General features: G+C 39.6%; 2 protein-coding genes and 2 long non-coding RNA genes across 8 annotated transcripts; 3 read left to right on the top strand and 1 right to left on the bottom strand.

Annotated features, from left to right (window-relative positions):
- The first annotated feature begins 11308 nt into the window (after positions 1–11308).
- Positions 11309–31289, top strand: UBE2N (ubiquitin conjugating enzyme E2 N). The gene is made up of 4 exons (XM_026123187.2): positions 11309–11460; positions 26391–26637; positions 26829–26969; positions 27576–31289. The coding sequence occupies exons 1-4, from the start codon at positions 11431–11433 to the stop codon at positions 27614–27616; spliced, it is 459 nt and encodes a 152-aa protein (XP_025978972.1). The 5' UTR covers positions 11309–11430; the 3' UTR covers positions 27617–31289.
- Positions 31290–34145: 2856 nt separating this feature from the next.
- On the bottom strand, positions 34146–64766 carry NUDT4 (nudix hydrolase 4). Of its 2 annotated transcripts, none has more exons than XM_026123176.2 (5): positions 64313–64766; positions 50706–50816; positions 42365–42409; positions 39614–39701; positions 34146–37682 (listed from the first exon to the last, which is right to left on the bottom strand). In XM_026123176.2, the coding sequence occupies exons 1-5, from the start codon at positions 64409–64411 to the stop codon at positions 37480–37482; spliced, it is 546 nt and encodes a 181-aa protein (XP_025978961.1). In that variant the 5' UTR covers positions 64412–64766; the 3' UTR covers positions 34146–37479. The 2 variants fall into 2 exon arrangements, with proteins under 2 accessions (XP_025978961.1, XP_025978962.1); XM_026123177.2 differs by having other exon boundaries at positions 39614–39698.
- Positions 64767–64804: 38 nt separating this feature from the next.
- LOC112997221 (uncharacterized) lies at positions 64805–78132 on the top strand. 4 transcript variants are annotated; one of them, XR_010388781.1, is made up of 5 exons: positions 64805–65199; positions 67413–67474; positions 69604–69646; positions 76970–77112; positions 78099–78132. It is a non-coding gene; the product is annotated as an uncharacterized LOC112997221 (long non-coding RNA). The 4 variants fall into 4 exon arrangements; XR_010388780.1 differs by lacking the exon at positions 78099–78132 and having other exon boundaries at positions 76970–77680; XR_010388783.1 differs by lacking the exon at positions 78099–78132 and having other exon boundaries at positions 64805–65249; positions 76970–77680.
- Positions 78133–79264: 1132 nt separating this feature from the next.
- LOC135328501 (uncharacterized) lies at positions 79265–116303 on the top strand. The gene is made up of 3 exons (XR_010389439.1): positions 79265–79408; positions 82301–82355; positions 115161–116303. It is a non-coding gene; the product is annotated as an uncharacterized LOC135328501 (long non-coding RNA).
- Positions 116304–134423: the final 18120 nt, after the last annotated feature.

Here is a 134423-nt window from a genome sequence, read left to right as displayed (position 1 = left end):
CTGACCCAGCTGGGGCAGTGTTAATTGACCAGGACCTTGAGGAGCAGGGGCGGGATCCAGGGAAAGAAGAAATCATTAACCAATCAGTGTAAAAGGGAAAGTCGTAAATCTGGCAATTTATGTGTATAAATGCTACTTGAAAAGTTGGGGGTGTGTGTGCTTGATTTGTGGGAAACCACCGAGCACCCAGGCTTGCGCAACTCTGAAATAAATAAACAAATGTCTCTCCTGAGTGTGTAATTATTGGCTTATTGCACACCGGGCAACGAATCCGCTTTTCGGACAACAGTACCAGCCGCCGGGGTGCTTCAGCACGCGGAGCCGCGGCGGCCCCGACGTGCGCAGGAGGCGGCCGCTGATGGCGCCGGGGCCTCCCGCCAGCTGGGCCCGACCGCCGCCTGGCGACCCGGGCTTGTCCTTGGCGCCTCCTGGCGCCGCCGGCTGTTTGCCCGGGCGCGGGGGGTTTCGGCAGGCCGGAGGCCCTGCAGCATTACCTGGTGCCCCACGTCGTTCGGCATTTTCTCACCAGCAGCTGTTAGACCCAGAGGCCTCAGAGAAGGCGTAAAATCCCCTGAACAGGCAACTGCACGCTTTCGTGTTCAAGGGAAAAGTTTCTTCCGGAAGGTACCATCATGTGTGCATGTTAGCTAGAAAATAACCCCCTTTAATCCTATAATTTGAAGGGATGTTTCTAATACGCAGTTACTGGTTGTTCATAAGCCGGTGAGTATAGCCTGCTTGTTTTCCGAGTTAAATTACACAGTGGTTACAGCAATTCCAGCTGTCAAGCTGCCAAACCTTTGGAGTATCTGTAACACCTTCTCGTGTCGAAGGCCTGGTTTTTACGTAACTGAAACAGCTCTGAAACAACCGGCAACTGCAGAGGAGAGGAAGGAATGCTGATGGTCCTTTTTCTCTGGAACTAGTTGCACGTTTCGGGTATTTGAGGCATGCAGACAATTCACCTGAATGCCCCTACGCACCCTGCTACTCCGAGGCTACTTGCGGGGCCTCATGTAGAGACCAAGTCACAAAGCATTTCAAAGGCAGCCTTAGATTTACAAAACAGTGATAAAAGACAAGAAGTAGAGGCAAAAATCAATTACCTGATGTGCTGCTCTAGTACCTGAAATGGCTCCAAAACTGTACGTTTTCACGTGCCTGTGAAGCATCTCTATGTTTGTAAGTCACATCAGCCAACGGTGCCTCAATTCTGATAGCAGAATTGCTCGTTTGGAGACTCGTATAGATAATCCCTTCTGAGAAGGCTGCAACCTCTTCTAGACATCTTGAAGCCATTGCATCTTTTCTGGTCTTTGGCCATGGTATAGCAGTTTCATGCAGTCGTTGATGGAAGCCTCACAATTTCAGCAGTGTCTAAATTTGTTCAGTTGCAGAATAAGTAGTTATACTGCTAAATTACAGAAGTCCAGCAGAATTGTAGCTAGAAATCATCAGGCAAGAGCTGATTGTTCCCAGCAGCAGTGGCAAAGATTTCTTTTTGGATATTTTACCTGACAGTGGAAGATGGAAGATGTCCATTTTGGGTCTTAGAATATTAGATTCAGTAGGTCATAAGACAGGTGGCAGAGATGTGCAAAATGTTTTAGGTACTACGGGGAGAGATACAACCAAGATGGGAAACTGCATATCCACTACAAGATTTCCACATTTGTGGAAATCAGTTCTCTCCATCAAGTTTCTGAGGGCAGCTGCAGAGTCACCTGATGTGGGCTCAAGCACCAAATAGGAGCAACACTGCTCTATACATCTTTTTCTGCGTACCAGCTCATTATTCCCACAAGAAAATCATTGTATTAGGATGAGGTCAGCTCTTGGATGAAGAACAGCCTTTTGAAGCTGAATGCAAGCAAGATAGTGGTTATACTGATTAACAAAGAAAGCATGTTGAGGATTTTAAGCTCAAGCACAGCGTTGACAAAAATAAATGATTATAAACTGTTTGAAATAAAAGTAGCCTGGAAATTAAAAGAAAGGAGTGAAACCGCATTTAAGGAGTGAAGTTCTGGAATACCTTTTCCATGGGGATAGGGGAGATATACTAGTTTAAACTGGATCTCATCAAGTTTATGAACAAGAGAAGATTGTGACAACGGGGGGAACTACTTGTCAGGATTCTCTCTGCATTTGCGCTGCAGCCTGCATGGTATGCAACCACAGTTGGCTAACTCCACCTATAATTTAGGAACACTCCACCACACTTTACTGATGCTAAACTGCCACATGCAACAAAATTGTAACTTTCTGCCACCTTCAGTTGACTAGCAGACTGCCTCATGTTAGTAAACATCAATCTAGCTTTAGCTAAGAAGTCATTTTTGCCTTTCTTCTGGACTGCGATGATGTGATACAGCTGTATGTGAATGGACCTTAGGAAGGTCCATTTACCCTTAGCACAGAATGCTGTAACATGTCTTCTTGGTGTGTGAAGTTTTGAAACCAGTACATCAGGCAAAAATCCTTTTGGGACCAATTGGAGACCTTGAAGTTAACTCCCTTCTCAGCTGCAGATCACTGCAAATCTCACCAACTTCTCTTTCCAGTGTAAGACATGCTTTGACTTATCTTCTCTATACGGAGCAGCACTTACTTAAAAAAATGCCTTTTTAAAACTGTCTCATTAATTCCGTAGAAAATTCCTCCCTCCATGAAAAATACTAGGCCTTAATATACTTAGGTATTTTAATAATCATTGCAATATAAACCTTATATAGTGCTCCTATGTTACTGTTTCCTACATCAATTTATTTGCTTTTACCAAGATAATTTTTACCCTTTCATGCTATATGTATTTTCTGAGGACTGCATACACACACACACTGACACATATGTGCTCTCTTTCTTCAGAGGCAAGTTTGAAAAAGCACAGTTTCTAGGCATGAATGTAACTGATGAGTGCAATCAACAAGTCTTCTGACAGTGGGATTTTGGAGCCTGGTGGTATTCAGCTGTTAACAGCTAAGAAGCTGATTCATCAACAAGATTGTAAAGAACAGCTAAAGATCCTCATTTGGAGTTTCATGGGTTTTGGTACGTATTACACCACATGCCAGTCTGTACTGTTTGTTTTCAGTCATTGTATTTTTGCCATATAACAAATGCTACATGGTTGTCTGGAGGAAATGTCTGATTCCACAAGGGAGGGAAGCAAAAAGGAGGATTGTTCCTATCTGTTACGTGGAGCTATCACATCTGTAGTCCTGTCTTTCACATTACTACAGTGGACTATCACTTAAAAGGTTTGCTTGCAGGTTTTTTTTTTTTTTTTTTAACTAAACCACATTCCCTGATAAGTTTCCAGACTATTTATAGATCATTTCTATAAAAAGATTTTTTGAGAGACAGTATATGAGATCTACCCTTCCTTGACACACACTGTTCTGAGAGTCTATTATTAGAAGCATGTTCTGACAGATTACAACTTTCTGGTGGGGAGACAGGAATTGCTTACGGACACTCAGAAGCATGACTACACACTTCTCAAGTATGTCTGGAGATGAGGTTATTAATAACTGCCAACTGCCTTGCTTGCTTCAGCATATTGTGGACAGCACAGAGTGAAGTTGCTGGCTTTGTACTGGCTAAATAGAAAGCAGATTGTTCTCCCCATTAAACATGGGGACGCTGTGAAGGCACTAATGGTGACTGTGTGAGTCCTAAACTGCTGAGACTTCACATCTTTGAAAACCTAGAGGGTTTTATTTCTGGATTGCTCTCTTGCTAAGGGGAAAACATCACCTTTTCTTCTCCAAACACGCAGATATGAACATCTCCAGGAAATATTCTAACTGGTATAACAGTTGATCTAGAGTTAAGCAACAAACACTATGTAGTAATGAGGGCAGGGCCATGTTGGACGTCTGTTTTAGAAAAACTGATTTTTAAATCAGAGCTGGCATCTGGATTGTACTGTTTTTTGTTTTAGCAGTGCCCCCTCTTGTGGGAAACAAAATCAGGACTTGGTTGTTCTAGCTCTTTTGCTGCAATAGCATGTTTAGGACATTTAGGACATGGGAAATTCAGGCTGTTCTTTAGCAAAATTAGTATATTAAGTATTTATTTTTTCATAGAAACCAATGTTTCAAAATTGTCCATGAGATAAGCATTTGGCTTCCTTGGTTTCTACAAAATCTGGAGTGGAAAAGTTACGGGTTTGTTTTTTGCAAAGATGGTTTCTTAACAGTGGAGATGGACAAGCCTTTACTCCTGAAATAAGATATCTGACTCTCTGCAAAGTTCTTCTGTGAATTTAGACTCCAAATTTCTAATGAGACATTGCAATTTATTTAGGGCATTAATTCTCAGATTTTCTCAAGTGACACTACAGCCAGACAGATTTCTATATTTTAAGTCAATATGTAAACACCTGGAATAAAATCCAGCACTTATGTCAATGGGTCATCTTCATTCTTTAGTGGATCTCATGCATATTGTAACCTCTTTGTCAGGTTACCATTATTAAGGATTCAAGCTTCAACTGTAAAAACAGATGACAAAAGTAAAATGCCTGTAATGTCATATGCAGCCTGAAGAGTTTGTTTTCCTGATGATTACTGTAGTCCAAGTAAGCAATATCGTGCTGGTATTCAAGCAGCCACTTAATGAAAAAGGAAAACACACAAAGCCCAAAGATTTTCCAGTTTCCTACAGGTAAGGCTTCAACTCGCAGCATCCCATTCTTATGTCCTAAGCAGGTTAAACTCACGCAACTGTTTCCCCCCTGCCGCAGTACAGTCTCAGCCAGTACTGCCAGCTAAGATCATTCAGAAGTTGTTGAGTGACTGTTCTGATTAAAGGGCAGACCACTGTACTGCTGTGCCTCAGTTTTGCTATATGTATATGGGGATAGTACTTGTTTTAAAATACTCTGGGATCTACTGATAAAGATTTTTAATGTAAAATCTAGGTGTTGCTGTGAGAATTCATTTTGTACTTATACATACATATATCTGTTTTTTGCTGATCTTCTTGCTGAAGAGTCCTTATATGGTATTAGATAAAAAATATCAAAATACTTTTAAGTAAATTACAGAATCTAGGGTTCAAAATAGCAAAGTCTTACTGCAATTAAAAATCTAAGATTGCGAAGGGGATAGGAGGAGGAGGAAGTAAGATTAGTCAGCCACAGGCTCAGCTGGTCTGGATCCACCCACTCAGATGAGTGACTCGATGACAGTAGAGGCTGTCATAGGAAGGTGGTCAGCAGCTGTGTTGGATTGTCCTGGGAATATTAATTACATAACTGCAATTATTTGTTTATATTTTCTTCCTACAATGACATTACAGAACACCCTGTTGGTTAAAGGGTGGCTCAGTTTTGTTCTCAGAACTACCATTATCCCAGTGGTGGTGTGATGTAGCTGTTACAGATTTGTGCAAGGAGGATCCTGCTCTTCATCCTGGCCTTCACATAAATACAGTGGGACCAGATAGACTGAGCCAACTGAATGGGTCACAGCTTCTTATTCCATTTCATGCTGCTTCTCTTGTGCCAGCTCTGACCCCTCAGTGAGCAGGGCAGAAAGCTAATCCAGCCAGGAAAAAAGGAAATATTTAGATAAGCACCAATGCGAGGAAGTGGTCAGGAATACATGGCCAAGAGCAGGGAAAGCAAGTAGGAGCTCAGTGGTGCCTGCAACTTCTCAAGAGTGAAAGAGGCATCCAAAGTTGATCTAATAACTCATGGCACTAGGTTGGGGAAATCTCGCTCCTGCTCCCACTTCTGTTATTTACCTTATGTTGTCCCTGGTGCTTGCTGGACCCCACTGTAAGCCAGGTTAGTTCACCGTTCCAGCAGAAGACTGCACTAGATGGTTTTCTTCTGCCAAATTAGTGAGCTGAATCAGCGCAGCAGAATCTAACAAGTACCAGGACTGAACTGCAGATGGAATGCTATGGATGAGGAAGGAGGGTAGAAGGCGTGAGACAGGAAAGGGAAATAAGACCTCCTCCTAATCCAATGAATTAGGTGCCTTCCCCCTTTCTTGGGCCAGATCTAAACAAACAGCTGCGTGACTGCTGGTGGTTCGCATCAGCTCACTGATCATGCAGGATCTGTTCCTCCTCTTCATCAATTAGTTTACTGTGAGATCAGTGGGCTGCAGTGTGTGGCAGAGGGCAGGATCCCTCTTTCAGCAGGGATGCAAATTTAAGGTGGTGTAAGCCTGACGTGAAACTACACCCTACCAGTGTTTAGGCAAGCCTTGGTGGAGGTGTGCTGTAGGAGTGAACACTGATTTAAGTAGGGCATGCAGATGCCAGCAACTTTAATAAACATTATACTGAAATTTGCCCTGAAATTTAGCTCTGAGTGCATGTGTAACCCTTTATAAAAGCCAACCAGCAGCAACTGTAGCTAGGAAAGGTAGCTTTTTCTGAAATGAACCTGCATTTTCAGGCCATCTGAATTCAGCAGCAAGGAGCAAGAAGCAGCAGGGCGCAGCAAGAGCAGTGCTGCTCCCTGAAGGAGGGAGACCTGGCGGCTGACAGTGGCCACAAGGCAAGCCCAGCAGCAATCTCACCGACCCGGCACAGTCCCACAGTGCCAGGGGCAGATGAGCAGAGCAGTTATGGCAACAGGTCTGATAGTCCAGGGATCATCTGGCAGGACAAGGTAACACGCCAGGCCCAAGATCCATTCAGCAAATCAAAACAACAACTCAGGAACAGGGCTGGACATTGGCACGCCTAAGCCATAGCTCAGGCAGGGGCTGAAGGCCCAAATCTGAGTTTAAATAGAGCTCCTGGGCATGGGGTGTGGGTGCAGCCCCCAGGGGAGGCCTTGTTCATTGGTTCAAGATAAAGTTTCCTTCCATTCCTTCACCTAGAAAGACATGGGGATGCTGATATACGGGCATAAAATATTCTCTAATGTCCTTACCTTCTGCCTGAGCTGCAGGGTTTATATCAAGGATATTAGGGAAGCAAAGGGTTGGCAACTGCCAGTGCTAAGAGACCATCAGACAGAACTCCAGGCAATGATTCTAATGAAAAAAATTCAGTTTAATTTAAACAAAAATATCAATCTAAATGACTACCAAACAAATAGCACCTTTACCTTTCAACCTAGCAAAAGAAAAATGCCAGGTTGAGTCAGGGAAGGCAGCTGTCTAAATGAGGATGCATGACTTCATTAATTATAAAAATACAGATGAAAGCGGAACTTTTTTTTTTACATCAAACATTTATTTTACCAAAAAAGGATGACTGAAATGCTTTGCAAGTTTTGACAAACTACACATACATGTATAACACTGTGGAAATCTAGTTTTTCAGATCTGTGTTTTCTTCCCTCCTTTTTTTCCTTTCTGGTTCCATGACCACCAAGAAACTTTTAAATTTCTTTAGGTAGTTTTAATGGTACTGCTATATGTGGCTTTGCAAAATCTTTCTTGAAGAAAGAAGAGATAAGAAATCCCTGTGCCATACTGCTCAAAATACATGATCTGGCAAGGAAGAATAAACGCATTTTAGTAATAATCTTGAACTCTATAGTGGGACTGTTGGAGTATTATTCTACCAATGGAAGTGGAGAGCAGAGCCATTCTGCACTGGGTCACCAGGGGCGCTTCTCCAAGGAAGCCTTCCAAGAGACATGCAAAGGGCAGGATCAGCAGACCAGAGCTGTGAAGGCTGCAGCCAAGATACAAATCTCAGTGGAGTGTGGCTAGCCGAAGAGACAAAGCTCCCTGGGCACTTACATGTCTTGTTCCAGCTCTGATTTAGAGGCTTAGATTGGGATTCCTTTGGGAATTTTAGAAGGCTATAAAAGAAGGACATTTTTTACTGTATCCCCTCACCGAAGATATCACTTGGTACAGGAGCAGTGCAAGGAGCCAAAGTCTAAAGCCAGGATTCTGGAGTAGCCAGTTTAGCTGGCTTTTCTGGCACCCGTATGGATACTCGGGGATCTCTGCAACAGCCCTTCTAGGGAGCTAGAATGACTTAAATCTTTGTAGATAGGACAGTAGAAAACAAATGTTTTTGTTCATTGCCATCTCTGAGCAAGTGGACTACAAAAACCTCTTCCTAAAAGGAGGCAGAAAGACAGGCGTCATAAAAACTGCAACTTTCCCAGCATGTGGCAGGCCACTTATTGAGCATTGAAAACTATTAAAACACAATAGCTTGCCAGACACACTTGCTGCAGCCCCAGACTGAAGTTAGATTCTTGGTCTACAACCCTTGGATGGGAACACTGAAGACAATGTTCCTCAGCATTTGTTTGGGCCAGCTACGCTCCACTCCCTTGCTGCATCCAGCAGATGAAGAGCAAGCTTAACAGAGCAGAAGTTCCAGCACTTTCAAGGAAGTGGGTGGTATTTTATTCACACACTAAGCCTGAATTCAGCTTTTGGCCCGTGTTTTTCCTCCACTAATGCCAGTCCTTTAACGGTCAGTATTCCAGGAGAAGGATAAAAGAAAAAAAATGATGAATAGGAGAAGGTAGAAGAAGGTAGAAACAAAGAAAAAGAAGTAATTCTGCAAGCAGTGTAACAAAAGAGCTTGTTTTTTTAATGCCTTTGGTCTTGAAGCTATGGGCCTGTGAAGAATCTCTCATGTGTAATAAGTGTTGGTGTCATGGAGTCTTTCCCCCTGTGGGACTACCAACTTTTCTTTCCTTTGTCTGCCTATTTTCATAAAATTCACAAGGAAACAGTATCTTTAGCCTCTCCAGCTGTATTTTCAAATTTGATTGAAGCTGGCAAGTCCGTACAAGGGTTACTAGGGTAGGGCAGAAGGTGAAGTCTTTCTGGTTTTGGTTCCTAAACTGCCTACAGTATTATGTGAAGCTCCGACAATGTGGAGAGAACATTATAAATAACCTACACAGACATGTTCCTCCTGCATATGTCAGCATACCTGCTAAATCAGAATTAAGACTCCTAGTTATTACTGGGTGTCATAGCAACATGATTACAAATATTTTCAATTATTCATGAAGCCTCAAGATTATGTGAACGTTAATTCCATCTTTTTATCTCTGCCCTCAGCTTTCTCTCCTGACTCCCTAAGCAAAGTTTGCTGTAATCCCATTCCTCAAAAGTAATTAGAGTCTTTAACCCATCCTGATGCTTCACAGTGGTAAGCACTTATTCATATGCTGATCAACACTACATCGTACTTGTCACTACATTTTGTTAATTCATTTACACTGCCACTGCTCTCCCAAGTGGCAGACATTTTGAGAAGGCATTACTGTGTTTAGGCCTTTAAAAATTTACTGCAAAGTAAACCTTCATCTGTGAAGATCTGCATACTAGAAATGGGTACTAAATATAGCCTCAAAAATCTTTCAATGAAAGGATTGCTGGATAGCAGTTTTAGTATCACATGGGTTCTAAACCTGTCACAGGAGCCCAGGCTGGAAATTTCAAGTTTAAAACGCCTGAGGTTCATATTTGCCCACACCAAGAACATTCTGCGTAGCATAAATTTCTTTTAGACTATTTGTCCCTGTCACATTTCAGAGAGGTGGGAAGCTGCAGTACAGTCACTTGGAAGAGATTTCACATGTGTGTGTGTGATTTCTCCTATTTGAAAAAAACCCCCAGCAATCAACCAGTAAATCACCAATACCGCTACCATCAGAGTCAAACAGTAAGACACTGCATCATCGGAAGGAGAACTCATGCAGCCTAGATTATAATTGTTTATTATAAAGCACCAAACATGCTATAGATACTTAAATATCTGTGAAGCTGGGGAAAAACTGGGTTAATATCCAGTCAATAAAATGGAAGGGTTTTCCTCTGCCTTACAAGTTTTTTCTCTAGAGATCAATGTTTCACCTTTTTAGGTTAGATGATAAGTCCTGTAAAGGGGGTGATTATATAAAAATATCTATGCAATCCAGTTTAGTCATAGTTATGTAATAGCAACAAGTTGTAATAAGTAAAAAGAAAAATCCACACTTAAGAAAGAGTTCAATGTTTAATCAGCAAGGTGAGGATTTGCTAGACCACCACATTTAAACATAGCCAATTTCCCAATAACGCATGCAAATGAACTCACCCTTCTCCACTACAGAATGAGGGTGTGCTACTGATCAATTCTTTTAGCCCCAATCCTGCAGACATTTTCATGCACTTGTGTTGCACGTCACCTCAATGTTGATTTTCTTGACTTCTGAGAAAGTTACATCCATAAAGTTAGGAAAGCAATCAAGTGTTTAAGGGGCTAAGGATGTATACACAAGTTTACAGAGGTAGAGGTCTTTCATGAATTTGTGTGAAATTTGACATTACTGGTTACTGACGTTACAAGTTGCGCACACCGAATAGTGAAGAACTCTGCACTTGTTAGTTGGCTTAGTGAGAAGGACAAAGAAGTAAAACTAGGTCTGTTGTTGGGAAATACTGGGGGGAGGGTGAAGGAGGAAGACACACCACTCTTCTGACACATGCTTCATGTTATCATAACCACCATGTAATATAACTGCAAAAAAAAAAAAAAAAAAAAAAAAAAAAGGATATGAAGTGCCTGTAGCCATACAGACTGTGATAAATCTGTCAGCAATTACACACTCCAGATTTCCCAGCCTCAGAGCACTTTCCATTCTACTGGAGTGTACAGAAATGGTCTCAATCATCTAGAAGTCCTATTTAGAAACCTGGAGAAAACAATCCACAGGGAATCACACATCCAGGTCCTGTTCCTGCCTGTGCTGCTAGCCTGCCTGGTAACCTAAGGCAAACGGCCTTACCGCTATTTCCCATCGGTACAGCAGCAACAGTGACCTGAAGTACTACATGCTACTGTGGCCGTACGGCTCTAGCAGCGCGTCATGGGATGCTTGTGTGATACCTACACTTAGCTAAACGACCTCTAACTTCGACAACGAATCTTTCTCTTTCTGCCAAAGAGAAGGAAAATCGCTTATGAGGCGTTATTAACACAAAGTTGTGATGTTTTAGATGTCTTTGTAACCGTAGAGCTTAGGGATGCTCTTAGCACCTCGACGCTGTAAGCGGCGCACGCTGTTGCACGACGACGCACAGCACAAAACAACACAACGCGGCCCGGCTCGGCGGCCCGGTCCGGCGGCCGCCCCCCGCCTCGGCCGTTAGGCCCGCGCGCCCTCGCCATTTTACACCTGCCTCGCGCGGCCCGTTGCTAAGGGGCGCCCGGCAGCAGCGGCAGCGCCTCCGCTGATGGCTCCTGCGCCGGGCGAGCCGCGGGCACGGCGCGCCGAGGCCGGGCCCTCCCCTGGCGGCAGCCGCGGGCGACGGCAGCGGGGAGCAACTCCCGCCCCGGCGGCGGGCAGGGCCCGGCCTACATTACCCAGCATGCCGCGGGCGACGGCGGTGGAGGGCGGCGCCACCGGAAGCGCGGCGCGGGCTACTTCCGGCTGCGCGTGAGCCCCGAGCGGAGGCGAGACCGACGGAGCCTGCACCGCGACGCGACAAGATGGCCGGGCTGCCCCGCAGGATCATCAAGGTGCCGCTGCCTGCCGCTGCTCCGCGGGGTGGAAGAAGGGAGGGGGGGAAAGGGGCCGAGCGGGCGGGCCGGCCGGGGCCCGCACCGCGGCAGGGCAGGGCGCGCCGCTTCCGGTGACCGGGAGCGGGGCCGCGCGGGGGGAGGGGCGGGGGCGCCGCCGGCCGGGCCGGGCCTCGTCTCGTCTTTCGGCTCCCCCCTCGCCGCGGCGCCGCGGCGCCCCAGCGGCCGCCGGGCCCGGGCGCGGCCTGGGCGCCGCGGCGGGAATGAATGAGAGCGGCCGCTGGCGGCAGTGCGGCCGCGCCGCCCGCGGGCAGGGCCGCGCCGGTCCCGGGACCCGGCTGCCGCCACCGCGCTCAACGCGCGGGGCCTCCCCCCGGCTCCCCGCCGGGCCCCTTGGTGCCGCTGCCGCGGCGAGACAGAGCCCGGCGGCTGCGCCTGGCGGCCGGTGCGGGCCCGCCGCAGGGCTGCGGCTGCCTGGGCAGCAGCGGCGGCGCCGCCGGGTTTCGCCGGGCCGGGGCCCGCGGGGGGTCAGATCGCCTGAGTTGGGTGAGGGGAGGTATTGCTAGCGTGAGCTGTGCCAGCCTGGGGGCTAGTTAAAAACCGGTAACTCTGACGGCATCATAATATCTGTGTGTTAGTGTTAGGGGTTCACTGTGTTCCTTTGACTTATTTTCCAAACTTTGTGAGAGCTGTCAACTTTGGGGTGCTTCTAGCTGCCCCCGTGAGTGCTACAGTGCCTTAAGGCTTGAATGACTTGGATTGGAGACGCTCAAGGCAAGTGCTGCTAGTTGCACTGCAGTGCTAGTGTGAGTCTTTCTCATGGCTTGGTCCCGTAGCTAGTGAGGATATCTGCGCTGGGCTGATAACTCCACCTCTGTTTGCAGTAATGTGAATTGAAACTCTCAAATTGGTGATCAGTACTTTTGTAAAGTTATTAAGTTATCCCAGTAAGATTCATTAGTCTTCACTGGAAATAATAACACCATTGTTTCTTGTTCAAGTGAATGAATGTCACAAAATTATAACTCTGTGAAGCTCCTCTTGGTTGAGCATACTGAAAGTTGGCAACCATTGTAAAACACTAGAACACAATATGCGAAACAGTCAAAGCAAATATAGCACTGTATTGTCTTTAAAACATAAAGCTATATAATAAGTGAATAGAGGAGGTAAGGGAAAAATAAGGTGGGAGAAGCATTTGTCCTCTGAAAAAGACTAAATTATGGTTACTGCTCAGAAAGGTAAGCAGTAGAAATAATGAAGACAAATCTTATAGAATGCATTAACTTGCTCATCCAGCTGCTATCATGCACAGCATACAGTGGTGAATGTATTTCAGGTGTGAGAGAGAGAGAGCACTGTTTCATAATATGGTGGAACTGGTATTCCACATGGAGGTGTGCTAAGAGCATGGTCATAAAGCTGATATCCATGTTAATTTTTTTCATAGTTTTGATGATTCTCCTGAACACAACCGAGAAATGCACCCACTTGTAAGCTGGCACATAAGTTCCTTGGCACTTCTATTTCTTCAGCCTCTTTTGAAAAAACCTGGAGCAATACACACAACTCATTTCCAAGATGCGTGATGGCATGGGGATGCTTTCCGTTGCCCTGGGGAAAGAGGGGGAGGGCAATAGAAAAGAGACCTAGAAACTACAGTTTTCATGGGAGTCTAAGGGTTATTTTCTATGATAAGGGTGATGTGAATTGTTTATTTCTGTATATGTGTTATATATTGTCCGCAGGCAGTCCAGAGCTTTTGAATCCTGGATTAGTTGTGTTATGAGGACTGATTCTGTAACTCCTGCACTGTGTCTGCCCTGGGTTGCTAGATGCACATACAGTCTAGGATCTGAATGACTGTATTACAGTCTCAAAAATGCGCAGAGTACTGTTTTGAAATACCACAGCTGCAGAGGTGCAGACTTAAAAATCTGTCTGCCTCAGTCTTTAGGAGCCTTGAATGAGAATTGTTTTGACCTTTGCTATCCTGCTAACTTTAATGTTAGAGTTAAATATTCTGTTGCTGTTTGCCCTAGGTGGAAGGGAATGAGTGAACTTCAGTGCTGGTGGGAATTCAAAAGATCAGGGAAGGAAATAGAAGAGAGAAAGATAGGTCAGAGGAAAGGGAAGAGCCATAGAAGGCTGAAATAACTGTAGAATCAGAAGATTCCATTCTCTTTATGCACAGTAACAAATGTGATTATACACAAGTAAATGGCTTTAGGAAAAGACCTTTTCCCTTTGATCTGTGTGCAGGCTTTGTATCGTCATCTGAGACGGACAAGCTACGGCTTATTGGGAATAGGGAATCATGTGTGTATATTCGGACCATAATGAAATGCAGGATCTAGCCGACTGCTTGAAAGGAGGCTGGCATTCCTCTTGACCGCCTGCTGGCAGATGGCCTGGCTCTCAGGTTGACTAGCAGCCCTGTGCTCTTCAGCCTGTATCTTAGTTTTGTGCAAACTGTGGTCTAGCCCGGTAGGAGAGCAGTAGCTTTCCCTGTCTTGGCAGAGAGCTCTGTATTTTCAGTACTTCCCCAAATTCAATTAAAAAGGTGACAGCATAGGTGCTGCAAAGCATTTGGAACAGAGGATACAGAGTTACGCCTGGTTTTCTGTCCTCAGATTACTTACTTGGGAACATAGGATTTAAGCAACTGGAGTGAATGATCTGTAAGCTTGAGATGACTGACTTTAGAGATATGACTTAATGGTGTTAGAATGTTATTTTCTACCCACCATTTGTGACAATCTAGTTTTGAATCTTTAATCAAGGGTGTAGTCTGAACTGTAGAAATCTCTACTTTATGAATAGAGAAGAAATGCATATTTACATATGTATCTTTTTTTTTCCTTGAATAATCCAAAAACAAGGGTGCTCAGAGAATCAGTCCAATACATCTGTAAATGTAAGAGAAAAATAAAAATGCAGTATGGTACATAGATGAGCCTTTTGATGAGCCGTTGATTTTTTTCTAACTGTGCAATAGTGAAAAGTAAACCTTTGCAATATATACAATAAATCTAGAAATTCATAGTTTCAAGCGTTTATTTATCGCACTGATTCTTTTCTGTGTTGCAAAGTCACGCAGCTCCAGTAGAGTAAGGAGTTGAATTGCATCTGTTTTTTTTATTTTTTTTTTTTTGGGGGCTGACTTACAAGCCACTTCATTGCTATGTCAAGTGCAGTCAGTGTATCTGAATGGGATGGATAATGCTGCCTTGTGTCATCTTTTGAAATGTTTTTCTTCTGCTGTTTTCATTGCTGCAGTGATCTCATTCATGATTTGATATCCAGGTCTATGTGTTAAGTTTGTAGCCAGTTAATAGCACTTTTGTTAGTCATTGCCCTTGCTCGTATGATGAAGCAAACCATATGAATCAATATCTGAGGCTTCTTCAGGCTTTTTTTAAATTAAAGGATTTCTCAACGTTAACCTGTTGAGGCTTTGATTTCCTCCCCTGCATGGTAGTGTTTTGTTGTCTGAGAGATTCCTTTCTTGCTCTGTGTTCACTGTCAGAAGCCATTTCCTTGTTGTTGCCAGTGAGCTCCTTCTTGTGGTGTCTGTTGAGGATCTTCCTAAGGTTTGGACTGCGGAGTTAAAAATGTTACACTTTGAGGCAACATTTTATGGGAGGTTTTATGGAGCTTCTCATAGCTTATGTGGTGATTGGCTTGTATAAAATTCTATTTTGGAGGCCAGCTGCATCAGCTTTATGTGAAGTTTTTTCTATATCAGTCAGGTATTTAGTCTGCAATTTCTGAAACTTTCTGAAAGTTCTTAAACCTATTGGCAGCAAACTAGCTGCCTAGGAGTTTCTGTCTTCACCTTGGAAGCTAATGGCAGCTCTGGCATGAACATCTGTCTTCACGTTAAAATTTAGGTTACCATTACTTTTTGCTTGCTCTGCCATTTCTGGGCATTTCTTTGTTTCCTGGATAAACCCTTTAAATTTACTTCCAGTCTTTTTTGTTTAATACCTTTTCATGTCTATACAATTTGTTTGAATGGCAGTTAGGCATAGAAAACAGATCACTTTTGGTCAGTGCAGTTCCTTAGCATTTATCAGAGAAGCTGCATACTTGGTCTTTGTAATGCCTTTTTGCCCCTTGTGTACTGTTTCAGTCTTGTGGATGACTTAAATTTGACATAAGGATGAAAGTTCCACAGACTTTTTTTCTCCCCCAAAATAGTATGAAGATAATATACTCTCTATTTTGTGACCCACCCCCTGCCCTTAGAGCCTTCTTACTGGGCTTCTGATGTAGCATAGAGTGGTTGTGATAGCATGAAGGGTGTGTAGGGACTAGAAGCCTAGGGTTTTGACAGGACAGATGACTTTTGTGGAGATATGGGAGGGAGACTGAGAAGGAGACTCAGGCCCAGAGAATAAGGAAATCTTAGCCAATGTGCTAGTTTTAAAAGGAAAATGTGGAGCCTTAATACAAGGTCTTAAAGAGGACACACTAACTTTCCACAGTCTTTCGCTCAAAGAAGTTTTTATTGGTCTCTGGGGATTAAAAACAGGGAAGAACAGCAAATAATCCAGCTAGAGGCAGAAGGTTTGTGTGGAGCACCTTCTCTCGTAATACCTGGGCAACTTTGGGATACAGATCTATAGTAAACTAAATTTTCTTAGTAGTGATGATAACGGCTTTTTATCACTTTGTACACTGTTTTTATCCTGTACTTGTCTGTTTCCACTGGCTATTTATGTATCAGCAATATTTTTGTCCAATAGCACAAAACAAAAATTGCTGATACATAAATGTATTCAGAGTTACATGTGAATGATAGGTGAATAATAGTATAGGGTGAGGGAGAGAGCGAGCAAGTGGCAAATTGTGCTTTAGATAAAATAATTCATACAGAGCTTTTGTCCAAATGCTTTGCTTTAATTACACTTGGATAGTTTACTCTGCACTGTATTTTAATGCAAGGCCCTAATGCAAACATGCTCTATCTAATGCAAACATGGTCCATCAGAGAAACTGCAGGAATGGTGTATATACTATTAGCCTACTGAATTTAGTTAGGTCTCACTTTACTATAGATGGAGATGCACTGTAAAAAAGCTTGATCTGTGTTAGTACATAGATAATCCTCTAGGAATTTGCATAGGATCTCAGCTTCATGGTTCCTAAAATCCTATAATCTGCTGTGGAAAATTCCAGAATGTAGTTGTTTTTCAGGGAAGAGTGATATTGACTGTAGAAAAACCCCTTTCATGTTACTGTTGTTTGGCAACAAGGTCCTCCTCTACGAGTGACTAGATTCTGGATCCTTTTCTAGGAAGGTGCTGCTACCTGGAGTACACTCATCTTCCTCTCGCTGTACGTGACTTTGAGATTGATTCTCACCATGACACCAGCAATTTTAGCAGAAAACCAGAAGCGTGTGTGATGGGAGGAACGTGAGCAATCCAGAGCTCACGCTGGCTGCTCAGCAGAGCTACAGTTTCATGTACCTGTGCAATTGTCCAAGGATTGCAGTACAAGTTAATAGCTCCTGAAACCAATATACCAGTGTTAAATTCTTTCTTCTTTTCAGTGGGTGCATTGGGTGTGTTGATGCTCTGAACACTTCTTGGTTTTGCTGGGTAGATACAGTCGGGGTCAATGGTGGGGTCCTGGAACACTTGGGGTGGTGGAAACATATCCACAGGCAGGGTGTTGGCCTGGTAATGAGTCCAGGAAACAGAAGCATGTGGGATGTTGACGCTCCAGGATTATATTGCAAGGAATAAGGGATTCCTGCAGAGGTCAGCTATTGGAAACCACAAAGTACAGCCTTCTATTTATGATGTCTGACCTTTGCTTTGCAATTTAATGGGATTTTATGTGGATTCTTTTTCCTAAAAGGTAAACATTATGCTCAGAAAACTTTCTCCAATGTACTTGTTCCACAATCCTATAATGATTTTAATCTAAGCATTTTGAAATCTGTCTGACAATGACACATGCTTAGGTAACTGATTCAATTTCTATAATGCTGGCTGTAGCCAGCTCTTTATGTAGTTGTAGCTAATGAATTGATAGACCCTGGAAGAATTTGTGCCGATATGCGATGTACTGTTATAATAAGTCACTGCATTAAGTCTTTGGTTTTCTGAAGCTGCTTTATCTCTGTATGCAGAGGACAATTTTTTGATGTGTATTTTGTCCTACTACCTTCCCCTCAAAAATCAAAGCAAAAACATGCACGCAGTTCACCTTGTTACATGCAACTTACCAGCTCCTGATGAAGGAGGTTAGTGTGATCTTCCTCCTTATCCTTCTCTAACAGAATATGAAAGAATTGCCACTCAGCAACTGATTATAACTTGTCTGTGTGCCAATGTGCTGTTTAAGCTTAGCTGTATACAGCTAAAATACTTAGCTTCTATTTCATATATCCAAAAGCGAATCCAAACTATCAGATGTAGTTGGAACATAATGGTACTGGTAGCTGGCATAGGTTTTCTGCTATCAGAATAAAAATGTGAAACAATTGTATGCCATAGGTACTCTGAACTGAAATGCTGAAGTCTCTGTACTGTTTTGGGGATAGTTTGCAAATAGCCAGCTCAAGACAGAATAAATTAGATTGACTAGTTCTCAATATGATTATGCTGTGGTTCATGTTTAGCAGCCTTACTGTTTAAACAGTTGTAGCATGGGCAACAAAAGTTTTTGCTCAGCTACTGTAACCTTGGACTGAGAAACTGATCTGGGTTAGATAGAGAACTCTACAAAAAAGGCTATTTCTTAAGCCAGGTCAATTCCATGATCTGGTTTGCAGTTTGGCTGTGCAGATGCTTGGACTGATAAAATGGATGCGTGGAACAGCAACTGTATAAACTAGCACTGCTACATAGAGTCTAGGGCTTCCCGTTCAAACAAAACCCTGATACTTTGTGAGAAAATAGTAGAATGGAAAAGGCGGAGATAAAGGCATAGATGGGAGTTAAGTCGACCAAAAGGAACTAGGAATCGGACTGACACAGGGGAGAAAAGCAGTTTGACTTGATTGTGAAGCCAAGAACTGAAGATAATAAAGAATGGAAAATGATTTGCACTTTTAGTCATTCTGAGGGGAACTTAAGTATAATTTACTTCTTACCAACAACAAAAAGCTGAGATCATTTCATAGGACTTAATTGCTGCTTTTTCATCTGCTATAGCAATCTTTCTGGAGAACTTGGCAGCGAGTGTCAGATCTCCACTAGGAAGCAAATATTGAAAAGACACTGATCAGCAATCACTTAAACTGAAAGATATATATACAATATATTTTCTCATTGTATCTTCTTCCACATAAATTGGTACATGTGTTACCCTCCAAGTGGTAAATCTCATCATTCTCTCTATAGCAGAAAACGGAACAATTGGTTTTCATTTTAACTCGGTACCCGCCCCCCCCCCCCCTTTTTTTTTTTTGAGTAGTTGAAGCTTGCAATACCATCTGAGGAATCTGAAGCTCTATGGTGTACCCACTGTAGAGTGCTTCTGCATACAACAATTTAAACACGTCAGATAAGTTACTTTCCGAGTTAGGCTCAGACAGTTGTGCTCCTAACTTAGGCTATGTTCAAATACAAGTTATATGTCCCCAAAAAAGCGATGCAATCTAGTGTGTATTTTAGTCTGGGTGCCTCTTTCATTTTACCTATGGTTTTCTTTTAAGCCAGTTACAGATTGTCTGTGTGTGATTGTTTTTTATAGTAGGCTAAGGCTGTCAAAGATAGTTTTGCTTTCAGCTGTTTGGAGACTTCTGTTAGTAGAGGGGAACTTGGGGAGGAAACAACACATTGAGACATTCAGGTTTCAGTCATTCATACTGGTGGAAGAAGCTTTTGTCTATAGGCCATGCCAACTGTTCGTCACTGTTCCTGCTGGATGTTCCTGTCCTCTGCTAGATGGCAGCAGTGTTTGTTCGCTATCGGTCAAATTTATTCAGGTTAGCAAAGATCTAGTTAAGAAATCCCAGCTCACTTTAACTGAACTGAATTGCCAATGTTCGCAGGGTTTAATTCCTCAGCAGATTGGAGGGATGGTAATTTCTAGTGAGGGGGCTGTAATTACTGTTGCAGATTAAGTCTTATTGAGAGAGAGACTCATCCATAGTCTGTGCTCCCTACTCTGTTCTGAGTAAAGTCAGCTAGGGTTAGTTAAACATACAGATAAAAGTGGATGGATATTAGCTGAACTGTTTCACCCTCTGAAGTAGATTAGAGAGGGTTTGTACCATGCCTTGCTCTGATGTGGTTGTGGAGGATGTAACCCCTACTTTAGTGGACATTGGTGATGGTAAATTACTTGACTGCTGCACAGAAAATTGAGCTAATACATGTGCTGCTGAAAATATAAGGAAAGAATAATTCTCCTGAGACTTTGCATAAATAAAGGAGGAGTGTTGAGGCATTTTTAGAAGCCTAAATATTTAACAGTTCTAATATGTACAGTATCTTGTCTTTTAATGAGAGGCCTTATCAGTGTCTTCTCTTCTGAGATTTCAGAATAATTCTGTCACAACTATGTTGGCCTCTGAATGGCTTAATGATACTGCCTTTTTCTTTTTAAGGTACTGGTCATAAAGCTGCTGGTCATAAGGATGTTCTTCCTGTAGTCTCAACACTATAAAAGGTTGCTAAGTAACTATTTATATCAAGCAAGGAGAGATATGCTGCCTTTGCAGTCAAAGACCTTATAGATGGGTGAAGATTTTAATTTAGTAGTTTACCATCTGTTACCGCAACTAGCGGTCTTGATAGTTAAGCTTCTCCCTTTGTGTTGGAATGAAGAGGTAGCATTTCCTTTTTAGGTTGGTTACAGAATAGTAATCTGTTAGGCTGCCATCTTGCTGTGATTAAGGCTGTGGTGTGAACTCTTTAAACTGGCACCTTCACCAAAAGGAGGAGTCAGTCCTCCCTTCCTTCTGGCAGCATGTCTGGACTCCTCTCTTGCATGATCTCTCTTTACACACACAGACACGCATATATGTACACATCAGACTGGTACCTGCTGTGTTGTACCATGAGGTCAAGGAAACAGCTAGGTAGGTAAAAGTGTGGTTGCAGAACAGGTCTCAGTGGGAAGGCAGCACATCTTTTTTTTTATCCTTCCGCAATGGCCTCGCTCTCTTCTATCAGCTTAAAATGTTGAGGCTTTTTAAGGTGTTTAGATTTCTCCAAATCCTTTTGGTCCCAATGAATTTTAGGAGTTTCAGTGGATGATTTCACAGCTGATATTAAAAGATTATGTAGAGCATATTAGATTTTGTCAAAAAGTGAATTCCTTGAATTCTAACATCCCACTAAAGATTGTTTGTGGAACTTGTGGATTAATATACAGATTTTTTGCCTACTGGTGATAACCCCATAGCACTAATGTGCTGTATTGAGTGTGAAATAGGGAAACTGAGGTGTAAGGAAACGTAACATTCGGAGAGCTGAATTACTAGGCAAAGCAAATGTGGCTGAAGACATGAAGTTTAGATTTCTTTTTTGAATTAGTTTGTGCTGACTTTGCAAGTAAACTCGTTTCTTAGAAAACTGTAGTAGCCTTAATACAGTAGCCTTAAACTTCCAGTATTTTTTAGGTGTTAAACATTAAATTGTCCTTAATTTCTAAGCCAGTATTCCTCAATAGGTAAATAGGTAATTTGTGGTGATGAACTGTGTTCAAAGGACAGGGAATAGAATAGCAATGATTCTTTTCCATCAAAATATACATCACTTCTTTCTAAAAAAGCAACGAAGAAGCTTGAATAATTCTCCGTTCCTGTGGAGAAGTGTTTCCCTTCAATACTGGAGTGGTCTTCATCAGTCAAGTGAAGCTTTAGGGATTTCACTCAGCACGTCTGCTCTATAAGAAATAATGATTATTTATGTATGTGTTTTTTGCAAATAATTCCATACATGCGTTTTCTGATTGTAATTATTTGCCAATATGCCATTGTTTAATTCTGTCTCAGTCTGATAGCAAGTAGGACTTCTGAAATATGTTAAAATAGTTTTTGTTTTACAAAAATGTAGCATACAGGGTTTTTTTTAGTTGTTTTGACTGAGGCATTGGCAACTTGAAACTTGAAACTTTTTATAAAGACTTCTGCAAGGCTAGAGCCGATTTAAAATAGTAGCATATTTCTAATAGATTCCTTCTTTGTGCTGTTATATCTCTGTACGCTCTAACTGTTATTTGGGGTTTTTTTGTACATGTCAGTATGAAAACCTATTCTGGTTTCTTCAGCCCTCTCCCTTGGAGAGGGGGCTGTGTCTTGTTCTGGATGTATGATGCTGGAGAATTCTTGTGATCACTTTTTTTTTCTCGTCCTTCCACTGAAGCAGAATAACCGTGCAAATGTTCAAAGAATGAAACACCCCCACTGGAAATGTCTCTTGTGTAGCTTCCATTAATCTTGGCAACGTGATAAACCCCTGCCCCCAGCTTGTGCTCTGTTGGACTAAGCTATAGGTTGTAGAGCAGTTCCTGAGGGTCCTTGTCCATGCAGGTTACTGTATAATCAGCTTGAGGGTTCTCCCCCCCCCCCCCCCCCCCCCCGGTACCATATAGTTTTCAATTTCATGTCTTTATAAAGCACCTACAACACGGTGCAGCATTCTCTCATCTGTCCCTCTACTCAGAACCACCTGTATTAATAAGAGTTTTGGTTTTGCTTATCCAAACATCTTTATCATGTCTCTGTTTTTTAACCACTTAAATAAGGAAGATAAAATTGTGATGGGTGTAACCAGTTGTGAATCATAGATGTGTGTGGGGCTCTTCAGTGCTGGCGCGTATCTTCATTTAAGTTCATTTGTTTACTTCAGTTGGTGAAAACTGAAATTAATTTGGAACTGGTAAAAGAGTTAAAACAGGGTGAATGTTTTTTGTCCTCTTCAACATACTCCTATGTGCTTGTGTGTTCAACTCCTTTTTATCTCATCTGCCACTTTCTTACTAGGCAATACCAGTACAGGCCTGGTTGAATAAACTGGTCAAGCAACGTGTAATATCACAGTTCTTCCTATGTTTCTCCTAGCTGTAGCACTGATCTTAATTTCTTTGTTAGCTGCTGACTTTGTAGAAAACTTAGAAACCAGTTGAAAGTGGACAAAGGGCTGAAAAGTTATTTTGGGGAGGAAGCAGGAAGCAAGAGCTTGCACAAGACTCACTTCCTCAGCTAAAAAGGTATTTGAAAGATATCACTAACAAGATACTGGAAGGTGCAGTATTGCATACACTTGATCTTCCCAATTAGTTGGAAAATGTAGAAAGTTAAAGGTTTAATTGGAACTGAATTCTTTTACATGTTTGAAAGGGTGGTTTTCATTGGGCAACTATTCTCTGGGGAAAATAGTATCATAAAATTACAAAACAAGATTTAATGTGTTAAATAAGAATTTCCTTTTTGTAGACCTGGACCACATCTCGTGACTTTTTTGTGGGTGATTTGTTGGGGCTCTTTCTGGGTAGTACTACACTGAATAATAATAACAATAATAAAGCAGGTTGAGTTTCTTGATGGTTCAGTGTAGCCCTGTGTGCTGACAGCTGTTTATCTCAAATAAGAATTATTTGTCTTATGCCTAATCAAATTTAATTTTGGTATCAATGTATCTTCAGCTGACCATTTAAAACATGGAAGTAGCTTCATTGATTTGGCTTTATAACCAGAGCTACTTCTATGTTTAAACATTTTATATGCTTAGGCCTTGAAACTTAACCTTATTTGATTCATTTCCCCCTTCCATTCTTATTGCACGGTTCCCCCCCACTGATATATCAAGGCTGTTGTAACTTTCTTCATAACTGAAGGTCAAAAGCCTTTTTTCCTGTCAGAGTCTAGCAGATGGATTTTATATTTTTAAGTAAAAGATTATACGTTCTCTTAATAAATGGTATCATCTTTTTTGCTTTCTTCATAGTCTATGAGCTTGTCTCTGTTGTATTGCCTTAGAAAGGTGCCTTGTTTGAACAGGAGGTGCATCTCAACTCTCGCATAAAATAGTAGTGATGTGTGTTCACAGGAGTGATGGCCTATGATTTTTTTGCCAGCCTTTGAGAGGTTTAGCCTAGTGCTTGCTGCCTTGGTGTGATGGTTATATCGGAGCCTGGCAGGTATAAAAAGATGGTACCAAACATTTCCCCCACAGATTTCCTGCAAGTATTCTTCCTCCCATCTGTTTGGAAATAGCTTAAAATGCACTGATAGTGGTAAATCTCCTTGTGCAGCACATGCTTGTTTAAAGCATCTTTCCTCTAATACTAATGTATCCCTATGGAATACCCTGTATGGGTTCTGGTTCACCTTAGCACTAGTGTAGGTGTATGCCACTGTAAATACTCTTCTCTGCATGTGCCTTTTGAATATTGTTTTGCAACACAAGTATGATGTGCTGCCTGGATGGGATGATGTTTTGGCAGTTGTATAGCCACACTGATATTATCCTACATCGTGATTAAAAGACTCCTTTTTCCTGATATTTGAGTTCTTATATTTTTTTTCTTGATAAATGGTTTCCATTGGCAGTAGCTCACAGTCAGACACTGCTCCCTCAGTTACGCTGGCAGGTAGAAATGTGGATGACGCTGCAGATGACTGCTGGTTCTGGGTTATTTTTAGCCAACACCAGCTCCCCAGGAGGGTTATGGTCTGTATACTGGCATAGCCAGGGAGGCAGTGTGGGGATCAGAGTGAGTGAGAGGGCCTAAGAACTGCTGAGATCAGCCCAGTTATTGAAAAGTGTTACCCTAAAAACACAAAAAAATCAGGGTTTGACAGCCTTGGCACAATTTTAAATCCGAATATGCTCCTGAGAACTAAAAGCACCTGGTTTGCCTACTACCATGTGTCTGGCAGAGTCCCAGTGGTAACAGCTGTGATGAAGTTTAAGAAAAAATGGGTACTTTCATTAGGTACTCTCACTCTTTCTACTTTTTCTAACTTAAAGTTGGTTCATTGTAATAGTTTGTATTTGGCATAAGGCACTGTCTCCTTTGCTCAAACCGTCAAACAGGAATAAGTACGTGACCCTTCATAGCTAGAGATCTGAACTGTCCCATGTACCTGTCACTAGCAGCACTAGTACAGAAAACTTGCTGAAAGAAATAGGCAGCGTTTTATAACTTCACAGGGAGAATGTTTCTTGTTCACTGACTCTCATACCACTGAACTGAAGCTTCAAGCATTACTTATAACTACTCTTCTACAGAGTTACTGTACAAATAAATAGTCAGCAGAATACAAATTCTGAGCAGGTTATGAAGTTATGTGTCTGCTTTAAAATACATCTGCCTAAGTGAGTGTAGACAGTTTCGAGTGGCTTGGATATCCTTTCGCTAAGGTAAGTAAGTGGCATTGGCCGCTAATGCCAGTAAGTAGATAATACTTAACCATAACAAGGAGCTAAACCATATGTATTTATCTTTATATATATGTATAAGTATGCATACATTATAAAATATTATGATTTGTAGCAACAAATACTACAGGGATGAATAATTGGTATTTTTGCATTAATTACAATTAATTCCCTGCTTTATATGTGTTTTGATTAATTTTTGCTAAAATGAGATGTTATATAATTGCATCGAGACAGGCACATCATTTAAATGCTGTATGAATTTATTTTAATAAAACACTTATATTGTAAGGGTCCAATTATGTTTGAAAAGTGTGTTAATCCAAGTAGAGGTGATCTGTATTTTGTGGTTGTATTAGTGCTGTTCTAGACACTTGTAATACACTATAAAAACAGAATAATAAATCAAACTAATATTGTAGCCACAAGTTGCTATTTTTCTTCATTAGGGACAGGAAAATTGTTCTTTATGAAAATAACAGCAAAAGGTGATGATGAAATAAACTGTACCCAGTGAAAACAAGCTAGAGGAAAAGTAGGGCTTAAAAATACCTGAGGAAATGGGGCTTCTTTAGTCTGCCTGTCCCTGCCTGGTGCCCTTTTGTGAGATTCAGCCTCGGTTTTTATAGGAAACAGCAGAATGGTGCCCACAAGACCTGTGAAACCTGGCAGCAGAGAAGAGGGGAGGAGGCGCGGGATTTAGCTGTGCTCCCTTTGAGTGCATTCGTGGGCCACCTGGCCAGAACATGGGCAGCTCTGGGCATCTGTTGCAGTCGTGTTGTGTCTCTGGCTTCCTCCTGCTGGTGACAGGAGGTGTATTTAGGGCTGCAGGCAGAAGAATTGAGTAACAAAGAACAAATCTGTGTAGGAAACCAGGCTTCCTCAGCTTTGCTGCTTACAGAACAACTTGTTTTGTCTCTTACTGTTTGTTACAGTAACTTTGAATGTGGTTATGTGTAGGCTGGAAGTGCTCAAACCAAAGCCATATGCTTATACCCTTAATAATACCCTTGGTGTTGCAGCAGAGTAGTACTGTGAATTCTTCAAAGCTTGGTCTGATGCCAGTGCAAAACATTCATTTTAGTAAACCAGTCCGCTCTCATTAAAGTAAATCTTGAACACTGTGTGTGGAACAATAAAGCCTTTTGATTATTCACTTGTGGAGTCTTTTCTGTTTAAGGTGGAAAAGGAAATGATCTTGGTGTTATGACACTGTGGTGTTCTTTAAGGAGTTTTCATGTATATTGGAAAAAAAATACATTTTGACAGTCATGTAATCAAAAGTTAAGAAATTTGTCAAGGCGGTTTAATTGTGTGCCTCTGTAGTGTAAGGTAGTAGATAACAATAGCTCGGTACTGAGGGATCTGGGAGCAGATGCATACTTGTTTACCACATCCTGATCTTTCTGCAGATGTTTTTTGACTTTAAGCTATTTATTTAACACAGTATTTTCTGTGGATAAGGGCAAATCAGTCATAATGACTATTTGTCATTTATAATTACAGCCTGTCTAAATTATTTTAATTAGCTTGTATTTTTTACACTGTCCTTTCTTCTTCTTCTTCTTCTTCTAGGAAACCCAGCGCTTGCTGGCAGAGCCAGTTCCTGGGATAAAAGCGGAGCCAGATGAAAGCAACGCACGCTACTTTCACGTGGTCATTGCAGGTCCACAGGATTCCCCCTTTGAGGGTGGGACATTTAAACTTGAACTATTCCTTCCAGAAGAATATCCAATGGCAGCTCCTAAAGTACGTTTCATGACCAAAATTTATCATCCTAATGTAGACAAGCTGGGAAGAATATGTTTAGATATTTTGAAAGGTAAGTGTTACCTTATTTTGTTTCTTTTTGTCTTCATCAAGTACAGAAATTTGTAGATTGACTTTAAAGAGAGATTTCATTTGTTTGCAAGAGGAGGTTACTTATTCTTTAATCTGGGAGAGGGAAGCATGTTTTATTTGTGTGGATTATAACAAATGTGGTGTTTCATACTGCTGTCATTGTCTCTTCAGATAAATGGTCCCCAGCTTTGCAGATTCGTACAGTTCTGCTATCAATCCAGGCTTTGTTAAGTGCTCCCAATCCAGACGATCCATTAGCAAATGATGTAGCTGAGCAATGGAAGACCAATGAAGCCCAAGCCATAGAAACAGGTGGTGTATTGCTCACACACTTTTTTTTTTTTTTTTTTCTTCCCCCCTAGCTTTAGGAAATGTATTAAACTGATTACTAATGGGTTGGGGGATTTAAATCCCAACCTCTTGTTTTATTATTGCATGCAGTCGTGATCTAAGTACCCCGAATGTGCCTGCAGTGGTCTACTTTCAAGCCTGTAAGTGAGGCCTGTTGGGAAAAAAAGAAAGCTCTTAATCTGTTTAATCTTCAGTTTTCATGCAGCTAAATTGCAAGGGTGTCTAATTTGGACTCCTGGCAGGATAAAAGTACATATTTTTGCCTTTCCTGCAGAGCTTAGCATGCAGATTTTTAGTTTCAGAAAGTACATCACTTCCATACCTGCTTCTTTTGAAGGCTGATTGAAAGAATTATTACATTACGCCTCTTCACTTCTGCATCCACTGTAGCCAGGCCACTTCAGCAACTGTCAATTTTTGTATATCTTAGGGGGTCAGAATTGCACTTAAAATCTCAGAACTGATATATATGCAGCAGTCATATTAAAATATATTTTATTTAAAATGATTTTAATGAAGCTTAAAATAGAAATTTTCCTAAATGTCTGTCTGTCTGTCTCTTTACAGCCAGAGCATGGACTAGGCTATATGCCATGAATAATATTTAAATGCGCTTTGAACATCAAGTGTGCATCACTTCTCCTGTTCTGCCAAGACCTCTTCCTTTTTTGTTTGCATTTAATGGACACAGTCTTAGAAACATTACAGAATAAAAGCCCAGACATCTTCAGTCCTTTGGTGATTAAATGCACATTAGCAAATCTGTGTCTTGTCCTAATTCACTATTGTAACGCATGAGCAGAGGCTAGAAGTATCATCTGGATTGTTGTGAAATTGTTTAAAAGCAGCAGCACATCTCTGCTTTTAATCATTTTTCCCATCATGGTTTAAGTATAAGCACTGTGAATGAAGGTAGGCAGGGTTAGCTGTGGGGCTTTTTGTTTTAATTTTGTGGGCTCCTCCTCCCTTTTTATGGTGATGCTAATTGCATTGGTTAAAGCAGCTAACCAGTTATACTTTAGAATATACCCTCTAGCCCAGTCTAACTTAGACGCTTTAGATGGACAAGCTTCATTGTTTGAACAAAAATGGGAACATTAAACATCCATCACCTTCACTAATAATATTGTGGTTCTGCTGTCAAGTGTAGAAAAATCCCTCCAAGAGAAAGCTTGTGACCATTTTGTATGGCTTGTCTGGAAAAATCTCCTGTAAATCTTATGTTTTAGTAAAATATTTTTTGTTATTCTACTTTGCCTTTGTACAGTTTATTTTGCTGTGTTTTCATTTCTCTAATGTGACAATCGTATTTAAAAATGGAAACCAGAATTGACAATTTGTCTTCACCAGTCTGACCGATTAAACAGTAAAGAGGTGGAATTCACAAGACTTTTTTGCTTCTGTTTGCTGACTTTGTTGTTAGTTTGTTATATGGGTGACCTTAGCTGGCCGGTTTAATAGGACATTACACCAGAGATTTGTTTCAGAAAAGTCACTCCAAATGTAATCATAATCTGATTTTAGTAATGCATTGATATGCATTTTCTTGGAAATCAAGCATCCAGTAGGAGGTAGAAAGCAAATGACAGCACTAATTGTGAGTATCTGTGTAACTTATCTTTGGCGATTATCATCGGGTATTAGGCTACACACACTTCTAATTTCTTCAGCTCTTTCCCTCTGTTAACCTATAAAATACCAGTGTGTAGAACCACTGTTACAGCCAGCTTGTAAATCAACTGATGTTTGCTTAACCACTTACAGCTAGCACCTCATACCACTGGTCTTATCTACAAGCCTTATTAAGCTACTTGCTGGAATGACCAGTCTGCTTAAATAGCAACAAAGCTTCTTTGTTGGAGGGAAGGGAAGTTTTTAATCAAACTTCCTTCTCATCCTCGTTTTTGTGTGTATGCCTCTCTTCTGGGAGCCCAGCATCTTTTTCTGGGAACCCATCTTATTGCCTCCCTTTAACTTCTCATATCCCTTATTTTCTGGCCTTAGTGCACCCCTTCCCCCCCCCCCCCCCAAAAAAAAAAAAAAAAAAAAGAAAGAAAAGAGCTTTTAAGCTTTTGGTGTGGCCAACCTGAAGTGTACAGAGGACAGCTTGCAGTGGAAAGTGTCTTGTCATGCAATTCAGGGTTATGGTTATGCAGCCCATGGGTACTCTCTTCCCTCTTTCACCTCTTACTCTAGTATCATCTGGAAATTTCTATAGAATGTGGTGTATTTATTGTGGTCTTATGTAAGATGAAGAATATCTATTAAAACTACATTTTCAACATACAGTGCTTTTCGGTGGTTAGTAACTGGTATTGTCCCTCAAAGTACTGCATTGTAACATGGTTGCATCTTGGCTCAGAATTCAACTTTTTCCACAAGACTAAGCTGCAAAAAGTGTTTTAAGAGTAGTTTCTACGTTGAACATAAAGCAAAGCTGCATTCAGGGCTTGTAACAGATCATTTGTTGTTCAGAGTAGGTCAGCGCCATTAACCCCAATTTCTTGTTATGAATGAATGTATGTTTGGGTTTAGTTGCCGTAGATCCCGTATACACTACTAACACGGGCAACTTCTGTGGTAGGCAGCCGAGAATACGCGAACTGTGCAGTAGGCCCTGGATTCACTTCACCTACCTCTTAAAACTTCAAATGGACACTACTTCAAGTGCACAGCTCTCCTCAGGCCTGCCTGTGGTCAGGGGAAGAGTGGCACCTCTAGAGGCTGACAAATCTGCTTTGGGATCCCCTCTGAAAGTGTCTCTCTTCCTGCTCCCCAAATTAACTGTAGATGAGAAGCAGGATCTAAATTGGCACTTAATAGAATTTAACTTCAAATTAGGTGGGATGAATCCAGACCAAAGATCATTTAGCAGATGGCTCTATATTTTGTATGTTCAGGGCTAAAACTCAGCTAGAGTTCACACAAAACTACTCTATCAGTAAGTTCTTGATGGAATGTTCTTAATATATAAATAGGAAAAAAAAATTCAGTCCCCCATTTGATAGTGATTGAATGAAGTGGATTACAGTACAGTTGGAGTATGCAGTAGCCAGTATGTGTGTTTTGGGTGTGTGTATGTGTTTTTGCTTTCTTTTTTCCCCCGAGTATCTCAGTGAGCTTGGATCCTAGAGAGGTCCCTACTGGCTGAATTTGAACATGAGAGTCCATAGTTCTGGTATGTCTGAACATTATGGTGTAAAAGGACAGGTTAAATACTGTGTTTCAAAACTTTTTAGAGAAATACAACTCAAATGATGGTTCTAATGACAGGAATTTTAAGCGGGCTTCCTAAAACTAAAATTGCTGCTTGTTGTGGGATCTATTCAGGCATATTTTACTCCTTTTAAATTTGACTCTGTGTATACATGTGTGTATATATATAAAGATATGTATTTAATTTTTGAGCCTGATTTCAGGGCCCTGTAAAAAGCAAACCTGGGAATTCCATGCTATGTATTGTATTTGAGAATCTGAAATTCTTAGACCAAATTTTCTGAAGCTGATTAAGTACAACATTTTTTCCCTGCCCTCTCAGTTAAGCAGGTGGATATTCACAGCCATTATCTGAAACTTGTTTACTTCTGTAACATCTAGCATTACAGCTGGCTAGCAAATGCAGCTCTCTTCTAGTGAGCATTAGTTTTATCTGCATTTTTAATAGATATTCATTGGATAAATCCACAGTAAAGGGGTTTCCTATAACATTACTGGTGCTAAGTGTCAAATATTCTGAAATTCTGAAGAAGAGTGTTGACATTGCATTTTGTATTTCAGTTTCTAGATAATAACTCTGTAGTTACGGAGCCTTGGTTATCAAATGGTCTCTAAAACCACACCTGCAAAACACTTTGTAGTAATTTCCTTTAGATCAAGAATAAGGATTCGTGAGGCTTTTATTTTTGCATAAATATTCTGAAGAATATCAGTGGTCATCTTTAAGTGTTTAGCCATGTTCTTTCATGGGTGTGAAGTGTATTGTCACTGGGAACTGATGAAACAGTTTTTTTGCGTGTTAGCTGACTTTAGTCTAATACAAGTGAAATGTTACTTCTATAGCTTTCAAGAAAGTGTATTTCCAACGCATCAAGATTATTGTAAAACATCTTAATGGACTAGTAACATCAAAACTTGTGACATCTCTCAATTTATGTACATTCCTTCTTGGGATTTTTTGAGGGTTACTTTCAAGTAAAATGTCTGGTAGGTTTTGTCAATAACATGTCTTGACTGTAATGTAATATGACACTGAAATAAAAGGAAGAGTGATTATTCATTACAGACACTGAGCTTCATTTGACTGTAGTGGGATGCCGTTACTATGCAATTTAGTTTCCTAACACTTCTTAACATCTCTTAAAATAAGGAAGATAACTGTTGATAGCTCAATCTCATAACTCACTTTTCAGTTGTTATGGTGTGTTGGTTTTGGTGGGATGTTTTAGTATAAGACTTTACTACTTAAGTGCATCATTTGGATACTTTCTAGTGCTATCAAATTGATAAACAGATGTTGTTATCTGTTGGTAACATACATGCTAATAATGTAGCATGGCTTAATGTTATTAGTTTCATGTCTGCTTTGTGTAACTGATTTCATACCATGTGTTACATCCTTTGCTGTCAAAAGTGTGCAGGAAGATTTTAAAGTGAATATCTAAGTGTTACTTTGCACTGAATTACATGAGAGAAGTGGCATTGTGCCAGCTTAACTGCTTTATCCCTATTTGCCTTGATAATATGTTCTCAAGCTTGTAGGTTAAAGCCAGAAGTGGTTCAGGATGAGCAAGTAGAGTATTTTACCTTTGTCTACAGGACAAAAAGCTAAGGCTGAAAACTATTCGGTCTCAAGAGTTCTTAACCAAGAGCTCTTAGCTGAGCACTGCTTACTGGATGACATATGTTGGCAAAGGGAATTATACTCTTAAGGTAACTAGTCTCCTTGCTAACTCAGTTTGTTGCTACGGAGTTGTCACCTTTTGATTAGCCTGTCACTGAGACACTGAATACTCAAGGATCCTCTTCAAGTTAAAGAGGGATCATGGTGGTCCAATATTTAAAACTTCTGTATACCAAGCAATTACCAGCCTGCCCAGATAAGGCGTTGATGCATGTGTGACATGTGAATGGAACAGAATCATAAAAAATGGAAAATAAAATTGTTTCACACAGGAAACTCCTGACTAGAGGGCTTGTTGCTGGATTGCGTGCCAGAAACTCCCTGTTAGTCTATGTTGGCTTTTTGTAGTTGGAGCTGTGAAGGAATCTTTTCAGCTCTGGCCTGATCTGCACCTCCCACTGTGACAGATACCTGAACTTGGGTATCCATAATTTCTGTAGACTCAGATTCGCGGGGTCCAGGGTAAAACCTAAATATGTCATCTGAGGTGTTCAGCTGTTGCTTGCTATACCAGATAGGCTTATCTCAGCCCACATCCCTGCTGTGCCATTAGAAGTACTGATACTATAATTGTTCCTCTCTTATTATAGGTAACTGAAGGCTTAAGATGGGTACTGATGGGTTTATGGAGGGGTGTCTGTGGTCCTTTCCAGCTCCATGCATAAGTATCAAAGGCAGACTAACCTCGGAAGACTAAAGCACAGTGAAGCGATTCTAACACTATTTCTCCTGTTGCTGTGGGCTTTTCCCTGCCTCATTCAAAGGCAGGGTCTTTTAGTGGTGTAGCTGGAAAGCAGAAAGGGCAGTAAGTTGCCTTGAATGGGAGCAGAAGTGTCTCAGAAAGGAACTTGCATCAAGGGCCTTGTTGCAAGGCCTGTCTGCATGTAACAGGTGCCAGTCCCCAAGTAAGCCAACATGAGGGTAAGGGCATAAGATGGTGGGACCTTTGCCCAGTAGTGTGTTTTTCAGTATGCCTTTCTTAATACTGTCCGTCTAGGTAATGAGGGAAAGTATCTGAAAAGTGTGACCTGTTACTTAGGAAGTTCAGCTTGGGCCACCAGGCAAGGAGCAGCTAGCTGTGCTGTAGGCTTGGTCAGTGGCCTCTGTGCTTACTAAACTAGCTCTTTGAACAGCATTTTGTGCTTATTTAGAGACAGGAAAGGCATGGGGAAAACTGCCTGACAGCATCATTCCAGACTGTGCAGAGTCCAGAGCGTGCTCCTGCGTGTGGCAATCAGGGTGTGAAGTGTTGTAGCTGCTGTGTTTGCAGGTTAGGAGGCAATGCCAGTCTTTGTGTGGCACTATCTTCCTAATGTGTACACAGAGTGCTGGCTTTGTACCTTGAGATGGGTGTTTTGTGCCCAGCTTAAGGCCACAGCAATACTGAGGCCATAATAGCTTTCAACTGTTGGCTTCATATGGTGTTGACAGTAATAGGTACAGCCTAAAAATTTCCTAAAGCTAGATGACTCTTTTCATCTTCTTTCTAACTCTTGGAAAAAGCAATCATTCTGCTTCTCCTGCTGCATCTTGTGCTTTTGTAAACACTTTACCCCCTCCTTGGGTGTGCTTCAGCTCTGCATGTATATGGTTGGGGTATGATCTGATCTGATCTGTGCCCCTGTAAATCTGCATGGCTATGTGGTAATGGGCTGGTGGTCAGCGATCACACTGTGAGGGAGAAAAGGCTAACTGCTCCCTGTCAACAGAACCTGGAAAGAGGCAGGTTTTTTTCTTATGCAGCTTATAGTGAGCATGGTTTTAGTGTGGAAGTGCTACCACACGGTGGGGACAGATAGTAAAGCATCTGTGTTGGGGGGATGAGTTCAGGGGAAAGAAATCCACTGATGGTAACCGAATACAAAGGAATGATGTCTGGCTTGGTAAGATCTTGAGCTACAAATGGTTGTGCGCTTGGAGGAACCTTGAGGCAAAGACTTACTGTCCTGCTCTTACCAGTTTTTCTAGGCTCAGCTGAAAACAAAGTTAAATGCACATCTTGCTTGCAGCTGGCAGGCATGAATTCATCTAACTGCTATGGGTTATACAGGACAGAGGAGTACAAGCCAGAATCGTTGTGCTTTTCAGAAGGCTCTCAGTGCCCCATGAAGCTAAAGACTGCATGGATGAGGCAAGCAGAAAACAGATGAAACTACTTAAGTAGATTTTAGATGGGCTCTAAGCCTTTTGCACAAATACTTTATTTGCTGTATTTGAGATGGAATGACTACACCATCCACAGGACTAATTTAGATTTTATTTTGGTATATCTCAAATATAAAAAGTCAAAATTCTTACATCAATCTTTAAAGAAAATCCATGCAAGCAGGTCAAAATGTTTACAACTTAAAATTGTCCCCTGTCCCCCCTTCCCTTCAGTTTTCACTTCACAAACCATGTTGGTAAGTAAACCAACTGTTTTCCCCTCAATTTTTTTTCACAGCACATTGTTAACAGACTAGGCTAAGTCAGTGGTGCAATAAGCACCAAAATAAGATTTTTCACTTTAACAGCCTCTGTGCAATACCTCACTATTTCTTGCAGTGCTCAAAAACATATCCATTTCACTTTAAACCCAGGTGGAGCTGGAATTAAGATTAAGGCTATTTCTGTTTGATACCATAATCTTATGATAGTCACAATCTTAAAATCTAACAGCCAGGAAAAGCAGTGGTGCAAAGCAGACTTTCTGAAACTTGCAGCTGTGACCAGGTCTCTTCCCCTTCTCCACTGAAGAACTGAATCTGGATGTTACACAGGCTCTATGGTGTAAGAGCCATCCACTATCTGCTCTGTACCAAGTAGGTCTGGCCCATCTAAGTAAAGATGCATGGAAAACAATTTAATAGGTACTAGGCCAAACTTTAGCCTTCCTATCCCAACTTTTACACAGGTCATTTCTGTTTAAGTTTAGTCTTAACTAAACTTAAGACCCAAGACACACTCATTGCCCACTTACTGCAGTAGGTTCCTATAGCATAACTTAAGTATTTTCATTTTACCTTCACTGTCAAGTTTGTACAATTCATGGAACATTTACCTTTGAAAGGCAGAAGTCAAGCTAAACAATATTGAGCTTCATTCTGAAGGTTGCATAGAGACTGAAGAGACTTATACAATGAATGCTGTTTAAAAAAAATCCACCTGGCACTACTAAACAGCTCAAATGTGTGTGACCAAAAAATAACCAAAATATTTATAGGCAATCAACTCTGAGTTTGTTAGCAACAGCAATACTGTACATTTTTACATTATTATCAAATACATAATTCAAGAGTTACAAAAGAAGATCATGCATTACCACTAAATTTCATACAAGCTTGGATTGGTTCCATTCCAAGAATTTGAAACTGAGACAGAAGCATTTTTATGAATAAGAACTTGAACTCTGGATTCTTAGTTTAAGTTTCACAGATTCTATATAATTTTGTTACAAGAAAGCCTGTACAAGTTTGCTCAATTTAAAGTGTTAAAATGACTACTGAACAAAAAAGCATCAAATGTAAGTAAGTAACCAAAAAAAAGGGAGCTAAATTCTTCACTCTTTTAAAGGCAGCTTTAGAGCCAGAGGTACCCTTACATACAGTGGTTCAGTGATTTTTAACAGAGATTAAACATTCTTTAAAATGCCTGACTCCACTGTTCTGTGTTGTCTAGCAAAAGCTCTTTTGATGGACAACTCTGTTCACAGAAATGGGCTGAGCCAATGCTCTCCCATTCTGGATTAGGTTCAGTGTGAATTTTGCATACACTCTCTTGTGAGCCACTGAAATAATGCTCTTCCCTTCCATCCACAACCTGACTGGAAGTAAAACTAAGCTATCTGCAATACTTCTGCTGCCTTTAGATGTGCCTGAGCAGAGCTGCATGTTCTTTCCAGTTCTGGAAGTGACCAGGAATAGCAGCTACAGGGATGGAAGAGATGAGTCCTACCCAAAAATCTCAATTCTTCCACATTGTGGCTCATGCCTTTTGTCAGTAGTATTTATGCCTCTTCAAAGACAGCAGCATTAAGAGATCGGAATATCTGTCTCCCTAGTTTCACTGCATTTACATATGGCACAAGATTGGTTTTCCAGAAGAGTAACTTGTGGCAACAACATTTTTTTCCCTAAAAAAGTGTAACAGCACAAAAAAGTTCAATTTATAGCAGCATTTTACACAATTTGTGTTAAAAAAGTAGAAGTTAACCATTTGTGTATTGAGTAACAAAAGGTTTAAATTACAGTTATTTTCCATTTTACACTCACTATTTACTAGTTGGACTATTTACAAATGTTCAAATGATGTAAAAGAATGAGCTTTACTCAGAATAAACTTCACATGTGAGGCAATGTTCTACCTCAGCCTGTTTTAGCTGACTGGAGAGGAGGTACAGTTAGGTATAATGTTTAGATCTTAGAAAAAAATGCAGAGTTAGAATGTTCAGATAAGTCAGACTGTGTTCTTGAAGAAAACCACACACACACACACACACAAATAAACCCTATGGTAATAACATATTAAGACCTACAGTGGATTTAGGTTTCTTCTTTTTGGCTGAAAAAGAGAAGAAAATAATGAAGAACAGGAAAATTGTCAGCTGTGCCTCATTTATTCCAGCTAAGTTTTACCAAGAGGTCAGCTTTCACTTCCAAAAGCTAAAGCAATAAATACTTTTACTGTTTTAATATCTAAGAAATAACTGAATACTGGGGCTTTCAGCATAGCTTTTGAATAAGACAAAGAAATATTATTCTTCCTTTAGTGTAAGTATCAACCCACCTGCCTCCAAGCCCAGAAGTACCAGTCTATTAGCAAGCACATTTTGAGGCATCTTGTTCAGCAGGAACTAGACACCTCTGTAACCCAAGGGGTACCTAGCTAAGTCTTACTTTTCCCTAAACATCTTTTAAATCAACAAGGATTGCAGGAACACTGTGAGAAGATTTTGGAGCCTATGATACAATTATACCACAAACAAAATGGATGTTGATGGTAGAAGATTGCATAGGACAAGGCAACCTTTTGGAGGACTGAAGCAAGCATTGCTTAGTGTTGGTATCCTTTGCTGTAATAGGTTGAATATGTTTTAGTGCTTCATTATAGTCACACTTACACATCTCTGCCTTCACCACACTTTTTCCTCCAAACAGTGTTAAGTTCTTAGCACTTCATTTGTGGATAGCAAATATAGCTTAAGACTATTCACTCAAGCTGTTCTCTAGGTGGCTACTCTTGCAGAGCTATTGACTAAAACGGACAAGTCTTGAATAAGCTGAACACCATCAAGATGCATATTTTATTTTAGCAGATATGGAAATTTATATACTCAAGTTTCTTTCTTTTTTCTTTTTCTTTTTTTTTTTTTTTGTTAAAAAATGGCCTATTAAGGCATCTTAAAAAAATCCATATATGGCTTTGGTTTGCTGAAATACTATTTTACATTGTTAAAAAGGAAAAACATGTTCAAACAAATTTGACATTTTAATGCATTCAAATATTTTACTGACAGTTATACAGATGCCTAACATGTGAACACAGATGTCTCTTCCCCTTGTGATGACATGAATAAAAAGGTAATCCAAATGTTTATCTCACAGTAGAGGGTAACCCAGAAGTCTGTGCAGAAGTGACATACAAGGAGTTATTATCTGGAAGAGGGGGAACCACAGAATTTCCATTAGTGGGTGAACAGCTCAGTTTCAGTTTTTCCAAATACTCTGCATGAACAGGCTTGTGACACTGAAGGACCTTGATTGCATCTTCTACTTTAAACCATTCTCTTTTCCTTCCTAAAGGAGTATAATTCACAAAGAAAAATAGAGTTACAAACTTTCAATGGTACCATTTGTTGCTATCTGAAAATCTGACTTTATTTCTTTTACTTTAGAAATTCATGTTGTCAGGCATAAGATACAGACTGAAGAAATGCTGAAAAAACTGATGAACACAAGATTCACTAAAGTTTAGTGAAATGAAGTTCATAATAGAGCATTTCAGATAAGGACCCCCTTCAAGCAGTAAGAGCTAGATACAGCTTTTTCCCCACAGTTATAGAAAGAAATAATAATTTAAGTGACTTCATACATGGTTCTGTGCAAGGCAGTATTAAGAATGAACATGCATGCATCAAGTTACAAAATAAGAATAGCTTGGTCTAATTTAGACAGCAGCATTCCATACTCAAGGTATTCATGTATGAGGATACTGCAGGTTAGCTGAGTGTTTTCAAAAATAATATGCCTTACACTAGAGAAATGTGTAGGTAAGTTCTAAGACACACAAATAAGTTCTTTAACACTAGAGGCCTCTGAAAATGCTTATAGAGGAGGACAGTGTTCTGAAAAGTGGAGTTAGTCCCAGTTTTCACTTGGCTTTACTGTTACAGATCTGTATTATATGGATACTATACTTGAACATGATTATGACTTCTGTAAGCTGCTTGTTTAAGACCAAGATACATTGCCTCATTGGGGCAGTTCATTCAGCTAGCATCTCACTACTAGCAGCTCTCCCTAGTTTTCCATAAAAAATAAGTTGTCAATAGCCCCACAGTTGGATGCTGCCCTCTCCCCACTAGCTTGGTACTAGGCAGGCCCAGACCAGTACTGTCCCCACAGTCCCAGGTCAGAAACCTGAGGAGAAAAGAAGAAAGCCACCAAAAAAAAAAAGAGTATAAGAGAGTGTGTGCGCGTGCAGGCATGCACATGTGTGTGTGTGTTTGTGTGTACATACATCCTAGCAGCATCCTAACTTGATTGAGATACATGCATGCATGTGTGTACATATGCACATGCATGTATCAATCAACCTAGGACATTGCTTTGGACACCAGGTTCAGAATCCGGGGGGGGGGGAGAAGGGGGAACCCCACACAAACAAAAACAAACCCAACCCCCCAAACATTTCTGTGTATACATACATATACACATGTGTATGTGGATATATGTGGTTTTTTTTTTTAACATATATCTCTATATATCTATATCTCAATCAAGCTAGAATGTCACTTTTGATATTAACCCTTCAGTTAACTCAAAACTCAACTGGACAAATACACTGAATCTTTTAACACTAAGCAATGTTTTTTACTTAATGACAGAATTAGTTAACACCTTCATTTAAATTTATCAAAGTAGAAGATCCATACAGCATCATGTAGGATGTCAGTTTAACTAAACTATATGATACAAAGGTACCTGTCAGAGGTACATAACAGGACAATATATATCCCTTTATTTTGGAAAAATAAGCCTAAGGTAAAGGTATAACAAGTGATTTGTACTTTCCATAAGAAATGGCAGGAAAAATCTGAAAGCTTCCCAAAGATTTTCTTAAAGACACTTCAAAAAACAAAACAAAACAAAAAACAAAACAGAAAAACACCCACAAAACTATCAGAGTTAACATTCTACCTTTCAAGAAAAAAGGAATTGTAATACTTGGCCTGAAAATAAAATTAAGAAGTGTACTGCAACTAAAAATGAAGTTTAATCCATCTTAATATGTAGAACACCTAATTTATATAACAGAAGAGTAATACAATACATTAGAAGCAACCCTAGTTACATTTGTACAGAAGTTTGGAAGAACAGCATCAGTATTTCACTTTATAGAACAGAATTAAGATTCTCCCCAGAATGATAAAACCTGCTTCAGATTATGAAAGAAGTTTGCTTAACACAGTGTGAGTGTAGTACATGAGGACAGAGAGCGGGTTTACCTATGTTAACTGAATCCTCCCAGTCTTCCAGTATTTCTGTCACAGTAAGAACATAAACGTATGTCCTATGCTTCCGATCTTGGTTCTGCTTGAATGTTAGAAATAGAGGTTTTAATTCACATCAGAAAATGTAAATAACTTGCAGACTTACCACAACTATAAGATTAGAAGTTATTTGCCCTGAAGTTATTTATCCCAGGAAAACCTGGCTTGTACTTTCACTGACTAAATATGTCTGTAGGCCCAGAAGTATGGGAAATTTGAAGTTTTATTTGAAAAACAGCTTTCCTATCTTATCAGGCTTATAAAAACCCATGCAGACAAAGTTGAAGGTTATGAAGTTGGAACTAAACTATGTCCTTGGTCATCCAGTTTAATATTAGCAGGTATCCATAACTACTGCTCATTACTTTTCCTTGATAAGTTTTAAGTTTTCATAGTAGAGTGCATATGCTAAAACTGTTTTCACAACTCATGTTCCTAGATGAGAGGTTATAAAAACCCTAGTCAAGATGGAACCATTACCTTCAAGTGGTCTAATCACCTATGTAACACTGGTTATGAAATTGCATTCAAAGTAAAGCAAGTTAAATAGCCTGTATCTGCAATCACGACAAATGCAAAATTCATATTTTTTTGTCAATATCACTGTTAAAGAGAGCAAATACATGTATGTGAAATATGCTTTCTGGCTGTAGTTGTAGAAAATGAGGACACAGCAACAACAATTTCCATTCTCACTTCACTTCCATTCCTGGGTTGCCACATGCAGCCCTCTCAATTGTACTGACAACTATTTGTGGGGCCACATTGTGAAACTGGATTAGGGACTTGACCTAGGTTAAAAGTAACCTAGGAAAATGCCACTTTCAACACAGATTTATCCCTTGTCTAGATGGTAGTAAGTGGCTTCAGAGAAATGGACACCTGAATTACCAAGGAATAATGCATCAGCCACTGTCTTAAGGCCACAAGGTGACAGGTATTTTAACTTTTTTTCAGCATGAGCTGGAAAATAGAGAATACTTTTGCAGACTAACTAGTAAAGGTAAAAAACAGAAGAGTTTTTGCTGTGCAAGGCATTCAGGTGTACTCATAACCCAAAACAAATCAGAAGAGCAGAGGTATAGAAGATGCTACTAACTCCAAACGAGCTTCTCCGCTTCAGTCCTATTTCCATGCTTCACAATGCGATCACCTTTAGCACTGTATGAAGTAGTCATATATATCTTTAGTCATATATATGACCAAATAACATTTCCTATAAAAGGAAGTACAAGAGATCCCAAAGGCTACATGGTATCCCATCATGCATATTTAACAAAAATATCTTTGATCTTGTGTTAGCAGCAGCTTCTAACACATTTCATTGTATTCACTATTACTTTGGCATTATATAGTAAGCACATAGATTACCACCTGTGATAAGATTATTTCCAGGGAGTTTTACTTTCCTCCTCAGTCACTACTCTGCACATCAAATTTTGACTACAGTTGGAAATGACGATCTGGGAAGAAACCTCAACCAGGCTGGTGGAAGGACTGATCAGTGGAACACTTTCAATTACACCAACTACTCCACAGTCTAGGACTGCTATACTTAATTATCTGAAAACCTAAAAATGAAGTTAAATTTCAAATATCTTTCTCCAGCTGAGTAGACATCATTCCCTTTGTTTGGCAGAAACTCCTTACCTCTTTAAACCCCTTTAAAAAGCTAGGATTGCACACTACATATGGGGAAGTGAGAAGAAAAGTTACAAGTTCTCCTGCAGCTGCAACACATGGAATTTCATCAATAGATCAGTTATATTTTAGCTAATCAAGGTTTCTTTGTTACCCTGAAGTGGGAGGATTGGTGATTACTGGCCTGGTGCTCATTCTGCTCACCATTAGACAGCCATCAGTTCAATTACATTCAACTTTACATTCAACTATGAGCTCATGTAGCTTGATTAACTAGAAGTACTAGTTATGAAAGAGGCTTTCATTCCCTTGCTGCAGCTGAAGAAAATATTTTAAAGACAGAATGACAAGCAAGTCTTAGTTTAACATCTAGTTTTTAATTTTATGAATTTTAACTGCAACAATCCTTGAATTCTACTGAACAGCAAAGCTATTTCAGGAACCTGAGGGAACATCTGAAGCAGCATGATTTAACTGTGAAATTGAAGAAAATCTGTTCATGCAAGAAGGTCATGAGAAGTCTATCTGAAAGCTGTTTTTAAAATTATTGGAAACTGTAAAGATTCATGCCTAACTACTAGATTGAGGGACTTCCACTCTTACGCACCATACAGCACAACATAATACATCAGATGTATTATGAAGACTCAAGTCTACAATTCTGAACCTGTGGACTCTTGTCTGGAACCTGTACAGTTTACCGCAATGCCAACACTAAAGAAGTTTTATCCAGCATGCTAGTGTTGTCAGTAGATGTTCAAAGTCTGATGTTTACATTAAGAAATACAAGTTTTGAACTATGTAAAGCTGCTAATGGTTTATTTCTAGATTTTGACTCCAGTTCTCCAAGTACTCATTTAGTCTTTCCAGGAAAAGTTATTAGCACACCAAAAGCATCCTACTCAAATTTTCACACCATATAGCAACAAAAGAACAAAAGTCAGTCTAATGTCTCACCCAGTAGCATTAAAGTTGCATTTTAAAACTAAAGGCAAGTAATAAGAACTTTAAATTTTGACTGCATTGTGGTTCATCAGCTGTCACAAAAAGGACACTTTTGCTCACCTCAAATATCCCAAGCAGTCTGCCTAGTTTTCCCTTTACTCCAGCCTACAAAACAAACAGGAAAAAGTATTAACATGTGTTTTGTAATTTCAAAAACTAAAATACTATAGTACCAGCTTCCTACACGAGCCTAAGTGAACCTCTTCTTAAGGTTATTTAAGTAAACCTAAGTTTTATTTAGAGTGCACTACATTGCCTCTAGAGTTTAAATTTTGAATATTTTACAACACAAAAGCTTGTCCTAGCGTGCAGATCAAAGACTGCATAGATCCTTCGAGTATTCTGTCCAGACCACACCACAATATTGTTTTACTTATCGTCTTTGTGAGCTGTGCTTTACTGAAGAGCTAAATGAAGAGCTATCTCATCAATATTGAGATTAACAATGAAAGTGGATGGGGCAAGAGATAATTTAAAGTAGTATGGTAATAAATTAGAGCAGGAATCTTTAAAACTCCATTGCTTTTTCACACAAGTGGTTTTGTTCTAAGTTTTTAAACAACCCCTCTGTGTAATCAGCTTGTACTTAGTAATTTTCTTCAATACAGTTAAGCTGGTCATTGTACTCCACTAACATTTTAGGGTTTGGCTTTCCATTAATAGTACTTTTTCCACCACAAGTCATTTATGATCATCCATGTATTCTGAAAAAATCTGAGTCTGTCTGCTTGAGACAAAAACATATGTAGCCTCCTGGTAGACAAAGCCATATTTACATTTTTCTTGTCTAAACATATTTGAAACAGGGCTTCTTAGCACTAGGATGATGTTTTCTAGCCCTCCGTCTTTGTTTCCAGCTTCAACCAGAGAAAGTCACTGACGTTATGTCTTTTATATAAAAGGACCATATGGATCTTAATTACATTTTAGTAAGTAACTAACAGACAACTGGGCAGGCCTTAGCAAAAGTCTAATCAAGATCTTACAAGTGAATGTTTTCTGTGCCTTTCTTTTTAAAGAAAGCAGATGGCTGGTGTTACTCATTAAGCAGCTTTGATGAGGTAAGTTTAATCTCCATCACTGAAGCTCAACAAGCATTCTGCTTATCTGGAGTAAGAACTAGGCCTAACGTTAATGCAAAGCCACATATATCATTACGCTGGTCATGTGCTGTGCTGGAAGAGGCACCGGTTATGGTTCATGTGCTCACTCTCCTCCCCATCTAGCAACATCACTGTATTTGACCATTAACAGCAATGCTGTTAATGGTCAAAAATATAAACTGAAAGATTAACAACAGTATTGGCAGCTAACTTCGCATTTACTTCCACAAGTCTGTTGAAAGTAAACTGATAAACAATTTTAGATGCTCTCAAGATCAGTCAGCTTTAGCCTCTGTAGAGGAAAAAAATGTTTCATTATGTAGAAGTGTTTCCTGCCTTTTTCTTTTTTTTCTTTTTCTTTTTTTTTTTTTTAAAAAACTATTTTGGCTGAAGCAGTTACTGGAGTTCTTCAGCAATCTCCTATTGCAATTACATTGTGGTACAGAATGATGCTGAAATACACAGCAATACACACTGGATACATGATTAGGCAGCATTTTAATCTCAACCATGACAGACCCCTATTTTGGTCTGAAAGGGTCAGCTATACCATGACAGGTGCTAAAGATTCCTTGTAATTTACACTGGGTAATGGGAAAGCATTTAATAGCTTAAAGGAACACGTGTGTGTGCACACACACGCACGCAGCTTTTAAGAAGTTTTATTGATCAAACCTAATCCCAGTCTCTTTACAGTATCTTTTAAAAGAAAAGCAGAAGCTAAAAGGTTAGGAACTTACGTTTTTGTCCCCATTTTTTTTCCTGTCTCCTCAAGCAGCAATACCTAGGAATCACTACATCTTTTGTTTTAAAATTTCTAGTTTGTGGCAAACTAAAATAAAGTGGTTTTCCATCCTGCCATTCCATCATATGTAAATACTGCATATCTGCAGATTAGAGATTTTTGTAATACTTCAGCTGTCCAGGTGTATAGTTTTAGTTGCACAAATTTTGTCATTTGCTTGTTTCTTCCCTAACGTCAATGCAGATTCCTAGAACAAGATTGGTTGATATCCTTAGAGCTATGGCTTAACAGCATAACACAGCCCAGTATGGACTCTACAGGCTTCTCGACCATTAAGAAAAGCTTTTCCAAGTACCAAGGAACTGCTCTAAAGGAGAGCATGGAGCATGGGGGGAGACAAAACCAAAAAACTTTCAAGATTTTAGATCTCCTTGAAGTCCTGGAAAAGGCCTTATTTAGATCACAAAGATTTGTTAAAGCAGTTACATCAGCTCCCATCAAAGGTACGTTCTGTTCTCCCTCCATGGAAATCAGTGGTTTAAACACATGTTCTTAGCTGAGTAATTCTGAATGAAATAATCAGAAGCACTCAATTACATGAAGTGTAAAAATCCCCCCAAAACCAAATTTTCATCTGCACAACTAGATGTTGCTATGCTAAATATGGGATTACTACCATTGATCTCTAGTTACTCTCTAGGCAAATGTGTTCTTCCAAAATGATATTATCCACAAGAGTGATACTACATCTTTTGAAACCTCTATACCCTAAAGTGGAAAAGGCAGTAAGTAGAGTCTCATGATTTCTCTGGAAATAAGCTATTCTGACCTCAACTGCATCATCTTCATAATTTAAAACCTATCAATGAAATGACAGTGATCACTTTTTTAAAAAAAGAAATACCACTATAAAAGTATTTCCTCCAAATGTTTACCTCATTGTAGCTGCTCAAAATGTGTAAAAAGCAATGTGCTAGAGGACCAAAAATGCTTCAGCATTTTCCTAGAAAGCCGAATAAAGCCCCATTTTCCCAATTGCAAGCTTCTACTCCAGTACACGGGTAAAGTTTAGACCTTGAACCATTTACCTCTAATAAATGCATCTTTTTTCCTTTGGCCATTGTATGCCCAAGGCTATCAAAACAAAATTCAGCTCTAAGTAAAGAGAATCCTACAGGCTACAAGCGAGACACACTAAAGCTGGGGAGAAAAGCCTGACGAACTAGCATTTCCTTCAGCAGACAAAGCTGCTGAATTAAGCACTACACCCACATAGAATTCCTTAGGGGATTGTTCTACGAGCACCATGTAGATCATGTATTAAATCTGAATTTACACATATCTCAGCATTAGACTAAATACAACCACAAAAGGAAAAACTGGCCAGTTCATCCCATAATCTTTCTGGCCTGGAAGCCGTTCATCATCAGCAGATGGAGATGTACTGCAATGCCAGACATGCAGCCAGACTTGCCTCTTGTTTCCCGTAGGTGGAGCAAGAGCCACTCCGTAGCTTAATTTTTAGGCTAACAGTCTACCAGGACAGGAAGTTGCTTAATCTGAAGTTTTGAGAGTTATTTTAATTGTGGGAACTGTTGGACAGTATTTTAATAGCTACCCTCCTGAAGAAACAGTGCAAGGCTATTCCTGCCCTTTCCTGCAAACTCTTACATAAAACCTGAAGGGTACCTGCTGCAATCTTTCCTTTGAAAGGAAGTGGGGTTTTTTTTGTTTTTTTGTTTGTTTTTTTTTTTAAAGTATATACCTAGTACTAGCTCTGAAACACCAAATCATTTTCCAGATAGCAAATGCTCATTGGAGCAGATTCCTTTATTTCCTGTGAGAGCTCTCAGATAAAGTTACTGGCATTTTCACTGTTGTAGGAGATTAACCATCGTGACCAGTCTCCTCTTCTCAGGAGCTATATCCCCACAGGTCATTCAGGAATTATGCATTTTCATGACTGGCATTTCAGTATACTACAAATACAAACAGAGGAAGAGTAATGCTTTTTTCCCAGAGAAGGCAGAAGAAAATGGAGTGGGAGAATGCTCCTTCAGCCTGAGCATAATCAGCTTGCCAGCTTTATTATTTGTGTCTTATTTCCCTTTGACCATTGCATGTGCAAACAATTCCCATTTCCATCTTTTTAATGCTACCTAATTAAAAGATTAAATTCCAAATTCATTAACAGATAGCTCCTCATTTAGATCAGGTGTAATAACTTTCTGGGATTGTTTTTATACTGTAACTTCACTTTGGCATCCTAGTTCTATGTTTGCAAAAAAATTGTTGTACTTAAGGGACTTGACAGCCTATCTTAATTACTGTAACCTGTCAAATGATAGGCATTCATTTTATACTCAGTTATGCATCCATACTGAATTAAAAACAAAGAATTTAAATGAAATTCACATTCAACACTTAGAGGTAAAACCCACAACACTAAACAGAGCTTCAAAAAAAGTCATGCACACAGGCAGACTATGGAGCAACTGCAGTGCATGCATATTTGACTACAAGGATCTTTGCTTGGGTTTTAAAAACAAGGATTTTAAATACAACACTGTTAGTGGGAAAGTGAGGGCTATTTAGAGTCAGTGGGCTTCATACTGTGAAGTATTAGCACTCCTACCATTAGGAAATGCCACTACAACACCCACTGACTTAATTTCCCCATTTTAATAAATTAATGGGAACTGCAGGTTACTTTGTGCATGACCCAATACTGAAGAAACAATTCAAACAACTACCACAGTGAGCCTCCTTTGAAGTTTATTCATTCACAAAACTCTTAACAGTTCACTTCACTGTACTGCATCCAGCTTGCAAGGTGACATTGACCTTAGTATAAAAATAGAAAGGACATCCATTTCTAAAAAAGGGTAGAATGAACTTCCATGGCTCAAGTAAAAGCTGTGAGCACCACTCTGGCTTTTCTTTAAAAATGGCACTTGTCTTTGAAGTTCATGTCCTACATTAAAATGTTCTTAAGCTACAGCATGAGTCTTGTGCACTGCCATAAGACTGCAAAGTTCATCAGCTACACAAGCTATCAAGCACAAAAATCTGAGGCTGCAGAACAAGTGTCTGCAAGCAATTTTTGATTAAAGCCACTAGCTTCTGAAAAACCTTTAGCTGTGCTTGCATGTGTGTAAGAGTTGAACATGGCTGGCAGTTTGTGTCTTTTTCTGGAAAGAAATAAAAAAGTAACTACCCTAATAAGAGTGAGCCAACCTCTGTCTAACCTCTGAGACAAAAACCCCTGCTAGCAGCACGCAACTGTGTAACTACTTCAGCCAGTTCTGCAAGAGCTTTAGACTTGCTGTTTTTTTCCCTTACCTTTAGCAACCGTCTCTCCTGTAGTGTATAAACACTGATAATGTTGCCATTCTTCCTGTCACTTACCAAACCCAGCTTTTCTATCATGAAGCCTTACTAGAAATTACAATAGTGAAAATCTCACCATGTGTATATATTCTAAGCAGCTATAGGATAGCATAACATATAATATACAGAAAGGCCTTCGAAACATTTCCTAAACTGCAGTTTGCTATGTATTTGCTCTAAGACCCCCTTTGTGTGATAGCACTTGAACAAAACATGGCCAAAAGAGAGACTGCATATGAGCAGGAGGCTGCCATCTGTTTTCAGGATTCAAAACAGCCTACGGTTACTCAGAGTACTAGATTATACTCTACCTTTAATCCGAATTTAAGATAAGAATCACTTGCAAAAAGAGTTGTGCTCTGTAAACAGACTGTGAAAGTGTGTATCACCATTTAGCCACAGAGTCTCAGATACACGTATATGCTTTCCCTCAGCAGTGTGCTGAAGTTCAGTGCACATTTCCAATCACTGTTTGAAATGACTGCAGCGGTATCTTCAATTAAGGTAACTTATCATGAATTTTAATAGGCACAAGACAACTTTGAAGACCCAAGCCTGAATCTGTGGGCTGTAGATGTTCTTAGCATTCTGGAAGACAGGATACTGCTTTTTTCTAAGCATCTGCCTTGCAGAATTTTGCCTTGTTTGTACGTGGATTTTATGCCTTATGCTTTGACTGGTGGGACAAAACATGAAGAATGCATTTCAAATCTGCTGATGTGAAAAACCTCATCCCAGAATGAGGAAGTCTGGTGGAAGGAAGAGGAAAGGCCTGACCACAGAACCATTGCACAGACAAGGATTCAATCTTCGACCAGAGCTATCAGGATGTATGGCAAAGCCTTTTGCCTTGCCCTGACGAAGGGATGAGGGCAAGAATAAAACTGAGCTACAGCACTGCACCACATCATAACAGCAAGTACTACTATTTCTCACTTTCTGCTTTGCTCTTTTTTGCCTGCTAGTATGAAACCATGTCCACAAGAAAAAAGATAATTCAAAAGTAACTGACATTTGGGTATCAGTGTGCAGCAGCCACAAAGCTCAATGTCTGTGGGCATACTCTGGACTTTAACATGAATGGGGAAGTTTCTACAGATATTTATACCATACAGTATACCATCTAATGATATTTCGTACCAATTCCTTTCCTATCCCAGCTTGATCTTCCCCAAAACTCATTCCCTGTGCTCTGCACCTCTGTAGAAATTCATGAGCAAAGCTCCAGCAAAGGCCAAGTGAATAGGCACACTTGAAAGGATTCCTCCAAACACACCCAGGGCAGAACATGTGTAGTGGAAAACTAGTTACAGCCCCAATAACTCAACTCTGACCACTATATTACTTTGTTATGAAGTTAGCCTGAGAACTTTGTATACATCACTTGCATTGCCTGCAAGCTGAGCAGCTGGACCACTGACCAGCTAGCTTTACAGAACTGCCAAGCTCCCATAGGACATTTTATAGCATACAAACTGTAGATGGGTCCCTTCAAGATCAGCCATTCACCACAGAGTCGGGGTGGAAGACTATGATTCAGTTCAGCTCCTTGTTTGACACAGATGAGGCATTTTATTATCCCTCATCTTATAGACTGTGTCTTAGGTCACACTAGTGACTAAAACTACCAGTGTTCAGAGGAATACTGAGCCAGTGGACCTGTGTTTTTTAACCCCACCCCATCATACCCAACAACTGGAAGTGTCAGATATTTTCCAGAGGTGCTACTACTGCCTTTCATTCCTGGAATCCTAGATCTTTGCTCCCTTCAAATGGCAGTGGACTGCCCTGTGGCCATCTCCTTTCCTCTTACAAACACACAAGCAGTTATTTGAATACCTCTTATGCAACTGAAAACTGGCTCTCCCAGCAAAACTGAACACAGCCAGAAAAGTCTAGAATAACTTTATATCAATGAGGCTTATTTATTCTTGAATCTTGTTGCATGGGCTCCAAGAGCATTGAACACTGAACTATTCTGTTCCCCATGTAAGGGGTGTGTGTGCATGTGTGTCACAGAATTACAGTTCAGACTCATTTTGACACCCAAAAGCAAGCAGCTTCTGGGTCAAGTTGCATCTACATCAAGCTCTCTAGCATCCACAGCCCAGTAGAACTCATCTTAAGGATGAACAAGCAAAAGCAGCAGGTAGCACAGCTATTCAGAGACACCTTTATACATACTATTTAGTGACAACGTTCATGTTTTGTAGTAATCGTCAAACTAGGATGGGAAAACTGTCTAATACTAGCAGCAAATCTGTAGCTCACACTTGCTAGCTCGTATCCACTTTCTGCAAAGTCTTATACTTCCTATTTAAGTAGTACAATGTAAAGAATTCAAGTTGATTCATGGTCACTTAAGTTTAGCAAGAAATGATGCAAGCTTAAGTGACTAATTTTTCTTTAAGTATTTATTTGGCTTACAGTGTCAGCTGTTACATATTTAAGTAATATTTAACATTTTTAACAGTTTGCTTCAGAAAAATAAACAAAGTTATAAAAATTGAATTTTGAATATGAAATAAGTATCATAGTAGAGTATGGAAACCGCATTTGTTCATCAAAGACTTAAAACTGTTTTGACTGGGGGTAGGCGCAGGGATAGAAAAGCAGATCATATCTATGATCCTTTCTTTACACATAACAGCCTTCAGTATGTTTACAAGGACTTCTTGCCATTGAATTCACAACCGCTCAGATGTATCACTTTCCAACCTGTTTAACATAGCTTGGAATTTCCTCAAAGCTTTGCTTATTTCTTCCTTTAGTAGCTGCACATCTATTAATGGTTTGTTCACTTTGTGTCTTTTCTAGAAGAGCTGTATATCAAACTTTTTTTGCACAAGCACAGAACTGCTACCTTACTATTGAATCTCATTTGGCATAAAGTCATAGCTGCACTTCCAGTGTATATATAAAGTCAGACAGAAATTTAGCTTTGAAAAGAAAGTGAGTCGGGACACAAGCCAATCAGTTCACCTCACCACACTACACCCCAATTCTAATACAGAGAACTGTAGTACAAGACCTATGAATTTCTCAGTCATGGAAGTTTAAGACAGATCCAGCATACAGAAGGTAGATTTCCCTCTTTCTTCCCAGTCCCCATCTGAAAGTATTAGCAGCATAAAGCAGCAGGGAACTATTTTGGTTTTGTTACCTCTTCATACACTTCTCTGACTGCTGCTCCCCCTGGTTCTTCTTCTGGTTCCATTCCTCCACCTGGTACAATCCACTGATCTGGGTATCGGCTACTGCTTACCAACAGCACCTATAAATAATTGCAAATCGCTGTTAAACATAGTACTAAGTCAGAAGCTACGTACTCTTTCTGCAATGCACTTGTTCACCTGGCAAGATGGATTATAACTTTTAAAAATGAAACATAATAGCAACCAGAAATTCTGTCAAGTACTACAATCAGTGAAATTATCTAGCCTTTTTAAGGCTGCTAAGTCAAGACATCTGTGCTGTTGTCTCTCTGCATGCATACTTTCTTCAGATGCTTAAGTACAATGTGAAAGATAAAACATGCACAAGAATGAAGGTGTAGAGCAAAAAAAATCTCATAACAGAATTCTAATATTGAGTAAGTTTTAGAATCATATAAACTGCAAAGTGTGAAAATTAAGACATTTCCATCACACAAGTTTAATTCTTCTAAAATGGCATCTTTTGGCTGAAGAACAAGACTGCTGAAAATACTTGCAACTTTTAGCCTTAGACAAGCTTCTTTGCAATAACTGAAGTTATATGTTAGCATAGCACATTTACAATACTGCATAATTATGTTAAGGAGAGTATTTCATTGGCTCTTGTCCAATTTGATTACTTATAACATTTCTCTAAAAGGAAAATCTAACAAATTGAATTTTAAGTGATTTTAAAATTTAATAACAAGATAAATCCATTCAAAACACTTTAATTCCACCTAAAATTTCACTGCATAACCTAGTTATATCATTGACATACACCTATTTAATAACCATTGTCTGCAGGACCTGTCTTCCATAATTTGAGAGCTGTGAAAAAAGACATTTTTAGCCATCTCAACAACATACTAAAAACTACGATGCCTCATAACTAGAGTAAGCTGCAGTAGACGACTATGGAAATAAGACTTTGATTAAGGGAACACATGGAAAAAAACACCCATGCAGTAACACACTTCATGTTCTGGGCAACACTTACATAAGCTCTATCCTGCCTAAAGTCAGGAGACAACACCAGGGAATGAAGGAACAGGATCAGTGCTTGAGTTTTAAGAAAAAACTAGCATCAAGAATCTCAGTTTAAAGGTTCAAATGTTTACCAGTGCCAGATGACCAACTTGACCGTCAAATCCTCACCAGCTACCTTTACAGTTTTTAAATTCATCTCCTTGTTGGATTAAATAGAAAAAAGATTCCCTGATGAGGGCAACAAGAGGCACGTTGCATATACTACGTCCCTTCAGCACTCACAGAAACACAGTGTAGGCTCATCTACAGAAACTGAGAAGTGTAATTAAACTTAGTGAAAGTAACAACGTTTGTGCATACTGAAATGCATCTAAGAGAGACTATCTGACAAAAATTTCTGGTTGTAATATTTATTTTACTTGCAATCAAGATCTGCCCTACTCTGGGGGGGTCATATACTTTTACTATACTACTTTCCAAAACTTTTGCCTACATTAAGTAAGGAACGGAGGAGAGACCATCATTCAGTACAGAGTCATTCCTGACATTGGATCTAGATGTTCAGTGTTCTAGTCAATTCAAGTATTTTATTCAACTACCTTGCCTAATGGCCTAGAAATAGTCAAAGACAACAAGGTTAGACACAAGCATGTCTCAGCTTAATCCTTATGATCATTGTTGTTTCCTAATATCCTTTGATATTAACAGAAGGCTCCAGCAGAGGTACACCGTTCTACAAAACATGGTTTTCAAAAACAGCTTTTGAACACGTAGGTGAAGCATCCATGTCACTATGAAGAGGAACCACTTGGACAATGCTTAAAGAACATTTGTAAAAACCAAGTTATGGATTCACTTGTGGGATCCCAGGCATGAGCATCATGCATTATTTTCTGCTGAGCGAACTAGTATTCACTGCAGTCATGTGAAAGTTAGCAACAATGATGAACAAAAGCATGATTCTATCACGTTAAATCACTCCCAGCTTAGTAGAATGATTTTAATCAGTGTTCATTGTTTAGTTAAGGCTGAGCATAAATTTCCTAATTACTATTAGGGGATAAATCAGGTTGCTGCTCCTGGTAGTGTAGCATAAAGCCAGAACTTTATGTTTTTGTATATATATATATATATAATTCACTATCACTAGCCTGATCAATAGTCCATTGAGCTGGAATTGTATAGATATTAGTTTTAAATTACCCTTTAAAAAAAGCATAGGCAAATACATCCAGCAAGTAACCAACATTAAAATACATCACCCCACTAGAGAGGCTCTACAGTTATACATACAATAAACTCAGAAGTATTATGGCCTGGGAGTTCTCTTTGGCAGCTGTCCAAAACCCCACTAACCTTAGAACTGAAGTATTTTCTCAAGCATCCTTATTTCTATGCCTTCTCCTCCCATGATCCCATCACTCCTACAGCCTGAATCCAAGGGATCACACTAAGGTACACATCTGGGACCTTTAGCTGCACAATTCTTTCTCCCTATAATAATAAAATTTGAAGCCACTAGGGCGTGAGACACCTATCTCAGGGGTATGCTAGCAGTTCACCACCACCTAGAACATTTTATTAGGAAAGCAGCCAGCTGATAGCTACCAATTACAAGATTGCATGGTGAGGCCGAGAAGTACTCCAAGAATGCTTGCTGAACTAACTGAAAGAATCTTCCTTGGACTCAATTGTTCCTTCTTCTGGATTCCTTCTAGAGGGTGTCATCTTCAGGTATTTCCATCTAACCAGCCATACAGATCTCTCAGTGTCTGGATGGCTAGGCTGTAAATATACAGATCACAAAGGCACCAAAAAGTTGGGACTGCTTGAGGACACAGTCACTTGGCAAAAGAAGTGCAAAATCAGTAGCAAAACTAGCAGCAATTCAACTTCCCTTAATTCAAGGGAAGCAAAATAGGAGAACAGAGATACAGGTCACCTGAACATCCTAGAGAAATCTTCTCTGAGGATGCTCATGTTCAAGAAGATAACAGTAATCTATTTAAAATTAAGATTGCAGAACACAACTCACCTATCTGTATCTCTTGTGGGCTATGCATACCAAGTTTTACGTAAAAGCTTCATTAGGTTTGGAAGAAAATAAATAGAGTACTTTCTATATATGGAAAAGCAGTATACCACATCTGAGCACATAGCAAGGATTGAGATGTTTTGCATCCTATTACTTGCTAGTGATCACTGCCTTTCCCATGGCTCTGAAAAGTCCTACTGTTAATGGAAAATTCTCTTTAAAGGAATATTTCCAAAGTACAGAGTAATGGCATCAAATCTGCTTCCCTAGTTGTACTCTTAAGTTGCTTACTCGAAAGACTGAGGGCAAGTTATTATTTTTTTCCACCTACCAAGTTAGGCAATAGAGCTGCAATTCAGCTAAGAGGGGAAAATGAAAGATTCTTCCACTAAGACATATTGACCAAGTTTTTACCCTCATTTAAAGCCCAGAAATAGCTGTGACCTTTGAGCATAGTGAGGAAGAGAAACTGCTAGCCAGCCTACTCGTAATAAGCAGCTATCAAACTGCTTAACCAAGATATGGTTAACCAAAAAACCAAAGGTAATTACAGAGCATGGGGCATCATGGGACTTGCTCACTGTAAGTGTTAGGTCTACAGATAAACAACTAAAGATTTCAAGAAAAAGATGCCAAAGTTTTAGACTGTTTAAAGTTCTGAAGTCAAGAGAAAGTTGTGAAACAGTCAGCAGCCATATAATCCAGAAGACTAAAATGCAACAGCTCAGAATAATGTGTTACTGCCAAAAGTCATTCCTCCTCATATTTTTCATATCAAGCAGTCTAAAAAGTAGAAAGCGGCTAAAGGTTATACAAAATTTCAGGGTTATTTACCTTCCTTAACTGTGGGTCATTACAGCTTATGAAAATGATATTAAAAATCAGCTTACATTACCAAAAAACAAAAAAGTTCACATCGAAGCTTGCTAGACAGAACAAAATAAACCCTCAGGGCTGGAATCCGACTTCTAGGCATAGCTGTCCACAACCTGAAGTAACGAAGCAACAGAAGCAGAAGGCCACCGTAACTCAGCTAGAAGACTCGAATTTTTCCCACAACAGATGCATTATTTGCAAGGAAAAGTGCACTTACAGTTGAAAAGGTTTCACACTTGTTCCATAGACAGTATTTATTTGTAATTAGATATCCTTGTCTCTCCTCGCAGCCTAATCACTTCTACTCTTGTCCTCCACACCATGCATCCCATCTTCTCCTCTCTCATCAACTCCTGCTAGTCAGTCCCACTACTACGTCCAACTTGCTGTTTGAATTCCCAGAAGGGGATAGCTGGAAGTTTCCCTTTTTCACTCTGCATCTAGTAAAAACCAACAGTTAAGAGGAATAACTTTCAAGAGGGGAAAAAAAGACAACATTTCTCCCCCAAAAGACCAGAGCTGAGCTGCAGACACTCAAAGAGCACAGCAGTGCTAGGTGGCCATGGCAGGGGTGTACAAACCAAACACTGCACAGAGGAGGAAAGGACACAGGTGTGGGGATGACGCAGAATATAGCTCCCCAGATGAATCAAGTTGAGCATATGCCAATAATTCCAGGAGTTTTAAACTGGTCAGATTATAAGAAACTCAAAAATAGTAGCAATGAGCACCTCTCCAGTACAAAATATAGTGTCAAACTGCTATTACAGAGTACAGATGTACTGCATGTTCTCACAGTTGCCAGAAACATTTTAAAAGAAGAAAACCCCTATTCTAAGAAAACAGCAGGACCCACTTTGATGGAAGTTGATATAATCTAACATAGCACACTCAACAGGGAAAATTTCAGCCTACATGGTTAGTCTGCAAAGGTTATAAGCACCTGAAAAATAGTCATAAGGATGGTTTAACCCAAATACAGTCAGAAGCATCAATCAAGCCCTGTAGCTTGTTTTAAAATGTCCATAAGCAGATGCTAAGAGAAGAGTAAGAACAAGAAAAGCTATAACACTCTTCCAGCCTCCAATTATTCTCAGCTCAGGGACACCCTTAGGAGTACTGGGAAACTACTCTGAATGTGGCAACACAGGAACAATACTGAGCAGCAAGGAAAAGCCTGCACTTCTTATAAACTCTGTCAAAGCTTTAAAAACAAACATTTGGGTCACATTTGGAATATTCACTGTGTAAATTTTGGATAAAAGCACACATTTCAAATTAGAGAGCTCATTTCAGCCTGCTACTGTATTTAGAGATTTCCTTAATCTAAAACTTCTTGCTATTTTAAGGATCACTGCCTCATTTCAGTAGCTCTAAAATAGTTTCTCAGTTCTCCTATAGGTTACCATGGTACTCTTGTCCTAGAATATCACCATCTCATTTTGGACTCCAGAAAGTGGAAAAATGCAATGAAGCTTTACAACTTGCAATAGCAATGCCACACATGTAGCATCTAGTAAGGAAAGTACTTTTCCCTTCCTGACAACATTCTCAGTAGACTGATTGCTTGCAGCCTTTGTTTCTCTCAATCATTTTCAAAATGCCAAAAGAAAAAAAAAAACCACTAGGTGTGATGTGCATACAATTATTGTATAGTATTAAAAAAAAACTCTTAAGATGAGATTTCACAGCATTAAAAAAACCCCACACAATTCAAGTCAAGGCTGCTACACCTTCACTTTTCCCCTTAGGCTGGCACAATGAGTTAGTTCTGGAAGCTAATCTGGCTGAAAACTAGCTTGTAGCATAAATCTTGGTCTTCAGCCTGACCACACAACACTGATCGCTACACAGCCACGCAAGGGCAGGACTGTACAAACTGGGGCAGAAACATAAGACCATAGCTGCCCCTATTTAGACCAACCTAAGCCAATTCAAGAGCCTCTAACAAAGTACTTAACAGACCATACACCAAAAAGCACAGTGCTCAGATACATCAAATTAAAAAGAAGATGCAGTCTCAATTAACAGAAACTGGCAGAGGAACAGAGAAGTGGCATAATAACTAGAAGTACATTAGTCCTAAAGCTGAATAACTTGCGCACAGTGTCTTGAAAGCCACCCAGAAAACCAGATTGTCTGTACAATATATGAAGGAAGTCTGAAATACCCTCCTTACTGTATTTAAAAACAAAGTTTTATCCACAGCTTTCTGAAAGTCACCTAGGTAATTAGAAAGCTACTCAGTATGTGCAAAATAAGCACCAAGCTAATGAAAATTAAGTGGAAGAAGACTCTTCCCACATTTGAATCCATCAAAATTTTATTGAAAGCAAGCTAAAAAAACTTTAAAGATCATTTTCCAAAACAATACCACAATACTTGGACATCAATTAGTGCAACTTTACTAGATGGTATTCAAACAATATATATGTATATCTTTCTCACAATTTATTTTTACAACACCTCAAAATCTTATCTGCAAGTGATTTTTCCTTTGAGATCTTGTGATTTTAAGGCTGTATGACAATAGTGAGAAAGCCATCAGCTTTTTCAGGAAACATTTTGCCCTGACAATTAAAATTCTATTACTTAGCTTTTCACATTTTTGGGTAACAGCTTGTTATAGTGATTCAGAATTAGAGCATTTTCCTCTGACTTGCTTCAAGTACTTTTAGTCTTAAGCTAGAGAGTGCATATAAGGAATGGACAGCACTATTTCTGTAGCCCTTAAATTAGAACTCTTTTCCTCACATCAACAAGTACTCAAGTCATCCATAGCATTTGATCCCTTCCTAAACTTCAGTATGTTTTTGAGAATCAGGTTTGACAGGACTTATAGTGCAGTGAAGGGTGTATTTCTTGCATCCATGTATCAGATTAAGTTCCTGCCCCCCCCTCCACACAAAGTAGAAAAGAAGAAAACCCCAGAAGCATCCATATAAGTCAGTCTGTCCTCTCAAGCTGGGTAAGTCCCCAAGCCACTTTACAGTACAGCCCTTCCCCCTTACGCTGGCAAATACAGTCCAAGGGAGAACACAGAAGGTGGTAGGTAGGAGAATGCCTAAAACTCGTATTTCTACCCATTTCTTTGCAACTTGAAACCATGGCCTAATCTTGAGCAGCAGAGCTCAGTTTTACTGGTTACTCAGCAACATAATCCATGCAGCTAAGGAATCAGCTTCCAAGTACTTCTCAGAAGCAAGAGCTCCCAATCTTTGGGAACCATTCAGTTATTGGAAAATATGTGACAAGATTACTTCTTGACAAGTATCTGTTACATTTTAGCCCTTGCTGTCTTTAAGATACTTTGGGGGGAAAAAAAAAATCTTTGAAGACAACATTTTGTTTTTTGAGTATTTGTATTTATAGGACTGGTTTCACTGAAGTGTTTTCACACTAAACCATATTGCAATGTTCTATGAAACCAGTGTCTGGCCAAAGCCAAAAACATCTTCCTTCAAGATGAAAGAACTGGAAAAAGCCACTTAATGAAAATAAAGTTTATAAATATTCCACAAACAAGACGAAAAATACAAATCAACCTGTGGTCTGTGAACTCACATATCTAAAAGAGATGTTTAAGAGAACACAGCCACAAATGCTAGCTAGCAACAAATAGCACGGAACTCCTGTAGTCTGTCCCTCAATTGTTTTAGAGATTCATAACTTGAAAGTTTGAGCACCACTAAATTAATTCTGACAATTCAAGGGGAAAGTCTATATTTTAGCTGCAAATGTAAATACTCAAAGCAAGCTTAGGATGGGGAAAGTAAGCTATAAAGAATATTTTTTGAAGTGCTTAAACAATTCCAAATATTACTAGTTCAAGAAAGACAGCACTTTCTAAGAGGCAAAACATAAAGCATATTTTGTTTCAAGACACATTAACCTGATGTTAACCAGGCATAGCCGTGTGGCTTTCTCCCCTCAGCCCAGTTTGAGCAAAAGTGCCTGCCCCATTAAACACATTCATATTGGCATAGACAATACCATGGGTACTAGGGAAAAAACCCAAACCCTCAAACAGGTTTCCCACTAAACAACAACTCATGGCAGACTGAGTTCAGTATCTAAAGACACATGAGTCAAGACTGAAGCTTCCTCCCATGGTTGATAGTTGAATTCCTACAGCTTGCCAGTACTTTAAGACTTTCATCTCTAGCAAGCAGTTGGAATTTGTCAAGAAGATCCCCCTGCTCAACATGAGGTGTATATACAGTGACTGCAGAAAGCTGTTTTTCTGTGGATAACAAAGCATCTGAAGATGATGATGTTCAAATTATCAGAAAACCCCGAAACGAAACTAAGGAGGCAATCATTCTCTGTCAATTAATCCTCCTGGCTGTTGCGCTGCAGAAAAATGAGAAAGAGCAAGTAAAAACCAGTGTGCCTGAAATACATATCGAAAGGAATAGTCTCTGATATTTTAAAATATGCCCATATGCTATTAGACAATAATAGAGCAAGCTAGATTACCTGCATCATTCCCTACCCTATTCTGGGGAACATGTCAGCCTTAAATATAGTATGTAAAGGTCACACTCCAAGTTATATTTTAAAGCACGCATTATCTGTGGGTTACACCTGAGGGTTTACAGTGAAGGATAAAGAAACCAAATGATAAACTGAGTCAAATATGGAAGAGCTTTCATCACTTTGAAAGTTTACTTAAAATAATTTCTAAAACACCCCATTTTGTTACCTAGTCAGGTGATACTTCTGGGCCCATTATAACGGTCTCTAAAATCTTCACATTTTACAGCTCAAGAAACAAAATGATTAAATCAGACCAAAAAGGAGATGCAATACAAGGAGCTGAGGAACTTTTTTTTTTTTTTAAACACAAAGTTGAAGAGGCTATAATTGATACATAAGCATATGACTGTCACAGAAGAATCTACATTTGCTATAACAGTGTGACAAAATAAACAACAGCTATTCTTACTACTGTCTCAACAGTAACAGGATACCCTTCCCATATATTTTTCTCTCTTGTACAAGGCTGAACAATACAACCAGAAAATCAAAATTTGAACACCTCATGAAGAGATTTTTGCTAAAAATTCACATGAAACTACTTTTAGATCAGCCACTAATAACTGCTGGCTGAACACTCAAGTAAAGTTTCTAATGCTATATTCAACTACAGAAAGCAGCATCTACAGATGCTTAAGTAATTAGAATACACTCAAGTTTTATACTCAAGGTATTTAAAAATAACTGCTCATTTACTCATATAATATGTAGTTGATGGAAGTATAATCAGGTTAGCTTTTAACATTGCTTTAGTTATCCAGATGACTAGAAAAACATTTATAACTATTTGCTTTTGCTGTCTTAAAGGCCTGCCTTGTTCTCTGCTTGGAGAGGTAAGAATTTCCTTGCCTATTCTCCACCCAGACCCTAAGGCAGCAGCATTTTATGCAAAGCCGGTGTTCAAGGAGCACTGCATGCATACGCAACTCGCCTGCAGAAGAGGTCAGTCCTCCTAGTACTGGGAGAGGTTCTCCTGCAGGCTTGCCATACAGCTGCCACCCTCCCCCTGCAGCTGCTAAAAAAGCAACTCCCATTTCTTAATTCACAAATCTGCCACCCCATCCCAGAGTCTGCTCAATACCATCAGCCTTTCACAAACACCAAACAGCTTGTTGTCTGCTTAGCCTTAAACATCAAAGCCTGCAGCCTCAAAACATCTCTTGCCTGCATGGTCTTGTTCTGTTTTTTACAGGTTTTCTCCTACTCCATTTTCAACTTTTTTGTTCCAAGGGCAGCTAGTGCCTGCAATTACTGCTCCAGTCCCGTTAAGAACACCAGTAGGCAGCCAGCTCCTCATCTCGTGTGCAGCCACCTTGCTCTCTTCAGCCCAAACAACAGCATTGAAAAAGACCAAAACACACAGCAACCTTTCTTAATGAAAGTCCAAGAGACAATCTTTTAAAGCACTCAAAAACATCCAAAGCAACTAGCCACATTACTTGGCTATCCAGCCTACCTCTAGGATTCATTTTCAGGCTTTTTTAAAATCATACAGTCTCACAACATAAAGGCTAGGAAACCTAAACCAGAAAGGGCTATAGTAGCAAGCTGTCTGACACAGAGTCCTTTGAAGAGGATGAGAGAAACAGGAAAGGAGGATTTTGCACTGGTTCATCTGGACAACCACCAGCTGCCTCAGAAGTACATGCTTTGTGCTGCAATCCCAGTGCCGAAGGCTAAGCAGATGCTTTTGACAGGTTACAATACTGTGAGCAAGCCCAATTTCCATCCCGTAACACCAAAGAACTTGCTCAAAAATCTCAAATCTGGTGGCAAAAAACATTTGGTAAGTCTAATTGGACACACTGTCATAGCCAGAGAACAGCAGTTCAGTCACTGGATTTGAACTGTTCGCAGGGACCACCAGACTAAATTTGACTTCAGTGGTATTCTAGTGTCCACCTATGTTTTGAAACAAGAAATAAAGTAAACAAAGTGAAATACAATACAGCTTTACCAAAAATACTTCAATTAACAGTAATTTTCGACTGATGTGTTGCTTCATTATCTATAAAACGTGGCTATAACCTGGGCTTCAATAAGGCTTCCAAATATAAGGCTAAAAAGGCAGCACAAGAACTGCAAAATGGGTGGGAGACAGACCAGGAAGCAGTAATAGCAGCTTTTGTTAGAAGATTAACAATAGAGATCAAATATCACTTTAGTGACCAGTCTTGTTGATGATGAGCACAAAAACCAGTTACTGAGTTCCGCAAGTCTCCAAATTGGGAGGCAGCATCCATAAAGATTAGAGTATCAATGGAAGAAGCCCATAATCTTGTACCAAAGCTGCAGAAGCATAATATTTGGTTAAGAGCAGCATACAACATCCTGTGCACTAGATTCACAATTTCTGCTACAAATTGAGGGGTCATGAGGTGGGAACAACTTAGAGACTTGGATGCTACTGCTGATTACAAGATGACTGACTGCATGATAGGTTTGTAATCATGATAAAAAGGTCCTATCGCAATGTTTTTTCTAGCAGGGAGAGAGAACTCTCAGCAACCTTTTACACAACACAATGAGATGCCATCTAAAGTAACCACGATTGTCACCCACATTCAAAAAAAAAAGTCAAACTGAAGGAGATAAGAGAGCTACCAGGATGATCAGAGAAAAGGTAGCCTTTTCTCCTGAAACAGGTTTTCCATCTTCATTTAGTCCATCAAAAAGAGTGCAGAGAAGGAAATGACTGCTGCCTACAGATGCATCAGAAGGCTAAGTACAAGGCAGTGGGGGGACAAGCCAAAGCACAGGCACAACTAGATATGAACCATCCATTTAGAAAGTCAGGCTGGAATTTAGAAGACAGGTTAATTTTAAGATTTGTAACAGAAGACTGCAGCCAATATTCATTCTTCTGGACAGAAACTAGTCTTCTTAAAGTCAGAGCATGATCCATTAAGACAGTATTACGGACAATACCTCCATTTAAAAAAACCTCAAGATTTCGCTTTCTTACTTTAAAACTCCTAAAGTGGAGTACATTGCTAAGTATTTCTTTCAGTTGCCTGCAATGGTGGAACAAGCTTTTATTGTCTCATCTCCAGTGAGGAGCAGTTCTCAGTTGTGGGTTGCAGGGTCAAACATAAAATAACTATTTTCAATAGCTTCTACAGAAGTGTGCTGTTTCCCCTACCCCTACCAGCCACCTAGGTTTTGCTTTTCTGGTCCTTCAAAGCAGAAGTTACCTGGCACCCAGAGATCCCCAGAGTTGTAAGTTAGCTGAAAAATGATCGTATGACCACTAAAGAAGCAGAAGAGAAATACTCAAGACCTTTACATGCAGTATGAAGTAAACCTGCACAAAAACATCTTGAAACAGTATTCAAGAACAACAGAAGCATCCCTCATCCAGCAAGCCTGGGGAATGTGGCTGGCAATACAAGTTAATAGTAGTCACGCACCAAGCTCATAAGGGATAGGTCTGTATCAAGGCAAGTAGAGCTGGAACTACTGAACAAACTGGTTTAATTTAAGATGCTACCATTGCTTTTCTGGAAGTAACTTCTCGAAGCTAATTTCGACTCTTTCCACATCTACGACCAGAATATGGCTCAGTGTTATCCCATTCATTTCATCCTCAAACATGTTTACTTGCACAAACACTGAAACTCAGCCTCCTGCCAGCCTTATGGGTGCTCCATCCAAGCTACCCCAAAGCGCTCCAGCACAACATGTCAGCCTGCACCCTTCCCACACAAAGCAAGGTCAGGCAAAGCAGCTACCACCAGCCTTAGCCTTGGAGACTGTTCTAATGCACAAGCAGTATTTGCAGTAGCCTTATCAGGATATAAATGAAAATAAGAAGTGGCAGTAGAAAATGAAGAATGAAAGGAAGCTACAGACAAATGTGACCTGAACCATGGATTTTCAGCTACCAATACTGCAAGAAAGCGCCTCAGTGCTGTCACTGCTACACAAAGCAGGCGTTTGAACCCCAAACAAGCCTGAGACAGGGCAGCATCCAAAGACAACCACTGAAGCCACGCAAATGGAGAAGCATGCTGGAGTATCAGAGGTGTTGCTGAAACCAAAGAAAAGCTACACCAGAGCTAGCAACATTTCTTCACAGCACCTTTCTCCTTCGTAACGTTTAGCAAAAACTGACTAGTACATTCACAAGGCTGTGTCTATACTACATAGAGAACAGCATATGCCAGACGACTATACAGGATTTTTGCCCGAACCCTAAGGTCAGCACTTTGAGAAGAGGCCTCTCCTACTGGATACTTACAGATGCATAAGAAATTTGTCATATTGACAGCTTGGATAGGACACTAGCTTCTTCCAGCAAATAGCTGAAGGGGGAAAATAAGCCCTAATATTTATGACTATTTCACAACCACTAAAAAAAAATCAAAACGAAAGCAAAAAATTAGCAAAGGGCACAGTTTCAGCCTGAGACAATATCTAAACGCGTTGTGCAATGAAACCATCAGAGAAGTTTTCAGGTAACTGCCAAGGTAACTGACCTTGGCTAAGGATATAGGGCAACTTGGTTGCCACCTCCCGATTCTGCTGCAAGGTAAAACCGCCACTTAGCACTATTCATCTGTCCTCTTAAAAATGAAAAAAAAAACAAAACAAAAAACCAAACACTGCCCCAGCTCCTTATACAAAATACTTTTAAGTATAGTTTTACTCCCCTGCGTTGCGGAAAAAGGAGGGGGGGTGAAAAAGGGAGGGGAAAACACAAAACACAGGTTTTTAGAAGACAAGGTTTCCCCCCCCCCCCTTATCTACAGCAGGGAGGGCTCATTTTAAGCGCAGCGCTAGTTCTGCTCTCAGTGCGCCATTCTGCATTAATTGATTCGGGATTCTTTTTGTTTAGGGTGCATAAATCGGGCTTTAACCAGAACTGCGGAGTTTCGCGCCCCCCTCCCTCCCCGCGGGGTGCCGCCCGGCGGCGGCGCCGCGCCCGGGAGCGCGCAGGGCTCCGCGCCCCCAAGATGGTGGGTGAGAGGCACGAAGCCGCCCCCCCGCCCCAGCGCACGGGGAGAAAAGCGAAAAAAAAGCGTGAAAAATTAACAAGCAAAGGAGGAACCGCGGCGAGACAAAGCGCCGGGCAGCGCAGAGGGTCGCGGCGGGGCGGCCGCCGCCGCACGTGCGGGGCGGCCGCGGCGGGCTCACCTCGTCCTCCCGCTCGCTGCGGAAGCAGAGGCACGCCGCCCGCTTCTTGTAGCCCTCCCGGTCGTATGTCCGCGTCTGGTTCGGCTTAAATTTCATCATAGAGGCGGTGACACCCCGGCTGCCCCCGGCCGCCGCTGCCGCCGCTCCGGCTCCCGCTCGGCACTGGGGCGAGCAGCAAGGCCAGCCCGGGCTGCCCGCGCCCGTCACAGCCGCGCCGCGCCGCCGCACCCGCCCCAGCAGCGGCGCCGCGCCATGGAGGAGAGCGGCGAGGGAGGCAGGCTGCCCGCGGTGCGGTCCGGCGCGGCCCCCCAGCCGCCGCCCCGTGCCGCTCGCCCGGCCCCGAGCGCCGCGGCGGCCGCCCCTGCGCCCACTATTTAACCGTAACGCGCATTCCTGCGCCCGCCGGCGCCGCGCCGCCCCGCACTGCGCAGGCGCCGCGGCCGGGGCGGCGCCGGGACCGCGGCCGGGGCGGGGCGGGGCGGCGGCGGCGCGTTTGCCTAGTCACCGCGGGGGGCCGCGGCCTGCCCGGGGCAGCGGGGCGCCGCTGGAACGGCCCTCTGGGGAGGCCCCTCCCCCCGCGGCCGCGCGACCGGCGGGAAGGGCGGCTGCGGGGGCCGTCGATGGCGGTTGGCGGCCGTTGATGGCGGCGGCGGGCGCCGGGCAGGGCCGGGCCTCGGGGAGGGGGCCCGGCGGCGCGGCCCCTGCGCGCTGCCCTGGCTGGGCTTTTTGGACGGAGGGGGAGCTGCGCGCCTCTCTCGGCAGCCACCCTGGCGGGGAGCCGCTCTCGGGGGGCGAGGCGAGGCGAGGCGACACGGCTCCGAGGTGGGGTAGATGGAGGATGCGTACGGGTGACATGCCGTAGTAAGAGTACGGCTCTGCCGGTGTCGGTTAGTTCATTTTTGAAGCTTCTTTTTTTAGAACATACCAGCATTTTTAGGTGAGGAGAGCAGACTCTGCCTACTCTACTCCTCTGTTTATGTAATAACGTTATTTAAAAAATTAACATGGACAAAGAGTGTTCCCCATGCTGCTTCCAGGTCCGAAAAAGCCCTGCTATCCCCATATTTCTATTACAATTTAATAGGCAGAGAGCCCCAGTGTTTTTAGTGTAGCTTCTCTTTTCAATGGCTCTAGAAGCTGTGAGTTTCAAGTAGCCATCTAAAGACATGCTGTTTGCAGGTGAAAGATAACAAGCTGTGCTGGGACACTGCAGGTAGCATGTGCCAGCACACTTGTGCTTGTACAGCTCACCCATCCAGATAGTCCCTTAAACGTTTTCCTCCTCATACTCTTCCTTGATGTTCAGTAGATTGCTTTGTTTTTCTAGAGTGGGCTTTAAAAGTTTATCCTGCTTGCTCCATGTTGTTCCAGAAGCCCTATGTATTTCCATCCGAAGAGGCTTCCTGTTTTTTATAGTTGTCTTGGTCTGCAGTAAGTCAGACTTCTTATGTGTTTCTTTTGTGACGGATGCACTGAAAGGAGCAGGGTTCATCATCCAGTTACTCAAGCGGTCAGCAAAATTTGGACCTTCATTTCAGAGCTTTAAATGATCAGACAGTACAATATCACACTTGAAAAATCATAGAAGCTGAGGAAGGAAAAACACAATCATACTGAATTATGTTATTATATTGAAGTTATAATAAGCTGCAAAGTCAAAACACCAAGTATTAATAAATTTCAAATTTAATTTGTCTATACATACGGCTTTACTTGTGCAAACGTGTTTTTCCCTGCCTCTCTTGGCAAGTGGGCTAGCAGGTCAGAATTATTCTTTTTTTCCTTCAGTGCAGATCCAGGTCTTATTTACTTACTAGACATCATTAGTCAGATCTCAGGCTGCATACAGATTTACTAGTTAGTTCATGGTTCCCTAATCAGAATAAAAAAATCTTTGTGAGGGAATGGCTAATACTCAATTACTATCTGATTTTTTTTGTTTAAAGTTTAGAGTTAAGGTTGGAATCCTGTGAGAGCACTGTAGAAAAGATAAAAACATGTTTTTGATACCAACATTCACAAGCATGTTCATGATACAGAAAAAGCAGTGTGGTGTAATTAAAGGCTCCAAATTAAGATTGCATGGTTAGGTTTTGTAGCAATATTTCTTAGCATTTGATTTAGCATTTCTAAGCATTTGGCTTTGCTGCCATTGCAATATTGCTATGTAGTTTTAAAGATACATATTTACGAACAACATAGGTGCGTATTCATTTAATGCAACGTCACGAAAAAGATTTCTTGCCATTGGTCTGCTTGTTCTCTCCCCTTATTATGGAACTCAGTTTACTCTGGGGTGTTCCTTGAGCTACTGTTTTGGAGTTTACCTTTCTTTTTGAATGATCCTTTTTGTTTGGGAAACTTCACCTCCCTTGCAATTGGAGGAAGTTCAAAAACAGGATTTATACTTAACAAGAGCAGTGTCCAAAGATCAGATGAGCTTAGGCCAGATTTTCCACTTTTGTACCACTCATTCCTCCCACCCCCAAAAAACAAACAAAACATGTGACTGCCAGATCAGAACACAACACACAAATCCTCTCTCTCTTGTGAAGCTCTATGGTTCTTAATCACGTATCACACGGTTGAGAGCAGGAAGTGATAGTCCTGCAAGATCAACAGGTCAGTAAAAAGCATGCACTGGCTGCGGTTACCTTTTCTAGTCCACATACCAAATACAGTAACAGCTTATTCTTCAAAGTTCTGTAAATTAATTGGGGCTCCCTTTGATTTCCTAGAAGTTCCAACTTCTGCCTACATGTAATTAGGCTTTTATTTAAAAACACTTAAAAAAAAGCATTTATGTTGTGAATATAAAAAAATCTGTAAAGTAAGAACAAGTGAATCCTAAAAAGTAAAGTGGTAAGACCTTTTGGGTTTTGGATCTTGAGAGGATTTTTTTTTTGAGTTTTTTTTTTTTTTTTGAGGAAGGTTGAGATTCATCGTGCTAGAAATTAATCTTAAATGTCCAAAATGATGGGTTTTTTTGTTTGGAGATGGGACTTTTAAATGGGCCTTGGTTTTAGAGTATTCAAGAGGCTCAAAATTTCAAGATTTGGGTTTTTGATCCTCATTTAAGTTGTGGTCTTTTTATACACAGATTAGCCTTTAGTCAGAAGACAGCAACAGCTGTTTGTGAAACAGCCAAATCAACAACCATCAGTAAGTAATTAACATTTATTATGCTACCACATGTTCATATTCACAGTAGTTTTGTAATGATGCATCAACTCATATTTTGTTAATACACTGTATTAGCACTAGGTGTTGAATTAGGATCACATAGGTTATGTTACCTGAAGGCACTGTTACAGTGTTGTACCAAAGGTCTTTTTTTTGGTGGTTGTTTTAGTGAAGAGTCCCTCTGCTTGGAACTTACTTTACAGTCATTATTGCTATTGTGTAACTGGTGATACCTTGAATACAAGTGTGAACCACAGCTGAGTAAACAATACAAGATACAAAGACACTATTAAAGGAAGTTCAAAAATGTCTATATTCAAACAAAAATAACTCTCTACCTAGCTGCAGTTATAGTTTTGAGTGAAGCAAAGTCTGCCTAAATGCAAAGGAACAGTTTTTGTTTCCTTGAGAAGAAAGAACCAGGTTTAAAAATTTACAGAGTAATTAGATTTTCCAGTTCCCTTGACCTACATTTATTGCCCAGACTAGAAATCGCAGAGTTCAATGACTATGTTCTGGCAAGTTTTGTATAAGTTTCTTTTCCTCTCTTAGTTTATTAATGTTAATAAAAATGAAACATTTGCTTTGGAGGTACTTCCAGTTCTCTGCTTAACATTTATTCTGAACAGAGATACATAAATTTTTTCTTACCTCCCCAAACAGCACATCAGATTAATCACTTTATATTAAGGAAATCAATGTCTTTAATTATCATCATTCTAGATGATCATTTGTTCTGTCATGGCTGTAATGTGTCTTTGGTATTCAACAGTTAAAGCAGCACAGAAATCCAAAAATCCAAGAGCAAACAGTGTATTTAGAGTGCATCCCTATAGTGCATTGTGTGTTTTTTAGAACAGTAAATCCTCATTCGTCTGTACTGGAGCCCAGCAAAAGGCTGCCTGCAGCCCTAGGCCCAGTCGTCATTTCAACAGAACTTACTATGATTGTACTGAACTTAACAGTATTGGGGATAGCAAGGTTAACCTGACAGCCATACAGGCACCTCTTATCTCTTTCCCCAGCCTAGAAAAGAAGGTTCAGTATAAGAAAAGGGTAAGTGTTCATTAGGTTAGTTCTTATTTAAGGCAGTTTACTTTCCCAAGTTACAATAGGAGGAGACAGTGATTCTTCTGAAGTTTTAAACTACTTTGTGGTTAGCTGTAAGGAAGGAAATGAGAGTAATGCTAAGCTAACTTCGCTACAAACATGTCATCTAATGATTTAGCAGTTATGAAAATGCCAGCATTAGTCTTACAGTAGTTTTAAGTGCCAAAACTATGCAAAACGCTTGGCAAATCATACACATGCACACTCTGTCTTTTAGTAAATCCTGAACACAGAGAACTTTAAAGAATGGAACACTTGTTTATTTCGAAATCACATTGCTGCAAAAAGCAACTTTTATAGTAGGTCCCACATTCTGTTTTCCCTTAGAGCCAGATCTTCACCTGAATCTGCTATATGAAAATGAGCTTCAAAGAGTATAAATATGCATAGTCACCACATTAATGGTTGTATTCCTAGTCTGCAGGGCTCCTCTGTTTTCAGGTCAACCTTCAGCACCATTGTAGCTGCTGAAAAATGTCTTTTCAGTTGATCCGTTACTGTTGAACAACTTGTATGAGTAGTATGCAATTATACTAAAACTATCTGCTAATCCAGCTTTATAATTTTGTCTTTTATGAGAAAGTATAGTTAGCATTGTTTTGATGCCTGCTAGGATTGACCCTACCAGTAAAAACAGGATTATGCATTAAATGCTTGCAAATGGGGATAGTCATTAGTGAATAAAAAGATGGTGATCAATTAAATACAGCTGTGTTTATTTGAATGTACAAGTCTGAGCATGTTTATTTTCATATATTTAGAGTATTGTATGTTTTTGTGTGCTTTTATTAGTTCAGGCAAAGGAGAAGTGGATTGTGGTTGGTTTGGATTTGTTTAAAATTGAACTACTTTTAGTAAAATAGAGAATGCAGTTTTTTTGAGAACTATTTAGCACATTTTATTGGACTTCTAAAACAAAGCCAGGTTGATACTCAACTTCAGTAGAAGTACCAGAAGAAGATTTTTTAACCAATACAAAGTTCTTTTATTTTTAATAGAGACAACCTGGAACTTCAAGGATTTTGACAAACCGTGAAATATGTAAGTATGAATTAAGACCATTGGTTTGTGTTTTAGATTCTCTGTGAGATTATGTAATCTTAAACTTGGTTTAAGATGCTGAGCCTGCAGGGCATTGTCAGTGGGATGTCCTATTGTTTAGTCTTATGTCCATAAATATTTTGCACATGAACAATGTATTTCATAATTGGGTCTCTAGTATTTTCTCCTCCTTAGTTATGAGTTCATCATGGTAATACTCTTATTATTCCAGCTTTGTGCATTAATTCTAATAGTTGATTTTTTTTTCTGTAAGCGCATGTGGTTTGGGGAAACCGTATGAGCTACTAGACTTGTTAAGTAAAAAGGTTATGATCTACACTGATTACACTGAAATATCGCCTTACCTGCAAACATTTAAGCTCATTAGTAACATTCTATGAAGATCATGTAAGAGAAGGCTCTATGTTGGTCTGCTTTCAGTCTCCTGAATAAAATAGAGCAAAATCTGCTCAGGTTTTGGGGAGCTAAGTTTCTTGGAAAAATAAGACTTCACTGACTCAAAGTTGAGAAAATACCTGAATCTTTTTGAAAGTCTATCTGTGGTTAAGATGTTATTACTCCCATATCAGAAGCAAGCTTGCGTGAAACATCAGCTGTTCCAGAATCCTGGTTTAAGCTACTGAGGAAATCAGAATGTGAAATGGGTTTACCAAGATACAGGCACATGTTCCCTTTGGCTAATTCTACTGTGGAGTGTAGTCTTCAGCAGGGATGGATCAAACAGTTGGTAGTGGGTTTACCTCGAAACTATGCAGTTCTTTCTGCCAGAGCCTATTTGTTAGAAGCCAAGTTTATTATAAAGTGATAGTTGCAATGTATTATTAAATAAAAAATGGAATGATAGCCTGTTATTTAAGCAGTCTTCCTTCCTAATCTAACTGAAATCTGCTTGGCTAGACTTGGCACTCAGTTCCCACAGAATAGGTCATTTATTTATTATGTTTATTTTGGTATGTTTGTGTAGCCAGGTTACTGACTATTTGAGCCTGTCTGTTTCTGATATGACGCTATATAAATCTAATAGAAGAGTTTGTCTGATAACAAGCTTCTTTTCTGATTATGTGGAAAAAATAATAATTTGTGAAAAACATTGGAGGCTTGGCCAAACTATACTTCATGAGGAACTGTGCTGAACAGGAGTGAAAGTATTTTGTGTAGCTATGAGTTCAGGAAATAAATCACTGAGTTGAATCTAATGACACCAAATATTGATTTAGTGTTGTATGTTTTTTTTAACCTAATGACTTTTGTGATGTGATATGATGATTCCCTGTCCTCTCCTCTTTTTGTCCACACCTTCTTGCCAATAGCTGAGCACTAGAATCAGAGGCATGCAGTGGTCTCAGCAGTCACTCTTTAACAGGGGAGGGTAATTCTGTATAAGTAAACAGTGATTAAATTTTACTCTTGTAAGTCTAGTTGAATTTGAAAGGTAAATCTTGGTATTAGAGCACAGTGATTTCATAGATATTTAAATGACGTTTTGAGTGCTGTTATACTGTAGGCTTCAAGCAAGTTATTGGAAAAAGTGATTACTGCAAAGGTGTGGTGGCAGAGAGCACAATAAAAAAACCTGAATGTTCCTCTCTGTTATGTTCATCTGAAGGCTTCGTTCCAAAATGCTGACTTTTCACCCTGTTAGTTTAGTCAGGCTTAACCTTTCTCATATGAAGCAAACTTTAAAGAAGATTAGCTCTACAGGTCAATGTAGGTAGAGAAGCCTCATAACGTACCCCACCAATTTTTTTTATCTTAGTTAGTCATCATCATCTTTGTGACCTTTTACAAGAGCCTAAGATTGATTATGGGCTACCTGAAAACACAAAGACACACAGCTGATCATTGCTGTGTTTTTAAGGAGGATATGTGATGACTGAATATGTTATGAGCTTTGGAACCAAATTACTGTGAGGCCTGGTATTATCACTTCTATTTCAGTGCTTTGTTTCAAATTGTGGTTTAGATACTGTTACTAAATATATGCATCAGGGCTGTTTTGAAACATAAGAACAGTCCAATCTACTGGTGTTAAGAGCAACAGAAGGTAGCATTTAAGCTGTGCATAAAGGCTCTGTTTGGGTCAAAGTCACAGATGTGTACCTGTTCTGTTTTTGCACGTAGAGTAATGTGCAAAGACAGTGTATAGGTAATCAGAAGATTTGCATGTAAACTTGTATGTTGATAGCAGCAGGAAATCACTACAGCGGCTCTAGATTTTAGCCTAGTGATCCATATGCTTGGAAATCACTAGGCTTCTGAGCAGGTGTAGTAAGTTTTCCTTGTATGGTTACAATAAAATGGCATTAATATGGGAGATAGAGTCAAACCAAAATGTGTTATTAGAGCTAGCTAGGAATCTTTCAACTCCCCCCCCCCCCCCCCCCGAAAAGGTTGGTTTTTTTTTTGGAGGAATATATTCATTTTGACAAACTGTCTTTGGAAAACTTTCCAGGTCCTCTGACTTAGAATTTCTGCTTGGGAAAGATCATCGGAATAGACAGATGGTTAGAGCACTGAGACCCAGTGAAACTCCAAATTAGGAATGGCCAAGAGAGAAACTTCTACTTGTTTCTGTCACATATAGAACAGTCAGTGAATGTTTTTCTTTATGGCACAGTCCATAATTAGTTATTTAAATTGCATCTTTTGATTCATATCTGTAGAAATACCTCTTTATTTTTTAGTAAAGATTTGCTTTTTTCTCCTTATACAACTAATATGAGAGGAGTCCAGTATATATAGGTAAGCAGTGTTTAGAATGCATTTATTAGGGGTGTATTTTCTCTTAATAATAGATGAACATTTAAAACATCTCTCCTAAATTTTAGGAAGATAAATGAAAAAATGCAGTTGTAAAGAATAAAAATATGCTTTCTTCTCAGAGTTCCTCCCAAAGTTAGAAGGTCAGGCATTACTACGTTATCACAAATACTGCTCGTTCCTAACAAAGGCTGAGTAAACAGTTCCTGGACTATGTCCTGAGAGCCAACAAATGTGGGCAATTTCAAGTGGAGACTGGGGGCATTTGATTCTGAAATCCAATTCCTTATTGAGATGTGTCTTAACAGCTTCACTTCTTTCAGTTTAACAAGGCTCTGGTTTTACTATTCTTATGATGACAACTGGTAAAATATTGATTGATGGGAGTGGTGTTTAGTGTAAGTATGGTGTAAATTAATATCTTGTGCATTGTTACTGTTTGTAAAGCTGAACCACATGAGCAGGTCTGCCCATTGTTTTACTGGAGTTTGGTATTTCTGAGTTTTGGAACAAATCCAAAATTCAGACTCCTCCACAGAAAAAAATGTTCTCTTCTGCATGGATTAAGCCTCTCTCAGGAAGAAGAGGAGGAAAGTCTTATTATCTTTTTAGGATTTTTCTGATCTCTGCGTTGCTAGCATTGACAGACTAAGTATGTCTCTTCAGCCCGTAGCTTGTGACTGTCATTGTATTGTAATTGTCCCTTCAGCTGTTTGAAGATTGCTTTTTTCTTTTTTTTTAACTTCTGCTATACTATTTACTTTGCTATCTTATTAAATAATACAACAACTTCCTACCCTCCATCATGCTTATGCAAGCTTTATAACTTCAGCTCACTGACCAAGGCAGCTACAAGTGTCCATATAATCTTAGTTGACTTATACTATGACCCCGTAGCTCTGTAATTATCATAAGACTTCCTAAAATATTGTTTTCAGTTTTAGCTGAAGACTTCTTTATTTGTGTGTGTATGTGTGAATTTTCAGGGATGGCACTGAATCCACCTCATTCTCAGCAGATCAAGTGGTAGTGTAGAGAACTTAGTTTCAAGATTTAGACATCTTGTTATTGGCAGTAAAATTTGCCTTTGAGAGCTTTCTTTTCCATTTTACTTGGAGCCCAATTTTAGTATTGCTTTTACTGGGATAAATCAGTAATATTTCTGATGAAATTGAAATTGATCCTTCTGAATGGGTGTTTAATATGGGCAAAGAGTGGGATAAAAAAACTTTTTTTTTTTTAAAAAACCAATATATCTTGGATCTTCATTTATACAAATTATTACAACTCTGGGACAAGAGCTTAGAAAGCGCCTTGTTTCTTACCTCTTATTTTTGTAGCCAGCTTTAACATTTGCCACAGGCTATAGAAGACATAACTGTAAAAGAAAGAGGCTTCTATTGATTTTTATATTCTTTCCTGATTCTGAATGATACTATTTTTAAGAGTTTAGATAAAACACCTTTTATGTATGTAAGAAAGAAAATTCTGACATTAGCAGTGCATCACCGGAAGCACAAAATTCCTCACCAACCACATTATTTTTTCTCCTGATGGCAATAAAGGACCTGATCTTTGATTCATTGTTTATTGCACTGCTTTGCTGCTGATATAATGAAGACTACCTAGGGAGAGACTAAGAATCCCATGGACTAAATATATCTATTAAGATTTTGTTAATATTGGCAGGAAACTTGTAAGAAAGACCTACCTTTAGGGCAGGGCTTTACTACAGATCTTGTTATTTTGAGTTTTAAAGGAAATGAAGATATTCTGATCTTAAGTTTAGAATAGGGTATAGAATTTGACTGAGGTTGAATCAAGTTTAGATGGTTAGAAGGCATGAGCTTCACAACTTATATGTTGATTATGGAAATGCTAAAAGACTGGTTGATCCTGTAAAATTGCCACTGTTCAAAGCGCTGACAGGTCCTTTGAAATCATCTATTAGAATAAAGATATTTGTCTTAGAATGTAGTTTGAATCAGATTTGCAATTGGAACCTTGGAGTTTGCAGTTAGATACTAAAAGCTTTTTCCCTGATAGTAGGACCAAATTGTTGAATAACAGGCTAAGCTTAGATCTTTTCTAAAGCTGCATCATGAGTGGCTCCCAATGTAGTCCAATAAAGCAAATGAAAACTGAATACATGAATTAAAATGCAGTAATATAAGTACTGAGTGTATGCTTCTTAGCCTTTATCTTCTCCTTCCTTTTCTGATTTTCTTTGATTACCCTAATAACATTTCTTTTTATCTCTTGCCTTTGAGAAGTCTTCTTCCTTTTGTATCGGTTTTATGTCATGCCTAGGCTACTGCCATATGGACTTTACAAAGGTCTGCTGAAGTTGCTTGGACTTCATGTAAGTGAAAGTGTGCTGCACTGATCCAATTATAGAATCAGGATTATGCTTATTAACAGTACTGTGAGTTTGATATGTAAACATTGTCCCAATATTAGAGATAAGCCCATTTCATTCCACAGCACTGCGAAATGGCATACTAATTGTATGATGTGAACTCCAGTTGTACACTTTCCTGATTCAACAACAGTGGAGCTGTCCCACTTAACTCGGAAGTACTGTCTGCCATCCACTTTGTCCTCAGTCGAACTCAATGTACAGACCTCTTATGTAATAAAGCTACAAATAATGAACATGTGGTTCAAGTACTTTACTATGCTTATTTACATTTCATAAGTGCACTGTGCATTGCAGCATGCTGACGCTACATGTCCTGAACAGTTTTTAAATATAACATGTGTACATTATACCAAGATACTAGTTTATTTTAAGGTAATTAGGAATAGTTATTTTATACCAGCTTCCCTGTTACAATACTTTTGATTCATGCTGAGAAACTGCTTCAATAGCCTCATTTCTAAAGCTACTGTAAAATTCATGCTTGTGTTAGGAACTTTTACAGATAAAATCATAATATTGCTCTTTTACAGATACCTGAAGAGATCTTACATGTCTATAGCTATTGAGCATTTGCCACTGTACAAGCTGTAACTTGATGTACAGTATATTACCTCATTATATTTGAGCAAATAAATTGTTATAATAGTAACAGCAATTTGAAATGTAAAATGATATAAAGAAAATGTGCTTTCAGGTATTTTCTTTTTGAGTCAATGCTTTGTGAGATAAATATTTAGGAAAGAAGTAACCAGAAATACATGGCTCACCAGTTGAAGTTGAGCATAAGCCAACCATAAAAGCAGGATTTTGACGTGCATGAAGACAACTCACTGTGAGAAACTGGCAGTGGAATATGCATAATGGTCAGCAGTCTTTCCCTGCTGTACTACCAGTGTGCTGCAAACTCAGTTTATAGTGAGGCCTTAATAAAAAAGTGGCATACCTTTAAGTTCTTTTACATGCACTAGGAAATAAACTTCTAAACTCATTTCACTTGAGGATACAAGCTGGATATGAATGCAGCTATTTAGATATGTTATTTCATTGTAGGAATGCTGTGGAGCACCTGTTAAACATGAATATAATGTAAACTCAGACAGGATGTGCCGCCTTGTTTTAATTTGCGTGGTGAACCACTGGATGCTTCCATTTTGTAGGCCACTTACTAGTGCACACTTCCACTTTACCTCTCTTTTTCTGCACTCACAAGCTAGTGTCTTAACACATTGAAGTTTCATATGTTTACTTAGTAACGTTTGCTTCTAACAAAGCTTAGATTTAAACCTTGACATAATATATTTGTACTTTAAAAGTTGAACAGTACTAGAGAAAGAAGAGGACATGGTTAAGCAAATATGGGAAAAAGAATGTTCTGAAAACAGGGAGAACAAAACATGGAGCTGGGCTAAAATGCAAATACAGTATACATTGATTCACCTTGCTTTTGAAAATGTGTGTGTTTCCTAATTTCCTTTCTTGTTTTCTCTTCTTCCCTTCCTGACTGCTCCTTTATGTAGTGATCAGGTTGTGCTGGCAGTAAGGAAATTATGTGGGGGATAATCATTGCTAACATAGGAACAATTATCCCTGTTTCACTGCTTATAAGGGCTGTACTGTGCAAAGATACTTCTTTAACTTTTATCATAATTGATTTTACCCCAATAGTCAACAGTAACACAAGAAGGAAGGTGTTAATTGATTTATACTTTTAATGTTTTATTTGCATTTTATTTATATTTCATTTATTTTAATGCTTCGCCGCTGCTGCTGTCTTCACTGCTCTTCCTCCCATTCCCAACAGCTCCTCTGAACAACCTGAACAACCAGTATTCATCCTTATGGTATATATCACATACGTGCATCTTTGAACTCTTTCTATAAAAATGCAAAGCTTGAAAAATATGTATGAGTTTTTCCCTCCCGCAGGTTCTAAGTCTTCAAGCATGTGCAGCCACTCTTTTGTGATATGATATTATGTCTCACTTAATTATTCTGATGTAGAAACAGATACAGAGCTCTACTGAGTGTCATCTATGAAAGACATGTCAATCCTGTGTTGATAAGTACAACTCTTTCCCAGTGAGAGTCGTCAGCGTTAAAGGGTGTCCTCTCCCCTTTAGGAGATCCTTAAGGACATATGTTTCTACTGGATGGTGTAAGGATGTTCGTGAGCTTTGGAGGGAAAACCGGAGGTTGAATCGTAGATGGAAAAAGGAAGAAGCAATCATATGGTTTTCTTTCTTTGCTGGCTCATTTTGATGGGGTATGCAGCTTAATAAACTTACACTTGCCCGAGTCCTCCCTGCTAAAATTTTAGCCAGGCTAATCTGTGTGTGTGTGTGTGTGTGTGTGTGTGTGCAATCCAGAGATCGTAAGTAGGAGCTACTTTTTTCATTGGTCTCTAATTATATGTATTGATGACAGTAGCTGTACTGAAGAGCATCGGTTCTGATTGGAATGTTTTAATTCTCCCACAGTGAACTGTAAAGATGTTTGGCATACTTCTGGGAGACTATTTTGTTGTGACTTTCTAGTACCCGTAACTTGATGATCATGCTGTACATGGCTGTACCACACCTTTATTAGTGCTGACTGAAATGTTTATCTGATAGTATTCTGCTAATATATACTTTAGTATTGGCTATAGGTGGCTTTTAAGAGAATAAAGTCTTTCAAGTACAAAGTACAAAATTAAATGGATGTAGCTAGAAATGTTGTATGTGTGTAAATTCTAAGCATAATTTATCTCTTACTGCACCTAAAAATATTCACTATTTGGTTACACCCTTCCCTTCCACACCTCCTACTACAAAATAAATTAGTTCTGTTTCTGTTCCTGTATTTTTTGTTGTCATCATTGAAGCATACCTGTAACAAACCCAGAGGATTAGGCCCATAGTGGTTTTTTTTCCCCACTTTTTTTCCCATTTTATGCTACACAAATTGTTCCTACATCTGTGTTGTAGAAGGGTTTTTACTCAGTGAATTAAAAGTGGGTATCTTATAAAAGTTCAAGTAAGATCAAGTTTTCCATTCTCACATATGTCTTTTAGAATATGTCTTGCTACATGGGTATAGATGAGTAAACATAGAATAATGGAAATCAAGTCTGAAAATACATGTAAAAATATTCACTGTAATTAAAAAGAAAATTCCCATATGGGCAGACTATTCTGGAACTTGTCACTTCAGGTCTTATTATAACCTCCTTTGAAGCATTTTTTTTTTTTTTTTTTTTTTTTTTACAAGTGCTCGTGGAAACAACAGAACAGAAGAATCACTGGCTTATCTGGTATGTTTGTTTCTATAGCTTTAATGGCAGTCTTGCTTAGAAGTGAGCTACAAAATGACTTCAGCAGATCATGTGGACTCACATTAATCATGATACTGATTTTACTTATGGGTAAATTTTTCAAACAGTAACCCAGGCCAGACTGGCCTGTGTAAATCCTAAACAATTATTTTTCAATGGCAAAGTAAAACTATCCTTTTCATTTCATTTTTAAATGGTATACAAAAAAGCTTAATTTTAAAGCTTTCTTTATAAGGTGTCTTTCCCTGTTCCCCGCTCAACCTCTTCCAGCACTGAAACATGTCAAATTCTCTGCTGCTATGCAAAAGAGGACTCAAATAGTTAGAAGTTAGCTAGCTGTTGCTCCTTGGCTCTTTTCTAGGAGAAAAAAATAATTCTTGTTTGAGGGTAATATGTAGACAGTAAGTTCTGGGGTGATCTGAAAGTAAGGTGAAACAGAAGTGTAGAATTCCTGAAAGCCAGAATTAACAAGAGTTAGCTTCAAGAAAATGAACGGAAAGAAAGGAAAGAAAGGTATGATGGAGCAGAAACGTAAGTAAGATGCTCTTATGGTGCAGCATTTCATTTGCTCCTCTGGATTAAGACTTTTGGTCTTTGCATCAGTGAAAGTGTATTTTCTGCTGCTGCTAGCTACCGTTTTGGGAACTTTGTCACATATGGTATTTTTGATATTATTTTCTTAACAAAGAGCCAACATTTTGTCCCTAGTGATGACTAAACAGAAGAATGCCTTGGAAAATGTTCTTAACTTTACACAGAAGTCATCAGTAGAGTTGCAGCAACAAAATATAAAACTGTTCAGAAGGGAAGCAAGTTCATTCTGCACATTGTACATAAGCTTAAAATCACATTGTCTTCAAGAGGCACATAAAGCATCCAATTACTTAGATAACATTTTTATTACCTAGTTGATTAAACTACATCAATTTCCAATATCCGTTGGTGAGGATGGAACCTTTACTTATTTGTAAGCTAATTTATATGTCTAATGATATCTGTACTCTGGTACAACATTTCTAATAGATGCATAAAGTAAAAGCAGGTGTTTTTCTGTATTGTTTTATCAGAAATGTTAACTGTCCTGATTTGTTTACAATATTCCACACAGTAAGCCAATGGCAAGGTCTGCAGACACAGGCATTCCTGTGTTCAGGAATTTTCACACTAAGAGCATCACTTCTGAAGTGCAACACTACAGCTTACAATAACCTACCACAGATCAAACTGTGCAATTCGAGTGCAACTGGTAGAGTATCATGCTTCGTATTTTTTTCATAATTAGTTTCGAGGTGGAAACCTATTCTGGGATGGGGGAGGTTTGGTTTCAATGCATCTCTTAGTCAGCAGATAGTGTTTTAGATAAAGATTTGAAATGCCAAAATATAGTATAGAATCTTGCAGTCCTGCCTTGAGTTTAGAAGAATGGACCAGACAGTCTTTTAAGTTCTGCCTTTTCCAAGTGCTTCTTGTGCTAGAAAGAAAGAATTTTTCAGATTCTTTGCCCATGGGAACAGGGTAGTCCAACCACTAGCTGTGTCCCCTTATACAAAAGGAGATATAGTCAGTCAATTGTCTCTGCTGAAAAGCTATGATGACAGCATGGCATGCAAAAATAAATGGTGTCTATGGTGGTTTGTCCGTAAGCGACTTAAGACTTTAAGGATTAAAAGTAATATAAGTACTATCTATCATTTTACACAATTTTCTATGTCTCTGTAACAAGAAACTCCCCCAGATCAGTTTTCTTAGGCTGGAACCTGTTTTTGAAATCTACTTCTGCTAATATGCTGTAGGACAATGTGCTAGCATTCTCAATTGTCTTTATATTCATGATTTCTAGCACATTTATTTTTGCTTCATAAATATCAGATCTTCATAAGGCCAGCAAGGATGTCCTATTGCTAGGCAAAAACAAAACAACAACAACAAGAAAAAAAGAAAACCAAACCCCATAAGGCAATAAATGGAATTGATGTATTTTTTAACTCTTTTTACTCTTATAGTAACTTGAATAGCATTGTTTCAGAAAAAGACATGTTACTCATTTTGATAATAGCTGCCATATGCCGTTTGTCTTTTTTTCTTCAAACATATCCTTTCATAAAGGAAGTTGAATACTAACAGAACATAATTCTAAATAGAGTCACCTTAGATACTCTCCTGCAGCTTCCATTGTGTTGTTATAAAATGATGCAAGCTGCTTGACAGCCATGATAACTGTACCCAATACATTTGTTACCCTAATACATTTTGCTTATAAAATAGCTGCTAAACATAACACAAATGCAGAGCCTTAGAGGTGGTCTTCAAAAGGTATCTGAAGGAAAGATGAAACAGGAGAACAAGAGCTTTCCTTAGCATTGGGCTATGCTGTCATAGTTCCTGAAAGAGTTATGATAATGCACCGGTAATCGACCAGTGCTGTCACATATTATTAAAACCCATATGCAGTATGTCTCTTGATATGTCTTTTTGTGGTAGTAACATAGCCATCTCCTTGCAAAAGGGACTTGATTCATGCCTAAGACACATCTATTATTTTCCCCCCTTTCTCCTGGAAAGGTATTGAGGCAGAAACAGTATGGTAGCAGAGCTTTTCCCCGCTGTTGGAGGGCAAAAGCAGTAAAGCACAGACTGACAAATGCATTTAGGAGCCTGATTTCCATTGAAATCAATAGGAGTTAGGTGCCTAAGGGTGCTTGCAAATGTGAGTCTGACTTCTGGCCAGGCTATATAACAATGTCATTGAGAGGAACCACAGATGGGATGGGAACAGTCAGCATGTTTAGGTTCCACTTCCATTCTCATGTCAGTTCTACCCATTGTTTGAACGATGCTGGTCAGCCTGCAGACCACCATCAGAGAGGAGTTTGCAGACAGCTTGTTCTATGTTATAATCCGATTGAGCTTTCCATTGACAGTAGCCCACAGCAAAGACTCCTTAGTTTCTGTGTGTAGTCTTTCCTTATTTTGACTCCTGCATCAGCCACAGCTGTCTCAGTGTGTTATGTAGGTTTTTCTCATTTCTTAACTTAAAAGGGTGGTCCTTTCTGCAACCAGTAGCATGCATTATGCATTTATATTTAAGAAGGGGATGGATTCCACAGTTTAGAGAGCTTTGTGTTGCTTGTTTGTTTTATTTTATTTTTGTGTGCAATGCCTATTTATATCTGAATGTTCCCCCTCCCTTCCCCTGAAAACAAAGCTTCTAATCCTGGATTTGTCTGTTAGCGTTTGTGGCTATTCATGAGATGGCTGGATTTTATATTGTTGCCCTAGTTGTCCTTAGCCAACAATAGGAAACGTATATGGCCACATTTGTCCACTGTTTTTTCCAGACACATTACAGCACAGTGATTTTACTTGTTCAGGGAAGTACAATTATTAGTCTCGTACTAGAGATGAAGTCTTGGGTGATGTTGGTCTAATCATTTAAGCTTAGTTAGCAGGGTGGAAAAACACATTAGCCCTATTAGTGATATGGCTGGTGGACTGTGACGTAAAAATTACCAGTTTTAGTGCAGGGCTGAGAACCCAAGTTGTTGCAATGGTGAGGTGACAGGCGCTGACTCCCTTTTGCTGCTGCTGCCACTGCTTTGTCGCTATGGCTCAGTAGAGGAGGCTGCAACTCTGTGGAACCAGAATAACCCAAGGGAACATCTGACAGTTGGAAAAGCTTGGTGGAGGGGAAGAGAGAGGGGTTCGTCTGATGGAAGCAAAGAGTAGAAAGGGGTGGAACAACCCCTTTCTGCAACCAATAGCAGAATAGGGGGAGGGAAGAAAGAAGGGAGAAAAGGAAATGTGAATCCCAGGTGCCCCAAATGGGATGGGGCAGCTATGACTGTGGTGAGAAGAGTAAGGCGAGTGTGACTGATTTGCCCTTGACATTGATAAAACTTGGATCTCTGGAGCTGCCTTTCTGTTTTACTTGTAATTTTCAAGCAATAATTCAAGTATAATGTATTAAAAACAATGTAAAAGAATTCAGATAATAGACTTGAAGTATAAAGTAAAACTCTGCACTTAAGTTTGAATATAATCTTTTGTGACTCACTCCAATCCATAAGCAGTTAGTCAGATTATTGTAAATCAGTTTGGAAATATATTTACAGTTTTTAAGTTTTCTGTTTTCTCTTAGACTCCAGTGAAAGAGGAGGATACCATGCATCTGTCCTTCTCCGGGATAATGTAAAGTAATAATATTTACATCTTTAATTCTCATTTTGGGATACTCAGTTGATCATTGAATTGCTTTGAAATCCCCAATGAAAAGTATTTTATTATTGCTTCACAGAAAATGATCTGTTGGCAAGTAATAGAAAAAAACTCTTATGGGACAGATGAATGACAGTACATTTCCATCTCAATTGCAGTTGTGCATTATATGTGCCATGGTTACAACATGCTTTATATTCACATTTAATCCAAATTATGCTGCCATGTAGCTATTTTCTCCTACGACAAAATCTCTGTTCACTCTAGACAGAAAAATCATTTACAACTGTGCAAATTAGTTGACATAGCCATTTGGGTACCATAAAAAAAAAAAAAAAGCCTACCCTAGTCAGAAGCCTCTTCTAAACAAAAAACTATGTGTACCTGTAACAAAATCAGTCCTACCCATACCATTACTAGTACCTATTCAGGTACTCTTCTTTAGTAAGTAGAGAGAGAATACAGGAAGTTACAGGTTAGAATTGTTTGTTTTGAAGCAGATTTAATTTATCTGCCACTTGAGAGATCTTCAGTGAAAATAGTGTCAGGGCAGCTGGAGTATAGGCAACAGTAGAAAGGGTAGATTATCCACCCAGTGCTTTGCGATGCCCATTTTCTAACCTCTTCTAGTCCATCACAAATGTACAGAAGGAATAAATGCCAGCTTGATTAAGTGCTGGCAAGGATAAGAAATGCACTGTATACACTACACCCTTTGAGCAGATCATCTTGCATGGTAAATTAAAACTTGTGCTATTTGGAGCTGTATGACATGGTTGCTTGCAGAAGCAGATGGATAGACTTGACTGTAGAGATCATCTGCAGTCCTGTATTTCTCTGCAGAATAAGGTCTAAATTCATCTCAGTTGTGCTGGTTCAGATTCATATGTATGACCTCAGCAGAATTGCATTGGTATAGTGGAGAGAGAGGGGAGAAAAAAAAAAAAGAGTGAGTGTTTGGCAGTGAAGGGCAGAAGTTATAGAACTTTCTCCAGATGATTCAGTGGGAGTTCTGTTTTAAATGGAGTGCAGTACAGGCTCTGTTATAAACAGCAAACTAAAAAAGTGAACCAAACTGGGTGCAGCTAAGTGGATTTCTTTTCTTTGTTGCAGCTGAGGGAAAAATAATGCCAGGGCAAAAAATACACTAGCTGAATATTCTAGTAGTTTCTTAATATCATGAAAGAAAGGGAGAATTGCAGCACTCTAGGTCTCCCTCCCTCCCTATTTGTGTCCCATCTTCTTTGGGGATGACCCACTGGAAAGCGGCTCTGCAGAGAAGGACCTGGGAGTCCTGGTGGACAACAAGTAACCATGAGCCAGCAATGTGCCCTTGTGGCCAAGAAGGCCAATGGTATCCTGGGGTGCATTAGGAAGCGTGTTGCCATCAGGTTGAGGGAGGTGATCCTGCCCCTCTACTCAACCTTGGTGAGGCCACATCTGGAGTGCTGGAGTACTGGAGTGCAGTACAAGAGAGACATAGAGCTACTGGACTGAGACCAGCAAAGGGATACTAAGATGGTTAAGGGACTAAAGCAACTCTCATATGAGGAAAGGCTGCGAGAGCTGGGCCTGTTCAGCCTAGAGGAGAGAAGTCTGAGGGGGGATCTTATCAACGTGCATAAATTTTTGAAGAGAGGGTGTAAAGAGGATGCCCAGTGACAGGATGAGAAGCAATGGACACAAACTGAAACACAAGAAGTTCCATCTGAACATGAGGAAAAACTTTACTGTGACGGTGACCGAGCACTGGAACAGGTTTCCCCAAAGGGTTGTGAAGTCTCCTTCCTTGGAGATATTCAGAAGCCATCTGGACAGGGTCCTGGGCAACCTGTTGTCCTTGAGCTCAAGTAGAGGGGTTGGACTAGATGATCTCAAAGGGGTCTTCCAACCCCAACCATTCTGTGATTCTGGATGCACACAGTTTAAATGTTCTGAAATCAAATCTAAAGCATACTCGAGCAGTGTTTTTATCTACTTGCACTCCATTGTGCAAACATGGTCATGAATACCTTCAGAATTATAGTCTGTCTTGAAGAATTTATTACAAGAGAAGGATCTGCAGTTCTGCAGATAGAAGCTGTAGGACAAGCTCCCAGCCTTCACCTTCTATTTTGAGGTGGAAACTGAGGACAGAGTTTGCTTATTGGCAGGAAAAAAAAAAAAAAAAAGCCTTGAGAACAGCCCAGACTTTATTTAAAACAAATTTTGATTATAACTGATCTGGACCTATGAGGGATGGTATAGAAGCAGCAGCTCTTTCAACAGTGCCGTTCTGCATGAGATTTGAGCTCAGGATTAGGTGATAGGAGAGCTGCCATGCTCTTTCAGCATCTGTCCTCTCTGTCCGCAATATGGCCTCTTGATTATTACTTATAAAAGCATCAGAGCTGAAACTGAGTATGAAAATCCCAGAAATTCTAAGACATTTTAAAATGTTGTGTTAGTATTAGTAGCGTCGGTTCCCTCTTTGATGCCTGGATCATGAAAGTATATTTCTGAAAACAATTTCTGAGGGGGTGTGTATGTGTATGTAACATGCTGTAGTTCACCTTAAATATATACCTGCACTGCAGAATAAAATTGTGCCCTGCTATGATGCAATAAGTTGCTTTCAGAAAAAGGTGAAGACTGTTGTATGGGTCAAAAGGGAAAGTTTATCTTGGTAGACTAGTGGTTTCTTATGGCTTAACTCCTTCCCCTCAAATTTAAGTGTGATTTTAGTTCATGTGAGCATTAGGTCAGGCAATCAAAATGTGGTACAGTGGATGTCCAGCTTCTTTTGACAAAAGTTCTTGATTTAGAAATACCAGTTATCAAAGTGTTTTGAAATTTTGGCACAGTTTACGCTGAGATAGATTTAATTCTTGAGTTGCTTCTGTGCTTTGTATTCTCCTTTACCCCTTTGCAATATCCTTCCAACTGTCATTCATAACTTCTAATAAAATCTAGCCTACTCCCCAAAACTTCTTGTCTCAAATACTCAAGAAGGCAAATTGCCAATTCCAGTGTCTATGTGAGTTCAGAACTTCGATGACAGCTACTTGTGACTATATCTACATTGCAGTTAAAGGTGTGACTGCAGCCTGTATAGAAATTGCTTTGCAAATATTGATCCTAGCTAGCCCAGGTCATGGCAGTGAAATTACAACAGCACTGAATTTGGCTTCAGCTGTATGAACCTGGGCAGTATCCTGGTACTATCTGGGTAGCTGAAGCCTCCGTAGTGTTACTTGGCTTAAAGCTAGTGAGTTTTGGCGTAACTCAGCTTCAGTGCTACCCTGAATTGCAACCTACGTGTAACCTGAACTCATCCTGAAGAAAGAGAAGATACTAATGCTAATGAAGAGGATTTGTTTTGTTGGAAGAAAAAAAGTCAAAATGAAAGAGATTATGTTGCATCTTATGACTACTTGCTTGCATCTTTCGACTGTTTGCTAGACAGGTGAGCACTAAGGTTGACGCATCAGTAACCAGACCAGGTATTTTTGGTCTCAGCTTGACCAAGAAGCTGTGTTTTTATGTAGCTTATATATACTATCTAACTGTTGTCCTTGCCTTTTTAACCTCCAGACTAAACCTTCATGTCAGCTACAGCCACCCAGCAATCAAGAGTAATGCAAGATTTGCAACTCACTTCTCATTATTGTTGTTAATGCCACATATGTGAATTGGGTTCCAGGTGATCATGAGATTTGGAAAAAATCCTCATGCACCTAACTTCTGTTTGCTTCCAAACATATTAACTCACTGGAGGTTCACATTTTTAAACTTTTCCTTAGGAGCCAGGGACTCCATTAAAAATCCTTTCTTAAAAGGCTGAAGCTTTCATGGCTCCAAGAATCCCACCATGGTTTGAATATCATCAACTGAGGAGTCCCTTCCTCCCTGAGTATTCCAGCCTCTAGATAGCTATGTAAAAGGGGAGTGATGTCACCTTCTGCTTTGGATGTCCTTCAAAATGAAAGTGTGTTTTATTATACTCAGTGTTTTAGTCTAATCTTCTTGGTGTGGCACGTGTACTACAAACATTTCTATTGGGTTGATCAGTAGACAAAACACGGGCCTGATAGCTTGTGAATCTTAAGTAGCTGTAGGCATGAGATAGGCCCTTAAAATACTCAGCTAAGCCAAGATCTTGGAAGGCAAAATTGTAGAACTTTTGGCAACCAGCTATCTTTAATGGTGTAAATTTAAGCACCAATGACTTTTCAGGTGCCAGAGCTTTGAAAACAGATTTATATTTATAAATACAAATATTGCTCCGACCAGAGCCAGTTCATATGAGGTAAGAAGTTACCGTGCCTCAGTATGTTCATACACTCCGAGCTCTTAATGTGTATCAAACACAAGTTATTTGAGTGAGTGTATTCCGTAGTGAAGGAGGGCTGCGCAGCAGTGAGTTACATTGCGCTTTTTGTAGACTATGAGTATGCACAGCGAATTAGTGTAGAACAGCTGAGGTGTGATCCTTTATTACCTTCCAGCTACGTATTTGTACCTCTCAACCTTCAGATATCTAAATATCTTGGTGGATATGACCGTAATGATGTAGAACCAACTTCTCTGAAAGTCCTTTCCTCTACTAGCTGCTCAGGGAAGACATTTAAGCCTTCATTTGTATGAGAAGGGAGCAGCTGGCAGGGCATTTTTCCATGCTGCTTTGGAACCTGCACTTCCCCCAATACCAAAATAGTTCTAGGACATGCTGCAAAGGCCCACTTGTTTTCCTTAGCAGTAAGGGGTTGGGAGGATTCTGGTGGAAGACTGTAAATATATCTTTTCAGCTGTTGGGCTATGTTTATTATCGAGTAAAAGGGAGCTACTGCTTTAGTATATCTTTATAACTGACACTCTAAAAATACAGTCTGAAGCAAAGGGTAAGCATCCCTTTTTTTAGAGTGACTTTATTCAAATAGAGTACAAACGAAAAATTATACATGAGAAAGGAGGCAAATCCATTTTGCTGAGAAATAGCAGAATATATAGCAGTGCGTATGTATATACATATATTTATATATATATATCTCAAGATACTGAGGATAAGATGTGTCTAACAGGTGATAAGTTCTCAGTGAACTGAAATTTACACTGTAATTTTAGCTACAGTAAGTCTACCTCATATTAGATTGACATTTGCTTCCTTCTCATAGATGATCACTCTAAGTAGCAAAATGTTTGATGCACTGACTGGAATTGCAGTTCCAAGAGACAAAAAGTGCACCTCATATTTTCAGCTTATTTTAGTTCTAGAGGCCTTATTACTTTCAAACAACAAATATCACCTCACAGCACACTTCATATTGTATATTCCATCCCATAAATGGAAGTTGGGAAGAGTGAAAGGGGCTTGAAGACAGGCCTTCATTTATTACTGTTTCTAATGGCATGATTTCAAGACAGAAACAAATCTTATCAAAAACAACGTAATTGCAAATAGGAGTAAAGAGCAGAAAACTGCCAGGGAGTTTCTCAGTATAAAAGAGTAAGTACTCCCCCTGTGTTTTATAACTTACTTCACTCTCCTTCAAAATTTTGGGGAGGGTAGGCAGAAAAATGTACCATTATGACAAGGCTGTCCTAACTCTGTAGAAGATGATGAGCTTGTGTCTCATGAATAAATATATCTCAAGCTTCAAGATGCCTTGGGATCATAGTTCATTTACATCATAAGTTATAAGTGATCTCTGCATTAGCTTTTCCCCTTCTTCCATCACCTTCTACCTTCCAGAGTTCTTCTAAATAGACTATCTCTTTAGAGTTACATTTATTTTGCTAATGGCTATTTTTGGCGTATCAGATGTCTCTCTCTACTGCTGAAGTTCTGTTTCTAGTTCTAATTTAGAAACTTACTTAGAGTGGAAACTTCAGAGCACCTAAGTCCCATTTTCCTAAGTAACTTGCAGGCCTAAGTCACTTTTGCAACTTTCGAAAATTTCAACCCAGATGTTTGTCATTTGTTAGTATTTTGGAGAACTAGGTATAAACAGAGAACAATTTTGAAAAATTCCCTCATATCCATGTTTTAAAATGCAGGTTTACTATTTGTTTAAAAAAATGCAAACCCTCCTACTCTCTGTTGAGTCATTTGGGATGGGCAGGACTATCTCAAGTCAGATCCTCTCATTGCTAAGATCTTTCTGCTTCTTAGAACAGCTTACAGAGGCTGCTGAGGATAGTCTGAGAAAGGCAGTTTGCAGCATCAGGGATGAGGCATGGGCAGTGTAGAAATGGAGCCATAGTAAAAAGATATAACTTGATTTTTGCCTGGAAGCTAGATCTTAACGAAGTGGCTACAGCCAGCATGACTTGGCTCTGTGGTTGTGAAGAAGATTCTTTTAACCTTGTGATGAGGATGCAGAAAAGTGCATCACATCTATCACCCAGCCTGCTATCCACACAGTACCACAATAGTAAGGACTGTAAGCCCAGTGCAAGTAAGCATCTGGTTCTTTGTTGTATTAATTTCTCCCATTTCATCTGGAGGAGTAATCAACTGATCTGTTATGTGCACAGTTAGGAAAATGTCTCCAATAGAGAAAACAGAGAGGAAAGCATTAATATTACTTACTTGTGGAATATTGTACACCATTCTGCTCTTCCACGTTCAGGACGGCTGAACTCAAACTGGAACAGGAGCAGAAAAGGCTATGAGGATGATCAGGAGAATGGGTGGTCTGTTATAAGAGGCCATAAAAGTTTTGTTTTCGTACACTAAATAAGCCCACATCTCCAAATATATGGGAGGGGAATTAGGCTGAGGAACAATGTGCAGATAAGAACATGTGCATATGAACTAGTCATGAATTAATTTAAGCAAAAATAAATTACAATGTTTTTGACCACCAAACCTTCAAGTAGGAGATGTGGGAATGGGAGTCCTAACTTTATAAGACTGATTAGTTTAAGAAAACAACACTATGACATTGAGAAGAAAACTTAGCAATTGAGGTTCCCTTGCAGCACTTCCCGTGTAGCTTTTACAATGAGAAACAGTATCTAAAATGTTAGCAATATTGCAGTTTTACAGTTTGCATTAACTCCGCTTGAACATTGTTATGTATTTATTTTAAACACTTGTAGCAGGATTTCTGTGCACATCATCCTCATGCATGGGGCAAGCTGAATGCAAATGCACTTTGCATGTATTTCAGACAAGGTTTTGGAAAACTAGATAAAAACATCAATTTTTAGTTAGGACAGTGTATTTTATTATAGTTGGGTATTGGTCATGACGACTCTGTTTTCCCCATTGTTTTTCATCTAGTAATGGAATTTTGGGGTGGAATCACACAGTCATTGTACTGCTAGTACAAAAATAGAAGGTAGTCCAAGTTACCTGAGTTCGCTTTGTCAGTGTAGAAGCACTTTTAAGTGAAAGAAAACTATGTTTACATTCATGTTGGCATCACCTTGAACAGCAAGAATAGCATAGAGTAGTACTGACACGCATGAAAATGATTTGCACTCTGCTCACTGGCTTTTGTTACCAAACCTATAAACTTTCAATGCTTTCTTAGGAATGCTAAATAAATTAATCAGTAAGAAAAGCACAATGCATGAAACTTATTTTATGCAGTAGTATCTATGATGAAAGAGTAGGACTAAGCATTCAGCCAGTGAGTTTTTTGACTAGATGATTCTAATGACTGTCTTGAAAAAAATTTTGTTTGAATTCTGTACTGAGATTTCTCACTGCCTGGTAGAATGAAGATGAACTCATCTGCTAGCCAGAGGTAGTATGTAGTGTCGAATTGCATACATGATTGGAAACATTCTGGAATTCTGACCACAGCTATACTTTTAAATGATCCTTAACTAGTGTTACTTCTTCCTGCCCTGTAATAACTGATAAATCCCAGTTTGTCATGCTTATCAAAGATACCTTGGACTATGATAGCCCACTGTAGAAAAGTTCTGTTCACAGAAGCGTTAGTGATGGGGAATAACACACAGCACCAGCAGCATAACTTCATATTTGACTGGATCATGGGGAGGAGTAAAGTGAAAGTTCAGAGAACTAAATTTAAGTCTTGCAGGTACTTGGTTTATTGGACATATTGTGTTGTGTACATATTTATTATTTAGATGACATCTTATGGAGAGTGCAAGTATCCACACAAATCTGTCTGTTAGTATTTTTGAACCAGTCTTTGTTGCAAATAGTTTCAATAAGTTGTCAAAAAATGACTGCTTTAGCATGTAGACAGAGTGGAACAAGGTAGGGTAAGTAGTGAGGAGAGGAAAGATGTTGCAACCAGAATTAAAACCCTGGTCTCCACTCCTGTCCTGTCTTCTTCCATCTTGTTACATGATTGCACTTGTCCCCTGTGCAGGGGTACACCTGGATAGCTGTACTAACTGCATAGTAGTTAGTGCTAGTAGTTCATGTTGTGCATATCTGGATATATACTACAAACTAAAGTCCCCAAATTCTTAAGAAGTTATATTATAACCAATGTCCATTAAAGTGGGGCAGATGACTCCTAGCTTCTCCTCTGGTCAAGGAATGAACCAAAGATAAAGATTCTTATATTTTCAGAGCAAGAACTGAACAGACTGGTTCCACAAAATTAGCTACTATATTTTACAAGATAGCTTTTACACCAACAGCTGTTACCTTTTAAATTGTTCCTATAAAACGACATAGAATAGAATTCATTAATAAAATTATATAGTACAGTTATGACAATTTTAGTATATACTAAAAGTAGGTCACTGTTCTTGGTACTGGGCTGTTTCCAGCAGTTGAATGTGATGAAAAATAAAAGATCAACGTGCTTTTCCCAGCTATCTTTTGTATGCTGTCAATGCTGCCATTTGCACCATAGCAGAATGCTATATCTGTCCAGTGGATAAAGCTGACTTTCGAAAACAGAATTCCTGGATATTTAGATGACAGGAAGAGAAATCGCATGATAAGAGAGAATGATTGTGGCAAGGTCAAAGGGAGTAGAACAATAATGCAGAGTAATATTTGATTCTGCAGACAGTTCAAAAACAGCCCTAGGGTATCAGTGTCCTGCACTCCTGTCTTAACTGTGATCTAGTGATGACACTAAAGCCAGATTTCCAAATTTAAGTGTGCAGTTGTTACAAAACTGATTAGCCGTATATCTATGCACATGCAAAGAAACAATAATGATGGCATTCTAAGATAATATCAAATAAAGCAATACCTTAATTAAACAAGAGTGTAATTATTCTACAATAAGCATATTACATTCTTTTCTGTCAGAAACAATGTGGATCAAAGTTACTTTTTGGACCATGCCAACATCTTTTAGTAAAAAAAAAAAAAATGAAGCTTGGCTCTTAAGAGAAGAAAGCATTTCCCATGGTGCTTGAAGAGCCTGAGTAATAGTTTAAGTGAAATATAGATCTGGCTTGTTTTGGAAAACAAACAAATCGTGTGTCAAACACATAAATAGTGGTGCAAAAATACTTAAAGTTTTAAGGAGTGTCATAACTATTTTTTGTTGCTTTCAAAATGCACTTCCTCTATTGGAGCTAAGCATAGTGTCCTCAAGGAGCCTTGACAGAGTAGTCATAGAGAGCTCATTTACTTTGAGGGACAAGTATTCCATTTTGTGATTCTAATTTGCACCTTTTCTTCCTAACCTTTATCAAATTCAAATGTTCTGATCCTACACAAATTTCAAAGTTTTAGCTTGGAAAGAATATGCGACAAGATAGTGCTGTTTAGCAACCCTGACTATGCTAGATAGTTTTGTCAGTCAGACTTAAATTTAACCTAGTGCTGCCAGTTTCAAATACCATACTGCAAGGCATGAACAGGTGCTAACAACACTGTTGTTCTTCCCAAAGTAAAATTAAAGAAGCACAGCTGTATACGGTATGCCATTTTAAAACAGAGGCTCTGTGTGTCATTTAAACAAAATTGCAAACTTAGTCCTTTATCTTTTAAGAGGAATAGCTTTTCAACAGACTTGCTGAGTTTCTTTTTAACACATATAGTGTTAGTGAAGTTTACGTAGATGATCTTTTTAAAACTAGAAGCTAGTTTTCATAGTTACACAAACTATTATTCAGTAAGAATAGGTCCCTCCAGCTGAGGTGCCTAATGTTGGAAGAAATGCCAGTCTAAGACATTCTTTGTAGGAAGAAGTGTGGGGGGGAAAAGCTTACAAATCAATTCAGACTGTTCAAATGCTTAAATTATGTTGTCCTAAGCTAGATGTCTTGGGGCCTTATCAGACTTTTAGTCCCATTGATGACAGCAATGCAGATATGTATTATAACATGCCTATTCCTTGAAGAACCTAAGACAAGAAGGGAAGGTGGTAAGCCCTGACAAGGCTTACAATCTGCACTCAAAGAATGGCACCTGAAACTTGCATTAAGCATGAGCTGGCCCTTAGCGTGTCTCAATCAGCAGACAGAAGTATGAATCAGGACAAGAGTGATATAGCGTACCGCCATTATCCCAGAAATATCTCTAATTAAGGAAAAAAGGAGATAAGGTAAGTTTATCTTTGATTATCAAAGCTCATATAACAAGAACTCTACTCAAGACAAATGCTTTTAAGACTTACAGTTTGTGCATGCACTATTCAGCAAGGAAACATCCACCAAGATTTGCCCAGGCCATCACTATACTCCCACCCTACCCCCAACGCCCCGCCAAAAACATGCTGAAGGAATACCACACTAGTCCTCTCAGTCTCGTCTTAACCTGCACCTGCTTGAGCTGTGCTCTAAATAGTATTTCAGAGGAGGCGGGGCTTTAAAGTAATATTAACCCCCCAGAAGTCTTCCAAAATATCCTTCTCCCATCCATCCTACATTTCCTTTTTAGTTAGAATTTAACAAGACTGCAAGGGGAAAACTACTTCCTTCGCCCAAAAGCAGAGCTCTAGGTTACCTTCACTTTGATGTACTAGTCATTGCTAACAATAACTTTTAAGTGATGAAATGTTTATTTTTTGTGAATGTTATGTACCACAGAAAGACCATATTTTTGAGTAATCTAATTCCACTCAACTGAGTCATTCTGTTAGCTCTTTAGTTTGAACTACCTGCTTTAAATGGAGCTCAGTGAACAAAAATAGCTGAACTCATGCATTACCCAGTTAGCATATAGCTAACCCTGACTGGACAATGGTCTTAGTAGACTTGTTATCCCTTATCCTGAAATGTGAAAGGGCAACGAATAAATACTGGTTAGAGTAGTGATTTTCAGAACTGACGTGTTGGTGGGGTATAGATGAAGTCACGAAGAGCAGGTATTATAAAAACATTTGTTTATAGCAAAACTATTTGAAAAAATGTATTTTAGACTGCTGAGATTTAAAAGGGCTGTAGAGCAGATTCTCTCTGGTGTAGGTAGATATCAGAAATACCTCCTCTGACTTAAACACAACAGTGTTAATGTGGGAAGAATAAGTAGGTGGGGAGAATATCCATCTCTATTGATCTAAAAGACATGAAACTTGAATAGCTACATTTTCCAATGAGAACTATACCAAAGCCCAAAGTTTTGAAGATTGCGAGGCGTGGCTTAAATTGCACTTATTTTAATGGTATTTTTGTGTTTGTCATATGATTGCACTGTAATTGCTTTTTTTAAGAAAAATTATTTCAGTGAAGGTATGAATGCAAACATTACTGAGTATGTGTGCGTCTGTAACAGTTCTCTTAAAAGATGGAGGTCTTAACTCATGCCAAGATGAGCTGATACTGTAACCACTGAAGTCAAAAGCAAAACTCTCACTAATTTGTAAAATGAAGCTGTTAAAGAATATTTCTGAAAGGTTTTACATGATAAACATGAATCAATTTACATTTTAAACACAATATTTCCCTAACTGTATTTGCTAGTTACCTAGGGTCTTTGCAAGTGTTTGCCTAATAATCTGTATAAATATTTAAAAGGAAGATATTGAATAGTGGGTGTAGAAAGCTTTCTGCAAAATGCTAGCTTTTTACAACTCAAAATTTGCATCTCCAAAATAGTTTGTTTTCTTGTGTTGATACTTCTTAGAAAACTAAGACCTGCAGAAGGCAAATGGTATTTGGTAAATTTCCCTATTTTTATTTTCCTTTCAAAAAATTGGAATACACTTTGCAGGAATTGCTTCATCTTTTAAGGCTGCAGAATATATTGATACCTTTGGAAATTTAGTATGTGTAAATGATCTGTTCCTAGGCAGCCTGGTGATGGACATCTGATGTCTCCTCACCAGTTATTGAATGGCTTCAAGGCTATCACTAGACTCACCCTAGCTTTTGACAAGCTTGCTACTCTAGGTAGTTCAACTCATTTTTAGTCTTGAGACTTTCATAGCCAGTGCACCATCAAAATGTGTGCTTTCTTAATTCTTCCTAAGATGAGAAGAATTGCTCTTCCACATTAAGAAAATGGATTCCTGAAACATCTTGCTACCACAGAGGTGACACTCTAGTTTCTATAAGTCAGTAACACACGTTATCGTGTGGTTTTTTTACGTAAAGGTCTCTCATCAGCTTGGTTTAGTTGGTGATGGGATCCAAATGAGAAAAGATTTGGGAAGCAACTTTAGGGTCCTGAACAGAGAACATCCAAGTGGAATTCATTACAGTGGGGCTCATCATTATTCTGTAACTCAGTAGGATGGAAACACTTTGCTATTGAATATATCTGTTGAGTATTAGTTTTTCAGGATGCCAACAGTTCTTATAATTCTGTGTTAATACTAACTGTAAATACTGCATAGTGTTTACCGCAGAGAATAAAGGATTATTTTTGCTCATGTGACTTGCAAGATCAACATTTCTATGACATTGTTACAATGGATGAGCTTTTATTTCTGGTGGGCATCATGGAAATTTTTGCATATTTGACTGTGTCATGTTTATAAGCATAGGAAAAGGGATCTGTAATCAGTTAGTTTCTTATTTTTCTTTGCCTACAAAATAATTTCTTACCTTATGATTGTCATTGGCTCTTCTATTATTTCAAGAGAGCCTGCATTCTAGTCTATATATATCATCACAGTATTTGAGTGCCTTCCTGTAGTCCATTGGATAATCTGCCTACACACTTGTCCTACACTTGATCTCTCTCATCCTCTCCTGAGGGGGTAAAGGTTATATATGAGATTGTTTTATTTGACAGGTTTGCTTTGTTTGTTTTGTTATAGATGTGTTGCTATGCATATGTTAAAGAAGGCATGACCAAAATCGCCACGGATTCATTTATGTACTGTAGTTTCTGTAGGGAGATTTCTAAGGCAGATTTAGCTTCCTTATGATAACCTGTTGGATTGACATCAGTTACATCTTCTGTCCCATTCCCTTTACATTAATAAAGTCCCTCCTAATTAAGTAAAAATTAGAATACTTTCTAATGTTTAGCTTTTTCTATTGAAGTTAGAAGAAGCTGAAGACACAAAACATTTCTGATAAATTGTTGATCATTCCTCAACAAGAAAGTAGTAGAAACAGAGTAGAGTTTAGTTGCCTGCACTTAAAAATAAGTGTTCACGTGTTCTTCTGTAGTGATCATTTAAACTGAACAGATTTGGGTCCCTTTGTGTTGATGAAGAGCACATGGGTAGATCAGGCAGGGAATTCTCTTACCAAATTTTCTCTGTTCAGAAATGCTGAGGCTTCAAAACTATAACACTTCATGGGAATGTATCAATTTCAGCAGCTCTTTCAGAAGAGGTTTCTAGTGATCATTCTAGAGTCCCTAGTGCAAACCAAACAGCTTGGTGCCAAGATGATCTTGAGGAGCAAAACACTCACAGTGCATAAAAGGGACTCACTCAAGATACTGGTGTGAATTAATCTGCTCTCATCTTCAATCTAGATCTCCAGCTTTCTAGACAAGTGTCTCACATAGCAAGCCAATGGTCATGGAATGTATTGTGATTGAAGTATTACATTCTGAGCCAGATGTTTTTTAGAAAGGAGGGAAACGAAGGGAGAAAATGAGAAGGTGAGAGACAGAAAGGCTGAAGGGCTTAGGGCATTTTCATGGGCTGTGGGAAAATGGCAGAACAGATGCCTCATCTGAATCTTCTGTATGGTTTAGCACCAGACTGCTCAGGTTAACCTTTTTTTTGTTTCTTTGGATAGACTTTAAAACCTCCAAAAAATGTTAAATCAGAGTCAGGACATTCCCACAAAATTCTTAATTCATTGGGTCAGTAAACTGCAACAAAAACCTCTTCTCAGAGAACTCACAAATACACTGAATCAATGCTTAGTTTTCCAGCAAGGTAGCTTTACTGCTGGGACTCCAAAAGGCAAAATCCCAGTTTGACATAAACAATGGCATTATTTTATGGTGGCACAGTATATCTGTCCTTTTGATTTGTACTGATGCACAGCCTGTAAAGTTGCTTACTTCAGGGTGGTGTCTGCTTGCTGTAGGTGCTGGAGTAGTAAGCCCATAATGGCTATAGCAGCATATGAAACCTTGCAGACTCATCAAGTAACTCCACATTTATTGAGTTTAACAGTATCTCATTAGGCACTCCCAGAAATTTATAGCCTTGTATTTACATGGTTGAACATGGATGATGGTGTAAATTAACAGGTTGACTAGTGTGACTGGTGACTAGCAATGTTCATGAAGATAAACAGTGTCACCTCATTGGCTGTGAAATGTTAATACATCCCTTTAATACTGTAATCTGACAGAGAATCTGAAAGACAGTGGGAATCCAAGGCCTTTCCTGCATGGAGAGATTTAGCAGGCAAACGTTCTGTCAGCATAGTGCGGCTAATGAGTTCTTTTGGCAGAATGAATTCATATTTGGCTGCCGTTGTTGGCAATAAATTGCTTCATGGCTTCAGGTTGTATTGGCAAAATACATGTGGCATTGTAAGAAGGTCTCCATAACTGTGTCTGTAGTGCTCTGCAGTAGTGTTGAAGCCAAATGCACTAACTATTCATTCTGCACTTGTTAGAGCATTGTTCGAGTTGGATCTGGGGAGACATGAAAACAGCTGATGCTCCAGCAGGAAAAATATTGGGCAGCGCTGGAGTTTTAGAGCTCATTCAAGAGTGTCCTTACTGCTGTGTGTGTAGGCTGTGTGCCTGGCTAACCGTTGCCATCTATCTTAGCTGCCTCTGTGGCTATTTCGGTTGCCTTAAAGCCACAGAATCTGCTTCCTCAAGCCTGTACTTAGTGTTCTACACACTTTTCTCATTCCAATCATAGAATAATTTATGTTGGAAGGGACCTCTGGGAGGTCATCTGGTCCAATGCCTTTGTGAAAGCAGGTTCAGCTAGATGAAGTTTCTCAGGACCTTGTCCAGTCGAGTCCTTGAAGGGCAGAGATTCCACCACCTTTCTGGGAAATCAGTTCCAGTATTCGATCACCCTCACTGTAAAATTTTTTTTCCTTATATCTAACTGGAATTTTGCATGTTCCAGCTTGTGTCTCTTACTTTTCGTCCTATCGTTGTGCGCCTTCCTGAGCCTTTTATTCATCACGCTGACCAGACCCAGTTCTTCCAGCATCTCCTCCTAGATTGTATGCTCCAGCTCCTAAACAGGTTGTTAGCCCTCTGCTGGGCTCACTCCGGTATGTCAATGTCTTTCTTGTAATGGGAAGCCGAGATCTGAACACAGTACTCACTGCCATCAGTAGAATATCAAAGCTATTCTGATAAATTGAATAGTATTGTCTATTGTAGGATGGGCAAGAGTTTATCTTCTATAAGCAGCCAACGTGCCCAGAATAAGCGAATGCCAGAGAATAACCTTGTCTAATGAGGAGGCTGGTTTTCCACGGGTGAAATGGTGTTGGTGGTGATTCCACATGTTGTATGCTACAAAACTTCTGCAAGTATGGTGTTCCCTGTGGGCTTGTTCAGATGGAGAAGTGAGGTGTTTGTACTAACTATTGAAGCCTGAGATATAGCAGTTCCTTCTGCCAGATATAGAAATTGGCTGAGGGAAAAATAAAAGAGAACACTGTGAGGGTATGCATTAACCAGATGGTGATTCATTATCACACATATAGAAACTGTTTTAGCAATTAATTTTGGGGAATTTCCATCTAATACAAAATACTGTGACGCTGGATTTTCAGAAAATAGACCCTTGCCAAGCTTGACTTACAACATGGACAGTGCAAAGTGTTGGCCTTGCTGTCTGTAGCAGGTTCTCATAATATTCATAGCAGATCTCCTTCTCATCCGTTGGGGTTCAATGCTTCTGTGGAGTGAGGAAAGCACTGTAGGTCTTCAACTAAAGGAGATTATTTTTCATGTTGTGTTGTGGATTCTGGGTTGCTAGAATTTGGATTCTGTGATCAAGAATGCGGCTTAGTATCTTTTTGCTTTAAAAGTTGCAGCATGTTTTGGTGCAGTTCTCAATCTTTCAGTTTCTGTTATAAGACCCTACAATGGGAGGGAGTTTGTGGTATCACTTTAGAAAGGATGGCTTCTCTGATCCATTTCTTTCCCCTTTACCATGTAGAATGTTCAGCAGGTGTACAAAGTGTACTCTCCAGACCCATGTCAGTCCACACAGCAGGATCCGATAGCTTATAGGTCCTAGGATAGCTTTGGGTCTCTATGACTCCTCTATCCATCATGGGGGGAGCCAGGTTGCCCAGTATGAAAACTGTAACAACTGTAACAAAAGGTCTCTGAGAAGAGCAAATATATGCCACAAGCTTACTGGGTGGGATTCATTTTACCAAGTACAGGCAGTTCCTCATCTGGACTTCATTTATTGGCTATGGAGGGTAATTTCTGGGGCATTTCTGGGGCTTGGGTTTTTTAATTTTACAGCACAATTTATCTCATCCCAATGTCACTGTCTAAAATAAGCCAGATGAATCACTCCTTAAATGCCTGTTCTCACTGATTATAAGGGAGGCCGTAGATGACTCTTTCAGTTCTAGAAGTCTGTGCTGTAACTGAATAAAGCTGATTGAAATAGATTGCCTATTATTTTAATGGTAGCAAGAGAGAACTCACATTGCTTGGGGGAACTGGTTTAATTTTCTCAACTTTGTGCTCCTGGTTTTCTCAGTGGGACTGGAAATTAAGCAGGAATGTGCACAGAGTTGTGCTAGCTGAATGTTATTTTTCCTGATTAACAATTCTTTATTGTCTAATGACTGTTCCAATGTGTTCCAGAATAAAGTGTCAAATTCATCCATGCCAAAAGTCTTCAGTATTTTAACCTGTCTTCCTGGGTTGAGTTTTCTGAGTGCTTATTAGGAAAGTAGACTTCACATTGTCAGATGCACAGTGGGTATTTTTGGAAAAGACACTACTGGGTGATCATCTCTGTCTGTTTCCAAGACTTGAACAGTTATACTGTGCCCTGGTTGGTTTCTGAAGTACATCTTGTCTGTTTTCTTCTGCTTTGTTAGAGAAGTGCTGATCGTTGATTCTTGGCTCTTTTCCTCAGCATTTTTGTAGACAGTAGGCTGGATGGGTGAAAGTAGCCTTCTGAGCATCAAACTTTTGGGGTTTGTTTGCCTTGTACAGTGTGGAGCTATGTGAAACCAGACAAATGGGATGGGCAGGGTGAGGGAGGAGAGAAAAGATAACTACAAAGGGCATCAGCAGAAAAGGAAGGAACAGATCCCACTTATTTTTCCCTACAAGACGTTCCTGCTGAATTTATTTACTTTGAGTCTATGTGACCACTCACAATACTGTACTCTGTGTTCTTCTTCTACTAGTATCAGCATTTTACAAAAAGCGAGTATTATGTGTGAAGTGGGGAAGTCAAGGTACTGAGTTGAAGAGCATCACCTAAGTTTACAGTTGCTGGCCAAGGAAGAGCTGAGGATAGGACCTGATTGTCTGAGTTCCAGTCAATAAATCCAAGGGGTGCATTACTGCCATACGATGGTGATTGGTGATATAATGCATCCTGCTGGTACTAAGATCACAATTGTATTCCCTGCCATGATCAGTAAGCGCAGTACAGCTACAGTGTCAGTGCCATCTGTGATAGTAGTTTTGAAAACAGAGAAGAAAACCTACAACTACAATATGCCAGTGAAAAAGTAGGAGAGAGAAAGGACATCATCAGTGTCCCATGTTCTTGCAATAACAAATAGTTTTCACTCCCAGATAATTTTAAAATGTAAACTGCATCCTGTGTCACAAGATCTTTCTCCCCCACAGAAACTCAGCAATATCTGCCAGACTGATCTTTAGAAGCTTTCATCCTGGTTGCAACTTTTGGCAAGACCAAGGCTACAAGCCTGCAAGCTGTTAAAACCACTGCGTGCATGACTGCAGTGTGTCACCATCCAGCTTTCTGTTGTAACAAAACTTCCAATATGCAGAGGAAGGTGAAAGGAAAAAAAGCAAACCAAAAGTCATTTGCTACACTATGTTAAAAACATTTCTTCTTGGTTCTTTCAGGGGCCCAGCTAAAGGGCATGATAAGGTGTCCATAGGTGCAAACAAGCTCAGTCAACAGTGATCAAGGCTACTATCAGGTCTACTTTGGAGGCAGCCACAAACAGTAACAAACCCAGGAACTATGTCACAAGCTTAAATTCATGTCATGAATTTACATCATACTCGTCCTTAAAGCAGTTTAGTTTGTGTGTTTGGGCCAGGTAGTACCCCATAATGGAGCCTTGTCTTTGTTGTTAAGGAAAGATATCTTTTTGCTTCAATAGCTTATTCACATTAGATGTCCTGCTGCAAAATACCTTATCCCCGCTATATCTTTAATTTTACTGTGTGATATATAAAGCAAAGTCATCTCCAGGCAAGGGTACAGAACACACCTGTTTGGGAATGCTCTGGCAAATACGAACTTGTAAAAACCTATTTTACACTGAATCAGAATGTGTCTGATTCTGTAACACCTTTTCAGGTGCAGGATGGGATTTGAAGTATAGGATGGTGGCTATGGTACTTGTCTCAGATTTAAAGTCTTATCTTCCTGTATTCCTTGTGTCTCCCAGTGTTAGGAAAGTCTGCTTAACCTTTGGGCTACTCTTGGCTACTGTGACTTACTTGGGTCTCATCTGTACAGAGGATAAAAACAAATGTCAATTTGCAATATGATGTGCAAATCACAATTGTTTTCTGGCTTTTACTCACGAAGATAAAAGCCTAAATGTTTATGCAGTACCTGGAAAAATGGGCCCATGATCTCAGTTGGATCCATGGTATTCATAGAATTGTTGCTATGTGTAGTCTTTGCTTGTGTCTATACCTGAGCAAGCTTTCAACTCTTTAGGTGAAGTAGCAAGGGCAGAGTGATTTCTGTACTTTTTCAGTTACCTCACTAGCCAATTTTTCTGAGGATTCAGAGAGCATGAGAATATATTCCTGCAGAAGCTGCATGGGCCAGGTGGAGACCTGGTGCCACAGGGCTTAGGAGAGGAGGGGATGTCTTCCAGTTGCTGGTGGTAATGTATGGGGCTGTCTGGTACTTAGCAAGATATTGCCTACTTGAACCCTTAATGTCCTCAAGGCATTTGTTACAATTGCAGAACAGTCATTGTAGGACTCCATAGTCACAATTAATTCATATACTGTGGAGTGCATTTTTGTGGTTTGTTGGCTACGTAATGTAGGCCAGACATCATACCAAGATTTACACATTTTCATTTCAGTGTCTGGCTAGACTTGGGAAAAAACCCACTCTTGGGTGGTAGCAGAGTCACAGGAGATGCCTGCAGGAAGAAGATGCAGTGATGACAATTGTAATAATGTGCATTATGTCAAATCTCAAACTATTATGTGTGTGTCTAAAGCCTTGGCTCCTGGAGTTAGAGGATAGATCCCATATTTAAGATGAAAAGTTTCAAGCACTTGTAATTACAGGAAGCACAAACCTGAAACATTGAACCAGAAGGCAACAAACCCATAGATATATTTTAAAAATCTCTTAATGTCTCTGACAGTCTTGGGTTTCTTGGATAGATTCCCTGTTTTTGAATATGAAGATTTGCAATATCACTATCTGCTGTTTTGCTTCCTTTCCGTTACAATTCAGGTCTTCAAATGACAAAATAACTTAGAAGTACCCAATATTTATTGTGAAATTGTGTAACTTGGTCATCTAGTGTAAGATTACTTCAACAGTTTCAAATAGGGGGGTTGAATGCAGCCCCTCATTGATGGCTCAGCCTTATTACAGCTGATTTTTAGGGGTTTTGAACCAGTTGCAGTTCCTAGTTGAAGTCCATGGGAATTAGGACTATGGCTTCAACAGGAGCAAGTTTGAACCTTAGTGACCAAATAAAGCATCTTCTTCCCTGATGCCCTACTGAGTTACTGTGGCAATACAAGGAAATCTACAAGCAGATTGTATTTACATTTGCAGACTTACAAGGACTGTCATGTGGGTTTTGAAACAATATCTGAGTATGAGCTCCTAGATTTGTGCTCCCTTGTGTGGGGAGTTTGCATCTGGTTTCTAGACCTAAACATTAACACTGTATGTTTAGGCATTAAATATAAAGTTTTCATTATGCAGGATTTGCCCAAGAGTTTGTCTTACCCTTGAGAACCAAATAAGCAGACCAAAGTCTCACTGGTGCTTAGAATACTGAGATTGCCACATACTTGTTTAAACTCCTGCTGTTCTGTCTGACAGGGGAATTTGGTACACTTCTGCTTGCTCTTCCCAGGTTCCTTTATCAGCAGAAGCTGATACTTCAGCATTAGATATATACATGAAAAGCATTATATATAAGATATATACATGAAAATATATTTTTCAACTTATTTCTGTGAAGCGGGTAACTAATCGAGGGGATGTTTCATGACAGGACTGAGGAAAGGGTGTGACTGTTTTTCAAATCTTAAAGCTCGGAAAATTCATATTTGTGCTAGTCAACCTACTGTTAAATCAAAACGCTATATAACACAAATTTCCTATTATCAAACAATCTTTTCCTGCCTATTCCCTTTTACTTGCTTTTCCTTTTGAGTTCTTTTTGCGAACTTCCTGTTGAAATAGTTCTTTTTAATCAGTCCTTTTAAAATGTTTTCTATTTTACTTTCCCCTGTTTTCTTTTTCAAAAATGGGGTGTTAGTATTTCAGCTATAGAGTCTGATGACAGTGTCAGTTAGTGGTGGTCACATTATAAGTGAGTTGAAAGACTCAAAAGAATCAAAAGTGTAAAGCACCTCAAAAGTTGCATTTTTGGATTGACAGTGTATTCACACGTATTCTGCCTATTTTGTTCTCTTTTTTTCAGCTCTTGAGTTCAGGTGAATAACTAATCACTGTGTATTGAGGTTAACTGTATTGGAAGAGTCTGGAAATAAGAAATTCGGAGGACTGTGTAATAACAGCAGTATAATAGAAACCTCTTGTACATATTTGAACCCAGTGGTCAACTATTGCTTAAGGCCACCACTTTCTGATGTTGAAGATCTGGTGTCATCTTCCAAGTGACTTACGCAATCAGCAGTGCAGAGATAAGAGGGAGGGCTGTAATTATCTGTGGAGAGAAGAGGTTAGTAAGGAGAACTGTTAGAATAATAATTCTTTTACATACTGCTTCTCATCCATAGCTCTCAAGATGATTTAATAAAGAGATAAACATCAGTCATTAATACTATTGCAACCCTTGCTTCTGCTACTTTTGAGTTGCTGTTACTGTTTTTTGTGTGGGGGGGGGAAATGGGAGGGTAAATTTGGGAAGCAAAGTTGACAAAAAACTGCCATTGTGCTGATTAAGGAAAGTGAGTTATGTTGGGCTGACTTAACCCCAAATGCTACTTCTGAAATATGTAGAGACAGAAGTCTAGGGGTTATCCTTTTCTGTACCCATATGAGTGGTTCTTGCCAGGTAGTTTCTATTAGTATGTGGATGCCATTTTTATCTCGAAATTCAGGAAGCCCTCTGACTTCACTGAGTCCCCATTCTGCCATGATATTACCTTTGTCTAATTGTGGTTACCACAGAACATACCATGTCTTACTAAAAAGATATCTACACAGCAATGACATTATGACTCCATCTTACATACCATTAGCCTTAAATTAATTAATACCAGTCAAATACTGCTATCAGTGTAGGTTCATGAGGACAGAATTTAGCACAGATTAACTTCCTGAATCTGCTTTTCAGGCAGGCTTTGCGCTCTGCTCTAAGTTCTGTAGCAGCAGTGGTACATTGCTTGCAGTCTACATGTTCGGGTATACCTTCAGAAGATGCAGTCATGCCAGAAGTGTAGACATTCTTATGAGACTATACAGCACCAAGCAGAATTGGATCCTCTCTTGGTTAGAGTCTCACGGTAGCTTGGAGGTGCTTAACTCACTTGTTTTGTGATTATTTATGCCTAGTGTTTCATGGAAGGAAGACTCATGTCTAAGATTCAATGGCATAAAATTAAATATACTGAAATTAAATCTTGAATGTATCAGTAAAGTAATTCCACTAACATTAGTGATAAGAGACAGCAGGTCAAGGCTCAGTTTTGAGGTACATGTACGTTTCTGACTGCATGTGCAGGACTGGTGAGTGCTGCAAAATAAATGAACTATTAACTACAAGACTTTGGCACTCCTTTTGAATTTCTTCCCATAGCAGTGTACTTTCTGTTCTGCAATGACTATAGTATTTATTACCTTGGAATAGTGACAATGCTTGTGTTTGGGAAGGAAGCACTAAATGGACAGTATTGAAAAGCTATCAACCAAAATCTTGATAGCTGTTTAAGATACATAACTGATAGTCTAAACTGTAACTAATTGGCTGGGATGACCTCATGAAATTGGAAAGTCTCTTGCTGACTTCTACACTTAACCCTGTTTTTTGAATTTAGTGCTGTTAGATAACTGCAGAGTTTTTGAGCCCCAAGTGCTGTTGAGGCTTTCACACTGAACTTTCTCAGGTATGGTGAACTAGAAATATTCCTGTGTGATTAGAAAGTGTAAGATGCAAAAAGTGTCTTATGCCATTAGTTTACTAGCCAGAATATGTATAAGTTACTGTTCCAGAGGAAGCTAATAGCAGCTTAGTAATATTAGGGCAGTTCTTCTTAGACATGGTAATAATATACTAATTTTTGCTTTCTTACTTGAATCCGTTTACCCAAGAGTTAAGGAGAAGATTTGTTACAATGATGTTTCTCTGTTCTTTCTTATTTTCTAAAAGAAGTTTAAGGGGGAAGAGTTTGGGTCATCTGTGCTCTAAACTTAAAGATTTAGGATGAGATATCTCATATAACTTTAGCCAATTAGAGGATAAATGTTAGTCATCTCTCCTTATAGCAAATAGAGAGATTTCTGCACTTTAGAAGCACAATCCATCCCATCCTTCAGTGTAAAGTAGGTGATCTGAATTGCCCTCTGGAGGTATATATCTTCTTAGCCCCCTATTCTAGGAGTCTAGAATGGGAGGAATCATTCTTCTGAAATCTGAAAGTCTCTCTATTTGGTACAGATGGCCTGTACAGCTGGCTGGATCAGACACCTAACTTCTACCTCGCTAGACAGATTCATCAGGACAGGTGAATCCCACCCTTAGTAGTTAAAGTAGTCTTTTTTTACAGTCAGAAGGCCTAAGTACTAGCCAACTTAGGAAACTGGGTGTCTTCTCTCGGAAAAGGGAGAGATCCTGCTTTTTGGGGCAAGATTTAACGATCTGTTCAAATACAGGTATTTGGAATGTATCTACAGGATTGCTACCTGCAGTGGGAACATTAAACCCATACATTAGGCATAATGTGGAATATATAAAGGGAAAGGTTCAATTTTCCATTCCCTGTATATTTCAACCAGCTGAAAGGCTGGTCTATGTTTTGTCAGTTAAAACAATTCCCTTAGGACTCTCTTGCTGCCCCTGGCTTACTGGAGCACTTTCAACTTTGATTTCCTCCCTCCCCTGATCCCAGCTTAATAATACATCCCCTTTTGTTGGCCTGGCAGCACTTTGGGGCTTTGCTATGGGCAGGAGGAGTGATGACTAGTGATTGTTCTCTTAGCTTCACTGAGCAACATAGAGTCAGACATACAGGGTTAAATTTTGGTCCTGCTGAATTCATTGAAGTTGTTGATTTGGTGAGATTAAAATTTCACCTCTGGTGTGTTTATGGCTGCTCTGAACATTCTTTTCTCTGCACTTCTGTCCTGCTGAGTTTTTTCAGAGAGGAAGTGGTTACCCCTTTGTTTAAGGCAGTAAATCTGAATAGGGTTTGTTGTGACTGGAGTTAAAGCACTGCTTGAGGTTACTGCCGTAATATGTAATAATACGGTCTAACAAAGTACCAGCCTAGGGTTATTTACTGTACCATGTTTCTCACATGTGACAGGAGCCTGGAGGCAACAGATGGTTGTTCTGACAGGTGATTTGACATCAAACTATTAAAACTGTCATCCTGGCCTTGCCAGACCACAGAGCTAATGAGCAGATACTGTTTTCCCTGCCATCAATCCTTTCATCCACTAAAACTGTGAGCACTGTTGGAAACTCTGCTGAAGTTTGGAGAACCATTGTCAACTTGAATCATGCTTTTGTTGGAGTATTTTACCTGCCACTGTAACCAACTTGTGGTGGCTTTAATGGGGGAGTTAAAAGATCTGTAACCCCCACTTCCCTTCTGTCCCATCAACTCCTTCCAGTGTGATGTTCACTCCTTATCGCTTGGTGGGACACTATCACTGGGCTGTAGGAAGCATATCAATACATGGAGCATTTTTATCCATTGCTGCTTGTCAGTAAAAGCTGAAATGACTGATTGAGACTGGGGGATTGGCGTGTGCGGACAAAGGTGGGGGTGAGGGGAAATAAAACCCAGTTATTAAGTTGTTTAGGTGTTTGGTAGCATTTTCATCATAAATAGGAAAAGGTAAAAAATTTATTATAAAAAAATGAGGCTTCATGTTTGGAAGCTGTTTTCTGCAGGCAGAGGTCTGTTGACTTAACCAGATGAAATTCCTGCAGAAAGCCTTCCCTTTTTCCTAGCTCATTAAGTCTAATAGCTTTCCAGGCTAAAACAAACTTTTAAGGATTTGTAACAATAACTTGCTATGGTACTACAGAGACAACAGTATCTCCATAAATTGAAACTAGTTATCTGACAGTGCCCATTTGTGTGACCTACTTTCTGCTTGTGCTCTGTAAGGAACTGTGAGGAGCACGTTTGGGAATGAGAGAGGGGGCAGTCTGGGGCCAGGCAAGAGATGCAGAATGTTAAGTAGCTTTCAGATGTATTGTGTCTCATCGTTTATAACCAAAAGAAAACGTGTGAGGGGGAAGGACAAAAAAATAGTAGTGTCTGATGAAATACAACCCTAGCAGAGGGATTCCCTTCTCTTGACTCTCACCAGTGGCTAATACTATGACTATAGCTGAAGAGTTATTGCAAGACTCTCACTGCTTTTTATATTCCTAAGGTATGTAGGAAAAAAAAGTCTGTTTTCTGAGAAAAGCTTCTTTCTCACGTGTTCGTGTTACCCCCGCCAGATATTACTAACCCCAAAAGCACAATGACAGAATGTGTGCGAGCATGCCAGTCATCCCAGTCAACAGTCTGGTTCACAAGGTGGCTTTTATGTTTATCTACCAGTGAGGTGGAGCAGCTAAGGCATATTTTGCCATGCCACTCTATGCAGCTGACTGTTGCCTTTTTGGTGTTGTTGGTCCTGTAGTTGAAGCCTAAGCCTATGTAGTGTGAGATAATGAGCCGCATTCTACAGCTAGCAGCTGTAACAAAATCTTATTCGATGTGGATTTGGAACATCTGGGATATAAAAACTGCTGATTAGTGGATTCTTGAAATCCCTTCTTTTTACTGAAGCACAGTATCTGTCTTACTCAGAAGCAGAAAACTAAAAGGGGGCATTGGAGACTTTCTGTTAAACTTTCTGAAAACTCAAGCCACTTTTTTCATTAAAATTATGCTTTTCCCCTGTGCTCTGCAATTACTCATTGCAAATATCCATGGCTACAGTGTTAAGCTGCTGCAAAAACTATTTAAAAATCTCACCAAGGCTAGGAAGTTTGCTATTAATACTAAAGCAGCCTCATTTGCAGCTCTGCCAACACAATGTACATCCTGATCTGCCCTGGCTTTTGACATTCAGAAAATGATTAACTTGTGGACTTGTGTGGTTTTCCTCATGAATGAACTCTGCAAGAGATACATATGTAAGTACAGCTTCAATGCGTAGTCAAGACAAATATGCAAACATTCAAAAGCATCATTATGTTCTCCAAAATATTTGCAGGTCAGATAAATAAAGTTATGAAAAACGTAAATTCCAACAGACCTATGTGTGAAGGGAGCCCTTGAAATCAGTGGGAGCTGTGCACTTGTATCTGGCTCAGTACTTAGCCCTCGATTATGAAATAATTAGGCAATAAGACACAGTGACAATGTGAACACACTAATTAATACACTCAGTAGTGCTTATGTGATGACTGACCTCTTGACCAATGTGCCAGTGCTAAAAACGCAAGCTTTGCAGTCAGCTAAGGAGCAGAAATTCTAGAACAGGGAGCTGGAATTGCTCAGTTTCTCCATAGATTACTTATAAGGAATATGTGTTTGCACACTTGGAGGACCAGAGTGCCGCTCGCACCCCTGAGAGCCCTAAAAGGGCCTTCCTCTGGGGGGTGCTGTGCATTGCCCTGTCACCACCATCCCTTCCTCTTCTTTCCCCAGCCACCCCAGGGAAATACTAATTTTGGTAGGAAATGTGGAGGCACTGCAGTTCTCAGGAGCTGTTCCTGCAATAATACAAAGCCTGGCTCATTAAAAGTCAGGTGTTTAGGGACACGGTTTTGCTTTGTTACTTGAACTGCTATTGCACCTTAAATATGAGGGATGAAAACGCACAGCTTTGCTTGCTTTCACAGCTTGGCCAGTGAAGTACTTGACAATATGGCAGCTTTCATGAAGCCTTTAAAAACCTAAACTTGAGGGTAGGCTATAAAAAGCCTAAAGAGGGAAGAAGGGGATTTAGGATAGGGCAAGCTGGGAGAGATGGTGTCTTCCACCTTTTAGAATATCTGAAACCTGAGATCATCAGAGGGCTATTACCATTTAGTGTTTTTTTTATGAGGCCTTTCTAGTTGTTGCTTTTAGACTAGCCTCCAGCTGACATACTGTAGACAGGACTGATGTGCTAATTAGTAGTCTTGGAGGCTAAAGAATGACTGGGCGTGGGGACAGGCTCTTCCTCTTGTAACTAGAGGTTATCCATGGTTGGCAGCATGGCAGGGTTAAGAACCTCGAGTGGAACAGGTAGTGCCATTTTCTGTACTATATCTTTTCTAAATGAGTCAAGATAAGTGTTTTGTTCGATGACATCTCTGGTTTTCTTTATCACATTAGGCTGATGTGAAACATGGACTAAAGTGTTATATATTGTTTCCACTTCTTTTAGTAGCTAATGCTGCCTTGTATAGCTAATGGTAATACTAGCATTTTTATTTCTGCAGTGAGGAAGAAGGCAGAGTCAGAGGTTGATTCTGCTTCTTTTGCTTCTAGCAGTTAAATATCTTAGCATGGGAGATATTTTCTGTGCCCTTTTCTGTGAAGTTAACTCTGTGCTGCAGATATGGAGTCTCTGCCCTAAATGAGTGCAGAAATGTCTCCAAGGCTGCCTTTCTGACACTTCAGTTAATGAATACAAACTGTAAGAGCCTGATCCTGCCTCTGCACTTTCCTAATCAGAACCATGGCAATTGATAACCACATTTTGCTGGTTTATATGATGAAAGAAGTGTAAGAAACTGAAGCATTCCATTTTGAGCCACAGTCCTGTGGCTCTGGTCTTGCTTGAGAAACCTTGCCTCTTTTTTTCGTTTTTATTAGTATTGTTATAGTATTAGAGGAGTCCATCCTAGTGCCAGGCTCCAATCCAGTAAGCTCTTATTGGCATGTTGTTGATTTCTGAACTAGCAGCATCACATTGACCTGTAGAGTTTTATTAGCGAAAATGGAACGCTGATAGCTCAGGACTGTCCTCCTTTCCTAAGAGAAGGCAGATGCTTTAAAAATGTAAAACAAAACATAGAAATCATGGACCTGGTTTTATCAGAAATGACCTGAGAAACAATGGCAAAGGGGAGTTCCCCTCCTCTGCTAAAAGCATAGTGTCAGTCACTTACAGGCAATCCCCTGTGGCGGTAATGGGAGAACTTTACAGGCAGGAGTGGAAGTAGCAGGAGCCAGGCTATGAAATTTCTAGGCCTTGGTGTTCCCACTAGCAGGTGATGGATGAGAGACACCTGGCAAAATCCCAACAGAGAGATTGTAGGCTTTGCACACTTACCCTATTTCTCCTCCCTTATGTAGATGCAAATGAGGAGGATCCAATCTCTGATTCTGCCCTGCTTTTGCCTTGGTGGGAAGAGAGCAGTAAACAGTAGCTACCTAAAGGAACAGTGTTTTGTTATGCTCTTTGATCCAGGCATGCATGTTAGTCCAACTAAAACCGCAAAGTAAAATGAACATATATATATTGCCTGATAAAAAAATGACCAATATTTACTTCTATACATATCATATCTATACAGGTATTTCGCTATGTTTTCTGATTCATACAAATGCTACTCCAAAGCCACAAAGACCTCAAACAATAGCCCCAAATGTGGCAACCGAGCTAGGAGCAGCTTGCCAACTAAAACCACTGAAGTCTCATGCTAATCAACAGGGCTTGGCTGCTAACATGTCATTTGCACTGTTCCTTAGCAAAAGTACTGAAGGTCATCGTTTTATGCAAAGCTTGGTGTTGGCAGGCAGGCAAAGTAATACCAAGAGCTGGCATTGGTGAACTAAGATGGCCTTGCAAAAAGGCCTTTTTACGAGGCCAACCTAATGTATATGGTCTCTCTGTCAACAGTGGGATATTCAGCGGGAACACTTTGATGAGGATCTGGAAGAAAATTGTCTGCATTGGACTCTTACTTTTCTAAGTGTATCTTTGGGCCCACAGGGAACCCAGCTGTGTATCCTGGTGTCCAGAAACTGTTGCCAAGGTTTTGTTGGTCTAATCTGGGAAAAAGGAGCATTAGGTCAAACACTCATGTTGCAGGAGCATAGAGAAAATATTTACGAAGGCTTTATGTAAGAAGTTTTATGCACAGTTGATGTTTTTAAAAATATAATTTAAAATAATTCAAAGCATTTCTGTAAGTATTGTAAGAAAATGGAGTATATAATTTTTTAGAAAATTATCTTCACGTGAATAGGAGAATGTCTCGGCATATGACCTCTTTAGGTTAAACTTTAGAATCTAGTACTTCATGATCATCTTGATTTGGATACTGTTTCTCCACCATATACAACACTTGCCAATGGTGGTACTTAATGACATAGGTTGTCCTTTCAAGCCTGACTTCTGTTGCTGTAGATGTAGTCTTATGTATCTTTGCGATGACTGACTGAATCTGCATCAATAGAAATGTTACCTCTTTCACTCTATAAATTCTATATTGGCATTTATATCATTAGGTTAAGCCATATAGTCATTCACCCCTGTGCCCAATTAGTAGATCCTAAAGAAGGCTTAGAGTATAGATACTAAAGTACTTCACAACTATCAATATTATAATTAAACTGGCTGCATGCAGTGTTGGTGGCCAGGGAAGGAGCAGCAAAAAGCCTTTTAATAACCAAACTTTATTAATAGAAATCTTATGACAAATGTCAACTTATAGAAGCAAGTGTGACATTAAAATGCATGTGTTAATTTACAAGGATTAATTAAATTTTTTTATAGTTCAAACAGTATTAAATTTTGAGGAACAGCCTAACTTTGATGCAGGAATGGCATGTACCATCACCTGCACTAAATGCTGATGCAGAAGTATCCTCTTAGATCATGGCGATCTCAGCTTTATTGGCCTCTCCTAAATGTGCAGCACTCACGGTGATGTCACTGGCAGTTCCACATGTTCAGGAGAAGGATGGGCTTGTTAGGCAGAGCACCGAAGTGCGATATGAGAGACCTGCTTTAGGTTTCCTTCTGTGATTCTGAGTCAGTCATTTGCTCATTGAACCTTGCTGACTTGTGTCAATGTGAATTATATCTCTGACTTAAGTGGAGTGGGAAGTCTCCACAGTTGTGCCTATGCTGTATCCAAGCTGTCTGGACTACAGAGAAACCGAAATCTGGTTTAATCCCTGACCCATTTCTACAAAGCCAGGTTCTTATCTGCTGAATACCTTTTGCTAAATGTGTGAGGGTCTCTTAGGCTGCTTAGAAATCCCATCATCTGCTTTTGCAATATATGATGTCTGAACTCTCTTAGGAAATATGTTGCAGCTGTCTTGCAAGAAGGATGCATGTTGGTGGCTAGCTAAGTGCAGCATGGTCATCCTGCCCATATGGTCTGTATTCTGGGGCCCAGGTTAAGAGAGATGTAGGTCTGAGTTTTCTTTCCTCAGTCTTCTCTATATTTACCTCATGTCTGCAGCTAGTTTGAAAGTTAAACTAAAGAACAGCTTTGAGCTCAAAAGGCTGTGTAGTTGTAATGTTTGTTCTTCAATTCCCCGTCTCCAAAAATGGATGAAATAGGACATTGCTGCTATTTCATTCTTACTGACAGTACCACTGCATATGAAAAAAAAAAGTCTGAAGTACTTGAGTACTACAGTGACAGGAGTCCTAAAAGTATCATACATGATTGTATTGTAGTTTTGCCTCTTGTTTCTATAGCAACATCCAACCAAGAATCTCAAGACTCCTTACAAGTGTTCATAAATTAAACCTATGAGAGAAGAGATGGTGATTATTCTTGTTTACAAATGAGGAAATTGAGAGGTTAAACTACTTGCTCAAGGTCACACAACAAATCTGTATCTGAGCCAAGAATAAAAGCCGACTCTCTGCTGTGTGCTTCAGTCACCAAGCCGATATTCTCTACTGGGAAGGCCTGCATGGAGCTGAGAGGAAAGCCTTGTGCAAAGTCTACAGATTTGTTCATTCAGAATGTACATTCCGGCTCAGATTGCCTCATTCAAGTGACCTTATATTTTTATCTCTTTGTCTAGCTAAACTTTGCCCTTGGGAAAACATCATTATATCCAGTCAAAGCAAGAGTAATGTGATTTTGACAAGAGTCTTGCAAATCTCTGACAAAGCAAAACTGAAGCCTGTGCTAAAAGAGTATGACAATCTGTGCATGTATGATTGCTAATCCTTCTATGACAATTAGATAAATGGATCCGGTACATTCCTGGTTCATTCCAGTGGCTAGGTAAACCAAAGAAAACAAGCATATATACTGAACAATTAGGAATTTTCTTTGGAGTTACCGCAGAGATGGTGCATTATATGGTGAATACATGGGGATTGTTTAGAAATAATTAAGAAAAAGAAAAGCCCACTCTCCTGCATTTCTTTTTAATGCACAAGAAGGAAAAAACAGTAAACTTTCATATTGTTTTGGTATCCAGCCTCCGCCCCTCCCTCTGTACTTCAGGCTTGCCAGTGCCAGCATATTGTAAATAGAGGTATTAGAGGAGAAAAACAGACACACCTTTTCAGCTCCATCATTCCACAGGACACTATGTGTGGAATGAAAGAGTGGAAAATAGCGAATATGCTCCTAGGATATCCTTTTCTAGTCAGGGCTAAGCAGCATAAAATGCTGTCTTGCTTCCTGATCTGTTAGGTGTATAGATATGTGACCTAAGGCATGCTTCTTTTCTTTCTTTTAGATACTGTACCTTACACTTACTACATGGATAACAATCATGGTTCTGATTGTCAGCTATATCTTTTTGGTCATGCTCCTTTTTTGTCTGGGAGGCTGCAGCTGAGAATTTTACACTGCTTGGAGAAGTGGTTTGCTGCTATTTTCTCTATTATGGCTGTATTGTAGTTCTGATGAAGGACAAGTCAGCTGGGTGAATGGCAGTCAGCTAGTGAGGAAAAGTTGTGTGAGTGCCGAGGATCATGTTTAGCAACGTTTGCAAGTCTGATTAGAAAGTTCGTAGAAATGCTTAGCAGAAAGGAGGCTTATTCGACCAGCCTTATTGCTTATAGGGGACAAAGCAGGGAAGGAATAGGGACTGGAATGGGGAGGATCAGCACTGCCCTTCTGAGAGATAAGCAGTCCTGGAATCATCTAGCCATATAAATCTCAGTTTGAATCAATATGCAATATTTTTTTCAGCTGCTCAGAAGTCCTGCATAAATGAACATTAAAATCAGTGAAACCTTGGAAGGATAGAGTGTAGGCATCACATAAGTTCTGATAACCAATCTGCATTTTGGTCACTGTCGAGTGACAGCTCTATCTCAGCTGCTACCATGCCCTCTGAGCTGGGCCATCAGAAGTTGTGCTAGTTGGAGATATTGCTGAGTCTCTGCGTGTGCAATATTACTTCTGAAATTGTCTGGTTTCTTTCTCAAACACTTAACTAGCCTTTTTCTGACAATTTCATGGCAGTCAGACTTGCTGTAGAATTTGTATATAGCCAAATAACTCGGTGTTACCAGTCCTCAGCTTGCATTACAAAGGATCATAGCATTTCTGTTAGCTAGGTACTGGCCAGCTTTGTCAGTTGTTTTAGACTAGATGCGGATCCAGGTATATTTATGTTTTACAGGTCAGATAAAATCAAACAAGAGAACTGTAGCAATAGAACTGAGATGAAGTTTGACTCTCTACTTGCCAGTTTCAGGCTCAGGTAATTAGTTCATCTTTTTCAAAAAACGTATCCACATTAGTCTCATATACATCTTTTTAGTTGTGGCAATCAGCATTTAAGTGGGAATATCTCTAAGCAATGAAATGACTGATTCATATTTAAAATCCAGTGATCTCTTAGTGCATTGAGTTTTTTTATTTTTAGAGACAATAGTTTTTTTGTTTGTTTATTAATATCTAGTTTTGCTTTGCTTCCACAGATTGGAGACGAAGAAATCCATCATAATGAGATCTGTAGGGAAGCCCACCCTTAGGTCTTTTGGCTGCTGTCCTGCTGCTTATGAAGGAAGAAAATTCTGCTTACCACTGTGTCAGCATGTTGCAGCTTCATGGAAGACAGAGGCAGTTTAGGATGTGCTGAGTGGATGCGCTTGGTTATGCCCAGCTTTCTGGGTCTGTTATCCTCAGGATGATCAGTTTTATGACCTGGGAAGTGCAAGTGGCCAGGGTTTGCCAGACCAGCCTGAAATTGCTCCTGCCACTGGGCAAGGTTTAATGGTGAAGTAAGATGAACTAAAGAAATTCCTCATTGCATTTGGAAAGAAACAAATAAATGACGAAGACAAGACTCTAATAGTTATCTACATGTCAGTGTAAAGTTATGATCTTCTATATGTGTAGCCAGCCCACAGAGCTGAGAAGTCTAGTGGAGAGAAGGGTTTTGCAGGATATAGAGCTGGGGTCCTGGAGAATGATCTTTGAGGCGTTCCCCTCAGTGTCAGTTCAGTGGCCACCCAAGGTCAGCTGTACTTTGGCTGGCGTTTCCCTTTATGAATTCTTCTAGTCATGGAAGGAACTTAGGCTAAATGCACCCCTGTTATTTTTCTGCAACCTTGATAGTCAGTCAAATTAAGGTATTAAACTTATCTTGCTACCTGTGAAATACAGTCTATCACAATATATTTTCTGATAGTTGAAAGTGTTTTTCTGAAGCGCATCCCTGAAGCTAGGCATCTCTCAAAAAGGTAGAGCAGCCAAATAAGGTCCTTTCATGCTGTACAGATGTGCCTTTTTCTGGAATGGTTTGTAAGATAAATTCTGAATTATCATAGCAAGTTTGCTCTAGTGCCTAACTTTTATACTAAATCTGTAGAGAGTGGTTGTGAAATTTTATTAGAAATGTTATTATAAGGAATACAGGCTTATGTCTTGTTTATGTAGAGACTGAACTTGATAAGTAACAAGACGAACTTGAGAACAGTGGTGGTTTGGGAATATATGACAGAACACAACCACCCATCATATGTAATGTTATTTTTTCTGGTAGAGCAGGGAATACGGTGGACTAATAGAATCTTAATAAAAGCTGAATGCTGTGCACCAGTTCCTCATCTTTCTCATGCCTCTGCTCAGTGTCTTATATAAATGATCCTGATAGACTTGTCTGAGGCAAAATACTGCTCAGAGAACATATGGTCTTTGGAGGGAAACTAACTGAAGGAATTCTATATTCAGACTGTCACTCACTCAGTTGTTGACAAAACTGTTTGGGGTTTGCGAGCTGGATCAGGGAATCAGATAATAATGCAAACAAAAAAGGGTCAGCAGAAGGTAACAGCTCACTTCTGTGGAAAGAGGTTTTGAACTTCTCCCCAGTGTCCCCAGCTCTGCACTGTGCTTGGCACTGGCTCTCTTCCCCTGCTGGACAATGGCTTCAATATTTGTCAGGCCCTTCTGTGAGCTGATTTAGCTCACTAGAGAAGCAGAAAACTATCCAACTTTTTTCTGCGCTCCCTGCCCTCCCCCAGCACCTTAAATTAGCACAAAGGAGGGTCTGATGAGTACCAGAGCTGGTAGGAGATAAACAGCAGAAGTATGACCTCCTGCTTTTGGTGTCAGGGAGCTGTTTAGTTTAGTTTAGTGTGCCTCTGGAAACCCTAGCAAATAGTTGTGTCACCACAACTGGGGTGGGAGAGAGCTCCAGTGCTGAGCAAAAACAAGGGACTGGTAGAGGGGGAAGAGAAGAATTCCATTGCCAAAATCCCTTGTATCACGAAACTGAGATGTCAGCATGAGACAGAATAGCAGCACTTGTCTCTCTGTACCAGAGGGTAAAAATCAAGAGACAAAATGGAGAAGACTGAGGGAAAACTGGAGTGCTGTATTTGGGGCTAGTTGTGACTTTGAAAGAAATGGAGAGTTGGATATAAAGTAACAAATGAAGACTGTAAAATAAATGGAGATTTTTCCAGTTAAGAAACAGAAGTAATCAATAGAAAGACAAATTTAGATTTGCTTATAGAATCGTACACTCCCTTATCATTGTCTCTCATTTCTGAGACTCATTTCTGATTTCAACAGCAAATTCCAGATAACATGAGGGACTGGTGGCCAGACAGTCCTTGCTGGATTTCAACTACACAAATTCTGCATGTGGATCTTCTCCTTCTAGCTCTCATGATCTGTCTTCGCCCCCTAGGGACCATCACCAATGGACCAGCTGCATGATTTAAATTCATAGTACTTCAGCAAACTTAATTTCTTTCCTGTTACAATGATGGCTGTTAAACTATGGGACGCAAACTATCCACAGTACACTGAATGGAGTTAGAAGTGTGTGGATGTAAGTAGGACTTTTTCAGTCCTGGAGGAGCAGCAGATTTTTAGTAAGACGAAAACTCCAAGGCTAACAGTTCAATGCCAGTCCAAGTCAGTAACTAAAATGCCATGGCTAGCTTATGTCTGCTCAGTGCTGTTCAAAGTGAATATGTAGCACTGAGCAAGGACAGCATCTAAGTAAGCTCACTGCCACCTCTGATTGCCACAGCCTATTTATGATCAGTATTTGTAATGGTGATTTTCTTAAGAAGCCAAAGACCACATATGTCTGAATGAGACATTCAGCTTGTGGAAAAGGACACTGTACCTGTTTTGTAGGCACAGGACTTCATTTCTCAGTTAACTGTGTTCATAATATTTAATTTCTGATTTTTTGCAATGCATGGTAAAGACGAGCTCTGAAAATGACCAGCCACAGTTTGCACAAAAGTACAATGAGACACCAAAACTCACTGTGAGGACATCGTTTGATGAGACAGGGATGTTGATGGAAATACTGCTTCATGGGAGTGCCCACCCTTCCTGGTGTTGCTAAAAAGCCTGCTAGAATGAAGGCATTATTCCTAATACAGATCATCTATTTGATCTGCTGTGTAGTGCAGCCCCACGAAGAGTTGCACTGGCACAACTGAAGAGGGGCAAAGGTAGGAAAGAACAGCTGTGTTTGCTCAGTTGTGCCACTGAAGCTCTTTTGTCATCAGCCTACAGCCAGAGAACTATAAAAGTAACTTCTTTATCCACCTTCAGCTCTCATCTAAACCTGGAAGCCACTTGTGCCTGCTCTTGTGCTGCAGTTCACTATCTTTTGTGGTTATGCTGTTGGAGTTTTTGTGAAGTTGACTGTAAATAGATCAGTGAAATGAGTCATATTGAAAATCCATTCCCATCCCTAATTTTAAATTCTGAGAGTTCAATTGATATTGTGTTAAACAACAGTCCCACATAGGTAGTTGCACAGCACAAATGAGAAGAAAAAAAGTTGGACAAGGGCATCAGAAAACTCTTTACTGAATGGAAGAAACTTCTTACTGGATGAAGCTACTCTTTAAGTGAAAGATGCAGCTTTAAACCAAGTTAGTTTATTAAATTAGTACAGTTTTGTGGGAAGGGCCATCTTGCATCTCACATCTTGGAACTTCCTCTGTAGGACAAGGTTTGAATAAGTCACTGATATTCATGGAGAGGCTTATACCAGTTTAACTATGTGGGTTTAAAACTGTACTCTAGTTAAACTGATTGTCCAACTTCTTTTTTCCTTGCTTAATTAAGAGCATCAATCATCTTGCTCCCAATTGCCCCTTTATAGCCAAAAGGATAATGCTGCTTTGTGATTGCCTTGCTGCTGATCAGGTTCTCTCTCTTTTTTTTTTTTTTTTTTGGATTGATAGGATTCTCATTTGATGCACCACTTTCATTAATTAGACACAGGAAAAGAAACTATGATGGGGAGATTTTAATAGTTAAGATCTGCATACAAGGCAAACTGCTGGTGACACATCTTGGAAAGATTCCTAGTGAAAACTGTCCTGGAGAGAACATAGCCAGTGAACAAAATTACCCAGGGCAAGGCTTGTCAGTTGTTGCACACTGAGAAGCGGCAGCCTTGCAAAACAAATTGAACATTGCTGTAGGAAGGAAATCATGCCAGTGCATTCTGTGAGAGACTGAGCACATGATGAGGGTGAGGACACCCTCGGAGGTGTACTCCTCAATGACACTTGAATGGGTCACTGAGGACAGAAGATTTTAAAAAGTCATGATTAGTACTTGGTGTCTCTGACATGTCTCACAGCAGCAGTGCACTCAAATCCTTTGCACTGCTATCATTGTTAATTATAGGTCCCTTCTATCATTAACATCTGATAAATCACTGAGTCCACATCTCCTTGCAATTTCAAGATCTTCTTTACCTCAGTATTTTTTTCCATCTAGTCTAATTTTAAAATTCCCAGTTAATATGGTAGCTGGTTCCAACAACATGCTAATTCCTTTCTGTAGTGTGAGAGGAAAAAAAAACCTTTTTGGTGGAGATTTGAAATTTCTTGATTCTATGGGCTGAGTATGGATGAGTGCAGCCTCCCCATTTTCTACCCATTAATTACTCCAATTTTGTACTTATAAGATTCTTGACTCAGACTTGGTTTGTGAAACTTAGCTAAAAGTGTCACCGAACAATCCCTAACTTATTACCAGCTTTAATAAAAGCATAATACATAACATTTCCTAATAGGACATTCATTCTTTAAAAGTATTCCTTCTGGGATAAATATGGGGAAATAATGCACACAGGATCCTATTTTCCTACTGTGCTAGCTATGTTTAACTTCTCTAGATATCCATAACCACTAGCAGTGAAACATTCTCCTTTGCTCTCTCAGATGCTGAGTAAAATACAATGATCCCTCACTATACGAACACATTGCTGGAAGTGTTCAACCATGCCACGAGGCTCCCTCTCCCTCCATTCAGTCTTTCCAATGCATGACTACCCATCATACTGTATTTCCTCAGAATATAATCAGTTCACGGCAATCAGATGACATATGCTGGGTATTTGGGAAGGTTGCCAATTTGTGGTGATAGGTATACTATTCTGAATTTTTCTATCTGTGATAAATTGTAAGTTGCTACTTGTGATGTTGCTCATGGTCTCTGGAAAGTTGACAGTGGTTTAGGAGTGTTCCAGAAAAGGTCTGTTGGAAGGAGGGTAGTTACTGAGTTTGTAGTGGAATTCAATGAAGGATTCCACACTCTCAGTCTGGGTAGTGATGTCACTTTTATATCTTAGGTATGGAATAGGTTTGATGGGATCATTAGAGTCAGTTCTTCAAGATGACTTGTGAAGAGGACACACAATTTTGCTGTCCTTAAATATCCTTGTAGTTTAGAGAAGATGACTGTTTAAGATGAAGTTGTTTAGGATGATGATTAAATGTGTGAGTTTGATGACATGTTTGGGCTAAAATTGGACAGTTCTTGTTGTTGACAGTTGTTCTAGGCTGGTATCATGATGGTAGGAAGATGGAGAGATGAGATAGCATGATTGCAATTCTCTCCACCTGCAAGAAGTGTAAGTTTTTGAAAAGTGAACATGAATTTGAAATTTTCTCTGTCCCAAGGAGACATGTATATTCTAAAATAATATTATATTGATAATGCATACGTCTGCGAACTTATTTTCACCCCTCTGCTTTTGTTATTTGTTTGCTTTAGTGGAGGGGCAGGAGGTTCACAGGAAAGAAGTTTACAGAGGTATTTGGAATGCATGTTTTGTTAACATTTTGCAAGGGTTTTATTTTGCATTGGTTTTATTTTGCATTAACCAAAGTACAAGTTCATGTTGACAATACATCATTATTTTTTCAGCTGCTCCCCGACATGTTAATAAACTAAGGTATTTATTTGACCAGCATCTCACTGGGTTTATTATATGCCTTAATCCAAATGTAAGATCTAATGAACTTGGAAAATTACAGCTCTTGGAGATATTTAAATATGGGAACCTCTTCAAGTATGAAGCTGTCAAACTGTCCATTTGCCTATTAGAAAGTCAACAATAGCCACCACAGGACTGTATTAAAATAATCAAAATCTCCTCTTTAGAGGTATTGAGTCACATAAACAGAAACAGATTATGTATCTTGCAAAATATGTCATTAGTGTTTATCCTTAACATGGTTCTTAGATATTGAAAACATTGAACATATTGACTGTAGTGCATTAACATTTGTGCAGTAGTAACTGCAGACCAAGGACAAGCAATGTTCTTAGCAGAGAATACTCCATTATTTCCACAGAGTTCCATGGAAAGCCTACCTGAATTAGCCTAACACACCAAAGCAGCAGATATTTTTCTGATTAACAAGAAATGCTTTGTGTATTTGAGAGATCAGCTCATATGAATTTGGCAGCCGGAACTGGAACCCTCATTTAGGCATGCCAATGAGCCCGTAGTGTTTTGGGATCTCCCTGAAGGCATCCATATTTGAATCTTTTCCTACGAAAGTCTGCACTGAAGTTGCTATTCTTAAGTGGAGGATGTGCATGAGTAACACTAGCCTCACCATTAGTCTGGCTCGCTTTTTAGTCTCTGGGCCTGTCTCTGAGGAGGTGTTTGTTGCCTGTAAGGAGTCACACATGCAAATAAGAGCAGGCACAAGCTGCTGCAGGTCAGCGGAGACATGGCAATCACGAATGTGCCCATTTGTGTCAACAAACACAAGGTAATTGACTAATTTTAGCAGGCAATGAATCATGTTGCATTACTGAAGGCTAAGAGTGTATGGGTTTTGTGGCTTAGCTGATAAACCCTCAGTTGACTGTTGTGTTTGGGCCCTTATTAATCTCTTTCCAGTTACACTGGATTGCTTATCACAAGATCACACTTTGAAAGAAAATTTCCCCGTCTCCCTTACTACAAGGCACCAAACAGCTCTCGTCCCACCCCAGCCTCACCAAACTCATTATCGGAAACAATCTTCGGACAAACCCTATGTACCACTAGTGGAAACAAACTGTGCTAGAATAACAAATGCGGAACTAAAATACACGCATTTCTACAACAACCGCAGTGAGTACTCCTTCCTTGAACAGATCTCTGAGAACCCCTCACTTGTCTTTCCTCTGGCCCCCTTCTGTACTGTCACTGCTTGTCTGGCTAATATTCCCCATCTGATCTACTTCTTCCTGTTGCTCTTTTCTTTGATGTTATCAAGTAGATTAACATAATTGGGCGAATTTCAGAGAGATTGTCTCCCAAATGTAGTTAGCTTAAGTTTGCTACTTTGTGCTTTGGAGCTGTAGAAAGATATGTGTCCTTGAAAGCTTGTCTGCTTTTCTGAAGAGCAGCACTTGGTCTAATAAAAGATCTTGTCTCTCCCCACCACCTTTCCTTCCCTAGCAGAAATTACATCTTCCTTGCTTTGCTTGCTTTGGAATAAGGAAGACAGGGAAAATAATTACAGAATTATTTTTAACCTGAATCAGTTGAGTGATCCAGTTTACAGAACAGCCCCGCAACAGCTGTGTCACTACAACTGAGAGGAAGTGAACTGCAGTGCAGGAACAGCTTTTGGTAGCTGTTTGAGAGGAAGGGCAGGAACTTTTTAAGGCAGCTGCTCCATCGCGTTAAGCTACACCTTTCAGTATTAACTGTGGAGCATTGTTGCATAGCTAACTCCTCCTTTAAATGCAAGTTCTATAATTGTATTACCTGGGTATGTTTGTAAATGTCAATACCATAATTCTTTTGCCTAAAGAGACAAGAATATTAAGAAAGTTCAGGTTCTTTGCTAAGCAGTATCATAACACTCCAGAGTTTTGAATGCTCTTAAGAAAAAGCTGTTATGGTCAGAGAGGTAGGGTGCACATCAAACTGATGAGTTTTGCATTTGAATAGCAGAGCTGCTCCCAAAATACAGTTTTGGGAGGGATGAAACTAATTGTTTTGGGTCAAATTTTCAAAGATTTTTCCACAAAACATGAAAAAAAACACAGAAAGTCAGCATGTTTCATTTGTCACTTTATAAGCTAAGCATTTTAAATTTAAGGTTTGAAATGGCATTTTCATTTTGACATGGTCCTTTCTTATGATATTAATAGAATGTCTGTCAAGTTAGAAATAAAATGAAATACTGTACTTTGGCCTAAGTTCTGAGTGAACCTGAAAGGAAATCTTTTTGTTTATTTAATATTATCCACTGAATCAAAAAGTCAACAACTTGCCCAACTCTATAATTGCATTGTATACAAATAGGAGACTGCTCATAGGTGCCTGTGGTTTTAAATTCATCATAATGAAATATTGTATATTGAAGATTTTTGGCTGTAGAATAGACCTATTGTCTACATGTGCAGAGCCATGTTTTGTACCCATAGGAATTCTGAGCTGAGAAAATGTTGCAGGAGGTTTTTTTGAGTTAAAAAGGAAGCCAGAAGTTAAGGTCTTTTTTCTTTGAACAGCAAATTCCAATTTTATTTTTGAACTAACCAATAGATTTCTTGTGATGGGGATATACATTTTTATGCTGTTCTTTAGACTAGTCCTCTAGGAAATCTATGTTCTGTAGGACTCTTTGGACAGGGTAGTGAGAAATGAGAAGGCTCGTATTAATGTATATGATACAAGCAGTGTCAGTTATACTAGCATATTTATTGCATTTTATACAAAAGTCCCCTAATTTCATGTGCCTGGCCCAGGTATAAGATCAGGAGCTTGTTTGGTCTTCCTGATTGCAACATTCTCACCTTCTGTGGAGCTGTGTTTGGTTTTTATGATTTGGACATCTGTTCATGCTGAAACTGTAACTTTTCTAGCCGGTTTAACAGCACTGTATCTCTTGAGATCAATCCTTTTGATAATAGTGTCTGTGCAATTCATATGGACAAGACTGAAAAGGACTCTGTGAAGACTATTATCATTTCCATCACATACTTGGGAGAATGGAAACATAGGCAGACTGACATTCTTTAATTTTTATGTTAAAAAAAAAACAGAATTGAACCTTCTTCCCACTAGCATCAGCCTACACCTTTACATCAAGAACACCCAGGAAAGCTTTTGATGGCTGAAGAATCACTAGCATGGTGTCTATGCAGAACAGAGTGAGTTCTGAAGAACAGTGGAAAAATTTTTTTGTTCACAGCATTTAAAACTCTGATTTATATATATTTGTTTTTGAATAACTTAATGATCAATTATAGCTCTGAGTGAGCTTGCAATCTGTAATTCTGAGACAACAAAGAAGAATGTCAGCAAAAATATGGAATGTCAGAGTTGAAATTCTGGAAATGTATAAAGGAAAGCATAAACAAACAAAACCAACCCCCCATTTTGTGAAGAAACGTTTTGTGCATTGGAAGTACTGTTTTAAAGTATGGTCATGGGAATCACATGCAATGGCAAGAAAGAGTAAGCAGTATGAATTTCTGATTATACTTTTTAATTTTTAAAAATGTTATGTAATCTTTGTGGATGACTAAAAGAGCGAGGAAGTCATCAAAGCCTAATATGGTATCCCTCCGAGCAAAAATGTGTAATATGTGAAGGAAAAAGGTTACTAAAGATCATCAGTAAAACATCTGTGTGCGATGCAATCTAACTCCAAGACTGCTTGCTAGGGCTTTGTTTAGCTGAATACAGTAGTCTTCCAAGGCTCTGTATAGTTAATGGACAGGTAATTTCACAGCCAATACATTCTTCCAAAATGTGATAAGGTATGGCTAAGTTAAGCCATAGCTCTAAATTGCCCCCAGAAGAGTTTTTCTTTTCATCAACCAGATACGAGAATATTCTCCACAACTGCTGGGTAGTATAGTGAATGTATCTGTCTCTGCTTTCACCACTCTAAAACAAGAATGATAATTCTGGTGAAGCTTTTGGAGGCCTAAGGACACATTAATGAATGAGATCTAGGTGTTGCTTTTATTAAAGTTGCCCACATGTCAGACATATATGTATGGCATTAAGTTAAGAGTCTATATGAGACTACAAAAATTATTAGAGGATGAATTTTCAAAAGCGTTTTAAAGATTTAGGGGCCTAAATCCTGTGTACAAAATTGAGTTGGGAAGGGGGCTTATTTCATCATATGCTGGTATCCAGAAATGAGCTACCTGCCTAGACTCCCTTTGAATTCAGTGAAGAGAAATGGGTACTTTGTAGGGTGTGTTTTGTTTCATCCTAAAGGCAACATCCAAACTTGGTCAGATGCCTCTTTCTCTCCATTGATTGTGACAGAAAACCTAGCTGACTAGCTCAGCCGTTTTCTTCGGACATCTAATCTAGTATGATGAATTCCATTCATGGCCACGCAGGGCTTTATTCAGAAGGTCTAAATTCTACCTAAGATGGTCAATCAGTTATTTTTGTTGGCACCTCTAAAAGCCTAGATTTGTCCAGAAGGAAATATTATGCAAAGGATTTAGGGAATGTTTAAATAATCTGGCCTGTAGCCTAAGGCCTCAGTTTCCTTGCAAATCCAAAGGATTAGGGTCCAAAGTCCCTTTGGCACTTTTAGAATGGTTATCTTCAGTGCTGTTGAAAAATACACTACTCCAAATAATAAAACAGCCCTTCAGTTTTTGAAATACAAGTCTTTGTTACATTGACAATACACATTGCTAAGATTTTATCACATGATTCTAGACCATCTTTTCTCATCTGCTGATGAATTCTTAGGAAAAAGAAGAGGACAAGAAGGGAGGAGAATCCAGTTCTGTCTGCAGGATTCACATCTGAATTTTTTTCATCAAATGGAAAAAGTCAATGAATTATACTTTTTTTTTTTGGCAGTTGGACTTTCTGCAAACAATATAAAACAAATCCTGTTCTTGATTATTGCCAGAGAGTGCTTTTAAATATTAAAGGAAGCATCAAGACCAACACTGCAGATGAAACTAGAAATTCGCAGAACTTTGTGCACAGTTGAAAGTGGGTTTAAGGCAACCTGTTGTCTGCCGACGATCTGAACAGCTGTTTGTAGGAAAAATTTCCACATAGGTCACCACAGAAAAAAAGTAAGATGTTGACAGCCTGACAGATGAGTTCGGCTGGCATTATGCCCATCTGGTCGCACAACCAACACTTTCATGTACAGTGAGTATTGCACGTTCAGATTGCCTGTATATATAGTAGCACATTTTCTACAGTTAAAAACTAAAACAAAAGATCATCTGAATTCCCAAAGAGAAGCCACTCTTCACCTAAATGCTCTACCGATAAAAAGCATAGTGAAAGTTCAAATTAAACTTATGAAAAGGCCTTTATGTGAAAGGTTGCAGCTGTTATAGGTGGAAAGGATCATGCTACTCTGCTCACAGAACTAAAAGATAAGCAAATGCCTCATTACTACGTAGAATTGCTCACTGTTTCCCAGCCAGAAGCAACACTCCACTGCTGTCTTTCAGACTACTGGCAGCCCTTATGTAAGCAAAATTTTGCTAAATAGTCAGCCAGACATGGACACAAACACACAGTCTAATCATTGTGTTAATTAGTTGTCATTGAGTGGTATCCAAAATCCCAGAAATTTCATCTTTTTGCTCTCTACATGAAACTTAGTGTTGCTAGAATCTAAATAAAAAAATCTTCAAGCCACACTTCATATAATGGAAAAGAAGGACATCTTTTTCCTTGGTTCTTTTTCCCGAAAGATAAAGACCTATCTGTTTCTACTAAACCTTTCTTTGATAGCTCCTTCTGAAAGAGAAATGGATCATCACTCCAGTACAGTAGATACTTAATCTGTTGACCGATTTTGGTTTGTTAGAGTATGGAACTGCAAATTTGTGCTTTGTACTGGCTTGCTCAGTGGCCATATGCAAGTCATCTGATTTTCCATAAGGATACCATGGATACCATGGCAGGTGCCTGTATCTTGCTTGCTTAACCTTAGACTGGAAGTGAGCATGGAAAAGCTTTCTTCTCTTGTCTGCCAGGGACTTAGTGAATATACGGAATTGAGTTCCTTGACTTCTCCATTCCCCTACTGCCATACTTGCAAAGTCACGCTATCTTTAGTATTTGCCAACCCTTGCAAAGTATTTTTCTTTTTCCTTGTTTAACTTCTTCCTCCTAGGCTTTTCTAGGAATCCCTTTCTTAACACTTGCTCAGCAGAGGCAGTGATTTTTTCCTACTTCTTTTGACTACTAGAAATTCCATACTGTGCTGGCAATCTCACAGTCAGCTGGTATATTGGCTACTATGTTAGCTAATTACCTTGCTAATTAGGGGTGTTGTAGTAGGGGTTGCATTAGGGATGGTGTATTTCCGTACAGGAATTTTTAAGCTATGCATATAATCGTCAACAGTTTTATTTTAATCACAGCTTCAGGAAAGGGAGCAGGAGAGATGTTAACATTTAGCTTTGTAGCAATGCTTTGTTTCATTGGCCTACTTATATACAGCCAAAATTTTTAGATTATAGAGAAACCCATCTTTCCTGTAGAAATAAATGGAAAACACTGACAGTGCAGACTGCAAAAGTGATGACATAGAAAGTGTGTCATGAAACTGGAGAATAGTTTCCCAAACATTGATTTTTAATTATAACTCCTTTCTTTTGCAATATGCTGTGGCTCAATGAATGCCCCAGATCCAAAACCCAAGGTTTGCTTTAGCTTATGTTCATTGAAAGCTGGAGTCATTCAAATATGAAGGAAGTCACTCTTGAGTCATCTATGTCCTGCCAGATTTTTACTGGCTTGACAAACTGTACAAATTAAAGTGACTCTGTGTTCTTTGTATAGACAGAGCCCTAGGTTCAAGCCAAGGTTGCAAAGTCTTGCATGCAGTGAGCTGAAACAAAATGTAAACTCTGAATCAGTAGGGAGTATTCTGGGTTTCTAGCAAATGAGGCACATTGCTGGAATTGCCTTATTAACGCATGTCACTCTAAACTTCAGCAGTGCCTACAAAAGGTGATCAAACATGAATTAAGAGTGACACAGCAGGGCAACTGGTGCTTTCACTGTCTCCTAACAGGCTATAAGCATACTCCTAGAGGCTTCTCACCTGCTTCCTTGCTTGATACAAAAGTGTACTGTTTTTATGCCCAGCAGCAGTGTTTTAAGTTGTTTCCATGATCTTTGGTGACTCTGTAAGTGGAAAACAGGCTTAATCTTCCCAGTTGCACTCAATGACCACTTCAGCTACGGGTGCTGGTGAGAGCTGCTTACTGGTGAATGTTTATGGAGAGGGGTCACAGTTCTGAGCTAAGATGTAGCAGATATTGTGTCAGTTCTTTTTTATCGAATCTTCCCTTTGTAAGGAAGGAAAAATGCTATAAAGAAAAGAGTAAGTATCCTTAACTATGTACATAGCTACATGCATGAGACTTTCAAACACAGAAGACAGCTTAGAGGCTGATGTCCACCAAAGATCTGTAGTACTATTGTAACTTAATTTGTGTTGATTGCACTTCTGCACTGATCTGTGAATAAAACAACTGCAATAATTACAAGATGAAAGTTGTGGTGTGCTAGGAGTGTAATATAAACTTTATGCAGGACTGAAGAAATAGGTGAGGGTCCCTAAATGCAATGTGTCCTGTAGTAGAGGTCAGCTATTTTATGCACACTGAGTAATGCTAACCAATCCTAAAACATGAGGAAACATCCAATTTAGACAATTTACCCCATAAGATGCCGTCATCTGTTAGGTCAGATCCTTTTGATAATGTTACAAGAACAGATCTATTTTTACCCAGCTCTGTTCAGATATCATTCACTAGCTCTGCAAGTGCTTTGGTCCAAAGCCTGAATGAACAGGTGTAAGAGCATTAGCTGACCAAATATGAACTCATATATTTTATATATTGTACATGCTCACACTTTTATTTATAAAATGAGTTCACTGTCCTTGGCATTTTACTTGCAGAGTTTCTATCTCATCTGTTGAAATCTGAAAGAAAGCAGCATCTGTAGCTTTTAATCTTTGGTGGTGACCAGCAGAAATAAAAATTAAGTGGAAGATGAGAGTTTTTTTTCCTCTTAGCTAGTTTGGTGATGGCACATTAAGCTTAGTTTAGTTTTCTATTACTTCAGAATTAAAACCAAAATGATTATTTGCAAGCTGTTGGTTTTGTCTGTGTTGAATCTTCAGTGCTTTTTTAATTTTATCGGTGAAAACTTCAGTGAGATATAAGAAAACCCCTTTAAATTCTTTGTAATGATTGTTTTAAAAAAAGGCATCATACAAGCAGAATTAACTCATTTTTTGTGTTTTCAAGAATGCTGTGTGGAAGTTTATGTGCTTGTTTACTTTTTGACAAAATTTTTGGAAGGAAATGCTTAAAACATTATTGCTGTGTAGTCTGTAAGGACTTTTGCACTTCATTTGTAATCTGTGTTTAATGAAAACCCGTGAATACTTAGAATTTCACATACATGTCTGTATATATACTTCCGTCATTTTCTTCTCCCACATGATTTCAGGTTCCTATAGCTACCGACCAATAATTGAGGATATCTTGCAAGATACAAAGAAATAACACACAGACAAAATACAAACCAAAGAAACAAGTAAATATGATGTTGGAAATGCCAAGTCATATAATCTTTAGCTATGTTAGAGTCAAATGTCTATCTTTAAATGTGTACTTTTTAACATGTTGTTTTTTACAAAGATTTGGTAGCAGAGTGACAGTACAACAGTGACAAAGGAGTTAATCTTATGGTTATCTGGTTATTCTGATGCAGTGCTACATTCATGGTCTACCACTTGATACATATGCTCTGCTGCTTTTTTGGAGGCAGCTTGTAGCTACCACGTGGATAAGGGTAGAATTTTTAGCAAGCATTTTTAGCAAACTCTGTGTGCTCGAGGGTGACCACCTCTATATTTAACCAGAGCTAGTATTTTTCACTGAAACAAAGCTAAAATTAATGGAATTAGTGGATATTTACTCAAGCCAATAATCTAAATGAAAACATTACACCTATGTATAATTAAGATTTCAGGAGGGGCTGATTGCCCTGTGTGCTGTTAAGGCTGCACAGCTTATGTCAGCATGAGCCCTTATATTCAGTTGGTCGTAGAGAGGAAAAGCTTTAACTATTTTCGCTGCACTTTTCCATAGCCGATGTCTGCTTGAGGTGGAGGATTTTTGGCAAACAGAAGCCAAATGATCCAGCCATTTCTCAGAGGAAAGTAAGGGAGAAAATATGTTGTTCTGTTCTTTTAAAAATATTCTAGAAATCTTTTATTTGCACAGTTCCCCATGGGAAGGGGGAAAAGAATGGGAGTCAGCTGGAGTGAGGCATGGAGATGGTGCAAAAAGGGGGAGCAGGTGAGGAAGGAAGCAGGGCCTGGAGACGAGAACAACTGAGAAGGTTATAAGGTGGGATCTAGGTGGACAAAAAGGAGGACAAGTAGCCAGGGAGATGTAGAGGAGAGTGAAAGTATAAAGGTCCAGGAGGGAGACTGACTGGGAGCTAGTAATAGATGAAACACTGAAAGAGAGGCTGTGAGCAGGGAGTGAGGTAGTTGGGCAGGGGCTTTGGAGACAAGGCAGGAATGAGGGAACTGGTACACATTGGGCAAGTAGCTGGGAGGAAACGTAAGGACTGAGAGAGCCTGGGAGTTGCTGGGAGACTGATATTCAAGCAGTGACCCTGGAGGAATGGCAAAAGAAGAGGGCTGAGACTGGCTTAGCCAGGACAGTGAGACTGAGATGAGAGGCTTGATGGAGAACACAAATGGATAGGCAAAAGGCATGGGCCTGGAAAGAGGAGCTGGTGTTACAGAAATACTTTTCATGGATAGGGACAGATAGGAAGCGTTGGGCATCATGAATTGATTCTGAGAAGAGTAGGTGGGTATTTTACCTATCAGAACATGTTCTTCTTCCTTGATGGAACCCACTATCCCTGAATTCCCTTTCTTATCAGCAAATAATGGTAGGTCTCCCTGAAAAAGTGCCTTGCAAGCTTTCCTGCTGGTTCACTAGCAGGAAGGCAGCTTGCAGAAGTCTCAGCCTGCGGATGTGTGGTAGGCACCCGTGACAGAATGACGCACGTAGGAGTTGGTATAGTGATGTAGAGCAGAGTTTCTGTTTTTTTCACATTGTTGTTTGAGGAGTCCAGGAAATTATACACAAAATGCTACTTTTTAGACTGCAAAATCAAATGACCCAAAGTTGGAAATAGTTACAAGAGTGTGCTCTGAAATCAGAATGATTAATTTCCTTATGGACTTTTCCATGTTATGCATCCTCAGTTATTTTATTCCATAATATTCCTGTGACATGATGGGGCTTTGTTATCTTCGCTTTGTTGTCCTCACTAATTTAGGACTCCTAGACTGAGATGACCAGGTGCTGGTATTTCAGCATACACAGGGTTTAGTGCTGTTAGATACTCAATGTAAAGCGTCCACAGACTTCATCTGCAAACTGGCTGTTCAGCTCTGCTACACATTAGACCTCACAATCTCAAGTCACATATGGAAAGATGAGGAATATGCAATTGGTAAACAACAATGAGAAATATGATTTGAATGGCTTGGCTGGCATCACAGAACTGTGTGGCAAAAAGCTGCATTCATTTGCTTTCACTGTGATACCTTTTCTTTTCTTCAAATTCACTTTTAATCACACACCAATTTCTGCAACAAATGATACAGAGGAAAAAAGTGTCCAGTAACAATGGTCTCCATTGCTACATAATCTGCATTCAGTCCCACAGAAAATCTGTGTAGTGAACTGAGTAAGGCAATGGCCCTACCAAAAAACTGGTAGATAACGATATATTTTAAGATCATAACTTAGTGTGCACAGATAATCCTAAGCACACATCATGCCACAAACTCAGGTGCTTTTGGAATTTGGAAAAGACTTAAAAAACAGGTTTAATGTTTTGGCATTAGAGTTTTGTGATAACCAGGTCACGTCTCATAACTTATCTGAGCTGTGCCATGCTGCTGCTGCTGTTGGAGGACAGGAACAAAAAATAATGATTGAACCTCTGTTTTTATTCTTCAGGTGCATTTTTAAGTGTAAGTATACTCAGAAAATTGACTGTGCCTGACACCAGAGCGGTTTTTATAGCTCTCTATTACTTTCCTGTCAATTTATCAAGGCTAATGACCAACTTAGATGCTCCTAGTCCAGCAAATGCAACCTGGGCTATAATAAAATTTAAGCTGTATTCTTGTAACACCATCCCCAGCATGGATTTATAAGGGTGGGCAAGTGGTTGTGTAGAGGGAAGGTTAGCTTCCACATTTGCTCCCATATCCCTATGCCTGGGGTTAGAGACATCTATACTGCTAATGTTCTATTATGGTTTCTTTCACTCTTTGACCATATATGACCTTATCCATATGGCTGGATTGGTGCAGGAACTCCTAACAGCGGAGAGGAACTGTAGTACTGCCCAGCACCTGAAGAAAGCATGTTTTTCCTCTGCCCATTCCCAGGCCTCACTCCAGTGGGCAATGTGCTCCTTCCTGCGACAACACACAGGCTGTTGGCTTTGTCCCATCACTTGATGCAGCAGGAGGTTCAACCTTTCCCAGCCCATTCTTGTGGAGGCTGAGTCCAGCCTGGTCACTGTCAAAAACTAAAATCCTGCAGTCAGAATTGCAGCAGTTGGCCTGCTAGTGTGGGCAGAAGACTAGAAATAAGTTTGCTCCGCTGCAGCTGAATCATCTCTGGCATTTTACTGAAAGCAACACTTTGCTAATGTCAGTTAAGATAGAAAATAGCCCCTGACCACCATGAACGTAGACAATCAGAGTAATCGGGTATGCATACCATTTTACAGAGCCATTTCTATGCCTGTAATTGTATGTTAGAAGAGAAACACCTGAGTGAAAGTCATCAGGAAATTACAGTTATGTAGATAAATGTCATGCTTTATTTTTAAAAGTAAAAGTGCAACACATACCAAAGAGGTGATAAATTGCTAAGTTAGTATGGCCAATACTATGTCTGCTCAGGGCAGGAAGATGCAGAGATTTTTTTCAGGGGTTTATTGTTGAAAGTGATGTATTTTTAAGGGAGATGTCAGACATTTGAACAGAGAAGAGGGGAATTATTTTTAAGATGCAAAGCTGGAGAGTAGACATGAGGTGCAACAGGGATATGGTATTGAGCAGCAGGAATACAAAGGTGCAAAAGAGGAAGAGGAGGGAGTGTGGAGTATAAAAGCATAAGACAAATGAACAAGGGGAGAATGCAGTGTTTTCAGTCTTTTGTGATTTATGGACAATCTGCCTTTTCCTCTCCTGGAGGTATGGATCCCTGCTTGGTGATTCTGAGACTATTAACAATGGCTTGCCTTTACAGCTACCTTTTCCAAGCTCTTCAGCAATAGTCCACAATCCTCCTAGGATCTGTAGGCATCTTATTGAAAATCAGTGGTTTGCGTAAGAAGGGTAAGTGTTTAATGGTAACAACAGCATTTTGCTATAGGTAGAGGAGCCTAAGCCAGGTTTCAAAACAAAATTCCTTCCTGAAGGAAAAAAACAGGCTCTTGCTTTCTCCTCACCTGCCTGCAGGTACTGTGCTTAAAGCAGATGCCAGTGTTGGGATACAGCTTTGGGACGCATGAAGCATATAGGGTAGAACATATTTGCAAGGCATAGCTTTTCATCATAACAACAAGAAATCATGTAGCCAGAGCTGCTTCAATAAAGCATTGCCAAATATAGAAATACCTATGTATCTTCTACCCAAGTCCCTGCACTGCGATGAATTTGATCATTTGCCTGTAGGTACTTCCTCTGTAGTTGTCTTCCAGCCATTGAACTTGGGGTGTGAATTTACCCTGTCAGTATGTTTTTCTGCCAGATGCCACATCACATTTGTAAAAGACAAAACAGCTGTATCCTTTGGGGCTGGTTTCTGCTTCACAGCCCTTCCTGTCACTGATGCACTTGTGATTCCTATGATTTTCCATGGTTTAAGAAAAAGAACCCTCCCTTAAGAAGGGCTATGTATCCGTACATTTTAGAAAAGCAAGTAAATAAATAAACAAGTACTCAGTGTAGGACAATGACATTTCTTTCTTTAGCTAATTCAGTATTTGCTGCTTTATTGGCAGCTCTAGTCCATTGTTTTATGAGCAGCTTGTAGGAATGAGTGGAGACTTAGGATGTCTTAGAGGCATGCCACCTGAGTATGCCAAGAATGTTGCTTATCAGTAAAGTGGTTGAAAATAATAGGAAACTTCTATACAGAACCTCATTAATGTGTAATAAAATGGATTAGCTCATTATCTTGGAGATAGAGAACTCACTACACAGTAATAGAGAACATCTGCAAAATAGGGAAGGAGAAAAATTATGTGACTGTAGGAGCAGCAATGTACGTACCGTAACCAGAATTGCTCCGAGGCAGTGGTGCCCATGTTTCCAGCCAGGGCAGTCATATAGCTTCTGATAGCTATGTGATAAGGAAGG

This window comes from Dromaius novaehollandiae, chromosome 1 (genome assembly GCF_036370855.1).
Source record: "Dromaius novaehollandiae isolate bDroNov1 chromosome 1, bDroNov1.hap1, whole genome shotgun sequence".
NCBI lineage: Eukaryota > Metazoa > Chordata > Aves > Casuariiformes > Dromaiidae > Dromaius > Dromaius novaehollandiae.
This window is presented reverse-complemented; position numbering and strand designations above follow the sequence as displayed.

Excerpts from the sequence above, each read along its gene's own strand:
- UBE2N (XM_026123187.2), top strand. The coding sequence starts at position 11,431 with ATGGCCGGGCTGCCCCGCAGGATCATCAAG. Across the intron at positions 26,638-26,828 it reads ATGTTTAGATATTTTGAAAG|ATAAATGGTCCCCAGCTTTG; the intron begins GTAAGTGTTACC and ends TTGTCTCTTCAG. Across the intron at positions 26,970-27,575 it reads AGCCCAAGCCATAGAAACAG|CCAGAGCATGGACTAGGCTA; the intron begins GTGGTGTATTGC and ends GTCTCTTTACAG.
- NUDT4 (XM_026123176.2), bottom strand. The coding sequence starts at position 64,411 with ATGATGAAATTTAAGCCGAACCAGACGCGGACATACGACCGGGAGGGC. Across the intron at positions 39,702-42,364 it reads GACTGCTTGGGATATTTGAG|CAGAACCAAGATCGGAAGCA; the intron begins GTGAGCAAAAGT and ends CTAACATTCAAG. Across the intron at positions 37,683-39,613 it reads GGAGGATTCAGTTAACATAG|GAAGGAAAAGAGAATGGTTT; the intron begins GTAAACCCGCTC and ends ATACTCCTTTAG.